General features: G+C 44.0%; 3 protein-coding genes and 1 long non-coding RNA gene across 15 annotated transcripts; 3 read left to right on the plus strand and 1 right to left on the minus strand.

Annotated features, from left to right (window-relative positions):
• The first annotated feature begins 7,181 nt into the window (after positions 1-7,181).
• LOC310834817 (maestro heat-like repeat-containing protein family member 7) lies at positions 7,182-27,485 on the plus strand. Of its 3 annotated transcripts, none has more exons than XM_083719196.1 (14): positions 7,182-7,201; positions 8,241-8,325; positions 10,569-11,026; positions 11,635-11,759; positions 14,539-14,673; positions 15,345-15,424; positions 16,936-17,041; positions 18,302-18,397; positions 19,085-19,189; positions 19,550-19,685; positions 21,187-21,278; positions 22,850-23,002; positions 24,121-24,217; positions 25,906-27,485. In XM_083719196.1, coding segments are annotated over exons 2-14 (1,623 nt in total). In that variant the 5' UTR covers positions 7,182-7,201; positions 8,241-8,323; the 3' UTR covers positions 25,944-27,485. The 3 variants fall into 3 exon arrangements, with proteins under 3 accessions (XP_083575322.1, XP_083575323.1, XP_083575324.1); XM_083719197.1 differs by lacking the exon at positions 7,182-7,201 and adding an exon at positions 7,867-7,885 and having other exon boundaries at positions 25,906-27,248; XM_083719198.1 differs by lacking the exon at positions 7,182-7,201 and having other exon boundaries at positions 8,025-8,325; positions 10,569-10,635; positions 10,891-11,026; positions 25,906-27,248.
• Positions 27,486-28,555: 1,070 nt separating this feature from the next.
• Positions 28,556-41,454, plus strand: INIP (INTS3 and NABP interacting protein). 3 transcript variants are annotated; one of them, XM_083718004.1, is made up of 6 exons: positions 28,556-29,915; positions 32,373-32,454; positions 37,631-37,733; positions 39,809-39,868; positions 40,292-40,382; positions 41,180-41,454. In XM_083718004.1, exons 2-6 carry the CDS (start codon positions 32,430-32,432, stop codon positions 41,273-41,275), a joined length of 375 nt encoding a protein of 124 aa, XP_083574130.1. In that variant the 5' UTR covers positions 28,556-29,915; positions 32,373-32,429; the 3' UTR covers positions 41,276-41,454. The 3 variants fall into 3 exon arrangements, with proteins under 3 accessions (XP_083574130.1, XP_083574132.1, XP_083574131.1); XM_083718005.1 differs by lacking the exon at positions 28,556-29,915 and adding an exon at positions 30,140-30,270; XM_083718006.1 differs by lacking the exon at positions 39,809-39,868.
• A 1,090-nt stretch (positions 41,455-42,544) lies between these two features.
• On the minus strand, positions 42,545-112,929 carry KIAA1958. 8 transcript variants are annotated; one of them, XM_083718863.1, is made up of 6 exons: positions 112,595-112,929; positions 95,379-96,543; positions 78,534-78,617; positions 60,393-60,565; positions 55,452-56,558; positions 53,041-55,363 (listed from the first exon to the last, which is right to left on the minus strand). In XM_083718863.1, the coding sequence occupies exons 2-5, from the start codon at positions 96,517-96,519 to the stop codon at positions 55,755-55,757; spliced, it is 2,202 nt and encodes a 733-aa protein (XP_083574989.1). In that variant the 5' UTR covers positions 96,520-96,543; positions 112,595-112,929; the 3' UTR covers positions 53,041-55,363; positions 55,452-55,754. The 8 variants fall into 8 exon arrangements, with proteins under 8 accessions (XP_083574988.1, XP_083574987.1, XP_083574989.1 ...); XM_083718859.1 differs by lacking the exon at positions 78,534-78,617 and having other exon boundaries at positions 112,595-112,928; XM_083718862.1 differs by lacking the exons at positions 53,041-55,363; positions 55,452-56,558; positions 78,534-78,617 and adding an exon at positions 42,545-42,978 and having other exon boundaries at positions 112,595-112,924.
• LOC310835373 lies at positions 75,738-76,346 on the plus strand. The gene is made up of 2 exons (XR_014559611.1): positions 75,738-75,840; positions 75,874-76,346. It is a non-coding gene; the product is annotated as an uncharacterized lncRNA (long non-coding RNA).
• Positions 112,930-125,130: the final 12,201 nt, after the last annotated feature.

A 125,130-nucleotide genomic window follows, 5' to 3' on the forward strand; every position in this document is an offset into this window, starting at 1 on the left:
GTAAGACGTTGGTGAGATCTCACAAGATCTCTTTGGAAGCCACTGGCATTGCTTCACATGTTGCTTCACATGCCCCACAGTGCAAGTAAGGGAGGCAATGCGGTGGCATATTCGTATAGGGCTTTAAAGGTTAAAACCAGCACCTTAAACCTGATCCTGTACTCCACCAGGAGCCAGTGCAGCTGGTATAGCACCGGGTGAATGTGATCTCGCAGCGAGGACCCCGTAAGGAGTCTTGCCGTGGCATTCTGCACCCGCTGGAGTTTCTGGGTCAGTCTCAAGGGCAGTCCCATGTAGAGCGAGTTACAATAATCCAGTCTGGAGGTGACCATCGCATGGATCAAAGTGGCTAGGTCAGGGTGAGAGAGGTAAGGAGCCAACTGCTTAGCTTGGTGGAGATGGAAAAATGCCGCCTTTGTTATAGCTGCAATCTGCGCCTCCATGGAAAGGGAGGTGTCGAAGATTACACCCAAACTCTTAACGGACAGTGCTGGCACTAATTGCGCACCCGCAAGAGATGGGAGTTGCCCCTCCCATCCCATATCGTCCCGACCCAGCCAAAGGACCTCTGTCTTCGAAGGATTTAACTTCAACTGGCTCCCACGTAACCATCCAGCCACAGCTTCCAGACATCTGATCAGTGTGTCTGGGGCTGAGTCAGGATGGCCATCCATCAACAGATAGAGTTGGATGTCATCAGGAGAGGGGGGCCACCGGCTGTGCTTACCTTCTCCAGGAGGCGATCCATAGCGTATTTCATCTCACTGCGCTTGAGCAGTACTTCAGGCACTGAACAAGCGGCCTTGAAACGACTGCAGCTTACTTGCGAGTATGTGCGTCCTTAGGCTCTTAGTGTCCATGCATCCAATGGCAGAGCAGGGTACAGTTATGTTCCGAGATGCAGCGTCTCCTGGCAGTGCAGGTGGAAGCTGGCAGGGAAGGGAAAGCGGACTTCCAGAGGTGGCAAGGTGAGACGAGCCAGAGCTGGTGGTGGGCGCTGCCTTGCTTCCTTGTGATGGGAGGAAGAGGCCGAGCAGCGGTGGCCCTGCCAGTCAGATGCCATGCCTAGTTTACCTCAGCGGGGCGCGGGGACGTCTCTGCCAATCAAATGCTGCTGAGGTAAACCAGGTGTGCCGATTGAGTGGCAGAGCTGCCGCCGCTTGTTTGCCGGGAGTCTTGGCTTTGCAACAGGTTCCGGCTTCACGGCACGGGGTGCAGGCCTGATTTATGACCCAGGTGCACCTGATCCAGCCCGCAGACCTTAGTTTGCCAACCCCTGCACTAGCCAGTACCAGACTCCCATGCCTTCAGACCACACACTAGCACTAGTAGCAGCAGCAGCAGCAAAAGCAGTGATACAATTGTGCCCAGTCGTGATACAGTATACGGTATTTAGCCAACCCGAAACACTGACTCTCATGTCTCTTGGAACAGCAAACCTTTTAGAACCTTCCGCCCAAAAGCTATTCATACATTTCATGCATTTTACTACTTCTGCTTTTATTTGTGGATAGATGCACGTCTCCTTGCAAAGGGCAGCTGGCAACATTTGTGCTTTTCTATATTTCCCTGCTCTTTGTGTTCTTCTGCCTCTTTGTATCTCTTCTTGTATTCTGTGTCTTCACAGATTTTGCCCTCTTTCTGGTTGCCTCCAGACAGTATTTTGCAGGAGGGATGAAAAGACATCCAGGAAATTTAGGTTTGCGCAATTAAAGTGGATTAAAGTGCCCTGTTGTGTGGGATGAACAAATGAGTAATGGGAAGGTTTATAACTGCCGTGGCAAACAATTCAGGTGGAATTCTCATTGTCATTATAATCTCCCTGTAAATAAATCAGAATGAATGCTCAACAAAGACCAGACATAGCCTAACGTCCACAAAAGCTTTGAGCAAGCAAACCAGAATGACTGTTCAATAAACAGGTTAGCAGGAAAAGTCCTCTTTCTCTTTCTATTATTGCTCCACACCTGCAGATCCCTTTACCAGCTGATATTTATTTAACGGCTTCTTACACAAAATGCCTTAAGATTAATTTTTACAAGCACTAGGCTGCATCATTGCCAGCTGGTCTGCTCCCATCCCCTTCATGGGGTTAGAAAGGCAGAAATCAGCAAGCGAAGCTTTTAATGGCATGGACCTAAACATTATTACTTGCTAATCATTGTAATTTAAACTGCTATTCAAGGGAGGGTTCAAAAGCTAGCAACTCCATCTGGTGAAATAATTTAAAACTATTTCTAAATGCAAAAACTATTTGTGAAATCACGTGCTCTCACAGATTAAATGAGGACTAACAAAACTACTGACACCAGCAGTGAGAGAGAACATTAAAATATTCCTGAAAACTTCCTTAGCAGTTAATTCTGTTGAAATTAGGGTGACGGGGGGGGGGAGGCTTCTGCAGTGGTGTAGCGTGGGGGGTGCAGGGGGCCGGCCGCAACATCTGGGGGTTAGGGTTAGGGGGCACAAATCCATGGGTTAGGGGGCGCAAATCCATGGGTTAGGGGGCGCAAATTACTTGCCTTGCCCTGGGTGCTGACAACCCACGCTACGCCACTGGGCTTCTGCGCCTTTAATATTGCAGAAGAGGCAATCCCATGCCACAGACACTTGCTGAAATCCCCTCTCCTGCACAGCTATTAAAGGTGCAGGAGTGCTGCCGTCTTCCACATCCGATTACCCTCATTTAAATTAATGAAAGCATTTATTCCAGCGAGTCATTGGGGTTTGTGCCTTCACTCTATGAACAGTCTGTATAACTACAGATACTTGTCAAACTATTGTCTATTAAACAACATTTCCAAAACACTAGGTGGTGGGGGGGAATAACACAGCATTAACATGGTAGAAGCATGCCATTTTAATAAAAGGGGGTTTTTATGCTCAGCAGGGCCTGGGTCAATTGCTGGTTACATTTTGCACTGATGGGAAAATATCCACATGGTAGTATATTTTCATATTCCTTGTCAGGAGCTATTAGCTAGCATGGAAGTAAAAAAAATGGTGCTCTGCTATTACTGAAGATCGGTTTGTGTCTTGAGATGTATTTTTATCACAGTCGTTGCCTTTGCTCAATAGGAGACAAGAAGATAACCTGTTACTTTGGTGTTAGAAATTCTCTATTTTATTTTTTAATACTTGCATCTGTTGGCAACTCTGTTTGGGAATGAAAAGCCATTCAAGACCATCCTGTGGTTCAATCTCCTTCAAAAGAACAACCAAAATGCTATAGTTTTTATTGCATATACATAGGGAATCGTAGGTATTTCCGTTGTTATGGCTAAAATCTGGGTGCGGGGCTACACTGCCACCCAGCTCGTCGGACTAAGTGTCCGGGGGCCCTGCGGAAGAAAATGAGCTCAGCCGGACAGGAGCAAAATGTGGAGATCCAAGGTTTATTGCGCAGCAGGTTCCAGATGAGATTGAACTGCGAGAAAGGGGTGACATGAACTTTTGAAACTCCCTCCATGTCCCAGAATACAGTGCAAAATACATCCCAGTTACATCATGAATACATTAAGGAGAGGTTGGGTTACACCGGATTACATAATGAATACATTAAGGAGAGGTTGGGTTACACCGGATTAACATAAGGAGGAGGGAGGGGGGAATATGCAGAGCTGGAGATATGCGCAGATAAGCGCTTCCTGAGTGTATGCATAGTCTGTCACCTGGCATTGCCCGGAGGAAAGGTTTGGCAGAGTGATTTGACAGGATTAGCATCTTGACACCTTACTTGAGGAATTAGGGAGGGCAGGGGAGGGGTGATGGAATCCTAGAGAAATTGAGCAAGTATATTGTAGTGAAGAAGACATGCCCCCCCTTCCGTAACACCGTACATCCAAATTTCCCAGATAAACCCAGCATACTGCAGTCATAAGCAGTGTCCGGGTGGAAATTAGCAAAATGTATGGGAAAATCTGGACATAGCTAAAAAAATGTCAGCACCCCCCCCCCCGCCCCGCCCTGCAAGCTCAGCAACTTTTGTGTCCGGATTTTCACCTTTTGAAATATAGGAACCCTAACATAGAGGATTGGCTCACAGTCTGCCGAATATAGTGAGAAAAGCTGGATAATATTGCAGTGTGCCTTCCCATTAAAGTGGCTACCTTTATTTATTTATTACCATCCCTTGTTCTTGTGACTTTGTCAGCTGTTTGATTTGTCAGGATTAGAAGATGGTAATATTTATCTCCAGGCCCCGAAAGCTTAACCCGCTACTAATTTCTGCCACTCATGGTTCTTTAAAAGGCACAGGAGCCAGTATTTGGGAGCAGCTGGCAAACCTGTTTTCAGTTATTGTGAAACATCTCTACAGTATCCTAGGATTTTCATATTGCTTGGTTTGCACAGCTACGTTTCAAATTGTGTTTGGCTTTAAGGATTGCAGAATTTTATGGAAGAAATCACTTTGGGGCTTTTGTGGCAAAAAGCAGACTACACCTTTTTTATAAATCAACAGCAATAATTATTTTGGTACATTTTCTTTAAATCCTTTCTTAACATAACCCTGTTTTTACAGTCCTCCACACAAAGGGAGTACGAAGGTCCAAATGTTCTTCTTCTTCACTTTGCAAAACCTAGGATATATGTTTCAGAAGAAATGGTTGTCATTTCCCCCTCTAATTGTCTTTAGGGCTAGCACTACCATTAGGCAGTGTGAGGCAGCTTCCTCAGACAGCAGACACTCAGGGCAGAACATCCAGTAGCCTTCTGTTTCCCTTCTGCCACCCAACCTAGTCTATGGGCAGCATCTCATCCCAGTGTTGAAGCAAGATTCTGCTGCCAGTTGGATTCTAGAAGTGGAAGGAGAGGGCGCCATTTTGTTCTTTGCCTCAGGCGGCAAAATGTATTGCAATTGTCCTGCCAGCCAGAAGCTGAGGCCTAATAGTTGATGCTAGTCAGTGTGTGCTTGTTTGTGATTGTAGTGTTGAAATGTCATTGTTGCTTGCTTGCTACCCAGACGTCTCCAGAAGACTTATAACACATTTGAAAACAAAAGCAGAACTACATTACAACATTAAAAACATAAAAACACCATTCATGATTTTCATACCCTCCAACATTTCTCTGATGAAAATAGGGACGTCCTGTTCTATCACCTTCATTTATTATTATTATTATTATTATTATTATTATTATTATCATCATCATCATCATCATCATCATCAATTATTTTATTCACATAATATACATTATTTACAACAAACAACTCCAAAATAAACAGACAAATCCAAAATAAAACCATATGTAACAAAACCATAAGTCTCGTGTTTCCATTTACACTGATCTCCTCTCCGATACCTTTACTTGATATTTCTTTCTGCTTTCTGCTTTCCTTATAGAATCTTTATGAAAATTTAAATCTCTTAAATCCTATACCAATCTTTAACAGTTTCAGTTAATCACTTCACCTCCCTCCCCCACAGCCCAGTACTTCCCTCCACCAGTGTGCAATCTTTTTTACCTACTATTATTTTTGTTATTGTTGCATCTTATTCTTTATACCCCGTCCATCTGACTGAGTTGCCCCAGCCACTCTGGGCAGCTTCCAACATAGTAACATGAAACATTTTTTTAAAACTTCCCTATCCAGGGCTGCCTTCAGATGTCTTCCAAAGGCTGTATAGTTATTTATCTCCTTGGCTCAGGGGTTGCATAACTCCATACCCTCCAACATTTCTCCAATGAAAATGAGGACTTCCTTAGGAAAAGTGGGACATTCTGTGATCAAATCAGAAACTGGGACAGCTTCTGTAAATCCGGGACTGTATCTGGAAAATAGGGATATTTGGAGGGTTTGATATATGAATGTTCACATTTGAATGTTCAAATCCCATTTTCTTTCTGGTGGGAGCAAGAGGTGAACTTCTGAGTCTCAGCTTCCTTGCGCAAGCATAGGAGATAGGTTTCTGGAGAAACATGATGTTTTTTGCATGTCTGTGCTCTTTATTCCGCTTCCCCTATGCCAAACAGAAAAGATTAAAGCAAGCAGGCACAACTTTTGATCGTGAAACACCAACACATGCATAGCAGTTGAGTAGATGTTTCACGAACATCCTACTTTGCTGATTTCCTTGACTGTGAAAAAAAGAAGGATTCTCAAACACCTTGCACAAGGATGGGGAACCTGACGTTGTTGGACTCCCTGTTTTCACTCTCAATCAGCAAAGCCAATGGGGCAGGAATGATGGGAGTTGTAGTCCAACAACATCTGGAGACCCATAAATTCCCCATCCCTGACCTAGCAGGACACAATATTTGTGTGGTCTATAGTCAACCATTTGGCCAGTCCAGTCACAAACAGTGCAGGCATGAAATGAAACACGTACGATGGAGGAAGCAAGCAAGCAAAATGAGTGGTTAAAAAGTCAAAACAAACCCCCAAAGTGCTTTTCTCATAGAAAAGCTGCTTCAAGAAAGGGGAAATTAGAACAGAGAACTGATGGCAGAGGAGGCTTAACCCTTTGAAAGAGAAATTCAGGGGAAGTCACCGAGGAAGTAACACAATGGAAAACACAATTTCTTCACAAACAAACACCCCACATGTATCTGCTGAAAAATCAACAACCCCCCCCCCCCACAAAGCATTTTGCTGACACAGAAGTGGACACCCAGGATTTTTGTTACAATACGTGTATTGTATGATGCCTTTCCTTAGCCATCAGAAAATAAAAAATAAGCATTAAATACGTTCATAATACAATATTTCCTTTGCCAAGGAGGCCAGGATTGAAATCACAAACAGCAACGGCAATTGCATTAATTGATACGTGCATCCACGACACGCAGCTCTGTTTGTTTTTCCTACAGCTCCCCGTGCCTAAAGGCACATTCCCCATCTCCTCCAGTAACACACATAATGAAATTGTAGCATGGATGAGCAGTGTAGCAGCTGCCTTTGAGCTGGTTTAAATCCTTTATGCACATTGCCAGAAGGAGCACATAATGGGGCCCCAGGTATGAATGGGAGGGGGTGAGAATCCCAGGTGCCTAGGCATAGCAGCTGCAGGTGCAAACCAAGGCCAAACAGAAAAAAAACACAGACGCAATACATAGCAGGCTTAATGAATAAAAATAAGGCCAGGGTAATATTAAGAAAAACAATGCCCAGGTTGCTAAGGTAACGGTCACATGTCCTCCATTGTGACATTTCCCCCTGCTGGCTCACCTGTCAGATAACCAGAGGTCTTTTATGAGAGTAAGTGCTTGATGCTTTTTTCTCCCATTTTGTTGACACCCCCCCCCCCATAACTGCTATATTTTGAGTCTTACACTATGGTATACTAATAGGACAGGAGACTGAGGTGGTGCAAACTGTAAAGAAGGTCTTATTACCTGCTGATACTGAACTCTCCCCAAAGCTGAGCTCCTATTGAGGAGCCAGTAGAGCAGACATGGCCAAACTTGGCCCTCCAGATGTTTTGGAACTACAGTTCCCATCATCCCTGACCACTGGTCCTGTTAGCTAGGGATGATGGGAATTGCAGTCCCAAGTTTGGCCATGCCTGTGGCCTAGAGGAACAGATTAGGTTGAAGAAGAAAGGGGATAAGTGAGACAACATCCAATGATCCTAACGCACAGAACATGTGTGTGCTTTGGACTGACTTGTCACATTAGCAGAAAATTGTTTATTGGGGGGGGGGGAATTACATACTCCGTGATCGTAATAAAACCTCAAAGCGGTTTACGGAAAAGTAAATTTGTCGATTAAAAGCAGCTAAAAATAGCCTTATAAGAAAAAACATTCAACAACTCATTAAAATCAACAATGAGCTAAAAACAAATTAAAACACATGAAACTACTAAATGTCTGGATCGGTTTGCCTAAATAAGAAAATGTTAAGTAAGCCCCGGAAAGAGTATAGTGAAGACACCTGCCAGGTATCTTAAATAAATAAATAAATAAATAAATGCTTATAGAGAAAAATACAAAGCTTAATATCTTTCCCCTTTTTTAACTAAACTAAGACTTCTATCTAAAATTAAAAATTAAAAAGAATAGAAAATGGGTTAAAAGAGAGAGAGAAAGAGGAATAAGAGACACCTGCCAGATATCAATAGGCAGAGAGTTGTAAAGTGTAGTTGGTGCCACACTAACAAATCAGTTTGAAATGATGTACATGGGGATTGTGTGTTCATGTCGGATCACATATAGGGGGAACATGGGGGTTGCATTTGTTCCTGATTTGGTTGGTGGCAGCGATTTGTTCAGTATGAGAATACTTTTGTTTTCTAGACCTTGCCCAGGTGATTAAGAAGCCTCTGGACAACACTTCCTGAAGAGAGTGAATGTGACAGGGGGGAATTCGATATTCAGAGATGTAAGTAGGATCTCTTAGCAGCTCTGTACTCTGGTTCTAACACTATCCATTTGGAACGGTCCTACCATTGGGCAGAGTGCGGAAATTGCCTTAGGTGTCAGGTGCCGGGGAGCAGCCACAGCAGCCTCCCTGCCATTCCCCAGTTGCTGCGTGAGAGCCATACATATTATGCATCCCCTACACTACTCTGCTGCCCTCAGATTCAGCTGCTAGTCCAACTGACTTGCCAAACTCCCTCAGACAACCAAATACCATGAGCCAGGCCTGCTATAGTTCAGAGCAGTTCTAGGGAATTCCTTCCTCCCCGGCCATGGCAGGGTTTATTTTCAAAAGATAGAGCTACCTTCAACGGTTCAAGTACAGTCATACCTCGTGTTGCGTTTGCTTCAGGTTGAGTGTTCTCAGGTTGCGTCCCGCAAGTACCGGAAAGGGTTACTTCCGGGTTTCGCTGCTTGCGCATGCACAGACGCTCAAAATGATGTCACGTGCATGCGCAGAAGCGACGAATCGTGACCTGCGCATGCGCAGACATGGGTTGCGTTCTGCTCAGGTTGCAAACGGGGCTCTGGAACGGATCCCGTTCACAACCAGAGGTACCACTGTACAGTAATACCTCTGCGTACCTACCGTCCTCCTTGCAAATGCTTCGGGTAACAAGCTCCGCTAACCCGGAAGTAGGCGCACCTGGAAGCGAACTTTGCCCCAGGATGCAAGCGGAAGTTGTGCAGCAGCGGCATGGCAGCAGCAGGAGGCCCCATCAGGAAAAGCGCGCCTCAGGTTAAGAACGGTTTCATGTTAAGAATGGACCTCCGGAATGAATTAAGTTTGTAACCGGAGGTACCGGTGTGGTGTAGTGGTTAAGAGCCAGTGTGGTGTAGTGGTTAAGAGCGGTAGACTCATAATCTGGGGAACCGGGTTCGTGTCTCCGCTCCTCCACATGCAGCTGCTGGATGACCTTGGGCCAGTCACACTTCTCTGAAGTCTCTCAGCCCCACTCACCTCACAGAGTGTTTGTTGTCGGGGAGGAAGGGAATGGAGATTGTGAGCCGCTTTGAGACTCCTTAGGGTAGTGATAAAGCGGGATATCGAATCCAAACTCTTCTTCTTCTACCACTGTAAATAGCCTTCCCTTTCTTTGTGTTGTCACTTACTAGCCTTCAGATGGTGGGAGCACAGGAAGCAAGACCTCCAAGGATGATCTCAGCAGCTGTAGGCACTAGGTTTGCAGCGGAAGAGGCCATTCTTGCAATGTTCTGGCCAATGGTCAGGGATGATGAGAGATAATAATAATAGTATTAATTCATTATTTATACCCCGCCCATCTGGCTGGGTTTCCCCAGCCACTCTGGGTGCCTCCTTACCGAATATTAAAAACACAATACAGAATTAAACATTAAAAACTTCCCTAAACAGGGCTGCCTTTAGATGTCTTTTAAAAGTAAGATGGGAGGGTGTTCTACAGGGCGGGCGCCACTACTGAGAAGGCCCTCTGCCTGGTTCCCTGTAACCTCACTTCTCGCAGTGAGGGAACTGCCAGAAGGCCCTCAGAGCTGGACCTCAGTGTCCAGGCTGAACGATGGGGGTGGAGACGCTCCTTCAGATATACTGGGCTGAGGCTGTTTAAGGGCTTTAAAGGTCAGCACCAACACTTTGAATTGTGCTCGGAAACATACAATGATACCTCAGGTTACATACGCTTCAGGTTACATATGCTTCAGGTTACAGACTCCACTAACCCAGAAATAGTGCTTCAGGTTAAGAACTTTGCTTCAGGGTGAGAACAGAAATCGTGCTCCAGCAGCATGGCGGCAGCGGGAGGCCCCATTAGCTAAAGTGGTGCTTCAGGTTAAGAACCGTTTCAGGTTAAGAACGGACCTCCGGAATGAATTAAGTACTTAACCCGAGGTACCACTGTACTGGGAGCCAATGCAGGTCTCTCAGGACCGGTGTTATATGGTCTCGCCGGTCACTCCCAGTCATCAGTCTAGCTGCTGCATTCTGGATTAATTGTAGTTTCCGAGTCAACTTCAAAGGTAGCCCCACGTAGAGCGTGTTGCAGTAGTCCACTCTGGTGAGACAGTCTGCAGGCAGGAATGGTCTTTGTGTACTGGATGGAGCTGGTGGTCCAACATCTTATGAAGGGCCACCGGTTCCCCATCCTAGAGGGCTAAGGTAGACTAAGCTCAGTAAAATAAGGTGGCGCCACAATCCCCGTTCCTCAGCTTTCCCCCACTCTGTTCAAGGTTGGGAAGACTGCGGGCCCTCCTTTCAAGTAGGAACACCAATGCTGCTCCAGCGGAAGAGGAAAGCGTAAGTGCTCCTGAGAGAGATCCTGATGTTTCCTTGGAGACCCTTCCCAAGGGCAGGCCATGCACGGCCTACCACAGGATGCAAGCTGTGGGCCCTGAATCCAAGGATCAGAAGAAAGGGCCTTCCAAATCCTGGAGGTTTCGCCTTTGCAGAGCACACAGGGATGTTTCGGTAGGGGATGGGGGAAACAGAAGACTGCTCTGGGACTGCTGTGGGAACTGCAAGACCAGCCCCCAAAGCTTTAAACCACTACAGGAGAAGCAAGACCCAGTAATGGAGAAGAAGCAACCCAACGTTGATCGGCTCGATGTCCGTGCCCTGACAACCCACAACTCGCTAGTACTTGTGAGCACCACCCCAGAGAGCACAAGTACAATTGGGGGTACTATAGGTAAGGAGGTGCCGGGGGGGTTAAAGTGGGTTGTTCAGACAAAAGCCAAGAATCTGGTGAATTAGGTCAGTCACAAAGACTGAGGCAGAGGGGTGGGGCCTGGTTGCAAGGGGTTTTTCCATGCAATGATGGCACCAAATGGACCTGTTCAAGGAAGGGTTGTTTTCCCAATGGGCAGGGACAAATTAAATATCTATACTTCTTCTTCTTCTTCTTCTTCTTCTTCTTCTTCTTCTTCTTCTTCTTCTTCTTCTTCTTCTTCTTCTTCTTCTTCATTTATTACAAGAATTTCATTTATTTAAAAAGTGGTAAAAAGAAAAGAAAAAGGAAAACATGAATGAAAATAAAAAAACAGCGACAATTCGTTGTTGACAAAGAACAGCTGGATATATAAAGGGCCTCATCAAACCTAAATCCGGCCCTGGCTGCACCCCTTTTTGATGAAGTATGGAAATACTGGTTTTCCAGTGCTGTTTTGACATGAGTGCTGTGGGTGCCAGCATAAAATGACTGCCCTGGGCAGCAAAAAAAGAGAGAGGTTCTGGTACTCCAAGAGTACCCACTAAAAAGGCCCACTAATCTGCTTTCTACCATATCTTTTGCTGTAGTTTCGTCATTCAGTACCTTGGAATCTACGATCCAGTCGATGCCCTCAGTCTATTCAGAGATGGGGAACTTATCAGATCTTGACATCATCGTTAATATGATGGAAACATCTAATTGTGAAGAACAGGTACAAACTTCCCCTTCCTTCCTTCCTTCCTTCCTGCCTGCCTGCCTGCCTGCCTGCCTGCTTTTGAAGCAGAATTTGTGTTTGCAGGATCCTGAGCACATGGTCACTCCCACACCATGCACTGAATGATGATGATAATTTTATTATGTATATCCCATCCGCCTGGCTGGCTTTCCCCAGCCACTCTGGGCAGCTTACAGAACACACACAAAATTGTAAAATGTACACAACTGTCATAGACAAGTAACTGCAATTATTGATCTCAGTTAAGGACCCCTGACCATTAGGTCCAGTCGTGGCCGACTCTGGGGTTGCAACGCTCATCTCGCTTTACTGGTTGAGGGAGCCGACGTACAGCTTCTGGGTCATGTGGCCAGCATGACTAAGCCGCTTCTGGCGAACCAGAGCAGCGCACAGAAACGCCGTTTACCTTCCCACCGGAGCGGTACCTATTTATCTACTTGCACTTTGACATGCTTTCGAACTGCTAGTTTGGCAGGAGCTGGGACCGAGTAACGGGAGCTCACTCTGTCGCGGGGATTCGAACTGTCAACCTTCTGATCGGCAAGTCCTAGGCTCTGTGGTTTAACCCACAGCACCACCTGCATCATTTATCTCAGTTATATATATATAAATACAGAGTTCATCCACACTTCTGCATGTGGTGTGCCTAGAAAGCACAAGTCCTGGCAGTTTCCCGCTTGACCCACACTTTCTCATCATGGGTCCAGGGAGTTTTCTACTTGTCCTGCTCCTTTTCAAGGGAAAACCTGCTCTTCAGTGATATATCAGAAAAAATAGCAATCTGGGGAAAACCCAAATTCCTGTTAGCTCCGTTTGAGCACTAAAGAGCAGTACTTTTACACCACTTTAATAATTGTGGCTTTCTCCCTAAGAATCCTGGGAATTTCTTAAGGGTGACAACCTCACAGAGCTAATAAAAACTTACCATTAAGAAAGACCACCAGGATAAAATACTGTTTTCATTTCCCATCAACCCATCCCTTGCATCAGAAATATCCCAGGACCCTTAAGAAACTGTGAAAGTGGTGAAGCATAAAACCTAAGACAGATATTGGGAAGCTTTGGTCCCCCCAAATGTTGCTGAACTATTTTTCCTGGCCGTTGACTATGCTGGCTGGGACTGGTGGAAGTTGAAGTTGAGTCTTCAGGGCTGCATAAAAAGTAGCTAAGCAAAAAAATGAAACAAGGATACACTGTCCAGACATATTGCTACTCTCTCTGATAGTCGCTCCAGGAGCTCAGTGCCAACAACACTGCAGCTGAAATGGAGCCACTGAAAAACAAAGGGGATGTCTACACATTCTCAGGGGGACTCTGAGAATTTCAGGTTATGCCCAGTAACCCAGGAATGCTGAGAGCTTGGCAAGGTGGGGAGGGCAGTAACTCAAGGTGGAGACAGAACAGCTTGCTGGAGAAGGCATGGCTAGGTCCATTAGGAAGAGCACTCCCATTAGGAGGTGAGAGTACAGTGCAGTATTTTATTGCAGGCTCTGCTTCTCATTATAATTTGTGGAAATGCAATGTATCAAAGGACAGGGTTTATAGTGAGGGGGGAAGAGAACTGGGAGGGAGGGGATTGCATCTGGCAACCAAAGCACCCCTTTGGTTTCAGGTAGTACAAGGGTAAAGGTAAAGGAACCCCTGACCATTAGGTCCAGTCGTGGCTGACTCTGGGGTTGCGGTGCTCATCTCGCTTTACTGGCCAAGGGAGCCAGCATACAGCTTCCGGGTCATGACTAAGCCGCTTCTGGCAAACCAGAGCAGCGAATGGAAACGCTGTTTACCTTCCCACCGGAGCGGTACCTGTTTATCTACTTGCACTTTGACGTGCTTTCGAACTGCTAGTACATGGGTAGACAAGTCTAAAAAGCCCATGGCAAACGTTTTCACAGCCCTCTAGCGTAGAGCTTTCCAAGTTGTGTGTCGCAACACATTGGTTTGTCGGCTGCAGTGGGCAGGTGTGTCGTGCAAACACTCCCCACACTCCTCCCGGGGTTGGAAAGGGATTAGTTTAAGCTCTGGTTTGCTAGTGAAACTGAATTACTGTGTCATAAAATGATGCATGTCTAAAAGGTGTGTCGCCAACATGAAAATTTTGGAAAGCTCTGCTCTAGTGGCTACGGTGGCTCATTTATACTGGATTCTGACCAAACTAAGCCTCCTGGTGTATATTTTGCTCTAGAAGCTTAGTTTGGTCAGAATTGAGTAACAGAAAGTCAGCTGTTGGGTGGTCAGGTGGCAGCTGTTGCTTACCATGCCAGCAGCTCCTGGTTCAGGCTGTGATTGCCATAGTTTACATAGCCAAAACAGCAGCATCCACACAGAAGTTAGCCCCAACATTTACCAAAGTACAAAAAAAATGTTTTACAAAAAAACACACACCCTAAGGCAGGCTTCCTCAAACTCGGCCCTCCAGATGTTTTTGACCTACAACTCCCATGATCCCTAGCTAGCAGGACCAGTGGTCAGGGATGATGGGAATTGTAGTCTCAAAACGTCTGGAGGGCCGAGTTTGAGGAAGCCTGCCCTAAGGGGATCCCCCTACTCAAAAAAAACAGCCCAATAAGGATACAGCATGCTCAGTGGCCATGGAATGATGACTGAGATTTGTGGGTGGAGGAAATGGAAAATGGGAGAAGGGGAATGGAATGGAGTGGGGTGGTGGGAATGCTGGACAGTGTCGCTCTGCGCTGCAAGGTTTTGTTGCCGTTCCCACATAGGAGTAGGGGCAGCTTGAATGAATAATATTTTCCAGAGTATCCTGGACAACAATGAGGAGAAAATTAGCTTCCTCCGTGCCATTTCTGCTAGTTGCATGGCTGCGCAGAAAAGTGGCAAGGACACCTTGGATCTCCCGTACACGAAGAATGAATTGGTGGAAGCACTTCTGGTAAGTGAGATATCTGGCACCAGGAATCCTGTGGGGCAGATGGGCAGCTAAAGCATTGGGCGGGGGGTGGACTCAATGTTGAGGAGTACAGAAGAAGCCGGGGAAGGGAGGAGGTGTGGCTGTGGCAGAAAGGAGAGAAGTGTGCAGCCATATTAGAACAGGATGGCCAAATCTATTGTAAAAAATAATAATAACAATGATATCCTGAAGGTGTAATGTCGGCTTGGAGGTTTGGGGAAGACGACTAGATGGGGGAAAGTGACAAATACAGCTGAGCAGTGGTGTAGCATGAGGAGACCACAGGGGCAGTTGCCCCGGGCGCAAGATTGTTAGGGGTGCAAAATTTCAATACCCGGTGCTGCTTCGATGCAGCTGCTTACTTCCATCACTGGTCTCCATTGAAAATGGTTTCTCCATGCAAACCAGGAAGTGACCTCTCCAGACAATGGAACAACTCTTATTTTCTTATCTCTGTGACTGCGATCTCCTGGGTGATGCAGATGCCGTTAGGCAGTTGAATGCACATGCGTATTCCATTTGTTTCCCTCCCACCGTACTCCTCATGGCCCTGGGCGCTGGAAACCCCTGCTACACCACTGCAGCTGAGTAAGAGAACCTAGGAGAAAAGTGTTACACAGCAATGACTCTCCCCTTTTGTCCTACACTCCCAGATGGTGATGGAGACACTGCCTGTTCACTCTGTGCCATCATTCCTCCTGTCCTGCTCAATGCTCACGGTCTACAACCTCAGGTACCAAGTCAACCTATGACAATGACATCCAGACTGGCTCTAGCACTGGTATTTCTCAACTACATCATTGGGGAAGGGGGAATTTTTTTTCAGTTTCATTTCTCACCTCCCACACCATTGCTGGAATAAACCCAGAAATCCTCAGCTCCACCTCAAACTACATTTCACACAAAGTTCTATGACTCCCTCCTGTTTGTTTTAAAAACCAAACGGGTTTCTGGTTGTTAAGGGTACTGGGAATTGTAGCTCTGTGAGGGGTAAACTACTGTTTGTGGAAACCCATGTGTTTTAAATATGCATTAAATATATGGTACTGATGTGGCTATGTGCTTCTCTTCATTGCTTCCTCTTTCAGTCAGTGTCCCTTGTGACTTCTTTTGGTTTGTACCATCACTGTTACACTGACGATATTCAGTTCAGATTTTCCCATGCCTTTTCTTGCTTTTTTTATGGTCGTGCTGCAGTCTCCTCTTGGATGGTAATCTTTAAACTACAAATGTGCACTAAATTATTTTTTTCTTACACCCAAGCCCTTTGTTTTGTCTGCTCCTCCTCCTTCTTTCGAGGGCGCTAATCTAAATTCTTTTTTGCAACTCCAAAGTTTTCTCCTATAGCTCATATTCCCAATCTAGACAAATCCTGTTGATTTAGAATGCTGCTTAGGGATGTCCTGAGCATTCGGTTTTTGGCACCTGCAACATGGGTGCCTCATTTAGAATGCTTGAAAGCAGGACTGTGCTTATCCGGGTTCTGCAAACCTCCTCCTTCCCCAGCCCATGACACCACAGCAACTTATCTCGCGGCAGGAGACAGGCAGAGAAAACTTCAGGCACTTCCAATTCATAGGATCCTCAGCCAGGAAAGTGATGCTCAGCATATAGTTCTCATTAAGGAGAAAACCCCACGTGCCTTTTTCTTGGACATAGCTCAGCTGGTTAGAGCACTGTGCTGATAATGCCAAGGTTGCAGGTTTGATCCCTGTATGGGATAGCTGCATATTCCTGCATTCAAGGACTAGACCAGGGGTTGTCAACCTGGTCCCTACCACCCACTAGTGGGTGTTTCAGGATTCTAGGTGGGCAGTAGAGGGTTGTACAGCACAAGCTGAATCCTGCTTCCATCAAGCACTGGTGGGCGATAAGGAAATTTTACCATCAAGAAAGATGCATTAGTGGGCGGTAGGTATAAAAAGGTTGACTACCCCTGGACTAGATGATCATCAGGGTCCCTTCCACTTCTACAGTTCTCTGATTCTCTGATTCTCAGTGGGATTTGCAGACAGAGCATCATGATCTCTGGTGAGAGAGCTGAAACTTGCCAGTTCCAGGCATGTGCAGCATCTACATGACATTGTTGGCTTAGTTAGGAGAACATGGAGGAAAAGACTCCATGGAGGAAAGAGGTGCCCCCCCCACTTTGAAAGGGAGAACAGAATTTGCATTTTTCTCTATTTCACAGCCCCTCCTCTCAACCAGCATAATAACCAGTTGCTTTTCCTTTGGTCCTGCCAGCAAAATGAAGCCCCCATTTGATCCTGAGCAACTGTCTGGTATCTTGCGGCTGGCTCTCCATGGCATTTTTAACATGGATACAGATTTGGAAAATCCTCACAGCCAGGTAAATTCAGGGTTTCTTATAAATACTGGGGAAAGAGAATATTCTCTTTCTGGCTCTGTGGTGCACCGTCCCTTTAGTTTTGCTCATATTGCTGAGAGACAGTCCATCCTCAGGGCTACAGCAGGCAGATGTAAGTATCAGAAAAATAAGGATGGGGAGTTGTTTGGCTGCATCACACATTCCATCTTGTTATCCTGAATCTGCTTCCCAAAGAAGGGTCTTCCTTGGACAGGCTGAGCTGCACAGTTTTCTGTAGCCTATCTGCATATATTTTTCAACTTGAACTGCTGCAGACTTCTCTTTTTTTGTGTCTCATGACATTTGAGCCCACTGCATCTAGGTCATGGGTAGGCAAACTAAGGCCCGGGGGCCGGATCCTGCCCAATCACCTTTTAAATCTGGCCTGCGGATGATCCGGGAATCAATATGTTTTTACATGAGTAGAATGTGTGCTTTTATTTAAAATGTGTCTCTGGGTTATTTGTGGGGCACAGGAATTCATTCATCCCCCCCAAAAAATATAATCTGGCCCCCCACAAGGTCTGAGGGACAGTGGACCGGCCCCTTGCTGAAAAAGTTTGCTGACCCCTGATCTAGGTTATACCTCCACTCCTGAAGGCAGTGTGCCTCTGAGTACCAGTTTCTGGGAGGAACAATGCTACACTCAGGTCCTGCTTGCGGGCTTTCCATAGGCATCTGGTTGGGAAGAGGATGCCAGACTAGGCGGACCTTTGGTCTGCTCCATCAGAACGCATCTTATGTTCTTACCTGTCAACGAGGACAACCTTTCAAGTATCTGATGAAGTGGGACTCTGGTCCACAAAAGCCACAGGACTCTGTTGTTTCCCCGGCAACAGACTTAACATGGGTACTCCTCAGGAAGTGGCAGTCTGATTGTCATCTTATTCGTTAGTGGGCAAAGGAATTCAGCCTCTACACGAGGAGTGGCTAACCTCTGGCCTCCAGATCATCTTGTTGGACTACAACTCCCATCGTTCCTCGCCATTGTTCATGCAGGCTGGGAATGATGGGAGTTGAATTTCAGCAACATCTAGAGGGACACAGGTTCCCCACTCCTGCTCTACACATGAGCCCAGGGTTTCCCAAGCTTGGGTCTCCAGCTGTTTTTTGGACTACAGTTCCCAGAATCCCTGACAACTGGTCCTGCTAGCTAGGGATGATGGGGGCTGTAGTCCAAAAACAGCTGAAAACTCAAGTTTGCAATACCCTGCACTAGCCTTTGGCTCTCTTTCCCTTCAGGCTCTCTACCAATCGTCTGCAGACACAATGGAGATCATGCTGAAGGGTTTGCTGTCTGAGGTTCCAACTACAAGCCACCTGATGTTTATTTTGAAGGTGAGTGGGTTAAAGGGAAGAGAATGGCACTTTATCTTGCCACTTACACAATGGAGAGTCTGGCAGGGAAAGCATTTATGAATATTTGCTTAATGTATTTATAGCCAGCTGTTCATTGTTCACATAAATCCGAGAGAGAGAGAGAGAGAGAGAGAGAGAGAGAGAGAGAGAGAGAGAGAACGAGAACACAATAAACAATGTTTCATGTAAATACATCTCATGGGAATATAGTTTTCATCGTAGTAGGCATTCTTTGAGTCAGCAGCATCACCCGCCAGGCAACAGTATAGAAACATGGCTTAAGTTACAGTGGTGTCCAAACTTTTTTCAAAGAGGGCCAGATTTGATGAAGTGAAGGGCCATGAGGGCCGACCAAAGGGCCAACCAAAGTTGTTGAGCTTTTTTAAGGGTTTTTTAGGATTTTACCCCAGGAAATGAACTGCCACAGGGGCTGACCGGAGGGCTGGATTAGCCCCCAAAATGGACTTTGGACATGCCTGGCTTAAGGGATGCAAAAAACCAGCATCAGCTTGATGAATGCAGAGTCCATTTAGAATTTTTCAGGATCAAATGACAGGGCAGAGAGGAAGAAGAGATGTTTGTGGGGGCACAGTTGTCAATGTGTGGTGTGTAAGTCTCAGGCCAGGTGTTGCAGTCATTCTGAGCTGCTGCTGCTTCCTTCCTCAGCACATCAACTTCTGGATTCATTCCAACGATCCCCAAGAGAGATATAGGTCTGTCCTCTGCAGCACCACTGTGTTGCGACATGCTCTTCTTCTGCCAGATTTCAACGTGAGTACCCCCCAGAACCTGGCTCAATACGGCAGCCCCGATTAGGAGATACGAGTTTGATGTTTTATTATGCTTTTATATTTGTTGGAAGCCGCCCAGAGTGGCTGGGGCAACCCAGTCAGATGGGCGGGGTACAAATAATAAAATGATTATTATCTTATTATAAGTACTAGGCGAAGTGGGTCCAACCTGCCATTTCCCCTTCTCCATGTTCATGGGAATGTGTCCACAGCAAGGATTCCTGCTAAGGACCTGTATTCCTCACAGGCTAGGATGTGAAGAGTAGAGATCAGTTGAAACAAGGGGAGAAGCAGACCACAAAATATGAGTGAAGATCTCTGTTGTTTTCTGTCCCTGCAGAAGTCCACTGAGCTTCCTGCCTTGGGACACCACGTGGCACAGTTTGGAATCTGTATCACAGATACAATGGAAGATGTGAGCAACCAGGCCAGGTTGACCATCAGCTGCCTTTATGAGCTGCTGCTCGATCAGATGGGTGAGTTGGTTTGAAAACATGAGACCAGCAGCCCCTTGTTGGGAGGCCACATATTGCTTCCAACAACTGATAATACAGTGTCATGAATATCCATATACAGTGTCTCATCCCTTTAGAACATTTTCCATTAAGGATGTATCTCCTCAAGATGTTTCAAAGCGAGTTGGAGATGCATCTGAACCATGGACTTTTTTATATCATAATTTTGTTGTAAATCATAAGTGTTGTGTGTATTGCAATTTTATGTTGTGAACTGCCTTGAGATCAACAGGTGAAGGGTGGTGTGCAACTTTTACACACACACTGACCTAGTCAAGGCTACTCAAATTATTTTGACTCTGTCTTCCTAGGAGTTAAAAGCACAAGTCGTGGTAAATTAAATAGCTAGCAGTTTCATGACACCCACTACCAGTTGCCTTGGTGACCCCCTCACTCTTCTTAATAGTAGGACCTGTTTCTGACCCTAAGCCCCCACCCCACCTTCACCTATCCACCTGTGCTTAAGGTAGGGCAATTCATGCTTGTCACATCTTATAAACTCTTTCCAGGCTTATTGTTTCAGTGCTGTAAAGGTAAAGGTACCCCTGACGGTTCGGTCCAGTCATGGACGACTCAGGTTGCGCGCTCATCTCACTCTATAGGCTGAGGGAGCCGGTGTTTGTCCACAGACAGCTTCCGGGTCATGTGGCCAGCATGACTAAGCTGCTTCTGACAAACCAGAGCAGCACACAGAAACACCGTTTACCTTCCTGCCGGAGCGGTACCTATTTATTTACTTGCACTTGAAGTGCTTTCGAACTGCTAGGTTGGCAGGAGCTGGGACTGAACAACAGGAGCTCAACCTGTTGTGGGGATTCGAACTGCTGACCTTCCGATCGGCAAGCCCTAGGCTCTGTGGTTTAGACCACAGCGCCACCCGTGTCCCATTCAGCACTGTAGCATTGAGCTAATCTCTTCACCCATGCTGAAAGGTGTCGTTGTTCTAGTTTCTCTTAACTTGTTCTAGTTTCTCTTAACTTGTATAGATCCCAGAGGGCAAAGTATCCCACAGGGATTAGGAGATAACTGAGAAATGATCTCCCTTCTTTTCACATATTAATTCTTCCACAAGAAAGCTGATACCTGCAAAAAACACACACCCAAAAAACAAAAAACAAAACCCAGGCAACCTGCTCACTGTTGTGTTTTATGCTGTCCTCATCTTCTCCCATAGGCCACACTCCACATATAAACGTAAGCGTAGCAATTAAGGCCACAAAGTATTTGACATACCTTCTCCTAACCCAGATGCAAATCTTTATTTCTCAAGTCTTGCTTCGGACCACTGCAGGAACAAGTGGGATTGGACAAATCCCCTTGGGGGGAAATATTAGGATACCTCACAGATCCTTGCACAGATAGCAGTTATCTTCTGAAGGGAACAGAAAGATCCCAGGTCGTAATGTCAAAGAGACCCATTACATAGACAGAAACAGAGGTACTTCTGCTGTCTCCCTGTCAGGGCTGAGCGTGAGTGAGGCTGAAGAACTGTGGTGCCACAGTTATGAAGACCAGAAAATGCTGGCTTACGTGGATTCCTGCAGGGTGGGTGAGGTAAGAACATACCTCTGAGGCAGCATTAAATATGGACAAGTGCACATCCAATGGAAATGGCTCATGCTTTTGCAGAATTAGGCTAGTGTAGAAGAGGCTCATCCATACTTCCACTTTCCCCTGGGGAAAACCCACTTTTTGGAGCTGAATCAGAACAAACGTCAGTCGGGTTTTCGATGATTAATATTTGCCCTGATTCATTACTAAAGAGTGGGTTTTCCCTGGGAAAGCCACAGGGCAACCACTTGGACCCATTCTAAGAAAGTATAGGACAAGCTGAAAACCACTCAGACCCATGCTTTCTAGGCTCAGGACAAGGCCAAGTGTGGACAAGCCCTCAGTATCGGTGGTGCTGGTAACAGAGCCCTCTGACCACAGCACCATTCCTTTCAAGAATGATCTTGGTGGCCCTATGCCATAGTTTCCCAAACTTGGGTCACCAGCTGTTTTTGGACTACAACTCCCACCAACCTTCATTAGCAGGACCGTTGGTCAGGAATGATGGGAACTGTAGTCCAAAAACAGCTGGTGATTCAAGTTTGGGAAACCCTGACCCCTGTCTACCACTTTAGCAGCAAAATGGGGCCACCATGGACAAGACGATGGTTTACGCACACTTGAAAGACTCTCTATATATGTAGAAATGTATCTGTTTACAACCTGAGAGGGAGAGAGGGAGACTTCATTTTGACTGGGCATGCTTAGTAGCACCCAGGGCCCACCAGGTTTTGTGGGTTCTGGTTGTGGGGAGGGAAGAAAGGGAAAGGGAGTTTGCCTGCTTAAAATAGAAACATGGCACCTAATCCCTTCCCCACACTTTAGAAACCTACCCCACCCTTACAAGCTTGAGCAATAATATACTCAGATTTGAATGTAGCAGCCATCCTTAAACCAAAGCTCTTGGAAGAATGGGGTAAGTTCTCCCAAGGATGGGGGTTAGGAAAGAAAGAAGTATGTCTTTTTCTTCCTTTCTTCTCATGATACTCTTCCCTGCTCAAGCCCAACCAGTGCTACACAGCTCCTAATTCCAGGTTGGGTGGAGCCGTTCACAGGAGAACTCCTATGAGGGACACCAGATCCCTCCAGAGATCCTTTCCATTCACGATTATTTGTGCTCATGAAACTATTGGGGTGGTCACACATAATCCTGCTTGAAGGATTGTTTGCAACTGAAAAAGTTTTGGGGGTAGTCACACTGCTCATTTCCAGTCAGTGCACACCCCACAATGTCTTGCTGAAGTTCCATAGCTTTCTATACCACAACTGTCCTGGTTGATTGTTGTCCTGCTTTTGTTGCTTGACAGCAATCATGTGGTGGCACTGAGGAAGCATCGCAGAGCAAGCTAAAGCAAAATAAACCCACCTCCCATGTCAAGAATAATATTTCGCAGAATACAACCACAATGACACCCATTTGGAGGGACCTTAGGAAAAGAAGACACTGTAACTTTTGTTATAGATCTCCACTTGTTCCATTCAAATGTACACACACACACACACACACATATATACATATATATACATGTACTTCTGCCATGCTATCTTTAAAATGTGGACACTTTTGATTTTAGCTGTTCAGAAACATCTTCACAGAAGATCAGAAGAGAACCTTTCTGGAGACATCTTTGCGGGCCATTTATTATCCTGAGCTAAGGATAAGAGAGGCTGGGATCCTCCTAGTGTTTTCCCACCTGGGGAAGGCCAATGAGATAATGGCAGATAAGGTGAGGTACCAAGATAGGCTTCCAAACATCAGAAACTGCTTTACCACCAAGACATCAGTTGGGCCTGGGTATCCGCAGTCGTGGGCGCAAGATGGTGCCACTGGTGGATGGACTGTAGCCTACTAGGGTGTATGAGGTGTTAGGAGAAAAGCAGTACCTCTGGTGGGTGACGCGCCTTCTTCTGGGGTACAGTGTCCACTTTTGGTCCCCACCCTGCACTCAGCTCTTACCTGTGGCTTCTAGAAGCTGTCAGCATGCGACAGCAGCCACATCCCGGAGAACAGATTTGACTAGCTAGCTAAACCAGGTGAGGATAGCCAACAGGTCTCAAATCATCAATGAGTTAGGGACTTCCCCTGCATGTGAACACATTCTCTGGCAGATTGAGTGGATGAGACCAATAGTTGGTCCAGCGGTCAAGAAAGTGGTTTCTGCATGTGCTGTAGAAAGAAGTGAAGAACAGATGAGGCTCATCCACCTGGGGAGAGGGGCCATCTAGGGCAGGCTTCCTCAAGCTCGGCCCTCCAGATGTTTTGAGACTACAATTTCCAGCATCCCTGACCACTGGTCCTGCTAGCTAGGGATCATGGGAGTTGTAGGCCAAAAGCATCTGGAGGGCCGAGGTTGAGGAAGCCTGATCTAGGAGAAGGAAAACTCTGATCTTCTGCTGCCTTGCAAGATAGCTTTGGGAGAAGAAAAGGTTAAGGAGTAAACCCTACACAAATCCAGAGTGGAGTCCCTAAGATGGTTAGATGGCACTTTGTATGTCTCCCTCCAGCAACTCCTACAGCCCACGTTTTGCTCTGCTTTCCTTTGGACCACATCAGGAAGCATGAGGTCTTATCAACTGGCCCAGGCTTGCACCCTGATGAGGTCATTTCAGTGCTGCTAGCTCAACTGTTTGACTTCACCCCCCAAAGGCGCACTCCTGCAGACCCATCTGTTGCCCCACCCACTATTGGCCCCTGGAAGGTTGTCTCTGAGGCAATGTGGCCCTCAGGCTGAAAAAGATTCCAAACTCAAAGCAGGAGAAAAGAGAGCTCATGTCAGAGCAGAGAAACCTGTACCCTTTTCTGCGCAAAGGTGGCCTGATGCTTGCCGTTGTTTCATCTTTTCAGGCAGAAGATGTAGCGGAGAAGATCTACCAGCAGATCTACAAGCTTCAGATACTCAGAGAGGTGCCAGAAGCATTGCAAGGCTTCTTTCTAAGTAGAGGTAATGCTGTCAGACTCAAGAGACAAGACCAGAGCATATACTTAGCTTGGAAGGTTCCAGGTTCAGCACTCCAACCCCCAATATTTCCGTTAAAACAGAGTTTGATAGTAGATAAGGGGAACAGCCTCTCTCTGCACAAGAGCTTGGAGGCCTGGTGGCCTTCAAAGTAGATTACACTGTGCTACCTAAGCAAATATTATTGCTTGGTAAATAGTAGTTTCCAGTCCATAATTGTGAAATGGGAAAGGACAATGTCAAGCTAAGAGAATAACATGATAGTTTACTTGTGCGGTTGGGATTTAAGGTCTGCTTGGACTTCAGTGAGCTGTGCTTGTGCAGCAAGGATTCAACAAGACACCCAGAATTAAACAGGGGCAGCAAAAGGTTGACATTTACACGTAGGGATTTTTTTAAATGAAGCTTCATTGCATTTGAGAGCCTAACTACATGTGAAGCTGAATGAGCTGCTAGCAGTCACATCAGCATTGCTGTTTTCTGTTAATCAACCAGGGTGGAGGGCTTACTGCAAATTTATTATGCTGTTTTTGCAATATAGTAGGCTGTCTAAATTGTGTATTGCTTTGTAATGATCTGTTGAGTCTCTGGACCATAATAAAGATTGAATTGACTTGAATTTTAATACATAAATGACATGAGAAAACTTGTTCTGCTTATTTGTATCATTTATTATTCCCATGATCCTTGCTTGTGGCTGGGGAAACCCTGCCAGATGGGGGGATATAAATAATAAAATTATTATTATTATTATTATTATTATTATTATTATTATTATTCCCAATAAAAGTTATTTCCCCCCCCAAAGCAAGTGTGGGGGCAATTTTCACCAGGACTGCAGTGTATGGGGAGGAGATGTTTAACCCTTTCCCTCTCCAGCTTTACACATACACACACACACACACACACACACACACACACACACACACACTGCAATAGGAAAAGAGTTTCCACTGATCCCAGTGTTACAAACTGCACCTTTTAATATACTGTAACTGCCCCTAGAACTACATCAAAATTTCAGTATAATGGGGGGGGGGGGAATCTTCTTTCTAATAAAAGACCTGCAGCAGGGATGGGGAAGATGTCACCCTCCCAATGTTATCTGACTACAATTCCCATCATCCTTGATGCCTGGGTTAGATAGATAGCTAAACTTTATTCGCATCAGCCAACGGCCATAGCAACATAAAACAAACAGTATATACAATTAAAAAGACAACAATGGGTAAAAAGGGCACTCAAATGACTAAGATTATTGTTCCTTAATCTCATTGCACCCTCGATAAACCTAGCAACCTTTGCTGTTGTCTGATCATTTTGATCTGATAAAAGAAAGGACAATGTGGGCGGCCTGGGATGGTAAGTAAGAGTGGGGTGATGATCTCATTCCTCAGATCTTTATAAAGGAGGCAGGGCAGGAGAACATGAGCCACTGTTTCCAGATTGCCATCTCCACAGGGGCAGAGCCGTCTCTCAGTTGGAATCTTTTGGTATCTGCCCTCAAGCCTGGGTTTGATGGGCGTTGTGGTCAGACAAGAGCTGGTGAGCCGCAGGTCCCTCTGAGCCTGAACTTGCAGCCTCCCCTAAACAATGCCTTCATGCTTATCATCTTTACTTAAATCCTAGCTTGAATAACTAAGTCTCCCTGTTCTACTTGTTTTTCTGTCCAGGTGAAATGATGTTCGAGAGTGAAAAGGATGCACCATAATATTCCTTCAGGCAGGAAGGAGAGGACAGCGGCAGATCAGACTTCTCCTCTGTGTGTTTTCATTCAGCCTCTTCTGCAGAGCTTGTCTCTTCAACCCCAACCACTGTGGCAGAAAGGCAAAGGCAGCTGCCTAGGAACCCAGAGGGACTCCAGGGATAGCTTCTTCCCAGAACCAGTGTTGTACCGGATCTCAGAGCAGCACTGGCTAGAAAATACACTTGGGAGCTTTGGAGGGGGGGGCATATTGCTGGGCGCAGTGCCAACAGACAGAGGGCAGACAGCGAGGTGTACCTGCTGGGCACACACTCAGAAGTGATCCCCAAAGCATGACACAAACTACTTTAACTTTTTTTATTTTTACTTTTTTACAATTAACTGAGCATTGCAATTCCTTTCTCTTGCTGTGTATTTTGCTGTGAATTGTTTTTTTGCTTAGGCTGGAGTTTATCATGTGTTGCACTGAATTTTTTTGTGTGTGTAAGCCAGTTTGTGTTACTTTGCAGAGCAGACATGATTAAAATCAAACACTGGTTAATAATAACAATAGCAATAACCATGTGGTTCTACTAAAAGAAAAAAGAAAAAAGAAAAAAACATGTAAAAACAGCCCACTGGAGGGCAGGCAGGGGAATAAGAAAACAGGTGTATGATATATTTATTTTAATTAATTTATATTTATATTTACCCTATGTTTGTCCTCGGTGGCCCTTCTCAGCATGCCCCCTCCCACAGGAGGTGTGTGTTGAGTGGCAGCATGAAACATAGGCGGTGGTTCCCTGCTTGCAGAATCCTCTCCCTAGGAAGGCATGCCTGGTGCCATTGTTATCCATTTATAGGCGTCAGGCATTAAATATGTTCGAATTCAATGGTGAGTGTAAGAACAATAAAGCTGGCAGTTGAACCACAATGCAGAGAGAGACAGGCTTGATTTGCTTTCTGTGCTGGACCCAAAGCTATGGCTTTGGGTGTTGCTGTCCCTACACTCCCCAAAAAGCCAATGGAGGAGCAAGACCTGTTGCAGTGTTAATGCCTGAAACGTCATCTTTTGCTCAGCCTGTATATCAGACTTCCCAAGGACATACAAGCTATACAGCTGCAAATATAACATTTTAAGTGTGTTTTAAGTGCATTGTACAAATGTGACGCTAGATGGCGACGGTGAACTTATGGCAAATTCAATATATATTTTAAAAACTTTTTTTAAAAAGCATTTTCACAGCATTTTTTATATGTGTCTAGATTCCACCCAAGTGTCCCTATTTTCCAGGGACAGCCCCAGATTTACAGAAGCCATCCTGGTTTCTGATTTGAATGTCCTGCTTTTCCTTAGGATGTCTCTATTTTAATCAAAAGCATGTTGTAGAGTAAGAAGTTATGTGCCCCCCCCCCCCGAACCAAGGAAATAACTACACAACTTTTAGAATACATTTGAAGGCAGTACTGTATAGGAAAGTTATTTAATGCTTTATTATGTTTTTATATATTTTGTAAGCTGCCCAGAGGGGCTAGGGCAATCAAGCCAGATAAAATTATTATTATTAAATTAGAAAATAGGACGTCCCTATTTTCTTCGGAGAAATGTTGGAGGGTATGGTATGTACATGTAAATAAATGATATATCACAAAGACACCACTGTTTCCAGTGACCTTCATTTGAAGGAAGCCAAACCCAAGATATGCGGAGAACCTTTGGGATCGTTCAGTGTTCAGAGACTGGGTTGTGTGTAACACTCATGTTCCTTTGTATCCATTGCCATTTCCTGTGCCACTCTGAGTGCTACATTAACACCTCAAAATGCAACACTGAAGCAAGTGGGGGGCTATTCTGGCAACAGCGTGTCATTGGAACACTGATACACTCTTCACTCATTGATCCATCACAGTGTGTCAAATCCTGTGAAATCACCATAAGGAATTCTACAGGTGTGCCTAAAACACATTGGGGCAGACAAGAGAGAGTACCTTTTCACATAATAGTGGTATTGTAAGCAGCTGCATGTAACCTCCCAATGTTATTTTTTAAAGCAGCTTTGAAAAGAGGCGAGTTTAACACCACAGTCTTATGTATGGCTGTTGTTGTTGTTTAGTCGTTTAGTTGTGTCGGACTCTTCGTGACCCCCTGGACCAGAGCACGCCAGGCACTCTTGTCTTCCACTGCCTCCCGCAGTTTGGTCAAACTCATACTGGTAGCTTTGTCCCCTTCTCCTTGTGCCCTCCATCTTTCCCAACATCAGGGTCTTTTCCAGGGCGTCTTCTCTTCTCATGAGGTGGCCAAAGTATTGGAGTCTCAGCTTCAGGATCTGTCCTTCCAGTGAGCACTCAGGGCTGATTTCCTTAAGAATGGATAGATTTGATCTTCTTGCTGTCCACGGGACTCTCAGGAGTCTCCTCCAGCTCCAGCTACTCAGAAGTAACTAACAGATGACGCCCTCCCCCATAATGATAAATTGGGCCACCGGCAACTAACTTCAGGCTGTTCATAATTCCATGAATTTCTTTGACATTATTTGAAATAAAAAACTCTCCCTTTCTTGCATCTATGTTACCAATAGCCAATATGCTCCCTTGAGAATTTTTTTAAAAAAATTTGCACTCGCTTCCTCTTTCCTGCAGTGTCTGTCAGTGTTATTTCCCACAGACTTACAAAAGATAAAGACTCGACTTCCATTGCTTGGAGTAGAGACTTGCAAGCTTCTTCCGATTCCATTTCTTTTGAAACCATCCACCAGCATGGACAGCAGTGGACCATGGAAAACACATGGGCGTAGCCAGGAGGGGCAGCTGCCCCCCCTCAATTCAAGTAAATAAAAATACTTAACTAAAAGTAAAAATTGTAGAAAGATTTGAGATATCTTTTTTCTGAGCACTTGGGGTCAAAAGAAAGTAATTTAAAACATTTCATTTCGAATTTGTTACCAAACTTGGGGTCTCCAGATGTTTTGGGGGGCTACATTTTCCATCATCCCTGACCACTGGTTCTGCTAGCTAGGAATGATGGGAGTTGTAGTCCAATAACAGCTGGAGACCCAAGTTTGGGAAACCCTGTACTAGACAGAGCCAGATAGAGGATGATGACAGGTGGGTTTCCTGCCCGCCCCAACATAAATCCTGACTACGCCCATGAGAATACAGCAGAGAAATTCAGAAATTGAGAGTGCCTTTGAGTGGACAGCAATGTAATATCCCCCACCCTATCAAAAGCAGGTCTTATTTTAATGTCGAAATGTGATTTTAAATTTCATTTCGATCTACCTACCTACCATTTTCTGCAAAATGCAAACCGATCGCTATTATTATTAAGTTGCGGTTGTGTATGCGTGTGTGTAAACGTCGTGTCTAAGAGAGAGTGGTTTACAACAGCCCCGCAGTGTAGTCCGGTGCAACTATGCGGTTGCAGACGTCCAATAAAAAAACAAAACGTAGCTAGCTGGTCCTTAATAATGATAATAATAATTGAACAACAGTTGGGATTCTTCAACAGCGCCGATTTGGATTTCCAGCCAGAAATCCCACTCACGGAAAAAAAAAACAGCAGCAAAGATCGTCTTTGCTAACATTGCCCGTCTCGGACACCCTCCTAAGTGGCTCGTTTGTCCTTATCAAAGCATCACGCGAAAGTTCCAACTCAGCTCGGAAGCTGGCGGACGTGCGGCACCCCTATACTTTTTATAAGTCTGCAGAGAGGCTAGGGCGTGGATTCTAACCTTTTCAGACGCCGCTGGAGATCGAGTGGTGGGAAGGAAAGGGTGGCGAGTTTCCTCTCGCCGCGCGCACGCGCAGACGCGGCGAAGCGAGTTCATCGCTCCTTCATCGGGAACGTCAAGTTCGGAGGGAGCATCCCAACCGAGGAAGAGGGGGAGCCGCGGGAGAGCCCATCTGTGCAAACGGGGGTGGGGAGAGCAAAGGAGAGAAAAGGGGAGAGCAAACAACCCACGTGAAGGATAGGGATGAATTGGGATTCCCACCTGCCAGGTATTTTAAACTGGGGCGGGGCTACTGATTGATTGATTGATTGATTGATTGAACACATCAATCCGCTAGTCTCTGTCCCCTCGCCTACCCACTATACAGACTTATTTTTATTTTTTAAATAATTATTATGAGATGGTAACCCTCCTTGTTCCTGCTTCAATGCAAAGGAGTGTAAAGAAGGGAGGAGGGAGGAGGAGGAGTCAGGGTTACCAAATAAGAGCAGAGAGGAGCAACAGCTTTGGGCATAGTTTAGTAGAAAGTGTAATAAATCATTGTTAAATTGGTGCAGATTTCTGCTGGCCTGCTCAAATAATGCATCGACTAGCTTTGTAACTCTGATGGGATTTAGTCTCAGGTAGGTGGCTATAGAATTGCAGCCTTTTCGTGGGTTTTATTTTCTAAAAAAAAAAGCTTGACACAAGGTTGTGCATATGTATTTAGCAAGCTTTTGTTTTATACAGGGTTGTTTGTAGGGTGCTAGTCCCACCAGGTTCTCTGCTCCACTCTCTTCTCAGCTTTGACTGGTTGAGAACAGTAAGGTTGCCTATTCTTTTTCTGGGCAGGACAGCTTGGTCATTATTGCCTGCGTAATAAACTAAGGAAAAGAGGGCCTTCTTGGTGGTGGCACCCACTCTGTGGAATGCCTTCCCATCAGATGTCAAGATAAGTAACATTATAACCTTTAGGAGACATCTGAAAGCGGCCCTGTATAGTATATAGTGTTTATGTTGGAAGCTGCCCAGAGTAGCTAGAGCAATCCAGTTAGATGGATGGGGTACAAATAATAAAATTATTATTTTAGAGTCTTATTGCCATATCTCATTCTAAGAAGAGCTTTACCTACTGACAATTGGCCCACAGGTGTGTGCAGGATGTTTCATAAGGGTGTGCACTCCCCCCCCCCCAACCACCATAGATATCAAAATTTGGGATGATCTTTGAGGAAGAGATTGGAAACATTTTGTTTGTTTGTTTAACTGCACTTTATTGCATTATCTAAACCTTAAAGTGAGGTTAACCTGAACTGTGGTTTGTTGAAACAAACTAGCTTCTGAGCTTTTCTAGTGGGATGTTCAAAATGAGCCAGTATTTTTTTGCCAGCTTAACTCTCCTCTCCTGAGCAAATGGGTGACCAGCTGCCACTGAGCCTTGGATATCTGGAACTCCAGATTCCCATTGGTCCATTTAATTTGTTTTAAAGCATTTTTATCCCATCTTTCATGGAGGAAAAAAACACACCAAGGTGGGTTGCAATGAACACATTTACAAACAAGCTACTAAATAGGAACAGCAGTGGGGAAAATAACAGTAGGAAGCGCCCTGTTAAATCAATTTTACAGCACAGTTAAAAGCAAAAGGCCTTTCTGGAAAAGGAAGTCTTCCCTCAGGTGAGAGTCAAGGCACAGCTGCTGAGGAGCCATTTTCCCAGGTACCAATGAAATGTATTTCAGTGGTTGTTGGCATACACAGGATGGGAGACTTCCAGCGATGAGATCAGAAAGCAGGCAGGTTCATACCTGTTAACCTTCAGGTATCCTCGTCCTTAGCTGTAAAAGGTAAAGGACCCCTGGATGGTTAAGTCCTGTCAAAGGCGACTATGGGGTTGCGGCGCTCATCTCGCTTTCAGGCCGAGGGAGCCGGCGTTTGTCCTCAGACAGCTTTCCAGGTGATGTGGCCAGCATGGCTAAACCACTTCTGGTGCAACGGGACCCCATGACAAGTGCCAGAGCGCACAGAAACGCCTTTTACCTTTAAAGGACTTTTAAGATCATTGCTAACAAATCAGTGCAGCAGTTTCTAAAAGTGGGCTGATTGCTTGCAGGTAGCAGCTCTAATAACAACCTGCCAGCCACTGGTGGAGGAAGAGGAGTGCGGGAGGAGTGCACTGCCCCCAGCAGCGCGATCCTGGTGGGGCGCCATTGTGGCTGCCCCCTCCCGCGCTGGGTGCCATGCCCCTGCAGGCGGCGTGCCACACCCCCAGGATGTGCACCACATCCCTGCAGGCGGCGCACCATTCCCCCAGGACGTGCGCCAGCCCTGCCCCCAGGTCTCTGCCCCCTGGTGCTAGAGCATGAAGCTCTGCCACTGCTGCCGGCTGCATTTTTGTGCAGGTTTTCAATACAATGACCTTTTTAAACAAAAAACAAAAACTGATCTTTATACCGTGAAAGCTTATGCTGCAATAAACCTGTTAATCTTTGTGTTCGCTATAATTGTCTTTTACTGTTTTAATGGTATTTTATATTTTATTGTATATATAGTTGCAGCCTGCCGTCTTATATTGTACAAATTGGCAGCATTGAAAATACTGCTATAAAGAAATAAAAACAACCTAGCTTCTACTTTGTATTGTTTGCAACCATTCCCGAGAGTTGGTGGTTGTTGGACGAAGCTATTGCTGAGCTTTGGAGTTGTATACCTTTATGTTCACACATTAATTTCTGTTCATTTTGATAGGTTTTCACATAACAGGTTATAGCTGCTTCTTGTTAAATTAAGGGGGAACCTGGCAAGATGGCTTCCAATCCTCCTGGACAAGGTAAATATTGCATTTCCGTATAACTAGGACCACAGATTCTCTTTTATGTGGAAAAACATGAAATATCCCTGCTAGCTTAGAAATCAGCATTAGAAATATTTAGAAATCAGTGTTAGAAATGTCCTGAGACAGTAAATCACCCTGGGTGAATTGGCTGAAAAAATAGGGAAACTGATAGGTGGAAAAGGAAATCCTACTGTCATTGAAGATTGTATTACATGAAGCTTCTGAATGTGTAACTTGACTGTTATGGGGAAAGGTTGTGGAGCCTATACCCAGGGATCAGTTTTGTAAAATGAACTTTTCTCCCATCATCAGTGCTTAAAATAATAATAATAAAGCATTGATCTGTTGGGTTTTTTTGCCGTGTGAGAGTATATAGAAAGAGAACCATTCATGGAACATTTCCTGTTTCTATAATACGTGTTAGTATAGAGTTGACGCTTTTCCTCATTAAACTATCCTAATTGTGGTTGTCAGACCTCCAGGTCTGATCTTGAGTCTTGAAGCTTGCCTGCCCCCCTCCTGGTGGCTGATGAAGGGCTTGAGTCTCCAGGTGCCTGAGAGTGCTGTAAATATATACCGTATTTTTCGCTTTATAGGACACACTTTTCCCCCTCCAAAAATTGGGGGGAAATGTGTGTGCGTCCTGTGGAGCGAATGCAGGCTCCTTGGCTTCAGCAATAGCAACGCTAAGCCTCCGAAGCGCAGAGGGAGCGCTCCCTCCGTGCTCCGGAGGCTTCGCGTTGCTTTAGCTGAAGCCTGGAGAGTGAGAGGCGTCGGTGGGCACCGACCCCTCTCGCTCTCCAGGCTTCAGGGATAGCCGCGCAGGGAGAGACTGCGCGGGGCTAAAGAGGAAGCCAAAACAGCGAGCGGGATCCATCCCGCTCACTGCCTTAGCTTGTGCCATAGCCCTGTGCAACCCCTCCGGAAGGGAGAGGTGGTGCAGCCTGTACACTGCTCTTTGGGGCGGGGGGGGGGATAATATTTTTTTTCTTGATTCCCCCCCCCTAAAATCTAGGTGCGCCCTATGGAGCGAAAAATACGGTATATTAATATTAAGAAGCCTGTACATGTTGCTCGCAAACTTCAGCAAACTGACAGGAGCTGGCTGCAGATTATTGCATTGGGGAGTGTCTCCCCTCCCCTTTCCCCCTCATTCTCCCAATTAACCTGCATCACCAAAGCCATCAGCAGGGTTGCCTCGGGTCTCAAGAATGGGCCCTGAAATCTCAGGGTCTGGGATGCTCCTGACCTGGCAACCCTAATCTAATTTAAAGTCACAGCACCTTTCAGAATTGTGTTATTCTTTGTGAAGGGTAAGGACTGGGAACTTTTTATTTAGCATTTAAATCACTAGTCCTAATACATAGCCTCCAACTTGAGGGCATTAATTAGTCTTTATGTGCAGATTCCCCCAAGGACACCACATCCATAATGCCTTGCATTATTCTGTCTATGTGGTCACAGCTATTGGAGGCAAGTAAAATATTCATACTTTAATAATTCAAAGGAAATCTAATAAGCAACATGAATTCTCCTTAATTGTTACTGAGCTTGTGGGAGAATACATCAGAATGTAGTTTGTTGTAAGAAAGAAAGAGGTTGAGAGAATTGGCTTGTAGATGGTAATTGTGTGAGACGCAATTAGGTTATTATAAGTGGTGCAGTAATCGCTTATGCCAACCTTCCCCAATCCGGGGCCCTCTAGATGTTGCTGGACTCTGATTCCCATCAGCCCTAGCCAACATGCCCAATAGCCAAGGATGATGGGAATTGGCAGTCCACCAACACGTGACGGGCACCACGTTGGGGAAGGCAGGGCTACTGTATTCTGTTTCTAAGCTTTGCTAGTCTGTGTGCGGATGATTATTGAGGTCCAGAATTTGGTGCTCTGGTTCAGAAGGGCAAGATCCCTACCACCAGGAGAGATCCTAGCCTGCCTTTCTGAAAAACAGCAGAATATCCTCCGTAAAATTCTGCAGCACCCTGGAAAGTACATGCATTCTTCCTCTCAGCATAAAGTCCAAGTCAAGCCCATTTCTTTTGTTTATCATAGTGTAATTTTATGTGGTGAACCGCCTTGAGAACTACGGATGAAGGGCGGTATACAAATAATAATAATAATAATAATAATAATAATAATAATAATAATAATATTTAAAATGGTGCATAATCAAGTGTGTCAATCCCTGACTCTGAGGTGATCATTGGAGGCTTGGACTGAGGAGGAAAACATCACCTCCTGTGCTTTCTCCTTGGTCCAAGGCAAGCTTCCAGAGCAACAGAGAGGCCAGGATCTGAAATCTTGGAGACCTGTGGCCAGTCAGTATCCCTTATTGACTTAGTGGACCATTGGTCTGGTTTGGAATAAAGAAGCTTCCAGTAGGCACATGTGTGGATATTGCTTAGCTAGAGTACTAAGTTGGTAAAGAGACTTTGGCATTCAAAACCAAAACAAAACAACCTCTCTTTGTCCTGCAATATTCCTGCATCATACGGGGTTGGACTACATGACCCCTGTGGTCCATTCCAGCTCTACAATTCTACAACTCTGCTTTTTTGCCATGTTTGGGTGCTTGGCTCCTTAAACAGGCATTCCTGGGAGAACTGTGTTCTCATGTATTTGTACATTGGCTTAATGCAGGGTTTCCCAGACTTGGGTCTCCAGCTGCTTTTGGACTACAACTCCCATCATTCCTAGCTAGCAGGACCAGTCGTCAGGGATGATGGGAACTGTAGTCCAAAAACAGCTGGAGACCTAAGGTTGGGAATCACTGGTTTAATGGAATACTGGACCGTCTCTTGAGTCAGCAAATGTTTGGTGTAATGTCTCTAACAGCAATTAACTTGTAAAGAATGGAGTGTTCTGAACAGGCCTAAAGGAGGGCTTGTGGGAGCAGCTGGGTGCAGGGATGCCAAAGGAGGGTGTCAAAAACGCCAGCGCAATCAGTTCTAGTGCTGTAATAAAAGAAATGTGTAGACTGACAGTAAGTCAGCCTGCCAGGTCTCTCAGCCTTTACAGATGCATCAAGGAGATGGCTTGCTTGCACCCAAGCAAACATCTGAAGGCAGCCCTGTTTAGGGAAGTTTTTAATATTTGATGTTTTGTTGCATTATTATTATTATTATTATTATTATTATTATTATTATTATTCTGTTGGGAGCCACCCAGAGTGGCTGGGGAAACCCAGCCAGATGGGTGGGGTATACATAACAATTATATTATTATTATTATTATTATTATTCCTACATTCTTTCTACACAAAGCAGCGTACGTCACTTTGGCCAGGCCTCCCCATCACTTCACCTCCCCAGATGAGGGCATAGGTGGCAAATACCCAAATCTTACAGATAGTTCCCCTTTCTGGGCTCAGAGCCCAGCACCCCAAGCCCACAGATAAGGAAAACATCAAAGCAAGCCCATTAGCTTAAATCAAAGCAATTGAATATAAGCATAAATGAGCTCATGGTGGCAACCACCACCACCAATTAATTGCGGGGTTATATTGAGTACCAAGATGGCGTTTGCAGAGTTTCCAGAACAATTCACCTTTGGTTCAATGCCCTGAGGAAGGGCTGTTCACTTTAAAAGTAAAATATATATGTCTCATCCCAGAGAATAATTGGGTGCACTCTTCCCACTTTGGATCAAATCTATGCTTCCAGGTGTCATAAGAAAGCTGCAGAGATAGTGCAGGATAGTACGCACCCTGGAAATGATCTCTTTCAGCTTCTACCTTCTGGAAGAAGGTATAGGGTTATAAAGACTAGGACTAGCCACCTGAGAAACAGTTTTTATCCATATTTGATTTTGGTTTTAAACGCAGTGTAAGGTAGTCTCTAAGGGACGCAGGTGGCGCTGTGGGTTAAAGCCTCAGCGCCTAGGACTTGCCGATCGAAAGGTCGGCGGTTCGAATCCCTGCGGCGGGGTGCACTCCCGCTGCTCGGTCCCAGCGCCTGCCAACCTAGCAGTTCGAAAGCACCTCCGGGTGCAAGTAGATAAATAGGGACCGCTTACCAGCGGGAAGGTAAACGGCGTTTCCGTGTGCGGCTCTGGCTCACCAGAGCAGCGATGTCACGCTGGCCACGTGACCCGGAAGTGTCTCCGGACAGCGCTGGCCCCTGGCCTCTTGAGTGAGATGGGCGCACAACCCCAGAGTCTGTCAAGACTGGCCCGTACGGGCAGGGGTACCTTTACCTTTACCTTTTTTAGGTAGTCTCTGTGGGAGTATATTGTATTTAATTATGGGGTATCAGAGTTTTTAGGGGGTTAACCAGGCTGAGATAGCTGGGATAGGAGGCTTGTTGATTTTTGAATGTCTGATGTAGATTTTTTTTCAATTTCTTTGTTCTGTATGGGGCAATGACAATAAAGATTATCGTATCGTATCATATCGTATTGTATTGTATCGTATTGTATTCCCTCCAAGGAGCTCAAGGTCATGCATGTGAGCTCCCTTCCTCTTCCCATTTTATCTTCACAACAACTGTGGGAAGGATGTCCAGCCAAGTAGCAGTGACTGGCCCAAGGTGAGCTTTATGGCTTTATGGCTGGGTGGGCATTTGAACCCTGGTGTCCTGGGTCCTAGCCCAACGCCCTAACTACTACACCATGACAGGCTCCCAACCGTAGACCTCCAACAGCCAAAGCTCTGAATCTTAAGATTTTATCATGTTCCTGCGAGTGGCAGTAGAACACAGACATATATATATATATGCCTGATTTTTGCCAAACTTTCTGCAATCAGCCATGGCACGAGAGTTTCACACATTGTATAAATTATTCCGGTCACAAATGTTTGCCATTTATAGACTGAGATGGTTGGAATTCAGGAATCTATGCTGAGGTATTTCTAATGGAGGAAGCAGTGCTGTTAATACCAGAAACCTTCTTGCAGTGTAAAACAGACAGCTCTTGAAAGCCAGGCTCGAGATTAAAGACTTATTTAAATGGTTAGTATGGATGACATTGTTAGGAAGGTATTTCATGTTGTTAATGAGGAGAGGAGAAAGGAAAGTTATAAATAGACTTCAAGGCTCTGAAGATTAATATATTCATCATTGATATTCATCATCATTCGCTTGGGAGAGGCTTTAAGCCAGTAGGGTTACAAGGTGGCTCAGAGAAATAGGATGCATCAGTAACATTTTACATTCCTCTCACTCTTCCCAGGCTTTCAGAATAAGAACAGGGTTGCGATCTTGGCTGAGCTCGACAAAGAGAAGAGGAAGCTACTGATGCAAAACCAGTCTTCCACGAATCACCCTGGAGCCAGGTACAGTATGTTTAGAGACCTGTCTCTTTCTTTCAGTCTTGCTCTCAGATCAAAGAGGAAAGCCACATGCATCTTTCTCATGTCAGCTGCATGTTCATCCAATAAGCCCGTTTCACAACAGAGTTGTGCACTAGTTGTTCCCCAAAAATGTAGCTTTGAGGAGGGCAGCCAGCATGTGCCTTGGATTTCTGTCTTCTGGCCCTCTCCCATTGCTCTTTCCCTCTGGAAGAGGAGAAGTTAAATACAGTTGAGGTTGCCAAAACTGATTGGGCTTGTGAATGCATTTGCAAACCAGATGAACTGTTGTGAGCACAACACACAGACAATAGAATGCTTTTTTCAAACCGAATTTCAGCACGGAGAGGGGACCCTGTAGGCACCTGGGAATGTCTTTTTGGTTGCATGTGTGCCCCACACACTAGCAACCCTGATTTTATTTTATTTTAAATCTATTTTCATCCACTCCTCAGACAAAGGTGGCTCTCAAAGGCAGCTAACACACTAAAACCAGTGCTTTTTTTTCCTTTAAAAAAAAATTAGGGGTACACTCATTTTCTTATTCATATTGAAATATGAGGCCAAACTTAGATTCACAATATGTTTAGGGGTACGTGTACCCCCAGAAAAAAGCACTGACTAAAACACACTTATCTTAATAACCACACCACCATATAGCTTTTGTTTATTGTTTGTTTTTGTTTGTTTGTTTGTTTGTTTGTTGGCTGGTTATTACACCCAACATTTCCTCTTGCTGGCACCCAGAGTGGCTAACATAAATCTCAATAAAATGGCAATTGAAATTATCAAGCAGATCAGTAGCAGCTAACCTTTAAAATACAATACTGCAGATCAGAAGTACAAAGCACTACAAGTACATCTTTGTGTAGAAAATTGGGATAGAAGTTATCTAGATAAGCGAGCAAATTATAAAAATGCAAACACCGAAGGCTGCCAGCAGTAGAAGATGAGAATGTTAGAGCACATATCAAATTCCAGCAGAAGAACCTCAGTAGGTTCCTGGAGCCCATCAAAACCAAACATTTTCCCTCTGTGTTACTAAATCTGGGTCCATCTAACTGATTATTGTCTCTGCCTGACTGGCAGCAGCTCTCCACAGAGTTTCAAGAAGGGCACATCCCCATCGCTACCTGGAGATGCTAGACATTGAATTGAGAGCTTTTGCAAACAAGGGAAATGCTCTACTACTGAGCTACAACCCTTTCCCAGTATTTAAAAACCTTTCAGAATATTTTTTTTAAGGAAAGCATAAGTTGTTCATTTCCACACTTAAAAAAAACCACACCAGTCTTCTTTACAGTTTTATTCCTTCTTAGGTCTATATGCACACAAACTCAACTTAGTGAAGTGCATGTGATTGTTTGATTTCTTAGGTGCTCTATTTCAGCACCAAAACAATTTATTAGAGAACTAGGTGCAGAAAGCTTCTTCCGTCCCTCTGTCTCTCTCTATCTTTCAAATATTTGTTATAAAATGACATTGAATAGCTCACAGGAGCATTTGTGTGTCTGAACACTTTTATTGCCTATGTAGACATTCAGTTTTTCAGAGCAGTTGGAAAAGCCTCGTAAGGGGAACGTAGAGGGGAAGATTTCATCTCTTTATTAGGAGTGCCAAGTTGTCAGAGATTGCCAAGTTGTCATTGTCAGAGATGCATTTGTATTTTGCCCAGAGCGTACACATAACCAGCTATTTCAGGGCACTTTCCCCCAAAAAAGTAGCAGAACCTCACAGCGGCCAGTCCACACCTTTTCACCATCACTTCCAAACCTCCCCTTCCAGACGTTGGACCTTATCATAGTTTTTCTAGACCTGAGATTTTACAGTAAGCCACTGAGATGTTTAAGTGGAACCTGAAGGGAACAAGGAATAAGTGTGACTCTCTCTTATATCAGTTCTTCCTCTTTCCCATACCCCAAGAGTTTAGCCTAGAACTTGATTTATTGCTCATGGTGTAGTAGTAGCGTTTTTGTGCACTGTTAACTTGTCAACATGTTGACTATGGAGAGACCTTGTCCGGGCTCGATCTCAATGGGAAACTCTTTTCCTGCATACAGAGTTCTGCAGCCACTCTTCCAAACATATGAACTCCCCATCATGAAGACTATGGACCCCTGGTTAGTAGTGCTGTTTTATTCAGGTATCACTTAGGCAAGTCATTGGGTGGCGCTGGTGAACGAGCAAAAACAAACAAACCCCAAAATGTGCCAGGGGTTCCCCTAGCATCATTCTGCTGCATGACTTCCAGCTGACTTCCTTTTGGCTTACTCTGGGGCAGGGCTTTCCTTTCCATTTGACTTGACCTGCCTCCGCTGGGGTGAGAGTTCCAGAACAGAACAGTCCGCCTGGTGTGTGTTCACACAAACACCGTCTTGCATGTTCGAATCCCCCCAAAATTTCAAGCCTCGTATTTCCAAGTAGGAGATCATGGAACTTTCTTGACTCTGAAATGGCCACCCCACCCATGATCTTGTGGTGGTTGTTTCCTTTGCTGCACTTGTGTGACGCCTCATTTTTCCCTTCCTTTCTGTTGCTTGTAGCATCTCTCTAGCTAGATCCTCCCTTAACAAGGATTTCCGCGATCATGCTGAGCAGCAGCACATAGCGGCGCAGCAAAAGGCCGCTCTGCAGGTGAGTTGTCCCAGTCACATAAGACTCAGGTTGGCAGGATCCGTATTTCGTTGTTTTGTTTTTTGTTTTTTTGGTCTTGGTGCGTTGGAAGCTGTTGCTCCTAAGGACCTTTTTGCATGTGGTTGGGACCAAAACTAACATGCATCTTGCAGCTTTATGACTTGCACAGTGATAACATAGTTTTATATCAGAATTATTTGTGATGCGGTAATAATAGCATTGGTGCCTGGCCATCCTGTACCACAGGCAGAGGCAAACTTGGCCCTCCAGATGTTTTGGGACTACAACTCCCATCATCCATAGCTAACAGGACCAGTGGTCAGGGATGATGGGAATTGTAGTCTCAAAACATCTGGAGGGCCGAGTTTGCCTGTGCCTGCTGTACCACATCATTTTTTTCATTTTAGATTCAGGCTCATTTCTCCCCTGCATCCTGACAGGCTGGAATTCAAGCAGCAGAGGATGCAAAGGCAGCCTGAAGAAATTATAGACAATCCCATAAGCATTAGCGCCTGTCCTTTACATTGAATTCCAGATCCTGACTCTTAACAATATTTCAGTTGCAGTGCCACACAGAATTAAATCCCATAGATGTCAAAAGGATTAAATCAATCCAACTGTGTTCAGGATTGAAACTTCCAATATAGATTTAAAAAAACCACCACCACCAAACCACCTCTGAATCTGATTTGTGTTTTTCATGCCCTCCTAGTGCTTGGCTAGCGCTGTGGGGAGGCTACTCTTGCATGGGTGTATTACATGTGCCATTTTCCAGATGTTGTCTCTTCCTCTTCCAGCATGCTCATGCACATTCTTCAGGATACTTTATAACCCAAGACTCCGCCTTTGGAAACCTTATTCTCCCTGTGTTGCCACGACTTGAGTCAGAGTGAGACAGAGAGTCTTTAGAATGAAGATTGTCCACTACTGCAGCTGCTGCTTCTCCAAACTTTCAGTTGATGGTTTGTGAAAATAAGAGAGGACTCAAAACTGATTTCTTTTTTACTCATTGTAATGGCTTTCATTTTTATTTTTTTATTTTTGGTGGTGGCATTAAACTACTTAAAATGAATTCTCAGGCACCCTGTTTTTCTTTCCTTCGGTTTTCAGAGTTGGATATTACTATTTTGTACTTGAGTTGTGGTTTTCGATCTTTCCTTGTTCTTTTAGTTCAGTTTACCACATGCCCATCAATCTCATTAAGTAACACACTCAGTATAGCCCATTAAATAATTCAATAGAGCACACTGAATCATCTCAGTGCTCTACTTGCATTATTTCCATAGTTGTTGCAAAAACCTTGTTAGGTCAGTATTGTTATACTGATGTTCCAGATGAGTGTGTTTTTGTGTGTGTGTGTGTGTGTGTGTGTGTGTGTGAGAGAGAGAGAGAGAGAGAGAGAGAGAGAGAGAGAGAGGTGTGATTTCCTTTCAGCCACCTAGGAAATAGATATTTGTGGTGAGCTTTGAACTTTGGGCAGCCAGGACCACAGATCACATACTTAACCAACATTAAAGTGACTATTACATCACCAGCCTACCCTGGGTTTGAATATGTTAGTATTTGTGTGACGTGTGTGTGTTTCAGAATCTGAAGACTGGGGTAAAAGACAACATTTGACTCGGGTTATTGCAGCAGCAGCAACAACAACAACAACAACAATTTATTGATATGCCACCCTTCTAACTGGGTGGCTTTCAACAAATCAAAACATCAAACATTAAAAACTTGCCTATATGGGGCTGCCTTCAGATGTCTTCTAAAAGTCAGATTGGTGTTTATTTCTTTGACATCTGACAGAAGGGCGTTCCAGTATAAACTGCACTGGACTTTCTGACTTGCTCCCCTACCTGACTCTACTTATTAAACTGTTGTCAGTTCTTTGACTGCAATAAAGATTGATTGATTGATTGATTGATTGATTATTATTCAGTACAGCACGATGAGTTCTCTCATGGTGGTGTCCAACATCATCGGAAGGATCACAGATTCTCCACCTCTGACGTAGCCCATGATAAACAATTTGTCTGCCACCCTCCCATATTCTTCAGTGATTCCCCCCCCAAAAGAAAGGGACATGTGTATATCATCATCACAGAGAAGTCTTAAGCAGCACACTTGTTGTTGTTGTTAATGTTTACACAACTAAGCAACAACAGCAACTTTAAAGGAACAAATTAACAAATGCTGACAATTTCATGACAATTCATGACGAGATGCGAGAATGGAAGGTTGTGTGATTAGTGACCACCATATAATTTCCACTTGGGTCCTATTACTTACACCCTGTTCATGATAACTCTGCCTGGGGTGTGGGAGATTGCTGCATTTTCTTGAGTACAAAACAAGAGGCTTCAATTTTGGGGGAACGGAGGAGCACCCCTGCAACCAAAGTGCAGATTTGGGAGTGAAGTTTTTAAAAGAAGAGACGTCATCAGGCCAATGTTGCAGATTTCTTAAAATGAACCTTGTTTCAAATTTTGACGAAAGCTCATACCAATAACAAACTTAGTTGGGCTCTAAGGTGCTACTGGAAGGAATTTTTTTCTTTTGGTTAGAACTGGGTTGTTAATCATGTTCTGCCACAAGAGGGAGTCTGAATAAAAAGAAAAAGAAATACAGCCATATAATCTTCAAGACTGGCAGAACCATAGCTGTGGAAAAAAGATCACCTATATGTCTAGGCAAATGAGCTAATCTCATGTCTTCTGTCCACAGAAGATTGTGTTGAAAATATACATGACCACACAACCCAGACCGGTCCAGTTTGGCCCTGATCCAACACTTGTTGTTGCGTCAATTCCCAGTTGTACATTCATAAACCACCTGTGCATGCCCCCCACCTTGCTGGATTGCAATATTTGGATAAGCTTCCATTCACTTCTTCATTTTTGTCATTGCTCATCTCAAAATTACTCATCCAAATGTAGTTGGCTTCCTACTTCAGTTAGCCCACCCTTAGCCGGTACAGCTGAGGACGCAGGTGGCGCTGTGGTCTAAACCACAGAGCCTAGGGCTTGCCAATCAGAAGGTTGGCGGTTCGAATCCCTACAATGGGGTGAGCTCCCGCTGCTCTGTCCCAGCTCCTGCCAACCTAGCAGTTCAAAAGCACATCAAAATGCAAGTAGATAAACAGGTACTGCTCCAGCAGGAAGGTAAACGCCGTTTTGGTGCACTACTCTGGTTCGCCAGAAGCGGCTTAGTCATGCTGGCCACATGACCCGGAAACTGTCTGCAGACAAACGCCGACTCCCTCGGCCTATAGAGCAAGATTAGCGCCACAACCCCAGAGTCGTCCGCCACTGGACCTAATGGTCTGGGGTTACCTTTAGCCGGTACAGCTACTGGTGAAATATAATAGGAGGTTTCATTCAAAACAACTGGTGGGCACCAGGGTAGGGAAGACCATTCTAAGCCATGGGTCCACAAGACTGGAACCAGCCATGCTCAAAGGGCAGTTATGTTCAGTATGCATCTTATCTTTTGAAAATTTGAACCACGTTTACTTTTCATAGAATTGCAGAACTGGAAGGGGCCATGAGAACAAATCAAGATTTAGAAAGGCTGCATGATTTTTATCACAGAGAATCATAGAATTGTAGAGTTGGAGGCACACTGAGGGTCATGTAGTTCAGCCCACAGCAATGCAAGAATCTCAACTAAAGCACACATGACAGATAGCCATCCAACCTCTATTTAAAAACCTCCAAGGAAGGAGAGCACACAACCTCCCAATGAAGACAGTTCCACTGTCAAACAGCTCTTAATATCAGAAAGTATTTTCCTGATGTTTAGTCAGAATTTCATTTCTTGTAACGTGAAGCCATTGCTTCAAGTCCTACCCTCCAGAGTAAGAGAAAACAAGCTTGTTCCATTTCCCAGGCAACAGCCCTTGAGATACTTGGCTGTCGTATTTCTCAGTCTCATCTTTTCCAGGCTAAACATACCCAGCTCCTTTAAGCGCTCCTCGTAAGGTTTTGTTTCCAGAACCTTGATCATCTTGGTTGCCCTCTTCTGCACATGTTCTAGCTTGTCAACATCCTTAAATTGTGCTGTCCAAATTTGGACACAGTATTCCAGGTGTGGTTTGATGAAGGCAGAATGAAGTGGTACTATTACTTCCCTTGATCTGGACAGTACAGTGGTACCTCGGGTTACATATGCTTCAGGTTACATACGCTTCAGGTTACAGACTCCGCTAACCCAGAAATAGTGCTTCAGGTTAAGAACTTTGCTTCAGGATGAGAACAGAAATCGTGCTTCAGCGGTGCAGCAGCAGCAGGAGGCCCCATTAGATAAAGTGGTGCTTCAGGTTAAGAACAGTTTCAGGTTAAGTACGGACCTCCGGAACGAATTAAGTACTTAATCTGAGGTACCACTGTATACTTCTGTTGATACAGCCTAGAATAGCATTAGCTTATTTTTTTTGCTTCTGCATCACACATATAGAAGCTCAGGTGCTCTTTGTCAGTCACCTTTCATGGGATTTCAGGACTCTACATACAGCTCCATGTGATTCTCCCATGGTTTGGAGTACAGCATATTTCAATTATAAAATGCAGAAACGTTTCAAAAGTCACACTCCAAAACTGAACTATTTAGGTACAAAATTCACTGGGGTTTCCTTCAAAACTAAGGAAAATCTAATGCTCCGGTGAATGACATGCTTTTTTTCTTTGTCTGATGTTTAAAATTGTTTCTAAAATGGAAACATTTTCTTCCCCCTCCTGTTTCTGACACTATTTTGCTTCTCATGATCTATTTGCTGTCAAATGGATTCCAGGCAGCCATAAGTTAATATACTCCTGGGCTTGCCTAATGCACACAGCCCCATATAAATTGCGAAATCTTCCCATTTGACAGCTCTCTGCCGGCTTCAGAAGGAAGGAAATTTGCTGTAAATAATTATTAACAGTGAATTACAAACTTTATCCTACAGTCCCACCATAAATATGTCAGCTTTCTCAAAACAAGGAAAGAGGCTTTTATGAGCAACGAAGCCAGCATTCTGTGAATCACTGTCAGATCTTTCCTAGGTGGGGTGCAATTTATTATTTACCAGCTAACAGCAGTGTTTTTGAACTATGCGATATTTGTTGTTTACATTCAGGGATGTAATTGTGTCTCTAATCCCTTTGTAGTCTGGCCTAGGTAAAAGAACTGGAAAAAACAGCTGGCAGCAGGAAGAAGTGGGAGAAATACCCTCAGGAAATCAAAGCTAGGTAGGAACTCCTATGCATGTAAATCAGCTGCAATATTTTGCCATCATTAACTGTCAGAGGAAGGCAAGCCTTGCATAACACAAGGCTGCATACCCAGCATACATTGAATGCACAGTTCCCCCTGAAGAATGCTGGGAACTGCCGTTTGTTGTTGGTGCAGGAAATTGTAGCTCTGTGAAACCATTCAAATGTGACCCATTCAAATGTGGTTGACTCAAACTCTCGTCAGTCCCAGCCAAGATGCTCAATGGTCAGGGACAAAAGAGAAGGTGGCATTCACAAACATCTGGAGGGCAAGAAGAAGAAGAAGAGTTTGGATTTGATATCCCGCCTTTCACTCCCCTTCAGGAGTCTCAAAGCGGCTAACAATCTCCTTTCCCTTCTTCCCCCACAACAAACACTCTGTGAGGTGAGTGGGGCTGAGAGACTTCAAAGAAGTGTGACTGGCCTAAGGTCACCCAGCAGCTGCATGTGGAGGAGTGGAGATGCGAACCCGGTTCCCCAGATTACGAGTCTACTGCTCTTAACCACTACACCACACTGGCTCTCGAAAAGGTTAGGCACCCCCTGGTGTACACGATTGTGCTGCAAAACATATTATTTGGATCCTGGGCTTTCAAACACTAAATAGTGGGGTAGGAGAGCTGAAAATTATGCCAATACATCTCACATCTGGCAACCAATGTGCCACTTTGTTTTCAGATAGTACACGGGTAGAAGAATCTAAAAAGCCCACGGCACACATTTTCAGAGCCCTCTAGCAGTTATGGTGGCTCATTTAGCAGAAGTCACGTATTTAGCATGAACTCTGGAGGGGTATACAGTGGTACCTTGGTTTAAGAACAGCTTAGTTAATGAACAACTTGGATTCAGAACGCTGCAAACCCGGAAGTAGGTGTTTTGGTTTGTGAACTTTGGCTTGGAATAAGAACATGTTCCGCTTCGTGTTGAGTGTGTTCCATTTGTAAATTGAGTCCCCCGCTGATATGGGAAAGCACGCCTTGGTTGAAGAACACTTTAGTTTAAGAACGGACTTCTGGAATGGATCAAGTTCGTAAACCAAGGTACCACTGTACAGCCATACCTTGGATCTCGAACGCCTTGGCTCCTGAACAAATCGGCTCCCAAATGATCGAAACCTGATGCACAAGCTGCAGGAGCTTCCTGCAGCCAGCGGAGGAGGAAACCGCTTGGGCGCCTGGGGCAATGTGCCCAGGGGTGGGGTGAGCTGCCGATAGGGCGGGGTGAGGGCAGGGTGAGCTGACCAAAGGGGTGGGCAAGGGCGGGGCAAGCCACCCATAGGGGCGGGGCACACCATGGGGCCTCCGGATTCTGCCTGCCTCCTCCCACTCAGCCACCCTACAGCTGGGGGGGAGGCAGCGGGCGGACGGTTTGGGCAGCGTGGAGCCTGCAGGCGCTCAAGCCACTGTGGTGAGTGCCGCCCAGCATTTTGTCACCCCCCTCAGTGGTGACACCCGGGGCGGCCCACACCCACTGCACTCCTTCCTCTGCCCCTGCCTGCAGCCAATCATAAGTCGTGCTTTGGTTTTCGAATGTTGAGGAAGTCAAACGGACTGCTGGAACAGATTCTGTTCCACTTCCAAGGTACGGCTGTATTCGATTCTCACCAAACTAACGCTACTCCACTGAAAGACACCTTTGCATATTTATGCGCAAGCTGTTAAAAAGCATGCCAATATTAGTTTGGGATGACCTGCTTTCTATGTGGCCACCTCATGCTGATGCAATCCATCGCACAACTTAAAGGGCACACACTATGACACAATATAAATGGCCGACTCAAACATTAAAGCATCATTCAGCTTATTACTCATAAAAAGTCGCCAGTGAAACTTTAAAGGCCCCAAACAAATGCTCTCTCTTGCCCCCCCCCACGCTCCCCTCCCCATCTCCCTGTCGCTCGGCCAAGCTGATAAAGCTCATTTTCCGGAATCGCCCTCCCGACTATAATTAACAACCTGAGCCTCTGATAAGGCTCCAAGGCACATTCCCCCATTCAGCAGAGTTTCCAGCAGCATGCGGAAGGATGAGAGAGTATGAGCCACATGGTTAAAGAGTTTTATTATCTTCTACGCAGAGAGCAAAGAAAAATACATCCTCTCTCTATGAAAGCAGAGAGCAACTGAACAAAGGAACAGGAAACCAGTAACGTCACATCCGTCTCTCGTCCCGTGAGACTTCCAACAGTATGGAATGTGTCTGGAATGTAAACAGAGTCCTGTGACTCTAAGCAGCTGCTCAGTGGCAAACAGAAACTAACACTCCCACCCTAACATCAAGTACTGGCAGCTTGGTCATCCTCTTGTGTCATTCATCCCTAGCCAGTGGTGGAGCAAGCTGATTGGGTGCCTGGGACGGTGTGTGTGCCCTGTGCCCTGGGGCTGGGCCAGCCAGGACAGGACGCTCCATGGGGCCTCCAAGCCTCCTCCCACTCAGCCACCCTATAGCTGAGGGGGAGGCAGCAGGCAAACCATTTGGGGCAGTTTGGAGCCTGTGGACGCCCAAACCACTGCATCACTCCCAGGATTGACGCTTGGCTCGGGCACGCTGCAGGCCCCACGGTGAGTGCCGCCCGGCATTTTGTCACCCCCCTCATTGGTGACACCCAGGGAAGCCTGCCCCCACCGCACACACCTTTCCTCTGCCCCTTCCTTAGCCTCCCACTATGGAGGAATTATTATGCTGAATCAGGGGCACCGGTAACAAAGAGCGGAGATCAGATGGCAGTCTTATTAGATGGAGCAGAAGTGGGAAACTCCAGCCCAGATCCAGGACACCCCTTTAGATCGAGGGAAAGTGAGCATGAGAGAGGGATGGATAAGTTGCAGAGAGAAAGTGTCGCCGCAGTGTTTGCAAGAAGAAACAATCCTTGCTTTGTTTTGATGCTTCACATCCAATGAAGAGGCTGGAATAAACTAACCAGCAAAAACCAGGCAGTTTTGGTTTCACACAAAAGAAAACTTGATGGATAACTGAGGTGGTGAGTCTAGGAAGGAGAATGTGCACAGAAAGACACACACAAACACGGTTGTACCCCACCACCGCTCATATTTCATTGAACTACTTACTGAGGCAGCGTGGTGTAGTGGTTAAGAGCGATAGACTCGTAATCTGGGGAACCGGGTTCGCCTCTCCTCCACATGCAGCTGCTGGGTGGCCTTGGGCCAGTCACACTTCTCTGAAGTCTCTCAGCCTCACTCACCTCACAGAGTGTTTGTTGTGAGGGAGGAAGGGAAAGGAGAATGTTAGCCGCTTTGAGACTCCTTCAGGTAGTGATAAAGCGGGATATCAAATCCAAACTCCTCCTCCTCCTCCTCCTCCTCCTCCTCTTCTTCTTCTTCTTCTTCTTCTTCTTCTTCTTCTTCTTCTTCTTATTATTATTATTATTATTACAATTACTATTATCATGAACTTAACCTTTCCTCTAGGTAACTAAATTCAATTCTTCCAGCCGCCTCACCCAAAGTGGAAAGTTTCCTTTGTGTAACACTCACCATCTGATTAATTTAGTGGATTCCTAGGAAACAAAGATAAATTCTTGACCTTGGTATGTCCCTGCAATGTTACATTTATCAGTTGTTGACAGCTAAAGCCTCAGAATTTTGGAAATGGCTATTTTTGCCCCCATCCCTTAATCATCAAAAGAATTTGTTGCCTAATTGACGGTCCTGGTGTTTCAATATCAGAGACATCCTAGGATGTTCCACATCTGACTGTAGCACTTGTAAGAAGAAAGAAAATGGCACCAACTGCCTAAACTTCAAAGGGTAAGAGGGGAGACAGTGCTGTGACTGAAACCGTGCCAGCAGTGTACTGAAATCAACACACCTTATATCTCAAATTAAATTAGCTTTTGTCTCTTGTCGCAAATCTGAACCTCTCAGGAGGGTAGCCACAAAGGCTGTGAGAAAATAACAATCCTTTTCCAAGTAATTGGCTCCCAGCTTCTTTCTCTGCAAAAGGTCAGGTTTTACAAGGAATGCTTTCAAAAACAAAGTCTCAGGAGTCCAGTAATGGCCACTTAATATATAGTAGAGTTTACTTTTGCTGCTGATAGCTTTCCAGAGAGAAAACACTAAATAATATATCTCTGGGAATGCAGATAATAAAGGGTCTAGAGAAACCAAAAACTTTTGATGAACATTGTATTTACAATATTGTTCTGGACAATATTGTTTGCTGGTTTCCCCTCAATTTCAGACTTTATGGTATATTTCTATTGCTGGACTGTTGTCATTCTTTTTCAGAAAGGATACGTCACCTCCACAAATATGCCTACAGAGTTCCCACAACAAACTAGATGGCATACATAGGAGACAGCTTATGACTTGTGCTTGTGTAAATATTATGGCATATATTTTGTTTTAATTGGTGTTTATATCCCCCAAAACATTTGTGACTTTTCACCTAAGAACAGATTCAAACATGCTAAAACAAATGTGGTACAGTCCTCTTATGAGATTGTACCACTTCAGAATGAGCTGGAGAGATATTCTCCCCGCCCCCATTTTATTAGAACTCAGGGTCACCAAGCAAAACCGACTGATAGGGAAATCAAGAAAGACAAAAGGAAATTAGGTGCAATGCATAAAAATTGACTAAATTAATTCAGTGGCAAAAGAAGCAACAGCAGGTGCAGTTGAACCTCCACATCCGGAGGCAGTATACAGTGGTACCTCGGGTTACATACGCTTCAGGTTACATACGCTTCTTACAGACTCCGTTAACCCAGAAATATTGCTTCAGGTTAAGAACTTTGCTTCAGGATGAGAACAGAAATCGTGCTCCAGCGGCGCGGCAGCAGCAGGAGGCCCCATTAGCTAAAGTGGTGCTTCAGGTTAAGAACAGTTTCAGGTTAAGTACGGACCTCCGGAACGAATTAAGTACTTAACCCGAGGTATCACTGTAATCCTGTTGATCAGATGCTGGTGACAAACAACAGAGGCAGTGTTTTTTTCTGGTGGAATGTGCTGAAACACAGTTCCAGCCCCAGCCCTACCCCCGTTTTTGGCCACATCTGCTCACCTTCCATTTTTATTTTTTATTTTTTACGAGCAGCTTTAGACCTGGCGTTGCTTGGGAAGTCTAAGGAAACTCCACCATCAGTACAGTTTTGAAAGATTCGGTCTGCCGCCTTGGTTCAAAATGGCGTCCAGTTGAATCCAAACACAGGCAAGACCCTTTCTTTCCCTTAGGAACTGGTATGCAAATTTGGTAGCGATATCTTTAGAAGTATCCAAGTGCATAGTGAACATTCTAGATAGATAGATAGATAGATAGATAGATAGATAGATAGATATAGATATAGATATAGATGTATTTCTTAGAAGCACGCCTATGCTACTTTTTCAGCAGAGTCCTCAGGGCTCTTCACCAACAACTCTCAACAACGCAATGGGGGCATTGAAAATCTTTAACTTTTAAAACAAAACGAAAACTTGTCCAGACGGCCTGATCTAGTGAAGCCCAGAATGGAGAGAGAATTCTATGGGACAAAGATAGAAAAAGAGGAAAAGGTAACAGAAAGGCAGTGGAGAGATTCGCTAAGAATACGTGAAAAAGAAAACACTGTGCTGACAGTGTGACTACCAAAAAAATTTAAAAAAAAAATTCCCCACAGCTAACATAGCCATGCAGACCATTTGAATTAATTTTAATGTAAAAGTAGACCTCAGAGAGATTTGAACTGCACACCCCTGGAACAGAGAACATAACAATACTCGAAAACCCAATCTTGCATAGCCATTCATTCCAAGAAATGAGGATTCTTTTACCAGATAGCTCATGAATATCCCTTTGTCCTTTTAAATGCTACTGAAATGCTACACTAGAATAATGTCCTACTTGGTCCTTGTTGGGAAGTGACAAAATTGAGCCTATCTGTTTTAAAAGTTGCGCAGTACTGGATCCCCGTGCAGCGATGAAGTTCACTGAATTGCCTCGGGCATATCTCTGTCAGCCATGCCTACCTGACAGGGTTGTTCGGAGGATAATATGAGGAAAATTCCATTTCTTTAACTGAATGTGTACTCATTCTGTTGGCCCATTAAGGAAGCAATCCTATATACACATTGAACATTGAACTTAATGGGACTTCTTGAATAGGCATGTACGGATTGCATTGTTACTAACTTTCATTAAAGAGCTAGCACATGGAATTTATTTTGTATTCATGAATTCAGAATGAGAGAAAGAGAACGTGATATTAAGAATGCTTTTTTCACATCCTACCTAAGAGCCTTATGGGAAAGGACTTTATTCATTCCAAGTTACTCTGGTCTTCAACTTAATGGCTTTAGGCCAATTAATTGGTTGATGATCAATTTTAAAGGTGAGGGAATTACCTTGCGGGGCAGAATTTGGTATATATTTAAATCGTACATTAATATCGTGGTTTTCATACTGTATGTTCAAATGCTGGATTAGATTAATTTAATGATGTAATTTAGAGCCAGAGTATTTTGACATGCCTTGAAATGTATGTTATAGTTTAGAAGAAGGAAAAATCACAAAAACTTGGAAAACAAAGGATATTGAATTCCATCTGAAGAATATGGGATACATTTGAAGGGGAAACTGAATCCATATGTTTTACCATAAGTCTCAGTAATTACACACACAAACATACACAATTTTAATTCCAGATCTGTTCACTCCCAGTCTCTGAAATTCTTGTGCTCTGATATGTCTGCCTGTCTTCCCATCCATCCATCCATCCATCTATTGCAGAGCATAATTTCAAAGATGGGGAATGAGGTTTAACAAGATATAGACAGCCAACTGTAGCCAAAACAATAGCTCCCTCAGAAGAAGGCGTCCGAGTCAAAAATAATAAAAGTCCAAGCATTCTCTCAATACTTACTAGGTCATATTTATCATGTTTGTTGGGAAAACAGCACGGACACAATCAAACTCTGATTTTCATTGGTAAAATATTAGACTTACTGCCCCTGAATGCCAAAGACAGGCAGGTATCTGAAGGGCAGAAAGAGGAGGCAAGGGGAGCAGGAGGATGATCCAAGGGAAGGGGGCAGTGATTTGTGGGGTTCTGTGCCACCCATGAGGCAGCAGAAGAGAAACAGGTCATGCCATCAGAGACAGGAGAAGAGGAGGCAGAGGAAGAGTTTTAGGAAGGGTCAGAGAGGGAAGAGACAGTCCCAGAGAAAGTTGGGCCTTTAGAATCTCTGCATCACCTTCCCCACTATCTCCATGGATGGATGAAAAATGGGTAACCAACTTTCCTTTATTTGTGATTGTTCAAATCATTATCTCTACTTGTATCTATTAACTTCACGGTCCATGTGTGGGGGGGATAAGCCTGGTTTTGTGATGTAATGAACAGGTAGGTGGATACACCTGCAATTCAGAGGAACATAACCTTCTTAATGCCAACCACAAGTGGAAACGACTTCTGCTTCAAGAGATATTAGCCTTTAATTGTGAAAAGTCTCTCATTCCAAAGACATATCTCTAGGGTTACAAAATCTAAAACAGCATAGTAGAAAATATAATTCGTAGGTCACGACTCCCATCGATCTACCACACTATTCCAGTCTCCTGGAATTGCCTCAGATGGAAAGGCAATAGAGCAAGGATAGAAAAATCTGTGCCCACTTCTCCCTGAATTCCGACTGCCATGAGCTCCAGTCAGCATGGCTATTGGTTAGTCAGGGATGACGGAAGTTGTAACACAATGACATTTGCTAGGCTACAGATCCACTCATCCCTGCAAGAGAGGAATGTTTTAACCAGAACTAATTAATGCCAAAGTAATTTTTCTCCACAAAATACTTACAAATGAAGAAAGCTATAAATGGATGTTCTGTAGAACCAGAGGGTGGAATTAGGTGTAGCCCGAAGTAGGGTATATGTGTGGAAAACGAGGTCTGCTTGAGCAATATTATTAATATTTATTTTCATTATTTATTAAATTTGTATACCGCCCTGTACTTGCAGGTCTCAGGGCAGTTACAACATAAAATCACAAAATAAAAACATAAAATACATAATAAAAACAAAAACAACCCAATAATCCCTTTTCCCATAGGGCTTTCCCTCCCTCTCTTCTCATTGTGTACCCCATCAACCTGCGCTGGAAATTCTCCCAATGCTCCAGAGCAGATTTAGGGGTTGTGGCAGCACATAAAGTAGAGGGAGAGAATCTTGTTCCATGAATACATAAACTCATTTGAACCCCGCTCAGAGCCAACCCTGGATAGAAAATATTAAACTTCTCCAAAACATTTAATCTATGGGAAAGACTCTGGCCCGATTCAGACGTAACACCTCTCTGCCTAGGTTTTAAGTTTCAAGCATCTCCTGTTAGCCCTGGATAAAATTAACCTGGGTAATTCTGAATGTAGTAATTAAATTACAATCTCAAACTGAAGAGGGTGTTGTCATGAATGCACCAGGCTCAGCACATTAGCTGCAGTTGCACACAATACCAAAACCTGATGAAAATGTTTTGCAACAGTCATATGTGATGCTCAATGAGGATAAAGGAGAAGATGCAACAATGAGCACACAAGAGGGCAGAGGCAGAGGCAGTCCATGCAGGATCCTGAAATACACTGTCTATCCCTTAACCATGGCTCATTGTTCATCCAAACTCTGGAAGAAATTCAGTGCTGCTGATCAAAAGTCACAAAATGGCTTTTGATCCAGTAGAGGAGTCTGCTAATGGAAGAGGAAGAGAGGCAATATCCTTTTCCCCCTTTCCCCTGCAGCTCCCCTGCACCACCTTTCATGCTGTACTGGAGGGTCTCCCAAATCTCTAGAACAGATTTTCAGAGGACTGCAACAGTCAAAGGAAACTCCTTCTCCTCAGCGGATGCCTCCAATCGATCAAAAGTTCATCAGCACAGGCAGTGTGTGGGGAAGCAGTATTAGATGTCATGCAGTATATCTCCATAAAAGTAAAGGGGCCCCTGATCATTAGGTCCAGTCACGGATGACTCTGGGGCTGCAGAGCTCATCTCGCTTTATTGGCTGAGGGAGCTGGCATACAGCTTCCGGGTCATGTGAGCAGCATGACTAAGCCGCTTCTGGTGAACCAGAGCAGCGCACGGAAATGCTGTTTACCTTCCCGCCAGAGCGATACCTATTTATCTACTTGCACTTTGACGTGCTTTCAAACTGCTAGGTTGGCAGGAGCAGGGACCGAGCAATGGGAGCTCACCCCGTCGCGGGGATTTGAACTGGCGATCTTCTGATCGGCAAGCCCTAGGCTCTGTGGTTTAGACCACAGCCCCACCCGCATCCATATATCTCCATATATGTATATATATTCTTGACATTTACAAATAACCTACATTGTTGGTGATATAATAAAGCTACTGGGCTACTGAGCCTCTTTCTCTTGATCAGTTGGCTTACAAAGCCTATTCTAAAAGGCACTGATAAATCAGACTCCCAAAGCAATTTTACTGCATGTAGAAGCACAATGTCCTAATAAAATATCAACATAGTTTAGGGGTAGATCTCGGTTTGTATAAAGGTGCAGCCACTTCATCAACGAAACATCAGCAGGTCATACAATATACAACTGCTTATTAAAATTCATACAACAGCTAGCAGGTTGAAAGAGGCTCTTGCTGCTGTCCAATTGACTTGGAAGTGATAGAAGGCTGACATGGTGTTAATTGAGTGGATGTAATTAACTTGCATCATATATTGGAAGGAAAACTTCCCTCCATGTGCAAATAGCAGCTTTTTGGGGGGGGGGGGCGGAGAGAGCTATTTTTATCAACTTCACAAAAGGGGAGAAAGGGTTAAACTTACCCACCCATGCTGCTCAGCCTCTCCAGCCACTGCTGCTACTTACATATATATATAACTATATATATATATATATAGTTGATAAAAATAGCTCTCTCCGCCCCCCCCCCAAAAGCTGCTATTTGCACATGGAGGGAAGTTTTCCTTCCAATGCAAAATGAAGCACCAGGGATTGGGGCAATTATCACTGGGATCATAGCAAAGGAGAAAAGACTACAATACCCATCACCTTCAACATCCATGCTGTTCAGCGTGTTCTCACCCAACCTCTTTACAGGTTTTTATAAAAAATTAAAAATGCAGAGCAATTGCATTCAAACAATTAACTTCACACCTAGATTGGCCCTTACTAATAGGAGTTCAGAGAGCCAAACTTCCGGGAGGCCTGGGTGAAGGAGATGAAAGTGAAGTTCTCGCAGTGGTCAAGCTTGACCTTTTTGGCCAGCTTTGGGACGACCCCCCTCAGTGACCGCAAGCCCATCCTCTGCTCCTCATACCAGATGCTGCCCATGCCAATAGTCTCTTTCCGAGCAGTCAGGTAGAAAGGGGACTTGCCTTCCATTTGCGAAGGAGGCCGGTGGATGTACATGTACTTGTAAAGGAGGCAGTAAGGACAAACCTTGTGCCCTTTGGAGTGGTCATGGTATATCTGGCCGTAGCACACTCTGTTTGAGCCCAGCCTTTTCTCCCGTTTCACATTGTCTGTTCTGGCAAAAAAGGGCCGTTTCTGTGAATCTTTTAGCAGCTCAATGTCCCCGTACATTAAATCAGCATGTTCCTGAAGTGTCCTCATGTTGAGGTACTGGCTGTTGTATTTTACCACAGTGGACAGCAAGGCTACTGGGCTCCCGTCACCCAAGCACCCAATCCTCCACATCTCTTCTTCGTCGGAAAGGGAAAAATAGATGATGTTGCGAGAGCGGGCACCAGACATCCCAGCCTTGCTGAGCACCCTCAGCTTCTCCTTGAGCTTCTTGGTGGAAGAACCAAAGCTTCCACTTGTGATGGAGAAACCAATCCCAGCATTCTTCAGGATCCGGTCTAACCCTCGGCGGATAGCGTGAAGAGAGGTGGCCAGGAAATCAGAGCCGTCGGTTTTCTTCACGGTGACATAGAAATCTTCAAGGAGCTTGTTCAGCTTCACCGCTGGAATCTGGCTTGAAAGGAATGGGAGCGTTTGCATTAACTCTCACAGAACGATTTCCCCTGCCCACCATGACCACCTTTTTTTGTTTCTTTGGTTGTTTAACAAGAGCTGGGTCTGAAAAATTGAACTGAGCTAATGTATTAGCATTCAGACAGTGGTGTAGCATGGGTTGCCAGTGCCCGGGGCAAAGCAAATATCCTTGGCGCTGCTCGCCGATAGGCTGGAATGAAGGGGCAATAGTTTAGTGGCCTATCCAAGTGGCAGCCGCAGAGCTCTGCGAGTGTCAAGCACAGCAGAAAGCGGGAAGGGGGATTAGTTTGGAGCAGGTATCTTTCTAAACCCTTTGCAGAGGACAATCTAGCAACCAACTGCTCTTCTGTCTACCCATGAGGACATGGGAGATTTTCTGTGTGATGAGGAGGGTGCACAACTATTATTGTTATTATTACTACTACTTTCTTCCTTTTTCATTTGAAATTTTGTGCCCTTAAGAATTTTGCGCCCAGGGCAACTGCCCTTGTGACTCCGCTCATGCTACACTACTGCACTCAGAGCCAAACCAATCTTTTGCAGAGAATGGACCTTGCAGATCCAAGGACTACTTGTGGTGGCAGCAGTCTGGATCTGCTACCCAAGGCAATGGCTTCATCCTGCCTTATTGGTGGGCCAGCCATGCTACACTATCTGGCAGAGGCTCTCCATGAGTCCTTTCCCCCAGTCTTGCCAGGAGATGCTGGGGATTAAACTTGGACCCTTCTACCACTTACTTACTTCATGGTTCCAAGGACCATGGCAAATTCCTTATTCACAGAGCTGGCCCAAGACATTTTGCTGCCTAAGGAGGAGCAGAAAGAGCACTCCCCACATCTCGTCAAGGTGCATAGTACCCAAGGCCAGCCAAGTTATTTTACAAAGCAGGAAATTCCAGAATTGCCTCTCCCACTTCCCCAGCAGTAAAAACATAATAATGATATGTTGGATAACTATCCGCTTGCTGTCTTTTCGTGGCACCCCAAATTCATAGCTGGAGGAGGCTCCATCTAATGAAAAGGATATCTAAAGATAGTTTCTCTGTGCAGGAGGGACTTTGTCCCAGATTTTATCTTGCAAACTGCCCTGAGATCTTTTGATGAAGGGTGATATATACCGTATTTTTCACTCTATAAGACTCACCAAACCACAAGACGTGCCTAGTTTTAGAAGGAGGAAAACAAGAAAAAAAATATTCTGAATCTCAGAAGCCAGAACAGCAAGAGGGATCGCTGCGCAGTGAAAGCAGCAATCCCTCTTGCTGATCTGGCTTCTGGGATAGCTGCGCAGCTTGCATTCACTCCATAAGACGCACACACATTTCCCCTTACTTTTTAGGAGGGAAAAAGTGAATCTTATAGAGCAAAAAATACGGTAAATCATCATCATCATTGGGCTGGTCCTGCTTATTCCCTAACTCATGTCTAACAATCATCAAATTACCATGCTGTAGCAGAATACAACGCTACCTGAACCAAGGAAAGGAAGTTGGATGGAACTGAAATGTCCCAATCAGAATTGCCTTAGGGTGACTCATTCCCAGTCTCTGACCAGTCACCAAATCTGGGGGCAGGAAGGAATTTTCGCCCAGATCAGACTACTGCCGACCTTCCATATAGCCCCTTCCCTGCGCTACCTGTGGCACATGGCTTCCAGGTTTTGTATCATCTTCAACTGTTTGTTCTGCAAATGCCTTTCTGCAGCAGCAGCAGCATCTCAGTTTGTGGCGCACTGAGGGCCAAACTTGCCCCAAGGTTCAATGCACCTATGCATTTAACATGCTTGTTTGTAAAGAGCAAAGGGCAGACTAGTCTAGAATAGGAAATTTAACCCCCTCCCCTTCCCCAACCCCTGGGGTAAATAACTCTTCTAACGCTAGAATTTGCTTTGAGGGAAATTATCTGTTGACATCTACAGCACAAATGCTAGCTTCCGTGAAGGTTTGTCCTCAGTGGCTCAGCAAGGGAAGAAAGGGTTAAACTCTCCCTCCATGCCTGCTATGATATTACCAATCTCTCCCCAGCTGATGCTATTGGCATTTCTGTTTTTTAAAGAAGCTCTGCACATTGACAGGAAAAAACATATATTGAACAATGTGTCTAATTTGGCCCTGAGATCTATAGCCTGGATTTTTCCAGCTACTAAATAAACAGCTGTCCAGCTCTTACATTTTCCCTGTTGCACCTGAGTAGCAGAAACTTCCCATCCTGCCTTGCCACTCAGATCTACTTACAGCCTCTATAAAGCTCATAATTAAAAGGAAAGCTTTAAGCTGGTTATAATGAGATGCTGGCATAAACAGGAGGAAGGCATGAATAACATTGCCTTTGATGCTGAAAGCCATGAAAGTTGCAAGGAGCCTTTTTCTTTGTGTTGTCTCATCACAAGATTAATTTCGGCTATCTTATTTCACATCTGTACCTCAGGCTTTATTAAGCTACACAGAGACTTCTCAGGCCTGTAGCCAGAAATTTTGCGAAAAACATGGGGCGGTGGCTAATGATAGATCAGGAGCGAGGAGAATCAATGCAAAGCAGCCCTGAACACAGGTAACCTAATATATTAAAGTGATTTACTATCAATAGAATAAGCCATACATTTATCAGGAGGAGCAGATTGACATATTACTTAGTAATTGGGTAGAAATGGGACCTGCATGTTTCCTCTCAAACCTCTATCAGTAAAACTGGTAGAGACTTCATGGTGTTGACCCCACACACTGAACGTTCTCTGAATACTAGCAGAATGGTGTTTTCTCAAACAGTGGTTCTTGGCCTACTTTTAGCCAGGCCTTGGTGCCACAGCCTGCCCTCTGCCTCCTAACTTGCCTGCCATCCCCCCTAACTATGCCATCGCCAGGGGTGCCAACTCCTGGGGGCCAAGTCCATTTTGGGGGTTGGTTCTGCCCCACAATGTCCCAAAAGCGTGGAGGTGAAGCACAGAGCCAAGCACGGTTATCTACTTCTCCTGCTGCTGCTCCTGTGGACAGGAAGGTGGGTTGAAGCAGCTTCCTGCCAGTGACAGCGTCAGGAAGAGGACGAGGACGGGCCGCCAGCCATTGAAGCTGTGTGGCCACTGCATTCAGCTTCTCCTTCCGGCTCCTCCTGTCATCACTTGTGCATCACATCGGGACACTGCACATATCTGACATCACACGTGCAACGTTGGCCCCTCCAATCGCCCTCACAAGCTGGCACCTCTGGCCATCGCCTATTGGTTAGACAGCTACCAGCACCACCAACTCCTTGCATGCTGAGTAAAGATTCCTGGGAGATTCTCGCTCACTTCAGAAACTATCTGTGTCAGATAGTAGGATATTCCACAGCTTAAGCACCACCGCTAAGATAGGAAGGGCTGCCATATTTCAAAAAGTGAAAATCTAAGAAATTCTGGATGTATGGCAATCCTAGCAGCCTCACATTCCCCCTGCTGTACTTCAGAAGCCAGAACAACAACCAACTGGGCTTCAAATGCCAAAAAGAAACAAACACAGGGAAGTTCAGACAGAAGGAGGTTGTCCTTGAGATATCAGGCCATATGGGCAGTAAACATTGAGACCAGGACTTTGAACTGGGCCTGGGAACAAAGTAGAAGCCTACGGAACCCTTCCTCAGCTGGTGCCCTCCAGCTGTTTTGGACTACAACTCCCATAAGGCCTTAGCATTGGTCATGCTGGCTAAGGCTGATGGGAGTTGTAGTTCAAAATATCTGGAAGGCACCAGATTGGGCCAGGTTTCACCAGATAAATAAGGCTTCTGCCTTGCAGATTTAACCTAGTTACAGTACACCATCAGAACCAAGGCTACTCACCTTTGTAATGTCCATGTAATCTTTCAGGCCTTTTGTCATACACCAGTATCGCCACACATTCAGAGCATACAGAGTTGCTTTTGTTGTATTTGGGCTCACCGCACTGATGCAAAAGTACTTCAAGTCATCATCAAAATTGAAGATGGGGAATTTATTGAGCTTTGTTGAATAGGCTGAAAAACAAAGAGTAAGGGAAATGCAAAGTAAATTTGTCTTGCTTCTATAATAATACGTCTGCTGAGAGCTGTTGTGCCAAGAATGTAAGGCATATTAAGAAAATGAAGATGCAATCCAGCTCCTACTGAAGTCTTTAAAACAAAATAAAAACAACTCCTATTGCTTTTAAAGGGGCAGGTTTGCAGCCCCCATGAGCCAACACAGGGAAATCTCACTTTAGCCATTAAACACACATTTATTATTGAAGCTTTCGGCTCAGGGAAGTGTTTTCAGCACAGCTCATATTGAGATTGTCTCAGTGGTCTCAGCGATGAAAAATATTAAGCACTATAAATTTTGTAGGTGAAAAAATACACGTGACCTTTTTGCATTGAGAAAAGATCTAAGGAAGACCCTTACTTACTGCTGCCAGGAGGGGGAGAACTCTATTAAGATAAGGAATGTGTAGGCTATTTATGCTCAGCATTATAACCGATTTTGTTTCTGCATCCCTATATGTAGTTTTTTCACATTCTGCTAGAAAATCTATATGGTAATGCACTCAGAGATCATGCACTTCAAATGCTCTGGTGTAGGAAGTGACTGACCAAGCTGCCCTGAAGTCACAGAGGAGAACCATGGGCTTCTTCCTCTCCTTGGCAGAGCTGCTCAGATCTGGAAAAAGAAAACTTGACTTGGGGGGGGGGTGTGCACACTCCAGATGACCTGTTTACTGAGCATTCATCTTGATTTGCTTGCACAAAACACACGCAGAGCTTAGACTATGTCCAGTCATATTAATTCTGATATTTGTGTTGCAGTTATGAAACGATGAGCATTCCTCCTAATTTGTTTGCAATGCATTTATTCGTCTTCTTGTTAATCATTTGCCTGCCCCATCGCTTTCCAAACCGCAAAAAAGTCTGGTGCATTTTGTTGTTGCTTGCTTGCTTCTTAAGTGGATCTGCTGCATTTGAGCAGCAGAGCACTTTAATTCACTTAAATTGCACAAACCTAAATTTCAGACCCTCCAAGTGTCCCTATTTTCCAGGGACAGTCCCGGATTTGCAGAAGCCATCCTGATTTCTTATTTGATCCTGGAACATCCTCCTTTTCCTTAGGATGACCCTATTTTCATTGGATGAATGTTGGAGTAACTATATAACCTTCAGAAGACACCTGAAGTTTTTTTAATGTTTCATGTTTTATTATGTTTTAATATGTGTTGGAAGCCACCCAGAGTGGCTAAGGCAACCAATATTGGGGGAGCTGGGCCCCCTGATTCAAAATGTGGCTCCGGTGCTTCAGCTGTAACTTGTGGTAAGTTAGACAGTGTTGCAAATAAGAGGATAGGGATCCCTCTTGCCCCCCCCCCCCCATAATTTGAGTACTGGCATAAATACAGTCTTCTGTTGTTTTCACATTCAGCTGAGTGGACAATGAAGACCAGTGCTTTTTTTTTCTTTAAAAAAATGTTTAGGGGGTACTCTCATTTTCTTACTCATATTGAAATACTGCCTCTCAATGAGGCCAAACTTAGATTCACAAAAAGTTTAGGGGTGTGCGTACCCTTGCATCCCCCCCCCCAAAAAAGCACTGCCTAAGACTCACTACCACAGATGCTTGGACACTGGACTGCAGCTGCCATGAGAAAGCCAGAAGAGCAAATGTGCAGTGATGTTGCAATGTGTATATATGCTGAAAGATAACTCACGAATTGGGAAAGGGCTCTTAATAACTCTTATGAAAGAGCAGTATCTTGTTTTTTATATATATAAGATATTTATTAAAGATTTTCTTAATACAATAAAAAAACAGCAACATATAACTTTACAATAACCATATTTTCTTCACTTCCTTGGACTTCCTCACATCTCTCGTTCCTGCGTTCTAAGTTTTTCAAACTTTACCCAGCAATTTATCACATTGTTTCAATTCTTATATTATAGTTTCCAATATTGTGTCCCTAATTTTAGATAATTTTACCCAAACCTTAAAAGCTTAATTTTAGCATATTTATCCAAAATTTGTCTTTTCTTATGTTTTCATTTATCTTCATATTTCTTTTAACTAACTTGATGGAGCCATATTGTTAATAATCTTACATCTTTCTTAACACTCATACAGTTTACAATATTTTTGCAGATAGTCCTTAAATTTCTTCCAGTCCTCCTCCACAGCCTCTTCTCCCAGGTCCCGGATTCTGCCAGTCATTTCTGCTAGCTCCATATAGTCTATCAGTTGCATCTGCCATTCTTCCAGTGTGGGCAAATCTTGGGTTTTCCAGTGCTTGGCGAGAAGTATCCTTGCTGCTGTTGTTGCATACAGAAAGAGCAGTATCTTTTTATCGCTGCACTGTAATTTTATTGCATACGCTATGCTTTCAAATATGCTTTATACTGTTGTGAGTTAGTGGGGGGCCAGGCCACCATAATCTTCGGACTCAACAAGTGTCAGGATTTAATTAAGGCTTGGGGTGCTAAATTGTGTGCCCGACACTTCTAATCCTTGGGTCTACAAGAGTCACAAGCTAATTAAGCCAGGCTAGTCTCCTGTGTTGTGGCAATTGGCTTTGTTAGATATCCAGAGCATTTTTGCGTCATTTTCCTTATTGCGAAAAAATTGATCCTTTGGGGAAACAGATTCATTCCACAAGTGCTACCAATCGATTGTAAACACACAAACATAGAATCGTAGAATTGTGGAGTTGGAAGGGGCCACAAGAGTCATCTATTCCATGGGTAGGCAAACTAAGGCCCAGGGGCCGGATGTGGCCCAATCACCATCTGAATCTGGCCTGCGGACGGTCCGGGAATCAGCATGTTTTTACACGAGTAGAATGTGTTCTTTTATTTAAAATGCATCTCGGGGTTATTTGTGGGGCCTGCCTGGTGTTTTTACATGAGTAGAGTATGTGCTTTTATTTAAAATGCATCTCTGGGTTATTTGTGGGGCATAAGAATTCATTCATATTTCCTCCCAAAATATAGTCTGCCCCCCCCACAAGGTCTGAAGGACAGCGGACCAGCCCCCTGCTGAAAAAGTTTGCTGATCCCTGATCTAGTCCAACCCCCTGCAACAAAAGTATCTCAACACGTGCCCCCCATCAAGTTCTAAATCATATCAAACCCTGTTTTGTTTTGCATAAGTGCTAGCAGTTTTATTCCTGGTATGTCATTGAATCCCACCCAAAAATAGCTACAGTTTGGAGGTGCCCTTAAAGTCTTCCTCTGTTTACCAGTCCCAGTAATAAATAAATAAATAAAACTGCCTCACAGGAAGCGTAAGAATTTATCACAGGTTAAAATGCTTTCCCCCAAGTAGCTGAAGCACTGGCAGTGATTTGCATGGGGTTCAGATCTACAGTGGTTCATGGTACATGAAAAAAAGAGAAAGAGCGCTGTACTCAACAACAGGAACATAACTCAATTAAGAGCGTAATAGAATTAGTGGTTGTTCATAAGGTTATATCAGGCCAAATACAGAAACTGACTTAATTAAAAAAATGAAATTCTGATCCGACTTCATGTGAAAATGCTGTAAAAACTTGCATTTGTTTTCTGTTTTCAAAGTATTCCTCCCAATGTGCTACAAAGCAGCTCCTATTAAGGTTACTATCTGTAATTATAATATTAATATGCGCAATAACAATACAAACAGGGGAGAAAGAGACAGGGTGAGAAAACCATTAGTTCTTCTTTATTAAAACCCCACAAGCCTTTTCAGGGAAAGCAGCCAAGTTTCATTTGTTCTTGGCAGGAATTATAAAGCAAAACAAGGGTTCCTTTCCAACTGCATTGAGAGTTTTGCTCTGGTCTGCATCACGAGAGTCACTCCCTTGATCGTATCTGAAGAGGCAGCGTGCCAGAGCTTGAGCTACTTTGAGGTGAGTTAAAATGAAGTCATTTGAAGACAGGGAGGCTCTGAAACTTCCATAACAGCAGGAGAAGTAGTGGGTTAGTTTTAAAGACTGGAATGTCGTCATAGTTTATGGCTGATGTGTGTAACATCTCTATACCACTTAAGAACACTGAGTACACTTTCAGTGGCTGCTCTGTACTCAGATTATCAGATTTTTATTCCACCTTTCCCATAAAGAGCTTAGAGTAGCACATAGGGCCTCTAGGCCTTTTACCTTCATAAAAAAAAAAAACAGTCCTTGTGAGCCTGAGAGAAAATCATGGGGTGGCTATTACCCAATAGGTTTTGTAGATGATGGGGGACTTGAACTTAGTTCTCCCTGGGGTCAGTCTAACACTAACCACAACACCACACTGGCTTTCACGTGAGGCATTTCATGCTCTTACAGCAAGGATGGAGAATCCATGGCTCTCCAGATGTTGTTGGACTCCAGTTCCTATCAGTCCAATCCAAAGGTCAGGGGTGATGGGAGATGTAGTCCAGCAATATCTGGAGTTTGCATTTCTTAGTGTAGATCTGATGTGTAGAGATCTTTACTATTCTGATTAATACAGGAGGATTCAGGAAGCTACTGGAAGTTTTTCTCCTCTGTGTGAAAGAAGGTTCTTGTTTTGGTTATTCCTTCTGAGAAGCTGAGTACAGCTGCTTTAAACTGGTTCTGTTATCTCTTCTGCAAGGTCATGCTGAAAATAAAAGGAGGCCAGAAGGAGCCTGAGTTTCACTCACTTTCTCTTTTGTCTCTCTTTTGTTCTGGTCTGGTGTTCTGTATATAGTATGCTTAGTGTTAAGGTTTTGGACTTATTATAAGTTCTTGCAAGTTTGTTAAGTCTGCTGCAACTGGATTTCTATGGACTGTGCCAATCCTGAATGTATTGTATTTGTGACCATTATGCTTATTTGCCTTCAGCACCAGTAAAAGCTCTGCTGGATGAAATTGCCTCTGGTCTATTTTTTGGGAACTGCAATGTGTTTAAGTTCTTCCTCCACATGTATGACAAAGTTCCCCATCCCTGACACAAAAGCCCAAGCTATTTGATAGGTCAGAATAAGAGTAGGGTGTTTAGAGAGTTGGAAAACCAAGCCTAATACTCAAACCATGGTGCTGCCCTGAGAAACTGGGAAACCATGAAGAAAAGAACCCAACGGCTAAATCCCTGATGGGTGCAGTTTTCTTGGTGACTAGGACATAGCCAACTTGGCAATAAGACCTGGATGTCACCAATGCTGGAGGAAGGGGCTAGAAGTAACAACGTCCCATCTAGTCCAGCATCCTATACTCACAGTGGTCAACCAGGGCCTGAGTGTGATTGCAGTCTCCTCACTTGTGCTTCCCTGCAACTGGTATTTAGAGACACATATCCTCAGATACTGGGTTTTGCCACTAAGTAGCTGCAAGGACACAGGGACACAGGTGGCGCTGTGGGTTAAAGCCTCAGCTCCTAGGACTTGCCGATCGAAAGGTCGGCGGTTCGAATCCCTGCGGCGGGGTGCGCTCCCGCTGCTCGGTCCCAGCGCCTGCCAACCTAGCAGTTCGAAAGCACCTCCGGGTGCAAGTAGATAAATAGGGACCGCTTACCAGCGGGAAGGTAAACAGTGTTTCCGTGTGCGGCTCTGGCTCACCAGATGCAGCTTTGTCACGCTGGCCACGTGACCCGGAAGTGTCTCCGGACAGCGCTGGCCCCAGGCCTCTTAAGTGAGATGGGCGCACAACCCCAGAGTCTGTCAAGACTGGCCCGTACGGGCAGGGGTACCTTTACCTTTACCTAGCTGCAAGGACCCCATTCCTGGGTTGGAGAATGAACACTCCAGGGGTAGTTCCAGGTGTGGCAGCCTTGGCTTAGCCCTGCACGCAGCCCAAATTTACTGGTCCATGTCATATGAAAGGCCACATGGCAGTGCCCATCACATAGCTGTTTCATCACATGCTAATGAACTTTACACAAATTCCACCCTGCCGATATCACCAACATGCTAATCTGGTTGTGTGAGTGACTTTTTCTTTTTAAAAACAAAACATTCGTTTTGATGTGTTTAGGTTTAGGATCACGGTGCTGAGAGCTTCTTTCTGAAAGCAATCCACTGAGATGGCCAATTAATTCTGTGTTAGCTACACATGCCATTAGCTGCAGTATTCTATCTGTGCCTACGTAGGGTGGCATGTTAACTTAATGAACTGTTTTCTGCAAAGCCGGCTGTCTTCTTTAATCACAGGGAAAGAATTTGCCCGTGGTTTTGAAGCACGCTGTAGACACAACACCGGCAAAGGGAAAGACTCCTGTTGGAGCCTCCATATGATTTGTATTTTGCCTGTCTGCCTTGCCTTAGGCCTGCAGACTTGGATCTGTGATGTTATTGCATTTGCAGCCCTTCTTTCTTCCAGAGAGCTCAAGAGTGCTGTTTTGTCCTCCCAGCACAAAACATGGGCTGAGAGAGATGGACCACCCCTGGTTATCCAGTAAGGGTCATAGATGACCCTTCATGGATTTGATCTTGGGTTTTCCACATGCAAAACTAGGCCTGTACAACCTGTAAACCTATTGTCATGATGGCCTGGAGGTCTGGGTAGCCAAAGGTCCTTAGCAGCTTTCTATTGTGCTTCTGATGCGCTTTAAAGTTAGGAAGCCATTAGCCTCAGAGGGGAGTTGTTGCTGTTATTGATTTGATGGCATCCTTGTCCCTACGCCGTTCAGCCTCAGGACTAGGGAAGGAAGTCAGAAATAGCTGGTGTTAGCTGGCCTTTACCTCCAGTGGGACACTTAGCAGACTTAAGCAGGCAACATGACAGAGGCGTATACTATTACGCACTGTGTGGAGAAAATGGGGAGGGTGTTTCTCTCCCTCTCTAATAACAACAACAGCAACAACAACAACAACAACAACAACAACAACAACAACAACAACAACTTGAGGACCAACTGAGGGGGGAGAGAGTTTCTGCTGATCATAAGACAACGGTTTTTCCACCTGCCTTGCCTCACCCTCGAGCCTTGGGAGTCTTTCCTGCAGAAGCAGCTGAGAAGAGAGTAGAGGAGTTCAGGGATATGTCCTTGGTTTTCAGTTTGAATCTTTAACATGGTTTTGTATATTTTGTGGTATTTTATGCATTGTGATTTGCTGTTATTTTTTATTGATTATAGATTAGTAATTCTTTATTGTAACTGATAAGTGTAAAGTGTTTAATGATTATTTGCTGATGTTTAATTTTACTGTTTAATATTGGGTTCTAATGGATTTATTGAATATTGCCTTATCTGATATAAGTTGTTTATTTTAAAGTTTACTGTGACTTTTTATATTGGATCAGATTGTATTAATGTTAGGTGTTTTATTATTTTTATGCGTGTTGGAAGCCACCCAGAGTGGCTGGGGCAACCCAGCCAGATGGGAGGGGCATATATAATAAAATATTGTTACTAAGTTACTGTATTGTTATCTGACAAAGCTGAAAGTGGCAAGATTCAGGACAGGCGAAAGGTGCATAAACTATGGAATAAAATGTGGTCTTCTGCATCTATGCGAGCCCAAATTATAGGAAAGAAGAGTGCGATACAAATTACCGTAGGTAAAGAGCAGAACCTTCTGAGCATTACTGGCACACCAGAGCATTACTCTACTCAACCATATTTTAAAATGATAAAATGCCACTCAACAGTTCTCAGCACTGTACATCCAATGAAATTAACCTTTCAATAAGTCATTTATGAAACTTTTTAATACAATCATGAGCAGTAAACAATGACATTAAATGTTTTCCCCCACTAAAACATCAGAATTGGCCATTGTAAAATACAAGCTCTCACTTAAAAAAAAAATCAAATTAAAACACAACTACATTTTTCTTTTGAGAATCATATAATTGCCTGCATAAATGAGTAATCTACTTTTTTTTAAAAAAAACTTTCACTTTTTCTATGTATATAGCTCTTCCCTGTTTTCCTACTAAATTGCACACAATTTGCATCAGGATATTAAGGGGTCATGGATATTTCTCATCCAATACAAGTTGAGGGAAGGGAGCTCGTTTGAATCCTCAGAGTGCCCCAGATTTCATTTACCATGCAGATGTCCCTGTTTGCTATCAGATTTAACAGCAGGTGCCTTTTCTTTTGTAACAAATTTAGCATTTAGAGAGCTGAGCGTCACATAGAACACGGTGGATTGGGAGCACATAACATCACATTTGAAGTGGCTATGCGTGTCTTTTTTTCACCATACGCATTGCATGCACGCTAGAGCGCCGTAGTTGAATTGCAACTTCCGACCTTCAATGTGCCATGGTGAATCTCCAAAATGTGAAACAAAAAAAATTCCTTCCAGTAGCACCTTAAAGACCAACTAAGTTAGTTCTTGGTATGAGCTTTCGTGTGCATGCACACTTCTTCAGATACACTGAAACAGAAGTCACCAGACCTTTCTTTATAGTGAGAAGGTGGGGAGGGGTATTACTCAGAAGGGTGGTGGGAATGGGTGATTGGCAGATAGCTGTAAGGTGCTACTGGAAGGAATTTTTTTTGTTTTGACTATGGCAGACCAACACGGCTACCTATCTGTCTCCAAAATGTGGTAATGATGGCATTCACATATGAATTTGACAGCCCCAGATAAATGTTGGCATTGTTTGAAACCAGCTGTTCCCTAGCTGCAACACACAGAACTAACCACAACACTGATCAGAGTTGAGTCTACTCTGCTGTCTAGGTGGCCACTGAGAGTCACATGGAATCTCATAAGTTGCTCTGTGGTCTTGATACATCGCATTATGGCTGGGGTTGAATAGTTCATAGTAGCTGTCTGATTTCAGTAGCATCCCTGTGATAAGCTGTAACATGCATTTCAGGTCTCAGGGCATACATATACCCAGCAAGAGGGCTCCAGCATCCTCTCAGAGCCTTGGCACCTTCTTCCCAAAGCCCGGAAAGTTTCTGCCTGGCTTAGGGAGGGAGGCATGATGCTCATGCTCATGACATCAAGATGTTGGAATGTGTCTCCTCCCCACCCTGCAATTTGGTGTCTCTGGCCCCAACTGTTCTCCTACGGAAAAATTCACTGCAGACCACTGATGTTTTAAGGTTTATCTTACGCTCCTTCCACCTTCCAGATTGCAAAAGGAGCTGAAAATAAACCCGGGTCAACGGGAAGCAAATTCAGTTTTGCAGATTTGTGACCTGCTAAACTGAATGCCACTCAGCTTCAGAATTTCTCTAGCACATAGGAAGCTACCTTAGACAAAAGTCAAACTGTTTGGCCACCTGGCCCATTCTTACCGTATTTTTCGCTCTATAGGACACACTTTTCCCCCTCCAAGAATTAAGGAGAAATGTGTGTGCGTCCTATGGAGCGAATGCAGGCTCCTTGGCTTCAGCGATAGCAACATGAAGCCTCCAAAGCAGAGAGGGAAAGCTCCCCCCACATTCCGGAGGCTTTGCGTTGCTCCGGGGGCTTCTGGCAGCTATCCGCAAGTCTTCGGAGCGCAGCAGGAGTTCCCGCTGCACTCCGAACGCTTGCAGATAGCCACCTGAAGCCTAGAGAGTGAGAGGGGTCGGTGAACACTGATCCCTCTTGCTCTCCAGGCTTCGCTTCGCTGGAGAGGCAATGCACAGTTTTCCCTCTCTGCTTAGTGCCCCTTCAGTGAAGCGGGAGGAGAAATGGAAGGGGCTCCATTTCTCCTGCCGCTTCACTGAAGGGGCACTAAGCAGAGGGGGGGGGGGAATATTTTTTTCCTGTTCTCCCCCTCCTATGGTCCGGTGCGTCCTATAGAGCAAAAAATACGGTATATAAAGGAAGGGCCATAGCTCAGACGTAGAGCATCTGCTTTGCATTCAGAAGGTCCCAGGTTCAATCCTCGGCAACTGCAAGCAGGGACAGGAGACACCCTGGCCTGAAACCCTGGCAAGCTGCTGCCTGTCAGTGTAGACAATACTGAGCTAGATGAACCACTGGTCTGACTCCGTACTGGGCTGATTGCCTTGCTCTGTGGGCTCCCCTACAGAACCAGGACAAGTAGTGCAGCTCCCTACCCAAATCAATCATCCGATAAGACAGAGTAAAGTCAAAGAAACAATTCATTATGTCAGAACTGAAATATTTATTTTAAAAGTCTTCCCTAACCTGGTGCGGGACGCCGGTGGCGCTGTGGTCTAAACCACAGAGCCTAGGGCTTGCCGATCAGAAGGTCGGCGGTTTGAATCCCCGTGACGGGGTGAGCTCCCGTTGCTCGGTCCCAGCTCCTGCCAACCGAGCAGTTTGAAAGCACATCAAAGTGCAAGTAGATAAATAGGTACCACTCCGGTGGGAAGGTAAACGGCGTTTCCGTGCGCCGCTCTGGTTCGCCAGAAGCGGCTTAGTTATGCTGGCCACATGACCCGGAAGCTGTACGCCAGCTCCCTTGGCCAATAAAGCGAGATGAGCGCCTCAACCCCAGAGTCGTCTGCAACTGGACCTAATGGTCAGGGGTCCCTTTACCCCTTTTTAACCTGGTGCACCCCAGTCATTGGCGTCCCAAGTTCTGTCAACCCCAGCCAGCATTGCCAATTGTCTGGGGTAGCAGGGAGCTGTAATCTCAAACACTCAGGGGGCCCTTCCCTTCTTCTCAAGGTTCAAGTCCTCTTGATATCCCTTTTATTTTATTGGAAGGGATAGACCAGTGGGCTTATACCACCAAGTCACCATACAAGTATGCAGGTCTTCAGGACAGGGTACAACAATTGCTGTTTCTGCATCTCATAGAAGGTGCTGTTGTGTTACTTTTGCAAGGTTTATTTGCACCACAGTTTTTGTACTGTGTTTGCACAGTAGTGTTGCACAAAACGGTTGAGCAGCACAGAACTGGCTAGGAATGGGACATTTCAGGGACCTCCATTGAATCTATCCTAAAGCCATTCTGATGATCAGCCACCTAGCGTCTTATAATCAGATTGCAATTGGCATGGACCATGGTGAGACAAAGTGGACCTTCTGTGCTTTGCCATCATTGCATTGTCACAGATACATATTTCCATTAAAAGGGGGGGAGAGAAGAAAATTATTGAATTAAAATAGGCTTGTGCAATTTATCATATACCAGGTTGAATGCATCCCATCAGTCATGTATTCTGAGTTGCCAATTGTGTCTGATGGTAACTCCTCTAAAAACATGCAAAGGAAGCTGGAGGTGATAGTGCTCAAAGCCAAACATGCAGAGGATCTGATTGCCAGTCTACTTTAATCTCTTTCCTTGGCAGCTGCTTTCCCCTAAGTATTAAAAGAGATAGGAGCAGGGGAAATTAGCCTCAAGAGAGAGAGAGAAGCAAATATGCTCCTTACGTTCTGCATATTTGACTGCCATTTGACAGCAGAGAAGCCTTCAGAATTCTCAACAGGCAGAGCTGATCTGCTCTCACACAGCAAGTGCAATGTGCCATTCATCCATTCGTTTTAAAAGTATCTGGGGTGGGTTTCATTGGGGGGTGCTTTTACCTATTTCTAAACTGTTTTGTGAAGATCATGGCCACTGGTCCCATCACCTCCTGGCAAATAGAAGGGGAAGAAATGGAGGCAGTGAGAGATTTTACTTTCTTGGGCTCCATGATCACTGCAAATAGTGACAGTAGCCACGAAATTAAAAGACGTCTGCTCCTTGGGAGAAAGGCGATGGCAAACCTAGACAGCATCTTAAAAATCAGAGACATCACCTTGCCAACAAACGTTTGTATAGTTAAAGCTATGGTTTTTCCAGTAGTGATGTATGGAAGTGAGAGCTGGACCATAAAGAAGGCTGATAGCCAAAGAATTGATGTTTTTGAATTATGGTGCTGGAGGAGACTCTTGGGAGATGGTTGGACAGTGTTCTCGAAGCTACGAGCTTGAGTTTGACCAAACTGCAGGAGGCAGTGGAAGACAGGAGTGCCTGGCGTGTTCTGGTCCATGGGGTGATGAAGAATCAGACATGACTAAACGACTAAACAACAACAAAACTGTTTTCTGCTGTTTTTACTGCACATCACGTTGAGAAGCTTGTGACCAGGTGCTTTTGCACTTCATAAAACCCCCGTTTTAGCAAGTAACTCCTAGTGATTCCTGCATGAGCTGGATCAGCTTTTGGATGGAACAAAAATAAAAAAGAGTCATGCATATTGCAATTAGCTTTTTAAAAAAATTAGAACAAGGTCATCACGAAAATAATAAAGTAATTTGCAAGTCTTTCGTCTGAAGGTATTGCTCTCCGAATTATAGCTTCACTACTGATTTATTATACAAATGGTCGTTCTATTCCAGGAATAAAAGGTAAAGGTAAAGGGCCCCCTGGATGGTTACATCCAGTCAAAGGCAACTATGGGATTGCGGCGCTCATCTCACTTTCAGGCTGAGGGAGCAGGTGTTTGTCCGCAGACAGCTTTTTGGGTCATGTGGCCAGCATGACTAACCCACTTCTGGCACAACGGGCCAACGTGACAGAAACCAGAGCACATGGAAACACCATTTACCTTCCCGCCACAGTGGTACTTATTTATCTACTTGCACTGCCGTGCTTTCGAACTGCTATGTTTGCAGGAGCAGGGATAGAGCAACGGGAGCTCACCCCGCTGCGGGATTCAAACCGCCAACTTTCTGATAGGCAAGCCCAAGAGGCTCAGTGGTTTAGACCACAGCCTCCTTTACCTTACCTATTCCAGGAATATAGGAAATGGCCTTATACCAAAACAGACCATTAGCCCATCTAGGTTGGTAGTGTCTACACCAGGCATCCCCAGACTCGGCCTTCCAGCTGTTTTGGGACTACAACTCCCATCATCCCTAGCTAACAGGACCAGTGGTCAGGGATGATGGGAATTGTAGTCCCAAAACAGCTGAAGGGCCAAGTTTGGGGGTGCCTGGTCTACACCAATGATGGGAACCTATGTTCCTTTGGACTACAACTCTCATAATCCCTGACCATTGGACATGCTGCCTGGGGCTGATGGGAACTGGAATCCAACATCTGGAAGGCCACATGTTCCCCATCCCTGGGGATTGAACTTGGCGCCTTCTGAATGCAAAGCAGGTGCACTACTGTGGATATATGGCTCTCCATGAAGCTTACTAAATAATCAGATAAAGAATTCCACAAAATCATGTAACTAACCGGGATGCAGAGTTCCTCAGTTAGCAACTTCCTGTTTCACCAGCCAAGAATCCTTTGCCATCAAGCACCTAAACTTTTTTTATTCACTTTTATGTTATTTAATTTAGGGGAAAGACCTCAACTGCTTATCTGGTTTCCATTTGCAAAACTGAGAGCTTGTTAGTGGCCAACTCGCTTGGTGAGATGACAGTCTTTAAATGATGTTGTAGACACTGTGAAGGGTTACAGCACCTCCCATAAAATACACTGCAACACTGTGGGGGAAGGGTTTACGAAAATTTATTAGGAACTATCTTGGTAAAGATAAAAGGTAGTCTTTCCCAGGGCCAAAGCTTCACTAAAACCTTAGTGAATAGCTGAGAATTCTGTTATACCTTTAGCATCCCCCCCTCACAGTTACAATAGATTTTTTGGGTTCCATGGGAAAAAGAAATGATTGCTAAACCAGTTAAAATCTGTCATCTTGATGCACCCTGGGAAGCCACGGTTTCCCCAACTGTATAATGAGAATCATAGTGACCCACCTAGGACATTTTAAAAGTGCTATTTAAATGATTTATAATAACAATATAAAGTTGGGCCCAAAATAACACATTAACTATTTGTTTGCCCTGGTCACAGACTGGATGTCTTAGAACAGCATGACTTGAAAATTTGGCACGATTTATCAACCACAACATATTATATTTTCCTTCTACAGAAGGCACTAGTATGAACTCCAGATTAAAAAATATATAAATAGAAAATAAAAAAGATACAAGTTGTAATGTCACACATAAAACTATTAACTTGCACAGCCCTCACAGTAAACTGTACCATTTCCCCCCATTTAACTACAATAAATGGTTATAGCAGCAATGGTTAACAATCCTACAAAGATCACAAATGCATTGATAAAACATGCATATTTAACAGGAACACCGCTGAATTACACAATGCATAGAATTTTTTTTATTTTTTGGCAAGACAGAGATTTATTTATTTTTTAGAAGCAAATTACTCCCCCCCCCCAAAAAAAAACTGCTAAAAAAGTTGACTTCAGTTGGAACAGGGAATTGGTTAGAAGAAAACAGGGACAACCAACTTCCATATTCTCAGCAGTCAAGGGAAGAGGGGAAATATATTTTGCTACACAAACTGATCTCTACAAAAATGGGCAGGTTCTGTACTAAAGTTGATGACATCTACCAATAAGAGTGCTACAGGTTAAGGGGCAATGTGCTCAAGCAAAGCTGGAGCATTATAAACTCCCAAAGAGAGATGCAACTATGTATGGAATGGCTCCTGTAACATGAAAACATTTTTTTTTAATCCTTATGAGTGGAAATATGGGCATAGACTATATGATAGCCTTGGTGGCCAAATGAAAATGTAGACAGGGCTATTGCACCTTAAGCAGATTGTGATGCTGAAATCCCCTCTTCTACACAGCAATTAAAGGTGCAAAAGTCCTAGCTGCTCTTTCATCCGCCCCATACATCAGGCACAGACAAAGGGCTTCCAGATGTGCTTTTAGGCCCCACATGAATAGTTAGTTATTCTTGAGTTAGAAAACATCAGATGCATAGGGGCCAACTCCTATGGGCTGAGGTCCCTTCTCCCTCCCCCCCCATAAAATATTTGAGGGGCCTGTCCCCCCTCAAAGTTGATGAGCATTGCCATTCAAATGGTGTGCATGTGCCATGTCTAAGGATCAATTATGCATTCCTGCCTCCATATTTTATTCAAGTTGCCCCCCCATCAGATGTTACTGCATGAGATTTAATATACTATAAAAAATTCGCTCAATAGAAAATTGTTCTGTAACGAAACAATGCAAATTTCCTAAAATATGTGATGGGAGAATCAAATCACCAGGAGGATTAAATGTGGCATATAGATCAAAAGTCCCCCGGGCCCCCGCTACAGATTTCCTAGTGCTGAGTTGTATATAATGGAATATGGGGCCAGATCAGCTTTCCTCAATCCGGTGCCCTCTGTACACACTGGTAGTGTGGCAATCTGTAAGAATCACATACAGTCAGTGGCGTAGCGTGGGGGTGCAGGGGGGGCCAGCCACACCGGGCGCAACATCTGGGGGTTAGGGTTAGGAGGCACAAATCCACGGGTTAGGGGGGTGCAAATTACTTGCCTTGCCCCGGGTGCTGACAACCCACGCTACGTCACTGCATATAGTCGTACCTTGGAAGTCAAATGGAATCCATTCTGGAAGTCCGTTCGACTTCCAAAACATTTGGAAACCAAGGTGTGGCTTCCGATTGGCTGCAGGAAGTTCCTGCAGCCAATCGGAACCCGCATAACAAGCATTGGACATTTGGGTTCCAAAGAGCATTTGCAAACCAGAACACTCGCTTCCGGGTTTGAGGCGTTCGGGAGCCAAAGTGTTCGAGTCGCAAGGCATTCAACTTCCCAGGTATGACTGTATTGTAGAGGTAGCCAGTGTATTGGGAAGATGCTTCCAGATTACAACTCTGATCATCCTTGGTCATTGGCCATGCTGGCTGGCGATGATGCAATCTGGGAGTCCCAACACCATATGGAGGGCCACACATTGGCTACCCTTGATATACTGTATGGCAGGGAAACCCTGCTGCTGGGGAACAACTGTGCTTGATCCTTGAAAAAGAAAGCCCAGTTCTCTCCAGATCTAGCCAGGACAAAGACTCCAAAAAGCATGTGTGTTTATTATGGAGCATCACACAACAAGTGTGCTTGGAACTTAGAGGGGCAGGAAGGTGTCTCTGTTTTCATGTTGATTCCCTAGAAAAATCCCCCCCCCCCATTAAAACAACAACAAAATGAGGTTTGCGACTGTACTCTCAGCGCTTTTCATGGTTTCTGGGAGATGGGGGGGGCATTGTTTTTGCTGTTTTTGCTGTATTTTATCAAGGAAATACAAATGCTGGCCACAATTTAAGCAACCTTATAATTCTGTTTTGCATTGTGGCTGCTTGGTGTAGCATCTAGAGCTGAATCTTTGACAGTATATATATATTTTTAAAATGACTTGTCACAAAAGTGCCAAAACACTGGTTTTCAGCTAGGGAAATTTAAGATTGTTTGTTTGTGTAACAGTCTAGTTTTTAGCCATGACACTTGTTTTTGCAGATGGATAAATATTATACTTTTTTTTTACGACCACTGTTATTTTTCACTTTGTTGATCATTATCATGTCTTCCCCACCCCACAAGCTGGCACAACTGAGACACAAGGAGCAAATGAAAAATAGAGGAAAAATGCTCCAGTAAGCTGCATCCCATTTTCTTTGTTCCTTCTCTCCCCCTTAAATCAGGCTGGAAAAGAACCATATTTGCCGGCAAGAAAGAAAATAGAAAATTATCCCTCTTCCTTCCACACACAATACTGAATTCATGTCATATTAACAGCAAACTTTCAAAAGACATGAAGCATCAAGGGGAATATACAGTCGTTATTATTTTTTTAAAAACCAAATATGTTTAGGTGCAAGTGATGCATTTTGGACATGATTTAATGACAACATCTTCTGCACAAGCTCAAAGGCAATAAACAGGAGGTGCAGAAAAGCACTTTGGGGCACCAATATTGGGCACGGTGTCCCCAGTGCTTAGTTCCCACTTGTGAACCATGTTGTCTTCACAGAGGATCTTCTCACGATATGGCTGTGTTACAACTGACTTAAGTGCGTAGTGTTGCTTGCTTCTGCCTATGGCCTGCCTTGTATATGCCTGAAAATTATTTCCCATTTTGAAAATCTACCATTATATTAGCACCCTATAAGTAGGTTTCATCCCCCCCCATATCAGCACTATAAATACTATATAAGTTATACTAAACTATTTCTATTCATGTCTTTGTAAAAAGAATATATATTTATATTTATATATTATTTGTTTTAATAAAGTGAATTAACACTGGGGAAAGGTGAGTCCGGAGGGTAGCCGTGTAGAATCACAACTGATGTGTGTCCCTGGGCACAGACCCACAGCTTCAAACGCAACATGTTCCCATCTTGAGTCCTCTCAAGCCGTGTCTGAAGAAGAGTCATAAGATGCGGACACGATGAAGTTGCCAGAGCCGGAATGGTTCGCCATGGACTGAGCAGCCTGCTGGCTTAAGTTGTTGCAAATCAGAACCAGCTGGTTGCTTTGAGCTTCGGAGAGTGTGCTGCAGCTCTGGTACACGCTGAAGTTGGTCTTCCTACCAGGGATGTTCCCCTTCTCGCACATCGTCTTGACCATCTTGGCCAGCTTATTTTTACCTAGGGCTTGGCAATTGTACCAATGAAGTGCAGCTAGGTTAACAACTGGCTTGATGGACAAGTAGAAGGGAGCGTCCTCATATCGCATTGCAGGGGGACGCCTTTGTGCGTACTCCTTGTAGTCTTGCACGGGGCAGGTCTGTGGAGCGTGTTGCGTTGCGTACACTCTGGAGTCCGTGCCCGTCCTCTTGGTTTTGGTGCTCCCATCACCGCTGTCTTGACCCATCCATTCCAAATATTCCAGCCCTGTCTCTGTCACCCGAAGCCTAATGTCCCCCCATTTGAGGGTGGAGCCGTGGAAGCCGGTACAATGGCCAAATGCCTTGGTGTTGTTAAGCCAGACGAGGTTCAGCAGTCCCTCGGGGTTGTATCGGCTCAGTAGGCCTCTCTTGCGTAAGATAAGCTCATCTGCAAAGGTAAGTTTCATGGACTTGTGCGGCTTGTTGCCTTTCCCTTTGCACCTCAGCTCTATCTGCTTCTGCTTCAGAGCTTCTTGAGACCTCTTGAATTCCTTGTCCCTGGTAATGCTGTATCCGTATCGGTGCTCCTTGAGATACCTCTCCAGCCCACATTGGTAATTGGCCAAACTATTTGGCTCGTATTCTGAACCATCCTTCTGCCGGGCATCGACAAAGAACGATGCTAAGTAAGCATCCAGCTCTTTGCAAGGAATGATGTAGATCTCCCGGGTTTCTGAGGGATACTTAGAGATGAGAAACTCCCTGAAGTTTCGGAGGGCTGTCTGGGTACTGCGTATGGTTTTCTCATTTTGCTCTCTGCTCAGTTCTGCAGCTCTCTCATCTTGGTCTGGGAGAGGCAAAAGAAGAGATGGGAACGGAATGAGTTTAGGAGATAACGCTTTTTTCTCAAATTTAAATTTTCCTTTAAACAAAAGGGGGAAAATAAATGTTCACAAAGTTCGCAAGGGTATTACGTATTACATACCTGCCATGTTTGGAAAACCAACTTCAGTTTCACAAATGATGTTATCAAGGATATGAAAAACTAACTAGTCACTGGCTCACATTTTTGGTGCAGGGAGATTTGTAATAGGCGCGGGGTGGAATATGAGATTTGAGTTGGTCTGCATTTTGAAAGAAGCTAGAAAATAGAAAAACACTCCACTGTTCTGTGCAGACGCCCAATTAAGAAAGGTAACCCCCATTCTCAAACCATTTCATTTGTGAAACCAGAGGTTGCGCTGGTTCCAACAACAACACAAAACTAAAGCCACATTTAATACATCGAAAACACTTTTAATGAAATGCACGTTTCGGCGTGGTAAATCAGCTGTCTCTTTCAGCATAATACATATTTGTGCAATACAGTATGTTAACATACCCAGAGCAAAATGTTTTAATTGCAGTGCAGTTGGCTACAAGCGGCAAAAATATAGTGATACGTCTACAGCAGGGATGGAAAATCTGAAGCCCTCCAGATGCTACAGGGATCCAACTCCCAACATCCCTGACATTGACCATGCTAGTTGGAGCTGATGGGACTCCAACAACATCTGGAAGGCCGCAGGTAGAGATGGGGGAGAAATTCATCTGAATTTACATTTAGAGGCAAACCTACCTAATTCACTCTTCCTCCCCAAAAATGTACGAACTAAAACATAGCCATCCTTCAACATTCACAATTTTCCAAATTTTGCAGTGCAGTTCTCTAGCCAAATAATGTGTACAAAAATGTACAAGTTGTATAGAAATGCATATATTGCTGAAAATAACTTATAAAATGCATCATATCAGGCAGAAGTGCATTGCAAAAATATGAATCTTAAGCAAAAGTGCATACAAAAAGATGTCTATTAGAAGAATGCACTAAAATGCTGATGAATTTTCATGAGGACTATCTATCATCTATCTACGTATCTATATCTATCTATCATCTATCTATCTATCTATCATCTATCTATCTATCTATCTATCTATCTATCTATCTATCTATCTATCTATCATCTATCTATCATCTATCTATCTATATCAAACTGATGTGGAAATGTGGATAACTGGATTTAAGTGAGAATCTGAAAATTGACCAGAATAGGAGAAGACCCAATCTGAAACAGACTGACGTCATGTGACCAAGGACGGGGTCAGACTATGCCAATGGAAGCTGCTGTTAGCCCTTGGTTGAAGATTCCACAATAAGGAGACAATTTTGATTAGGACTGCATCATGGGGGAAAGGTTAAAAAACCCTCCCCTGAAACAACAGTGCATTGTTGAAGGAAAGAGTGCAGGCTATATGTACAAAATGTGCACCTTGCACATGAAAAGTGGTGGTCCATTAGCTATTTCTCTGCTCTGTCTGATAAAGTCTCCAGTATGCTGGTCTAATCCCACACCAAAAGAACTTGGCCCAATAGAGGCTGCAGGAGGAGGAGGAGGAGGAGGAGGAGGAGGAGGAGGAGGAGGAGGAGGAAGCAGTGTTTTGGAGTCTCCAGTCGTATGGGATGCAGGAGATGAGGTGCACCCTCTCCCCACCCCATACAACTAAGAGATCAAGGAAGACCTATTTCAGCAATAACAAGGATCAAGAAACACCACTGGGTAGTGACTATGTGTCAACCATATACCTTCCTCCACCTCGCTCTGAGATATTCTTCATGTGCCAGTGAAGTGTGTGCACTGCAGATCAACTCCCACAAAGGTGATGTTATGAAAGAAGAAAGACCATTCTGACTCTCTCTTCAAGTGCCCTGGTTTCCCCAGCAAGAAAGAGGTGTGTGTGTGTGTGTGTGTGTGCAGCTGACTTCATGCTCATTGTGAAATGCTGACAGGCATACAATTTGCATGTCAGCTGTTTTGACACGACATCATATTTAATGTTGATCACTGTGACAAGGACTAAATGTTTTCTAAAATGAAATTAGCCCATGCAAATGAATTATGATCAAGGGCTGTGACTAAATGGCTTGAGGAGTTTTATTGTCCTATTTTCAATGCAAAAGAGGCTCTCTGTATTATTATGTATCCATGTCCTCCCTCTTTCTGCTGTATGATTCCGTATCTGTTTGAAATATATATATAAAATAATGTTTTCCAGGTTTTGGTTTGGTTTTAGATGCGGTAAAGGAAACCTGTATTGTCTCCAGTGCTCAACAAAGGCACTGATTTGAATAAAATATTGGGTGGTGCCCAGGTAAGCCCCACACCACATAATTAATCATATGATGTGGTGTACCCACACCATTTGAATGCAATGTCCATCAATTTTGGGGGGAACAGACCCTGACCCCCTCAAATATTTTATTGGGGGTGAAGGGACCTCAGCCCCTAGGAATTGGCTCCTATGCTCTCCACCCCTTCACCTGCAGCTGACTGCCTTATCCCATATCACTTGGGAAGACAGGTGAACAAATGCCAGTGTACTGGAAGAAGCAGAGATCACTGGTGTCGAAGCAATGATTCTTCAACATCAACTTCATTGGACTGGTCATGTTGTTCGGATGCCTGATTGCCGTCTTCCAAAGCAATACTCTATTCCAAACTTAAGAATGGTAAGCGTTATGCCGGTGGGCAACAAAAGAGGTTTAAAGATGCTCTCGAGGCAAATCTTTTTTAAAAAATGTAGTTTAAACACCGACAACTGGGAATCACTAGTCTGTGAGCACTCCAATTGGAGAAGAGCCTTCACCAAAGGCGTTGTGAACTTTGAAGAAGCACAAACTCAGGACAAAAGGCGGAAACAAGCTAACAGGAAGGCACGTTTGGCAAACCCTCACTGTGATCAGTTCCTGCCCAGAAACCTATGTCTCCACTGTGGAAGGACGTGTGGGTCCAGAACTGGCCTCCACAGTCACCTACAGGAAGACTGTTAAGACCATATTCATGGAAGGCCGTCTTATTGAGCTATGAGTGGTCACCAAAGAAGAAGAAGACTCCCGGTGGAGGCTCTTCCCCATTTCACCTAGGTAGCCTGAAAGTAGGTAGGCCTGAAACTAGGTAGCCTCCATCCCAGTTTAGGAAACCTGAGTAAACAGAGTGGAGGAGGTGGAGGAGCCATGGAGCCCATCAAAAGCCCCACCTAGAGTCTAGCTGCAACTAGGTCACACAAGGAGGGGGTGGGAGATAGTGATCTGTCAACGAAACAGTGCAGGCGACATTGCCAATGCCTTTATTGAACAGTATCCAGGTTGGAGAAGATTGTGAACCAGAAAGATACACAGGGAGAGTTGCCAACCAGTTGCCCCAGCAGGATTTCCGTGGTCAACAGACAGCAGGTCCATTTTTAGCACAAGCTCCATGCTAGGAACACCTTCACCTGTTGCATAACTGCCTGTCATAAAGAGATTTTCAAGGGTGCAGGAGCCTACCAGGAGCAGGTAGGTCACAACCCCCCCACAGAGGTCACCGCTACTTGTCATGAGGTGGGTCTCCCTTGTGGTCAGCACAGAAAGGGGGTGTAGGGCAGATCCTGCCCCTGTGGGAGAGTGGCCTGTGGAATGCAAAGGGAGACAGAGAGAGAATAATGAACAACAGCAAACAGCTGAAACACACGGTCCCTGGACTTGGATGCTCAGTTGTTTTGTGAGATGGAAGGAGAGCATGTTGAACCTGACCAGGCTAGATTTGGAATCACAGGACTATTAAAGTGGTAGGTGAGTGCTTTCAATGTATGGTGTGGATATGGCCATGGTCTACCAGTGACAGGTTTATATTCTGGTGGTAGCATGATGTGGTTATGAGTGGAGCTACCTCCTGATGTTCTCCTGGTTTTGCTGGACTGCAGCTTCCATCACCCCCAATCATTGGTCATGTTGGCTGGGGTTGATGGGGATTGTAGTCCAAAGATACCAAGGGCACCTTGTTGTTGAAGGCTGAGTTACACTATATCCTATGCTCTGTCATGGTGATGTGGCAGGGCTATCATGGATACAATTCCCCCCGCCTCCACCAAAGTCAATAGGAGGGATTTTTTTTTTTGCACCAGGCCTAGGGCTGGTGCAAGATTAAGGCATCAACGGGGGCATCTGTGTGGATTAAAAGGGTGAGATGTGGTGCCAGTTATGCCCCTTCTTTGTGCTGTCTCCATCCTGCCCGTGACTTTGCCCTGTTTCATTCATTCTAAATGGTTCAGGACCTCAATACCTCAAGGACTGCCTCTTTCCATATGAGCCAATCTGGACCCTGAGATCATCCTCTGAGGTCCTTCTTTGTGTGCCTCCTCCTTGAGAGATCCAGACGGCGGCCACCCAGAATGGGACCATTTGTGGAGGCTCAGGGAGGTTTGGCTGGCGCCTTCATTACAGTGGTAATGTTAAGAACTTAATTTGTTCTGGAGGTCCGTTCTTAACCTGAAACTGTTTTTAACCTGAAGCACCACTTTAGCTAATGGGGCCTCCCGCTGCCGCCGCACCGCCAGAGCATAATTTCTGTTCTCATCCTGAAGCAAAGTTCTTAACCCGAGGTACTATTTCTGGGTTAGCAGAGTCTGTAACCTGAAGCATCTGTAACCTGAATGTCTGTAACCCGAGGTACCACTGTACACACCTTTAGGTGCCTGGCAAAAACATTCCTCTTTAACCAGGCCTTTAGCTGATTGGCATCTAATGCCCTTTTAAAATGTGTTGAGGGGGATTATTGGGTTGTTTTTGTTTTTATTATGTATTTTGTGTTTTATATTGTGATTTTATGTTGTGAACCGCCCTGAGACCTAAGGGTATAGGGCAGTATACTACTACTAATCATAATAATAAAATAATAATAATAATAATAATAATAATAATAATAATAATAATACCAGTGTACCTTTGACAATGGAATGTTCCGATTTCTGTATTGTAAGATTCTGATACTATGCACTCTCACCTAGGGGTTAACCCCAATGAACACATTGTGATACACTTCCAAGTAAACATGCATAAGAATGTGCTGAACCCCTGCAATTCTATACACTTGAATTCAGTGCATGCCCATGTAAACACACATAGGACATTGAGCTCAATGGGGTTAACATCTGAGTAAACATGTGCAGGATTGTTCTGTTAATGTCTCTTCCATCGCTGATGTCACCGTCTCTATATAAGACATTGACCCTGAAGCTTCAAACACATTAGTTTCAGAAGAAACCTGCACAACGTCCCACATCACTGACAAATGCCATCTAGTTACATTGGGGTTGGGGGAGTAATCTGCTATAGCAACATGAAATTGGTCAGCCACAATGTGATCATTACAATCACAGATTTTCAGAGGCTATATTGTGCCAGTCTTCAGAAAATTACTTCTACAAAAATAAGTAAAAATAATGCAAATACTAAATGATTGAATGAATGAATAAATGAATGAGTTCAGTATAGAATAAAGGAACTCCAGTTTAAGCCACTCAGAGTGACCATTCTTCAGGGTAGGTAAGACACACACTCAACAATTAGAACTTTCCATGTCGGCAGAATTTTGACTGCCAACATACCATACCAAAACAGCCTCCTGTCTATGTCTAGACAGTCATCCAATTATTATAGCAGCGCTTGTCACAACATAAGTCACATGGATTATTGGTTTCTTAATTCTTGCATGAGGAAAGTGAATGACAGCCTGCAATGAGGCTATTATGCTATTATGAACTAAGAGTCTCATCAACTCTTCCAACACTAGCAAATATAATAAATGCTCTTGGATTTATATAGCCACTAGACATGGTTTAGGGATCTGGAGTTTGTTGAGTGACAGGTTCTGAGTTTAGAAATAACCTTCACTAGAATTTGCTGGCCCTTAACCAGGTATGATGACAATCAGCAGCTGAAGCAAGGGAAGAGGGAAATCCCTCTTTAAGATCAGAAGAGAGCTGTCAGGGTTGGTTTTACCAGCAGGAAGTGTGAGCAGCATTCTTCAGGTGGGAGATTTTGCATGCCATTACAGGGCAAGCAAGCCATCAAATCACTTTGCTTATTTCACTGGTTTTTTACCAACCTTGGGCTGTGTGAAGAGCATCATCTGCTGCTCTAAGCACTGAAAAGTCACCAGTCATTTCTGGGAAGGGCAGGAAGAGGAAGCTGGTTATCCTGTGTTCCAGTTCCAGTCTCTGACCCCTGATTGGCTATGACATCCAAGTTACAGCCTTTACATTTACAGAAGAAATAGTTATTATTCTGTTTTTTGTTTTGTTTTGGAGAAGAAAAAGTCTGAAGATGAGAGACCAGATTTCAAACGGTATAACTTCTCTCTTAGATTCACTGACTCTAGTTTACTTACATCCACTAAGAATTTGGTTGGATTCCCAGGTGCCAAGTTTCAATAATTGTTTCTATTCTTGCTTGACCTATTTCAATTAATAAATCAGAGCAGAGGCTCATGCTATAAAAAGTTCATTTCCTGGTCCAGCGCACATGACTTGGCTTTTGAGAGACAATAGGCTATTCTGGACTGTTGCTATTCTGAGGTGTGATACAATCACATATTGAAAAGTTCAGGCTCTGCAATTCAAGTTGATTTGGTGTTCTTGCACAACAAGCCAACTCCCCACCCACCCCTTCAAAAAAGTCGGGGTTTTTGTGATAAGCGAAGTAACAGGAAAATGCAATAGAAAGTGTGGGATGAAAATTGCCTGATGTAATGCCTTATAACCTTCTCACAAACCAGTCAGAATGAATACTCAATACGCTGGTCAGCATTGAAGAGCCTTAATGCTGACCAGTGTATGCAGACTGATGGAGCCTGGTCCACTGGTCCACTTTCACCCAGTGAGCTTCATGGATGAGCAGGGATTTGAAACCTGGTCTCCCAAATCATAGTCTAACACTCTAACCAATACACCACACTGACTCTCAGTATATTCCAGCACTTATATAGGCAGGGTGTCAGTGGCACAGTACAAGAGCATATTTATGACATTACATATTCCTACAGACCATCAGTAGTTCAACACAAGACCTGATGCAAGAAATTTCCCTCCCTTTGACTTTGCAGCTTGGAAATGGACTTCAATGTGATGATAGGCTGGCATTTACCTGCCTCACCCGTGATGGGACATACAATATGGGGCAGGTGGGGGTGATTTGCCTTGGGAGCCAAATTAGGACCCCTAGAGGCAGCAATGGCCAGGATGCTCCCAGATAGTCCTCTGTAGGGTTGTTAACCTACTTGCTCTAGACAGGATTCTGAGTCCTTGGAATCTCCATGGCAGACAGTTATGCAAGGAGTGAATGCATTCCTATCATGAAGCTAGTGCCATATAGGGACACTTGTACCTGCTACCCTACTATACCCTACCCTACTATATCAAGCCACTGCCCAACACAGATCCTTATCTATAAATGGGTTTTCACATTATCATGATCACCTGGATAGCTCAGATGACTAGAGCATGGTGCCGATAACGCCAAGGTTGCAGGTTCGATCCCCATATGGGACAGCTGCATATTCCTACATTGCAGGGGGCTGGTCTAGATCAGGGGTAGACAACCTTTTTATACCTACCACCCACTAATGCATCTTTTTGGATGGTAAAATTTCCTTACCGCCCACCAGTGCTCGATGGAAGGATTGAGCTTGTGCCATAGAACCCTCTAGTGCCCACCTAGAATCCTGAAACACCCACTAGTGGGCAGTAGGGTCCAGGTTGACAACCCCTGGACTAGATGATGCTCAGGGTCCCTTCCACAATTTTATTATTCTATGTGTTTATCAGTAAAGGGTCTTCCCTATCATCATGCATTGAATGATTGCTTCCGTGTTTGGGGGGCATGTGGACAGCGTCGCCAGCGCAATTCCTGATTGGTAGGGTATGGCAGCATTTCCAGGGATGCAGAGGGTGCTGTTTTCCTGTTTTTCTTTATTACATACCACCCTTCATCCAAAGATTAAAGGGTCATTCACAGCATAAAAACACAAAACGTTCCGGTTGGGTGCCTTCCCCCTTCCATGCATAGGATATGGTGGTAATTCTGTCAGTGTATCTCCTGGTCCTGACATAATACATATATAGAATTGTTCTGTTAGTGAATTGTCTTGTACCCTTCGTTATTTTACATTTTTCAGTTGTCATGTTATTCACAATCAGCATGGCCTGTTGGTCTGAATAAACTGTGTCAATTCCTCTACAGAATGATTCTCCAAAATTTATCATTTCTATTGTGGTTTTTTTCATAAATAACCATGAAACGTTGTCAAAGGCCTTCTCTGCATCTATAAACACCAGCGCCGCTTGTTTTTCATTCCTGACCTCCAGATATTCTATAATGTCAATTATATTCCTTATATTGCCTTTCATCTGACAGCCTGGTAAAATGAATTAATATGGTGTGTCAGCATTGCATAACATGTGGGGAGAAGGATAAGAGGAATTGGTACTGATTTCAACCTTGTTATAGAGTATATAGCAGGCCTTTTCAGGGGTGTTTCAAATATAAGCGATTTCACTTAAATGCACAGTGCCTTGGAACATAACACCTGCGTAAATTGGGAGTTGCCTCTACACTACATGCTTTATGCCTGAATAGGGCAGACGCATATTGTTGCCATCGCATCCAGTCTGGCCTTGGTAATGTGATGCTACAACTTTTGTGCAGGCCTCCTAAGTAGGGCACTAAACAGAGAAACAAAGAAAAAACAGAATATGGAATAAATATTTTATTACATTAATCATAATAAGCTGTGCTGTATTCCTAACCAAAGAATATTCTTAAATCAACTTTGGAATGCGGTTGTAATTTCAGGCTTAGCAGCACGAAGCCACAAGACTGTAATTAATATAGTAAATCACACTCTGGAGTTTTCTGTAGAACCTGACAGTACTCAGGTGATATATTGCTTATAAGAAGGTCCACACAGTTCTTAGGCCCTAAGCAGGATTTCTTATATTATTATATTGCCAAAGGTAGTGTATCACAGATGCTCTGTTCTGATTTATGTGTTATATCCACTGGAGATGTAAAGATATAACATGTGAGCTATTGCTGTCAGCTTCTAATAGTGCAGAGAGAACCCATACAAACTGCCCAGGGAATCTCATTTTCATGGTGTTCTCACCTTGGAATGAGCATAGCTACAAAAAGACTGCTTTTACATGAATGTTCCCGTTTTCTTTTCAAATTTTGCATCAGATCAAGTTTCTGACTTTAAAAAAATAATGTGCCTCCTGTTCCCCCAGCTTGCATTCTTTCTGATTAGGCACAATATGAAAACTTAGAAACCTCTCCAGTGAATGCTGTTGGCAATTTGGGGCGGGGGAAGGGGGTAAAGCCTTGCCAGGAATAAAGGATATCCAAAATCAGGAACCATTGCCATCAAGACCAGGCAGATACTTGTTCGTATCAGCAATTTCTGAATTTCCAGGGGACCTATTATTTATTTTATTTAAAATATTTATAGCATGTCTCTCCCTATAACAGCTCTAGACAGTTCACAACAAAAACACAACAAATAAAGATCCGGAAACAGAGCAGTGGGCTACTTTTTCATTGGTCAGCTGAATACCAAAGCTGCACTTTTTCTGGAGTAGATTCTAATCTTTAGTGGGTTTATGAACTAGGGTTCATAGCTTAGTGGTAGATCTTGTGGTTTGTATGCAGAAGGTCTGAGGTAAACTGAAGCACACCCAAGTATGGCTTCAAAGGACTCCTGCCTGAAAGTTGAGAAAGCTGCTGTTTCATCATTGTTGACGATATTGATCTAGCTCAGGGTTTCCCAACCTTGGGTCTCCAGCTGTTTTCATACTACAATTCCTATCATCCCTGACCACTGGTCCTGCTAACTAAGGATGATGGGAGTTGTAGTCAAAAAAAAAAACAGCTGAAGACCCAAGTTTGGGAAACCCTGAGTTAGATGGAACAATGGTCTGACACAGCATAATGCAGCTTCATACGTTTATATATTTCTTAATTATCTATACAACCAGGAGTATATTTATTTACAATGTTTACCCTCACTTTTGGGACTTGTTCACATTTGAGCTGGATCTCACTTGGAATCCATGTTTTCTCCATTCAAATTCGACTTCATCAGTCCACACACATGTTGATTGTGGAAATATATATGTCTGTGAACACCCAAAACATGTAAATTGGTGGCAGTCTGTGTTTCATAAATTGTGCTAGTGAACATTGGCCATAACCATTACCCTCCTTATCTAATTAACTCTGGACTTGGCTCAGCTTTTCCTCTTCATACATACTTGCTGTTAAAGGGCAGTGTTTGTGCATATCCCCAACGTAATTGTGCAATGGATATTTTTCAGCCCGTCTCCCTTCCTCCCATAATTGTTTCTGGACTCTTAATAGCACAAACTGAATAATTAAATTCTGGAGAGGAGGGGGGAATCACCTCAGATGTTTTTAATTCATCATTTTGAAAGGGAGACATTTACGATTGCCTTATGTTATACATAATCTGTTTTGCTGTGCGGCTTTCAGATGCCTCCTTGCTTTCCTGTAATAAATATTCACATTTTTGTTTAAGCCTATAACTGGCAGTAGGCTTCATTGTTTGACAGCTATCGTAGGCCAGAAGACAAAAGGCAGCAGAATGAATGTGTGTGTGTGTGTGTGTGTGTGTGTGTGTATCTGTGAATGGAAGCCAAAACAAACAGCATATGCATGCACAGCTGAAGTGAGAATGCAAAGACCAACCTTTCTGACTCTTAATTTGTTTTCCCAGAGTTGCAATTAAATCAAGTGAGCTTCACAGGACAAACCCCAAACAATACAGGAGGCCGGGGAGCAGCGTGTCTATTTGAATTTCTATGGAGCCAGACTACAGAGCAAGAGGAAAGAAAACAGAAACTTGGCACATAAACATATCTGCTCTAGCAACACCATGTTGTACTGGGTGGGGAAGACAAATGCTCTGATTTTTGGGAGCAAACAGTTGCCAGGGTGCCATAAGGAAATCCCAGCACACAGAGCCATACATTTTTCTGTCAGTACTTACTGGCAGTAATATAAATAGATGCACACCATGATAGGGACAGCATGATAGGGCAGGGTGGGGTGGGGGATAAAGCAAAGATCACCAGTGCAAGGAAGGAGTGTAAAGCATATGATTTATAATTCCTTTTCTGCAAATGAATCTGCCAGCACTATCAGCTTTGCAAAAACAAAAACAAAAATCTGAAAGTTCATTGCAGAGGAAACAGTATGCAACAAATGAAATCTGAATTCTTCCCATCTGCCCTGTGAAAGGGATGTCACATATTTTAAATTTTAAGCATTGCCTATTTTAAGCATTCTGACTTATCACAAATCCACAGAATACAATCAGCACTCTCCCAGCTAGTTTTCCTGCCTTCACCTTGCCCAATGAACAAGTAAGTACTTCAGGGTTTGCAAATATCCTTTGATTTTGATTTTTTTTTAAGGTGTAGAACTGAGCAGGGCTGGATTTAGGTTTGATGAGGCCCTAAGCTACTGAAGGTAATGGGGCTCTTTATATGTCCAGCTGTCCTTAGTCAACAACAAATGGCCGCTGTTTTTTGTGTTGAATATATGGTATACGGTAATTTATGGACCTAATAGATATCTAAAGCCGTTTGCACATAACAAAATATGTATTTCATCAAAGTAATTGTTGAACTTATCTTATATTTTGGAAATGTACATCCAGGGTTTAAAAAAAATGGGGGGGGCAAGAGAGTGGGGCCCTAAGCTATAGCTTGTTTAGATTATACCAGAGATGGCCAAACTTGGCTCTCCGGCTGTTTTGGGACTATGACTCCCATCATCCCTAGCTAACAGGACCAGTGGTCAGGGATGATGGGAATTGTAGTCCCAAAACAGCTGGAGGGTCAAGTTTGGCCATCACTGGCTTATACATAAATCCGGCACTGGAACTGAGGCAGAAAGATGGCCAGCTGTCCTACATTACAGAGGAGAACCTTCTACTGAAAGGCCATCAGAGTACAGTTCTGTACAGGGAGCCCTGTATTTGAAGGCCCAGGTTCAGTTTAATAACAAAGAACCATAGGAAGGATGACCAGCAGGAGCTGGGAGTTGCCCCCTAACAGACAGCACAGAAGGCTGAAAGGCACACAGGACTTCCCCAGAAGAGAGAGAAAATGTACTGTGCTTTCTATTTATATTATAGCAATTACTTATAAATATGCACCTATGCTTATAAATTAGCACATGCAAATTGGTGTTCTCTTTTTTTTTAGTGTTGCATTTCCTCTTTTGGGGCAGTGTGCAGGTAGCCACAGGTCTGAACTCATATATACCGACTGGTTTTGTAGCTAACCCTGTCCCAACGGCACACAGTACATTACATTAAAGCCACAAGTTTGGACATTTCTTCAACTGAAAATGGTGTGCCAGGAGATCATGTTATATTTAGCTCAGCGGCAGAGCTAGGCTCCATTTTTTATGCTGAATGGCCAGTGGCCTCTGATCTCCTCTTTATTTCAATCAGGAAAGAGAGAGAGGGCATCTGATTAGTCCACAACAGTAGTTTAATTGTTCATTTGACCACTTCCATTGGAATGTGACCCTAGAGGCTATCTGCAGAAATCGCCTTAGCCAAGAGCTATAAATTCTGTCATGTAAAATCAGAGCCCAATTTGCCATAGTGGTTGAGAGCTCTGAATCTTAAGTTAAGGTTCTGTAACTTTCTCTGCAACGCATGTATGCATGTATGTTTTGATAATTCATTTGTTAAGATTTATGCTACAAAAAGCCTAGCCCAGTCCTGGTGGCTTAGGATAGATGATATACGGTACTTCTATCAATCATGCAAGCAAGCAAGCAAATTTTCACATCACTTGTGATCAGCAACTGGCATCAAAGACACAACTGGCCCTCATGCAATGGAAAACAAAACTTGTGCACCTTTAGTGGTTATACAGAAGAGGAAATTTCAACAGATGCAGCCTCTGTTGCCCCAGCACATTCCAAATCACTATCTAGTGGTGCACTCAGATAAGGACAGGGCTTGTTCTGTACCTGAGGAATGAATAGCAGTAGGGCTGATTTACCACATTTTGAAGTAACTAATACACATTCACATCTGAAGACAGGGGTCCTCATAAGACCATTCGGTCCGGTTGAGACAGGGCTACAAGATCATTCCACCCAGAATCAAAAACTACCCTAACTGTACCACTGATCACATATGTTTGAACCTCTTTAAGTATCTATTTCTCCAGCCAACATGCTAGTTCTGCACACTGCATGCATATTATTATAAAATATTAATTGGGTCCATGTACAAGGCAGAAACCACTCTCCTTTTTTATAAAAAAGAAGGATGTCACTGTTAAGCAGTGCTATATTGTTAAGTTAGTATATTGTTAAGTCACTGTTAAGTCAACTGTATTGAAAATATCCCGCAATTGTATTAATATTGTTGAATTTAAGTTTGAATGATGTTAATGCTGAAAAATTGAAAATAAAATTTGAAAAAAGAAAATATAGTTATTATGAGGCATTAAAAAGTAGGAAATGTTTACAAGCAATGTTCTTTGCAATCTTGTCTTTTTCATAATTTAATTTTAAATATATCAAAAGGAAGCTTGGGGGAGCCCTATCTGAATCTTGCCCCTGCTCTCAAACCACATCTAAAATCTGCAAGGTAAGTTGTCTATGGTTTATATACGCATAGCGCTAAAGGACTGGAATATGAAGGATTCCCTTTGGTAAGTCTTTTGAGTAGAGAGGATTGCAAAGGACAAAATTTAAACCTGTGTTTAAGTTTAATATACTTTTTGCTACATAGATAACCAAGGTTATAAAACTGGTGAACAAGTTTTTATTTTCAGCATTAAAAGGTTTATAATGGACTTTGGCTAGCCAGACTTCTATTTAGGATGAATAAACTTTTTTTACCATTAAAGGATTGCAAGGTCCATATAAAAGCACTCAACAGTTACAATGAATCACTATTTATTCAATAAAATCTAAGTCTTAGCAACATTCAGATACAAAACTCTATAGAAATGTTCCCTTTTGTCAGCAAATAAAGCACCTACTGTTTTAAACATCTCACATTTTGCTGCCAATTGTCTTTGCACAACAAGGGAACTATATACAAGATGCAGTATTAAAAATACTATTGGTTCAAAGGCAATGAAACTTTTAGAAGGTTCTGACGTCAAGTTGCAACATTAAAAAAAAACAAAGAAAAGCAAAGCACATTTCAAACTTCACTTCATGACATTCCAAAACATAGAGAATGTTAGACTGAAACCAATTGCGAAATAGTTCATTAAAAAGGATTTCCAACAAGAAGCTAAGAAGAAAACCTATTGACCAGGCAAGAGCAGAAATCTAGACTTCTAGCATATGTATCAGATTGCTTAAAAAAAGGTAAAGGTACCCCTGCCCGTACGGGCCAGTCTTGACAGACTCTGGGGTTGTGCGCCCATCTCACTCAAGAGGCCAGGGGCCAGCGCTGTCCGGAGACACTTCCGGGTCACGTGGCCAGCGTGACAAAGCTGCATATGGCGAGCCAGAGCCGCACACGGAAACGCCGTTTACCTTCCCGCTGGTAAGCGGTCCCTATTTATCTACTTGCACCCGGAGGTGCTTTCGAACTGCTAGGTTGGCAGGCGCTGGGACCGAGCAGTGGGAGCGCACCCCGCCGCAGGGATTCGAACCGCCAACCTTTTGATCGGCAAGTCCTAGGCGCTGAGGCTTTAACCCACAGCGCCACCTGCGTCCCTATCAGATTGCTTGGCCTAATACAAATAACTTATAGAGCTTTCCAATCACATCTCTGTTCCCTTCCATGCCTGAAGAGGGCTTTGGGATCAGAGCATATACACAGTCTGGATAACTCACTAGGCTAGACCTCAAGCTTAAGCCATTGAAGTCCTAGATCTACTGATCGACAAAACCTACAAAATTTTGGATTAACATTCAAATTGTAACTTCATTAGTTTTAACATGACAGGAGATGATTTTGTTTAATGGATTAATACTATAGTAGCCTTTTTTCTTTTTTGGAGTGGGGGACAATAGCAATTGATGTCAGTTACAGCAACCCTTAAGTGCTGCTGGGTTGCACTTAGTTTATACACTGGTATCGCTCAACCCATAGCTTTTGATCTTCAAAAGTCAAAGTATGAGAATGAGAGCCTCTTCCTGTACTGTATAGTCCTCTTGTTCCTTAGAAGAGCTTAGCTGGGGTCCTGCTTGGGTTATGCCTGAAGTCTGACAAGAGGCTATCACTAGCCTTCTCCGTAGGAGCTGTAGAACTCTTTCATCGTGGAGTTCCCTACCAAGTCTGGTTGACTCCCATTTGCCCTCCATGAAATGCAAGGCAGTTCAGGAACAGAACATGATCATGTTGCAATTTCTGCCCATCACTGCCGGAGGTTGCCCAGGAACTAGCCCTGATAAAAATCCCTCCCTCTCAGAAGGCTCACCTTCCAAGACCCAGGCATGTGTCCCCCTCCACATAAGAGACAATTTATGATGCTGCAATGCAGCGGCTTGGCCCAACCATTCTACAGAAACAAGCCCCACTGAAACACTGGGTCTTACTTCCATTTAACTGTATTTGACTGTCATGACGCATTGAGGTCTGTGCCATGGCATGGTAAACAAACCCCTTTAGTGATCTCTTTGTAAACTACCTTTGCAGGAACCATCATACTGATTCTTTACCAATATGTTAACACATTTTCTTCTTTTTTTAATGTGACCTATAATCAGTGTTCCCCCCCCCCCCGGGGGGGAGTGCTAGCGCTCACCAACAAGCAAGGGGAGGAACCAGCAAACAGGGGAGGGGTGTGGCCTGACACCAAGGCTGGGAGGTAAAGGCGGATTAGCTGATTGATGCTACCTTGCCCACCAACTCACCTACTAGGGTGCTGCTGCCCAGGTGAAGAGGTTTTCCCAACCTGGCTTTGTGAAGGAGGTGGCAGGGCTCTGGGGTCCTGTCAGAGCATAGCACCTCCTTCCTTAAGCTGCGCAAATGCTTCCCAGGCTTGGGGAAGGAGGTGCAATGCTCTGACATGGTCCAAGAGCCCTCCCACCTCCTTCCCTCCCCAAAGGTGGTGGCACTGCATACTGATGCATACCGCCAGAGAAAAAGCACTGCCTATAATATGATCCATACTTGCACTAAAACTTTTACCTTCAAATAATAATAATAATAATAATTTTTTTTATTTATACCCCGTCCTTCCCAGTTCAGAAAACTGGGCTCAGAGCAGCTAACAACTAATTTAAAACCCTTAATTGATGCAACAAAAAAATAGCATAAAATACAGTATAAAACATGAATAACAATAAATTCAGAATTCAAAAATCAATTCATGGGGAAAATCCATCCAATAAACATTGATCACCAGGGCTAGCTGGCTAAATTAGTCCTATTTGGGCCAGCGAGAAGATCAGGGGAGAATTAGCTGTGGGATAATTTTATGAACATGTAATCTTCATAAAAAGGGGAGGGGAAGGGAAGGAAGAGGAATAAAAGATCAGGCTAAGTTCAAGTTGAAAGCCAGGTGGAATAGCTCTGTCTTACAGGCCCTGCAGAAGGAAGTTAAATCCTGCAGGGCCCTGGTCTCATGGGAGAGAGCATTCCACCAGGTCAGAGCCATCACTGAGAGGGCCCCATTTTAAAATACCCCCCCCCCAAAAAAAACCCCAATACATCATGAGAAGCATTCCAAGTATTGATACCTGGTATTGTCTGTGCCATTGGCTCTGTGGTGATGGCGGGAGCTGTGCTTGGGTGCTGCTGACTGGAGCTAACTTCTGGCTCTGTGCTAGCAGAAGGAGACAATGCTACATCGCTGGGAACCTGATTTGGCACAGGCTGGAGGGCATCTTCTGAGGCTGCTTGCTCCTCTTGCCCGGGGAGTTGCAAGGCCGATAAAGGAATGCTTAATGGCTTGCCAGCATTGGAAGTGCTGGCAGGCATCTGCAGGGCTGCCTGAGGGTTGGCAGCCAGGCTGCTACCAGGCCCTTTACTTGGAGAAGCCAGAGTTACTTTGGGAGGCTTCTGGGAGGAGACAGAGATGTTCTGCAAATCATATTCAGCAATGAGTGAAGGTGGCGAATGAGGGGTGGATTTAGATGGCACAGGGTAGGAGGCTGCTGGGTGAGCTTTGGGTTTCGACATCTGTGTCAAGGACAACGCAGGGCCGTCGATGCCGCCAGTGATCTCTGCGTTAGCCACAATGTAATAATCCTCGGGAAGTTCTTGCTTGATTTTTTTGACGGACACATTGCTGCTGTTTTCGTCGACGACCTGAGAATGGGAGCCTGGATGGAACGAGGAGGTGGCGCCCGGGGCTGGCCTTTTGCGGGAATTGGTCTGGGATCTTTGAGGGCGAGGTTCAAAGTCGCTATCTTCATCTGTCACCGAGGACTCACAGACCATGTCAAAAAGAGTAGCTTCATCTTCATATTCCTCCACGGTTTCGTCTAACTCTGAGGGCTCACTGCAGTAAGAGAAATCACAGGAGTCTCTGGTTCTGTTGCAGTCCAACTTTGCTTTCCCTGGCCTCCCAGAGTAGCGTTCCACTGGGCTGGCTTGTGTGTCCGAGGGCATGCCCATGAGGCTGGGGCTGTCTGAGTTGAAGCTCCTGTTGTCCTGGAAACATACTCTTTCCTGCGAGCCTGCTCTACAGGTTGCCGTCAGGGGCCAGTGATAGGCATGGCCTGCGCTGCAGCCCCACATAGCTGTCAGGTTGCCATGTGAGCCCTCTGAAAGAAGGTGCTTCAGATTTGGAATGAGGGTGCATATGGTCCCGTGGCTGTGGGCCCAGCTGACCAGCTTGGAAAGGTTTTCGGAAGAAGTGTGAAGGCAGTCCTCCATGGTGCAGGCTCAACAGCTCTGTTCCTAGAGGAGACACAAGAAAACTTTACACTGGAACGAAAGTTTGCGGTTGAATTTGACTTCACATTTTACATGTGCGTGTGTGTTATATATGTTTTCCTCGCACAAAAGAACCATGTAAAATAGTAAACGCAGTAATCAACAAGTTTTAAAAGGTATTTCTCAGCATAGCCATTTATTTCTGCAGAGGTTCATTTTTAGTTGGTTAAGCATTTGGATGTAGCAAAGATATTAAGGAGCCAATCCATATGTTGTTGTCTTGCTCAAGGCTGCAGTCCTATGCAAATCCACTTGAAATCATTGTGGCTTGAGTAAGCATGTTTGGACTCAGGCTGCAATTCATGCTGTAATCAAATGGGCTTAACATGCATCTAACTATGGGCATGACCCTATCAAAGTGAAACAATTTTAGATCACAAATTAGGCAATATATTAGGTCCATGTTTGTTCCCTTAAGTGCAGAAACTGATAGGGATCAAAACTCTAGCATGAGGGGTGAGGACTTGAAACCTCTATCACTCCCTATAGCAGGGCTGCCATATGGCTGGGTTTCCCCAGACATATCCAAGATAGCGTCCAGGTGGAATTTCCGAAAATCACGCAAGTGTTTGGGGAAACCCGGACACATGGCAACCCACGTTCTTTTAAAATAGCTCAGAAACCTCAAATTTCTTTTGAAGTTCAACAACTTTTGTGTCTGGATTTTCACTTTTTGGAATCTGGCAAAATTTTCAATTCAGATTGAAATGCTTGAAGTTTGCATGTTGGGTGGTGGGCAGAATCCCAATTTGCTTTAAGGATTAACCCCCTCTCATACTATGCTCCATGTGGAACAAGGCAATCCCACAAGTAAAACTGGATACTGGTTATGGCAATGCCTTCTATGGGGGAGGGGCTTCCCTTGCACAGTTTCCTTGATGGGTGTAAGGAGGTTGCAGTATGGGACATAGCTGACAGAGACCAATAACCCAGGGCCCTAACACTGCGGTCATCAAAGGGGCCAGTTTAGTGCCCGACACAGTGATGTCCTCAAGTAGTACTCCAGCTGTGGTAGTCACCATGAAGGCTTAAATGCTGCCTGGCACCCTCCTTTGGCCCTCCTGGATTCTCTATCTGTTCTCCTCAGAAATGGTGGGCAGGAACATCTGGTTACTCCCCATCCTGTTTGACTTTGTCACCTAGCCATGGAACAAAGAAAGCTTTGAGCTGTCTTCACCCTTGGCCTCCTACTTGCATCTGCCATAGGCACACATTGCAATCTCATGAGAGTTCCTTGGCTCCTCAAGAGGCTTGCTGGACTTCTTAAGGAAGAGTTGCATTTCTGCCACCATGGAAATGGGGGCTCCCCATCCCTCACTTGTGACCTTGAAGCTCCTTCAAGGTGCTATGCATGCGTTCCTGCCCTGCCATTTCTCCTGATGCATGAGAAGGTGGGAGGATGGGACGATCAGGAATGAGGAGTCTGGATTGGCTCCACAGAGGATGTACAGGCACAGTCCTGAAACAACATCCCTAGATCTCTGCCACTTAAGTGAATTGCTGCTTTTCATTCCTATTGGGATGAATGTTGCGCCTGGGGATAATGTTGCAGTAGAGGCTGCAGGTGACCCTTGAAGGACTGAAGGGAACAGAGGACTCAAAATGACAACCTCTTATATGGAGAGTGACTTGTAGAAGGACTATCCAATGAAGATCTCACTTTCACTGTTGGGGACACCATGGACAGATGCAATACACAGACACACAGACGCACACACCCTCTGCACACCTTATCTATCATAATGAGAACACACTTTGAGAGAACATCATTTTGGGACCAACTCACATTGTGCTTAGTACAAATAAAATAACATTGCAGTCCCAAGATATTTTCCTTTGAAGCTTCTCAGCTGCATTTTATATAGAGTTCTTTGCTCTTGTGAGAATTAATTACTGTTCTGTTTCAGTTTTATTGCCTCACACAGTGCAGCAACTGTTTGAAAATTCGTGCTGCCTCTATTTATATACAACACAACCATAACTGCAGGTTAATTTGGGGGGGGGGGGGGAATAAGTTGCTTCGACGGTGTAATGGCGTTAACAGAAGAGGATTTTAATACTGGTGTTTTGCTTGTTTTTGTTTTTAAATCAGGAGAGACTGCTGTAGCAATGCAGTATCACCAGCAGGTGATCTAATAAACAGTGAACCATTTTTATTAATATATTTTGTTCTTTCCAGTTTACTGCATTTTAATGAAGGATTTCATTTTCCATTTGCTTAAGCCATAGCACAGCACCGCATTCCTTCTAGTCATCTACTACCATTCTGCTACCGTTGGCAAGTCTTCTGGGGGGAAAGTTGCTTTGCCAAGTATAGCATGGCAAGACTTCAGCTACAACTGCCTGCTCAACAGGTGCTGAACAGACTTCAAACAGATTGACTGGTAAAGTGCATTCTGCCATCTGAAGAACACTGAAAAAAGCCCTGAGAATACACACAGTGAGCAAGTACCTTTTTCAAACTGTTTTGGGATAGTGTGTGGGGTAGAGATGAAGGCTAAAACCCTGTGCACACTTCCAAGGGAGTCAGAACCATTGAATCCAGTAGGACTTTGCATCTGAATATACCAGTTTAAGGGAGCACAGCACATGTATCACCAAACACCACTACCCTTTCAATCCCTAGCAGAAAGGCTGATTTTATTTTTTATATATACGGATCAAAGTTACATTGCACCTCAAAGAACCAATTTAGGGTTCACGATTGCACTAAAACAACAGGAAAAGTTTTGAGCCTGCCTTTGTGCAGAAAGGTAAAATAACACCTGTTCTGCTTCCACAACCAAAATACACAGTATTCAGTTGATAGTGGCATCAGATGTCTGCTGAACATTTACATCAGATACAAAAAATAATACACACCTAATGAAAAATAAAATCCATTTTATTCTGTGACTTATTTCTTGAGATTGCACAACACTCATTACTGTGTTGCAAACTGAATCTGACCAAACTCATAACTGGAGAGTGAATTAAATGTCCTTACCAGTAATGCTATTATATGTGGTGCATGTTTATCTGGTGCTGCCTCTTCAGTTTCCTCTCCTAAATGTCTGGAAGATGTAAAAGCAACAGAGTGTACTATTCCACCCACCCTCAAATACTTTCCAGTAAATAATTGTAATGAATGAATGAATGACGTGGAAACGATACGGTTGTTTTTCCTTTGCCAACCTCCTGAAAACCCTGTCCGAAGACAAAAAGAAACTGTTTCTCTACTAAATATATATTATAACTTGATTTCCGCTGCTCTGGTGCTGTATGAAACTCTGTACATTACAATTATGTGTGTGGAGAAAATGATATTGGTGAATTAGCTTTCAGAATTTACTATGCACTTTCACAGCTTGAGCAGGCAATTAAGGACAAAGCAGAACAACATTTGAATAAAGTCACATGCTAAAGCAATGCCAAACCCAGCATCTGTAACTGAAACTTGAGTGTTGTGTTGAGTTAATTCAGTATGAAAGTGTAACTTGACCTGATGGTACAATGTCTTATATTCTACATTATACCAGCTACAGTCATACCTTGGAAGTTGAACGGAATCCATTCCGGAAGTCTGTTAGACTTCCAAAATGTTTAGAAACCAAGGTGTGGTTTCCAATTGGCTGCAGGAAGCTCCTGCAGCCAATCGGAAGCTGCGTTGGATGCTCAGGTTCCAAAGAATGTTTGCAAACCAGAACACTCACTTCTGGGTTTGCGGTGTTTGGGAGCCAAAATGTTCAACTCGCAAGGTATTCGACTTCCGAGGTACGACTGTATACTATAAGAAAATCCCTTCTGGATCAGACCAAATAATGATCTAGTCCCAATATCCTAAGTCTTCCAGCATACTTTCCTACTCAAGCTCTTCCTTACAACTTGCCAGGATACTGAGAACTGCTGTCATACTGCCCAGGTTAGTGTTACACTACGTAAGATTGAGCTTCCACTAAGAGCAAATTCAGCTGGTGAATACCAGTAGAACTGTAGCCAAAAAGGGGCCACTGAGAAACAAGAAGATACATCATGCTTGAATTAAGCCTATGGTTTGTAAAAGTACAAAAAACCACAAAGTGAAGCCAAAGATTGTTCTTGGGTTTCCAAGCATGCTATGGGTTCACTTAAATGTGCAATGATGCCTGGTTCGGATCCAACCCAGGGACCACAGTTTGTCACTCCTGCTCACAATAGGTGAAGGAATAAAGTGGGAGCAATCTTCACATTCACAGTAAAGCATTGACTATGGTTTAAAACAATGTGCAAACTGGGTCATAAATTTAGTATGCTTTCATCTCATTTTTACTTGCGACATTTCAGTTTTGCAGCATCGCAGTATCACTGGTAAAAAAATACTTTCTGTCTGTCCAAAAGCTACATTCAGTCGAAACAACATAAACAGAACAATTCTGTTAGTAGGTAAGAGAACAGGTGGCAACAGAATTTGAGATATGTGGGTTTTTAAAACTCAATAGTTTACCTTTATGGGGTCAACTAGCCAGTACAATACTGGTTACCGTATTTTTCCCTCTATAACACGCAGATTTTTTCTCCTAAAAAGGAAGGGGAAATGTCTGTGCGTGTTATAGAGCGAATGGTGGTCCCTGGAGCCGAAAAACCAGGCAAATATCAAATCACCAGGCAAAAAATCAAATCGCGGCGCTTCACTGAGAAGGGAAAACTGAAAAGAGGAAGCGGCTGCTTTCCTGCATTCTGCCTCAGGGTCTTACTGCCCACCCTCCTCTGTTTCGTTGCTGTGTTTGCTGAAACGGAACAAAGAGCAGGGAAAGCCCCTCCCCTCCAGGCAAGCTCCGTTGCTGCTGGGGGAGAGGGAGAGAGAGGGGGGAAGGGAGAGAGAGAGGGGGGAGGGAGAGAGAGAGAGGAGGAGGGAGGGAGGGAGGGAGGGGGAGAGAGAGAGAGAGAGAGAGAGAGAGAGAGAGAGAGAGAGAGAGATGGCTGGCTGGCTGGCTTGGGTGGGGGAAAACTTTTGCCTTTCTTTTCTCCAACCCGTTAAATCCCTCTCCTGCATTCTTAGCCAGCTGCTTCTCTGCACACCCCTCTAATATCCCTTCTTTGTTTTTCCTTCGCTCCCCACTTAAAATGTGGTTACAAAGCATAGATCCACATAGATCCTCAGGATCTTTGCATTGGGTCACCCCAAATTCACCATCAGATCACATAGCATGTCCATGGCTACAGCCTGCACCAAAAAAATCACGCACCCACTGTTGCCTGGGGCTGCAATGGTGCAAAAATGTGGTTAAAAAGCATGGATCCACAGGGATTCTCAGGATCCTTGCATTGGGTCACTCCAAATTCACCATCAGATCACATAGCATGTCCATGGCTACAGCCTGCACCAAAAAAATAACGCACCCACTGTTGCCTGGGGCTGCAATGGTGCAAAAACGTGGTTACAAAGCATGGATCCACAGGAATTCTCAGGATTTTGGCATTGGGTCACCCCAAATTCACCATCAGATCACATGTCTGTGGCCACAGCATGAAGCCCAAAAATGATACATCCACTGTTTCATTCAGAATGTTTTTTCCCCTGTTTTCATCCTCTAAAAACAATGTGCGTGTTATGGTCAGGTGCGTGTTATAGAGCGAAAAATACGGTACTTATCTAAGCAGTTAAATCCAAAAGGGTTTAGTTCCCTTTGAATTGCAAAGGATAACCTTATTTTGATTCATGTATTGCTTCAAGAAGTAGGTGGCTTCTCATTAAAATGAAGACAAAATTGAATTTCTCCCTACTCCCTAATTGCACTTATGCATTTTCCCACTCGTAGTTTTTAGGGGAACACCTACACTGAGCAATTGGTATAGAAACAAAATATTGACTTGCCTTTGCACCTGCACATTGGCTCTACTCCATTAGTAGGCAAACTAAGGCCCAGGGGCCAGATCCGGCCCAATTGCCTTCTAAATCCGGCCTGCGGATGGTCCTGGAATCAGAGTGTTTTTACATGGGTAGAATGTGTGCTTTTATTTAAAATGCATCACTGGGTTATTTGTGGGGCATAGGAATTTGTTCTTTTTCCCTCCTCCAAAATATAGTCCGCCCCCCCCCAAGGTCTGAGGGAAAGTGGACTGGCCCCCTGCTGAAAAAGTTTGCTGACCCCTGTTCTATGATGTGCACACTGTTTGCCACATGTTTGCCAAGCTTGAGAAGGAGCCCTCTGCACATTCTGATGTACACACCTAGAGCATTTCCACCAAGGGGAAGGGTTCCTGTTTGGCCCCAAATATGCCACATGGAGAAGGTAGCAGTCACTAGTCACATAGCTGGTAGATACAAGTCCACTGCCCGCCTCAACATAAACAGAGGTGTTTATTTTAGTCTGCCTGTTCAAGAGTCAATGTTGTCATTTGTCTGCCCCTCGTATTAACTGAAAGGCATCACTTTTCAGAGACAGGGAAAGTACCTTCCTGCCATTAGGTCCCTTTTGGGGAACAACCAATCACCCCAGGCTTATTAAGCAACCAATCTACTTAATAAAATATGGTCACCCAGCAGATATACAGTGGTACCTCGAGTTAAATACTTAATTCGTTCCGGAGGTCCGTTCTTAACCTGAAACTGTTCTTAACCTGAAGCACCACTTTAGCTAATGGGGACTCCCACTGCCACCGCACCCCCGGAGCACAATTTCTGTTCTCATCCTGAAGCAAAGTTCTTAACCTGAAGCACTATTTCTGGGTTAGCGGAGTCTTTAACCTGAAGCGTATGTAACCTGAAGCGTATGTAACCCGAGGTACCTCTGTAATAATACCATCTTTATAATACAGTACTAGCATTTCTGTTTGGCCTTGGCTTCTGATTAAAGCGAACAGATTTTAACCGTCCTTCAGAAATTGTACATATGCACACAAAATGTGTCTGTAAAAGCAGGTGCAGCTTGCTGAAAAGGGCTCAATTAAAGTGTAACATGTTTCTTGTAAATTAAGACCCTGTTGAATAACAACCTCCCATACAAATGTTTCTGTTTCTGTATTAGAGCAAAGCTCTACTGCTGTCATGCATAGCTGGTTCTGAAAACACAAGCTTGGCATAATGGAGTATTTGTCATGCCAAAGGGAAATATAAAAATAAAATTCCACTTCGTACATTATCCTATGCCAGAGAGTTCTCTTTGATTGCACCCAGAAGGTGGCCAACCTTAATTTTCTGCAGATTGGTGTATTAGAATGCAATGCAATGCTTCAGAATAGCTTATTTAGCAAGACGCTAGCTGGAACAGAGGCATGGTGAGAACTGCAAACAAATTTGCAGCAGGGAGGAAACATGACATAACTACATATATTTTGTTGGAACTAGGTGGATTCCAAATGCTATGTCAGAGTGAAAAAGGTACTAAACCTATGGCAGTTCTGAACCCATACTAGGGCATTCCAAATCAATGTAATTGCTTGCAAGCATATGAGCAAATATTTTTTCACTTTCGCTTTACAGAGGCAGTATAATTGGCTCCTGCCAAACAAGACAGCTGTTATCCAATTTCATTCAGAATAAAGCTACTGATTTGGCATGCATTACTGAAACCTGGCTGGATGATAAGGAAGACCACATCTGGCCAAACCAGTTCCAGTCAATATCCAACCCAGAACCATAACAGAGAAGGACGAGCAGGATATAGCATCATATCACCCTACAAAGATACTACCACTTTGCCAAGTATCCAGTGCAAAATGCAGCCAGTTCATCTGTGACTGTATGTGTGGCATTGTAAATCAGGGACAAGTTAGGAATTCTCACACAGATCGCTGATGAACTGATTATTACCTAGTTACAGATAGGTAGCCGTGTTGGTCTGCCATAGTCAAAACAAAAAAATTCCTTCCAGTAGCACCTTAAAGACCAACTAAGTTAGTTCTTGGTATGAGCTTTCGTGTGCATGCACACTTCTTCAGATACTTCTTCAGGTATCTGAAGAAGTGTGCATGCACACGAAAGCTCATACCAAGAACTAACTTAGTTGGTCTTTAAGGTGCTATTGGAAGGAATTTTTTTGTTTTGATTATTACCTAGTAAAGGCTTCCAAATCTTTGTAAGGATGGATGGCTAATTTGGATGAACTCTGTCTCCTGAGACATAAAGATTCAATTGGTTGCCAGAACATTATATGAAAGCAGCTTCCTGGTTATGACAGCAGCTACCCTTTCAATAGCCTGACTGACCTGTGGAATGAGAAACACTCTTACTGTGGAACTAATCTGTCCTAGGCACTTTTCTTGCATTCCTCTGCTTCTGGGTAAGTCCTTGATCTACTAATATGCTCAAGTAGATGGTAGAAAACTCTAACCTGTACCAGGAGGAGGCAAGATGATGCACAACTGCTTCACCATACCCCGGCAATGGTGATGGTAGGATCATTTTTTCCCCTTCAAACACTAATAGCACAGGAAAAAAATGGATCTCAGCTTGTGAGATACTGGCGTCTTTAGACGCACTTTTAAAAGCAGTACCAGTTGGCTCGCTCAGGCAGAGGTCAACAAAAGAGAGCAGACGCAATATCTCACTAGGAGAGGCCAAGGTCAGCTCTTCTGGGAAGCCGGGCAACCAGCATTGGCTTCTTCAGGCAGCTAGGTCCTGGTAGCCTCCCTGCATAATCAAACTCCTCCCTTGGCCTCATCCCTCCTCTTCCTTTCATATTATGATTTCCAACCACACCTGCCTAGGACACGAGTAGGTCTTTGCTTCTGAGAAGACTATTGCTTGTGGAGCTATTCTCCCATGGCTCCAGGAACATGGTCAACTGTGGAGGCTAACAACTCGCTGCCACTGCAACAGGTTAGCTGCTTCCTATGTCTTTCAGCCTTCCATCTTATTCTGCTGCCCCTATCATGAATCTTGGGCTATGTCAGGGAAGAGCTGGATAGCTTTTCTCTATGTACTTTCTCTACACTTGTATCATTTTATTATCTCCTCTCTCTCTCTCACACACACACACACAGTCCAACTATAAAGTCAAAAAAAGCATAAACCTTTCCCTGTACGCAAGGGGGTTAAAGCCTTGTATCATTTCAATTCACCTTCTCAAGCTGTACCATTTAATAACCTTTTTGAGATGAAGCAACAGGAACTGTACACAGTATTCCAAATGTCGTTGCACCATAGATTTATGTAAAGGCATTATGGCAGCAACAGTTTTATTTGCAATCCCTTTCCTAATAATCCCTCGCATGGAATTTGCTTCTTCACCCACCCACTGCCACACAATGAGTTGACATTTTCATTGAGTTATCCACCACTGAACTCACTGGGGTTAACTTCTCAGTAAAAGCACATAGGATCAGATTGCACATAGAAACTGAATCCAATGAATTATGATCTTATTGTACTGCAGGCTTAGGGCGCATGAGCAGTACATATTATGTATGACCTTATACCTTTAGATGCAAGATCTCTCAAGCAGAATAAATATTTTGCATTATTTACGCAGGAACTTTTATACAATATATCACTCTGTATATACCAGAAATATAGTCCCGTAGGTGGAAGATTTCCATTTTTCAGTGTAATTTATCTTTGATAGCATGTGTTTGAATAGTCATATAAACAAGACCTTGTACTCACTTCAAGACACAATTACTGAGCAAGGCAATATACACAGTTGCTAGCAGACTGAGCAACTCATTATGGAATCTGTGTAGTATATTAGTTACCAAGGAAACATACTTGAGCACAGATACATGATAATTTCTGCCTTACAGAATAATTCATTCAATATGGCTGATTTCCTTTTTTCTTTTACCCACAAAAAAATCAACATTTTGGAACAAAGGTCAATGGAATTATAATTAAATAGTTATTGCTCCAAGGTCATTTTATGAAAAGTTTGTCGGTTAACTTTGGACCACTATTACATAGGTATTGTAAGATAGAGTGCAGAGTACAGTGGTATTGTGCCAAGGATGCATGAAATAATTTTTTTTTTTTTGTTTTTAATGTCTTTATCTTTATGTTTTATTATGTTTCTGTATATATGGAAGCTGGGGCAACCCAGTCAGATGGGCAGGGTACAAATAATAAAATTATTTTGGTTACTGCTAATTTTTCTTACACTTTTGGCTAGAAAGGCTAACACTGCATGATGACTGTGTAGGGAAGGAGACGATTTTGCTCTTTGCACATTCATAGGAGACGTAAGGGTGCTGCAAGTTCATGCATCTTCTCCTATCTCAGGTCATTCTATGTTGATCTTTAAACAAAAGTAATGGAACCACTGCAGTCAAGACGTGTCTCCTCTTTTGCATCTCTTTAGTCTGCCTTTCTCTTTAGCCAAATGCACATCACTTTAGGGTAGAGAACTTTATTCAGGTTGTACAGGCATCCTTGTACAGCATCACTGTGGACCTGATAGAGAGGTAAAGGTAAAGGGACCCCTGACAATTAAGTCCAGTCATGAACGACTCTAGGGTTGCAGCGCTCACCTTGATTTAGAGGCTGAGGGAGCCAGCATTTGTCCGCTTCCGCAGACAGTTTCTCCGGGTCATGTGGCCAGCATGACTAAGGCACAGAAATGCCATTTATCTTCCCACCGGAGCGGTACCTATTTATCTACTTGCATTTTTGGTGTGCTTTTGAACTGCTAGGTTGGCAGGAGCTGGGACCGAGCAACAGGAGTTCACCCCGTTGTAGGGATTCAAACTGCCGACCTTCTGATCAGCAAGCCCTAGGTTCAGTGGTTTAGACCACAGCGCCACCCGCGTCCCAGTACATGGATAGACAGGTCTAAAAAGCCCAGGACACTTTTTTTTTTACACCCTCTGGCAGCTATGGTGGCTCATATACCAGAAGTAAGGCATTTAGCATTAACTCTGGAAGTGTATACTTGATTCTCACCAAACTAAGCCACCTAGAGCAAAAGACTCCTAGGAGGCTTAGTTTCATCAAAATTGAGTACAAAATTCCAGAGTTAATGCTAAATACATTGATTTGTCTTTTTTAAAAAATAGTGTTTTTCCCCATATAGAAATTTACATTTACTCAACATACTCCAATTCAACAAAACTAATCGCTTCCCACTCACCTAGCATCAATGATTATAACCCAAATTACATACAATTGTGTTTTAAGGTTCTGTCTTATCTAATTGCATCCTCTCTGACATGTTTCTTAATATATTCTGCTACATTCTTATGACAAATCCAAGTTTGCTTTTGCATAAAGCAGTAAACTACTCTCAAAGACTGGATCCTATCTTAGGCTCATTATGACTAGTATGTAGTTAAAAAATGGGGGAAGCTATGGCAAGGCATAACATTACTATAACTTGTCGGTTTTCTGCTCAATTAAAATTTGCTCCATTGCTCCTTTGAAGAAACTAATTAAAGTAACATCAATAGGAATTTTTAAAGCAAACCATAATAAAGTACATTTGATCACAACAACTTATGAAACGGTAGCAAAGTCAAGTGATTCTTCCAATCAAATCTGATACTATATATAAAGACAGTGTCATTATACATTGTTTCATTTGTAACTATGTTGTGTATTTTGTGTTTTTTATATTGTAAACCATCCTGTGATCCTTGGATGGAAGGCGGAATATAAATGTAATAAATAAATAACAATAACATATAATGTTGGAAGAGTTACACAAAGAGTTTTTGCTAGCCAAGATGGACATTTGGCAAATGGCTAGGCAATTATTTAAAGAATGTGTGTGGCATCACAAAAACTATGATAACTTTAGGTGAGCATTATTTCATATTGTGCTGTTTTACTTGGACTTTCCATGAACCTTACGAGTTCGTAATTTGAGAATTCATAAAAGGTGCCTATCACTAGCCAAAAAGTAATCTAATTTCTAGCCATGCTAAACTTTATTCTTCAGAAACAGAGGTCTAAACCAAAAACTGACATACAAGAGCTAAGCCAAACTTTTACACTCCGAATGCCCTTTTTTGCCTGATGAAGAATTCAGTGAAACTCAAAATTCTAATACATCTTTGAACAGGTTTGGTTAATCTAATCAAAGACAGTATCTCACATGTTCTACAGCTGTCTGTTCTTGGGAAATAAGTATTGTGAGATATAGATGTAGTTACCAGAGTTTCAAATCAGTGATGCTGGAAGTTGGCTTGAAGAGCTGCTCAAAGCTTGGAGGAGCCAATATGAGTTCAAATAAAAGAAACAACCGAATGTATACCCCTAGGTGTATGCCAAATGAAGAAAGTGTTCTATTTATCATGGAAGAATCTACTCAGTGAGTTTGTCATATTCTTTTCCTGCCCTTCCTTCAAGGAAAACAGAGCAGCATGCATAATGTCCCCTTACATTATACTTGCAGCAACCCTATGCTGCATATTAGGCTGAGATGTAAGTCCTCTTCAGGCATTAATGTTTCCGTATTCAGTTAACACACGGAGAGGGTTGTGAGAATGAATGCACTAGCTCTGTTGCCCTCCACAGAGGGCGAAGATCTGACATCAGGAGCCTCCTTGAGCACAACTGTCTCCTGCTTTGGATCTTCACTAAGAGAGACAGTGATGTGGATCAGAGCAAGCGCATTCATCCCTGCCTTACTTGTTAACGTGGAAACAAAATACCTGGAGAAGGTTATAGTGAATGGCCCACAGTCATGCAGTGAATTTGATGGGGGCAGGGGAGTTGAATATAGGTCTCCCTGGTGCTGGAATCCAACATTCTAGTACAGTCGTACCTACCTTGGATCTCGAATGCCTTGGATCCCAAACAAATCGGCTCCTGAACAATCGAAACCTGGAAGTGAGTGTTCCGATTTTCAAATGTTCTTTTGGAAGCTGAATGTCCGACGGGGATTCTGCAGCTTCTGATTGGCTGCAGGAGCTTCCTGCAGCCAATTAGAAGCCGCACTTTGGTTTCTGAACATTTTGGTAGTCGAACGGACTTCCAGAACGGATTCCGTTAGACTTCTAAAGTATGACTAGTGACTCCATTTCTTGCTATAACATTTTGCCACACATTTCCTTCAGCTACTGTGCTTTAAACAAAAAACAAAATCTCTTACATACCTGTTTGGCTAGGTTTCAGAAACTGTCCCAAATAACAAATTCATGGCTCATAAGATATTAAACAGCAACCCAAACAACGTAACTGCTAATTGCATACTTTTTTTCTATTACTTATATTGTATATCTAGTTTTAAAAGTCTTGTCTCTTTGCAATTAGCGTGTAAGTATGACAACCAGCAGTTCAGTAAGCGGCTTTACTTTTATACTACACTTCAGAGAGCCTAATAATTTAAAGCAATACAGTTCTGTATTGTAAACAAACAGATTAAATAGGATCCTGAATTTTTATCCAAAAGGATATACAGAATCAGTGCCAAAATGTAAATAAGACTCATACTTTTTTTCTTCAAAAACATACAAATATTTGTAGCCATGTAGAGCCCACAAGAATGAGAGCCACAAAGTAGATGAAAATACATTGTTTCATCTACTTTTTTTCTTTCCTTACTAGTGCAACTTTATTGTTTAGAGTCAATAGCAAGAGCTTATATAAAAACAACAAAGCTTACTGTGGAAACTTAAAAGACAGATTTATTGTGGCATAAACTTTGTGGACAAGAGCCCATTTCACCAGAAACTCTGGTCCAGAAACTCTGGGCAAAAGAGAGATGACTTCAGAGTTAGCAAAGGTGACTAAAATATGTGGATCTTGGGGGAAGGTGAAATTCTGCTAATCAGCTTTCATAGAAAGATATGAGAATATACTACACATACATTTACCAACTATCACTTTTCAGACTGAGGGCACTTCCGGACCGTTGCAATTTTCAGGTGGGATTCAATAATTTATCAGAAAACATATATCAGGCTATGCAGCTAAAGTTGATTTGGAGGTCTTGCACAACAAATCACTTCCCCAAATGGTCCAACTTCTCACAACAAGGAAAGTGACAGGAAAAGGCATTGGAAAGGGTGGTATAACACTTGACTGAGGCAACATCCTCTAACCTCCCCACAAAACAAAGCAGAATGAATGCTCAATTAACAGCCACTTTTGCCCCTGCAAACGCTAAGGGTGAATGCTCTGGATGCAACATATAATGTTCTGCAAACATTGATAACATGCCATGGGTGTTGGCAGGATTTGGGCAGGGGGCAGAACCTCAGTTAGCTATGTATTTTTACTGATGGGGGGAGCTGCCCCTCTCTGCCCCCCCTTGACTACACCCATGGATAAGGAGAGTGATAAAATAATGAAAGCATCCTAGGAGAAAACATCAGGGCCTCTGTTAAAAGAGGTTTCGGTATTTGTCACTTGAATCTCACCTTAATTTGAGATGAAAGACTAACTGGAATTTAGAATTACTGAGAGAAGGGTACTAATACTTTTCCATGCTCCCCTTCTGTTGCAGGGAAAGTAAATGTGAAGCAGAGAGAGAGAGAGAGAGAGAGAGAGAGAGAGAGAGAGAAGGAAAGCATTTTCTCCCTTGAACTTCTTGCTGGGACTCCAAGCCTTTAGTTCTGCTAGCAGTGCCTGGCTTTGACTTCTGCCATGAACACTGTAATTCTGTACATGCCTACTCAGAAGTAAGCTTCAGGGAGTTCAATGTGTTTATAGAATTGTGCTTTAGAGGACTGTAATGGATGCATTTGCTACCAAAATCAACGGGGGACACCTTTCTACAGCCTTTCTGCTGTTAGGGAACTAGCCGCAAGCAAACGTGCGACGCCCTGCAAGAGAAACGCGCGCGCGAGAAAACTTCCAACCAACTAGAGACTCTATGGAGAAATGCTGTACCCCCCCCCCCCACACACACACACTTAACAAAGCAGAAGGCTTTTCCTTGCAGCTCGTCTTGCCCCCTCCCCTCCTTTCTGCTTCTCCTTTTCGTCTTTTTAGGTCAAAGTAAAGAAAGGCTGATTTCTGAACGAGGAAATTCCAGGACCAGGGCATAACGATTCTCGTGTGCTAGTGCGGATCCGTATTAAACAGAAGGGGATGAGATCTTTCCAAGTGGGAAGAGTCCTTCACCCACTTACCTGGGTGCAAGAGAGGTTGAGCTCGATGGCTCTTACTTCTGAGTAGGCATGTATAGCAGGGCGCCGCTTGCCTCAAAGGGAGACACTTCATCCTCCTCCCACACCTTGCCCCAGCTTTCTTACTAAATACTATATAGAACATAGGATTGTTACATGAACCTGAGGATCATCTAGTCCAGCCCGCTGAAACGAAGGAATACGCAGTTGTCCCATACGGGGATCGAACCTGCGACCTTGGCGTCGTCAGCACCCTGCTGGAGCCAACTGCGCTATCCAGGCTGATAACGCGCCCGCTAATAACTGGACACCCCACGCCAGAAGCGCGCCTGAGCCTCCACTCCGGCCGCGTACAGCGACGCTTCCTCCCCGAACGCACGCGGCCCCGTTCCCTCCAGCCCCACAGAAAACCCGCTTTCCCCACGACCCCCGCGACACACCTGCCTCGCGCGCTCCGTGCCCACTTCGGAATTCAGCCATCTCTCGACTCGCGTCTTCGAAGCCTCTGCTTTTCCTCCCTTGGCTAGAGGAGGAGGAAAGAGAGCCAAACGCTTCTTTCCTTTCATGCACTAATAAACTTGCTCGCGCAATAAATGCCGGTCAGTACAAGCCCCCTCGTTAAGTGCGGGGTCGAGGGCTCGAGCTTTCCAAAGAGGCCACCGCAGAGACACAGTGTTTATTTGTTTGTTTGGGGGGTTTTTTTTGGGGGGGAGACGCTCCTCACCCATATCGCCTCCTTCCTCCATTCACTAACTGCCCTATCTCTCGCACACGCACACGCACGCACCTCTCTCGTCTGAACGCTAGCAGCCTTCCCGCCCCTCTCCCGCCAAAACGGCAGAGCGAGAAGAAGACTTTCCCCCCTCTCAGGTCCCCTCAGTTGTCAAAAGTACTCCGGAGCGGCCAGCCCCCCCTTTCGCAATGTGCGCGCGAGAGAGAGAATAGAACATACGCGCCCCTTCCACTGACTCGCGCCATTTCGCTTCTGCTTGCCCCCTCCCCAACTCCAACACTCCCCCCCCCCCCCGCCGTGGCTCTCCTGTCCACCTACCTGCACGTGCCTGTCCATAGGAATGCGGGGCGCGCGTGTCGCGAGGGGCGGGAGGAACCGGTGTTCTATTCGTGATATTGAATGGCGCGGTTGCGCTCCTGACCGTCATATATTGTTCGGACTAGGAAGGAGAGTGTGTTGTGTGTGTGTGTGTGTGTGTGCCTGAGGTGTCTTTCATCCCCGCGCTCGGTCTTCCTCCACCTTCTCCTCACCTCACACTGTGCGCGCGCGCGCGTGTGTGTGTATATGTGTGTGTGCAGAAAGCTTTCCCTCCTCCTTCCCCCTCAGCGATATTATTAAACTCTCCGTGCGAGCAGAGAGGGCTCGTATCAGCTACCGGAAATCGAAGCCCTGGCCATAAATATACCACAGGAAGTCACACACACCCAGCCCGGTTACACACGCGTCGCCAGCCCCTGCCGCCGCCGCCGCCGCCTCCCGCTGCCCCAACACACAGAAACACAGGCGGAGACCCCCATGCTATATATCTCTGCCTCAAGCCCTCAGCTACAAAGAGATGGTGATGGATAATCTAGGAGTGGCAGAGAAGGCATTGCAGCCACCGTACTATATTCGGGGCGTTTGTGCGCCAAACCATTATTATTGTTGTTGTTATTATTATTATTATTACCCTGCCCATCTGGCTGGGTTTCTCCCGCCACTCTAGTATACAGCCATCTATAGGAGTACAGTCAGTCAATACACTTGGCGTCTCGACACAGCGTTAGTGCATACGGTGTAATATGCAACATCTGTCGGATCAATACATAGACGCCGAGCATGTAATATATATCCATGGATTGTAATATATATATATTGTATTGTAATTGTAATATGTATATATCCATAAAGAGATACGCAAGCGAAAGCCAGTGCGCGCATTTTAAAAGCATTTTCAAAGCCTTTTATGAATGTGTAGGGGTGTGCTGTAGCCGTGCCCCCCACCCGCCACGTTCCCCCCCCCCCGCTGAGAGGGAAGCGGGGAGCAGATGAGAGAACATCGTTGCCATAACTAGTTCTGCCATAACTGCAAAAGACACCCCCCCCCCCCCGTCACCGGTCTTGACAAATTTTCGCATCCTATTAAAAACGGCAGAAACCCTGCAAGCGATTCTTTTTTTTTTTTTAGGCGTTGATTTGCGCCGAGATAAGGCGGGCTAGACGTGTCGCGAATCCCAAAGCACTTGCTTTGAGAACGTGAGCACTGCGAAATAATACGTGTCAGCACCGAGGGGGGTGTCCTCCGCTTCCCAGGCACATATAACACGGCTTATATGTGTGTTAAAAGACACGGATCATTCAGAGAGAGAAAGAGAGAGTCCAGAACGGGCGCTCTCCTCATCCTTTCCCCGTTTCCTTCATTTTGGATTCTTCTCCGGCGTTTATTTCATAGGATATCCTGGTCAATGGCGAGCGAAGTCCCAAGAACGCAGTTTCAAGGGAGCGACTGTGAAGAATTGTAATATAGCACAACAACAGTACGCCTTTGTTATCGTTGCTTTCCGGGGACCGCCTTCTCATAGCGCAGAGAGGGGCGCCTAATCTGCCTGAAGAGGGAGAGGGAGGAAGATGGAGGAGCGGGAGGGAGGGAGGGAGGGAGCGTGTTATTCAACGGCGAGGCAATAAGCAGCACGTTCAATACAATGTCGAAGCAAATGTCCGCCTGCGGGAAGAGCTCTCTCCGCGCTCTCTGTGTGCAGAAGTAGCACAGAAAGCAGCAGCAAGGGGGATATTTTCCATCACTAAATCGACAGATCTCTCGTTTGTCTTGTTGGTGTGAGGTTTGTACTGTAATTGTTGTTGTTTGGGAACTAGGAAAAGCGTGGCGGAGGAGAGAGAGAGAGAGAGAGAGCGCCGAAGTGACGCGCTGGGCTCGTGTCGTCCTCCGCCCCCAACCCAGTTGTTTCTCGATCAGGGGAGAGTATTTTCTGAGGCACGGCTGCAGCTTGCTGGAGCCCGTGGAAATTGCAGATTTCCATAGCGTCCGATTCTCTCCACGCTTCGTAGTAGGTTCCTGCTTCTCTCCAGGAAAACATCAAGTGTGGGTGGCAGATTCTTCTCTAAAAGCACGCATCTAAGTTCATAGCTGTCAATTTTTCCCTTTTCTTGCGAGGAATCCTATTCGGAATAAGGGAATTTCCCTTAAAAAGAGGGAAAAGTTGACAGCTATGCATCTAAGGGCCAAACTGCAAATTGGGGTTGGCTTTTGCAGCCCAGCTCCCCATCAAAGGACTCAGTGTGTGTGTTCCCCCCCCCCCAGTCAATTATCGGTCAGAGAAGAATGGGTGGAGGCAGGGATCCAGGGAAAACAAGGCAGATCTTTATTTTTCTGTTGCAACAGAGCCCTCCTCCCCTTGCAAGGAGGCAGTGGCGTAGTGTGGGTTGTCAGCACCCGGGGCAAGGCAAGTAATTTGCACCCCCAACCCGTAGATTTTAGCACTCGAGTCTCGAGCACGCCACGCCCCCCAGATGTTGCGCCCGGTGCGGCCGGCCCCCCCTGGAACCCCCACACTACGCCACTGCGAGGAGGCGAGGACCCAGGACAAAGGTGTGCAAGAACTTTTAAAGACTTTAGAAATTGCCTGGCCCCTTAGGCAAAGACTACCCAAAAAGCATCATCCATATATCACAGAAAGAGGCAGTCCACAACAGAAATTGGAGAGTGCTGCTTCTCTCCTTTCTCACAAGTTCCATGACAATGTATTAAAGGTAAAGGTAAAGGTACCCCTGCCCGTACGGTCCAGTCTTGACAGACTCTAGGGTTGTGCGCTCATCTCACTCTAGAGGCCGGGAGCCAGCGCTGTCCGCAGACACTTCCGGGTCACGTGGCCAGCGTGACGAAGCTGCTCCGGCGAACCGGCACCAGAGCAGCACACGGAACACCGTTTACCTTCCCGCTATAAAGCGGTACCTATTTACAGTGGCGTAGCGTGGGGGGTGCAGGGGGGGCCGGCCGCACCGGGCGCAACATCTGGGGGTTAGGGTTAGGGGGCGCAAATCCACGGGTTAGGGGACACAAATTACTTACCTTGCCCCGGGTGCTGACAACCCACGCTACGCCACTGCCTATTTATCTACTTGCACTTAAGGGTGCTTTCGAACTGCTAGGTGGGCAGGAGCTGGGACCAAAAGACAGGAGCTCACCCCGCCACGGGGATTCGAACCGCCGACCATGCGATCGGCAAGCCCTAGGCACTGAGGTTTTACCCACTGCCTGGGCAGTCTAGCTCTTCTTTTGAGATGGTCAATAACTTCAGTTCTTGAATCCAGGTCACAGGATTTGAAGGATTTGTAAGTGAAAGAACTGTGGGGAAAGGTTTCTCCAAGATATTTCCTTCTGCAGGGGAAATATTTAGAGTCATTAATTAGGAGAGCCAGGTTGGCTTTTGGGATTGTTCTGTGTGCTAAAATAAAGTGTGCTTTTTCTCAGGGGATATTTGCTGAATTTTGAAGGGTGAAGAATTGGTTTTCTGTGGAGTGTGTGTCTGCTATGTGTGTGCATGCTACAATTTTCTAACAATGTGGTATTAAGTGCATCTTTGAAATTTATATTTTTAAAATGCAAATTGATTTTGGGTGGGCAATAATTAATGGGGGACCCGAGCAGTGGTGGAAGGGGAAATAATCATTTTCTTCCCTGCCAAGGGTCCAAGGAGCATCTCTTCCCTGCTGCCATTGATGGGAGTGGCGTGTTGTCCCCTGTTGGCTCCAGGGTCCCTCCCCCTCAAAAAGCAAATATTAATTTTGGAAGAGGTATTTGAGCTCAACAGGACTTACTCCCAAGTAACTGTGTTTGGGAATGCAGCCTAAATTTCTTGCATCAAAGTAAAATCTGACTGCTATTTCTGGATTGTAGAAACAGGCTGTCTCTGTCTGAAGTTCTCCCCCATTTTATTAGCACATTGTATCAAATATCATAGAATTGTAGAGGTAGAAGGTTAGAATCCACAACCCTTGGATTAAGAGTCTCATGCTCTACTGACTGAGCTATCCAGCTAACTCAGGTGTAAATATGCGTGAATAAACCACATTTCATAAAGACACCAATCTCTACTGTGCCTCATTTTCTCCAAGAAAACACAAACCCTGACGGGGCAAAAAATGTGGGTTATAATATACAATTTAACTTATGGGAGAAGTTATGGAAAGAGGACTTAAAACTTACAGTTTGATTGAAAGAAAACTACATGAAAATGATGTACTGTTGGTATTTGACTCCAGTAAACTTAGCAAAAATGTATAAAAACACCTCCAACTTATGTTAGAAGTGTAAAGATAAAGAAGGTACTTTTTACCACATGTGGTGGACATGTAAAATAGTAAAAGACTTATGGGAAATTATATATAATGAATTGGGGGGAAAAATGTTTAAGACAACTTTTATCAAAAACCAGAAGCCTTCTTACTAGGGTTAACAGGAGATTAAATACCAAAAGGTTTACAAAGACTATGTATGCAACAACAGCCGCAATAATGCTACTTGCCCAGAAGTGGAAGGAAGAGAAAGTCCCAACTGAAGAAGAATGGATAACCAAGATACTGGACTATGCCAAAATGGCAAAGATGACCATGAGGATCAGACACCAAGATGATAAGAAATTCAGTCAAGAGTGGGAAAAGTTTATAGAATATCTGAAAGACCACTGTGTATACTTAAAAACGTTACCAGGATTGTTGTAACACTTATAATGTAATATGAGTCAAGGTAAAAAAGGAGATCAAATGGATTAGAAAATGTAATTAGATGCAAATATATATATATAGGGGGAAATTGGAGACCGGCTGGGCTGGGCTGGGGGAAGTCCAAGGGATCTAGGTAGATTGAAAAAGATGTGAATGTATAAGAACATTGTTTAAAAAATGAAAAATTAAAAAAAGAAAACACAAAGTGCCAAATCCCCTGGAATTTGGGGATGGCCTGTAACAATATAAATAATCACTGAAGTGTGTGGTTGGTTGATCGATTTAAACCACTGCAAAGGCCTTAAAAGTCTCCCTAGTTGAGACAAATCCTCTCTCAGAAGCAGTACTTTTTGTGATGATACTCTTTTCTTTCTTTCTTTCTTTCTTTCTTTCTTTCTTTCTTTCTTTCTTTCTTTCTGCCATTCATTTTTGCTGCCCATGGTAGTCTATTTGTGCTGGCTTCCAATGGCACTTTTATCAAAATATGCATCCCAGCACCTCATTTCTTACCAAAACACTCTCCTGAAGTATTATTGATAAAGCAAAACCAAATAGTTTATACGTGTCTGGATCATTTAGACACACACACACACCAGCATTGTGGATGTGTAGTGTTTATAACAGAGATTCTAACAAGCCACAAACACTTGAACCCATAAGGGAAAAGCAGTTGAAATACCACAGCACAATCAACCCCTTTATTAACAGGAGACTACACAGGGCATGAAGTGGCAAGGTTTAAAAAGATTTTTTTTAAAAAAAAAATAATTTTGAATTCTGTAATATCCCTAAATACAAGTGAGGGTTATACTGGGATTACCTCCAGAGAGTTTGCATCTCTCCAGGGGGAAAGCAGCATAAACAGTTAATTAAAGTACCAGAGATGCTGTTTTTTTGCTTCAGATGGGTCCCCACCACATCCCTTGTGTTATATCAGTGTTCCCTAAACAGGGAAAGGCTCATACATCATCAGCTCTACTTGCAGAGTAACACATGCAAAAGTATCTGTTATAAGAATTTTAAGGTCAAAGTGGGAAACCGCCCCATTGTCTCTTTCCTCACAAATCCTGTCTTAAGGGCACATTCAAGATATGAACAGGGTGTGAGCCTGTGACCTGTGACCTAGATTCAGGAATTAAGTAGTTATAATAACAAGAGTGGCCAAAACCCAGATAATGCGATCAGGTAACTTGCTAGACAGGAGATAAACAACACACTCAGATTTCTGTTGTAGATCGCCTTTTCTGTGATGTAGGAATGATGTATCTGGGGGGTGGTCTTGGGCTACACCCCTTCTGTGATGTATGTATGATGTTTCTGGGAGGTGGTCTGGAGTTTGAGGGTGGGCAATTTTAAAAGTCTATATAAGGGCGGGCACACCTTTGTTCTGGTTCCCTCCTCCTTGCTGCATGTGGTTGTGAGTACCCTGTTGCAACAGCTTTAATAAAGATCAGGCTGACTAGCTGCCTTGCTTCTCAATATTCTCTAGTTGGCCTCTGTTATTTTCTCCTGCCGATAGGGAACCTAAAATAAGGACTCTTGGGTACTCCATAAAGGAAAAAGAGCAGCTTTTTCTTATAACATATCATAGATGCAAGAAAAATCAGAATAGGTTCATTTCAGTGTCAAGACAAGGCATGTATGTCTTGCATAAGACATTCGGGAGCTATGTGCTTGTATAATGATTCTAGATGGAAGAAGAAATTTTGGTATAGTTGCCTAATGCTGTGTAACACTTACCTGGGAATAAGCCGTACTGAACACCATGAGAGGTATTTCTAACTACTTATGCAAAGGATTGTGCAACAGACACACTGGCCCTGTGTGAAGTGGCAGTAGAGGCGTTCTGTTGAAATGGCTCTTCTCTGTAGAAAGCAGAACATGAGAGAGACTTTGCTTTCTCGACCTGCAGATTTCTTAAGCCCATATGGCAGCTCATATGATAAGGCCATAAATAGGTTGTGCAACTAATTTTAGCTACAATTTATTCTCACAATTATAAAAGATGAATAAACCCAGTAAAGCAGGTGACCTAATTAGAGAGTAGGTGGTTGAATGGAATTATTAACAATATATGGGAAGGCATTTTTAATTACCTGAGGATAACACAGTGTATCTTCTAGATATGTTGCAAAACCAAAGAACACATTGGGTGGCGATTATAAATCTAATCTTCACTTTTCAGTATACAGTACAGTATTATTTTCACTATGCAGTGTCTTAGATTTTTACATCATTAACTACTTTTGAAGCAATATGCTTCTGTATGTATTAGGACAAAGATAGTCCTGTTCATTAACCCTTTATTATTCACAGGCCGAAATCCATTTTCTGTCCAATTCCTTAGGACTGCTCTTGTGCTGTTGTGCCAGGTTCACTAAACTTGAATAGACTAGCACCTTCCTGAGATCTGTAACTGTGACACTAAAAATGATACCATACTTTAGGGTCCAGGTTGATAATAAATAACAACAACAACAACAACAACAACAATTTGTTCCCCAGCCACTCTAGGCAGCTTCCAACAAAGATTAAAAATACATTAAAACATTGAAAAGGTAAAGGGACCCCTGACCATTAGGTCCAATCATGGCTGACTCTGGGGTTGCGGCGCTCATCTCGCTTTATTGGCCGAGGGAGCTGGCGTACAGCTTCCGGGTCATGTGGCCAGCATGACTAAGCCGCTTCTGGCGAACCAGAGCAGCGCACAGAAATGCCGTTTACCTTCCTGCCGGAGCGGTACCTATTTATCTACTTGCACTTTGACATCCTTTCAAACTGCTAGGTTGGCAGGAGTGGGACCGAACAATGGGCGCTCACCCCGTTGCGGGGATTCGAACCGCCAACCTTCTGCTCAGCAAATCCTAGGCTCTGTTGTTTAACCCACAGCGTCACCCGTGTCATTAGTCATTCCCTAAAGATGCCTTCTAAATGCCTTCAGGTATCCTCTAAACGTCAGATAGTTCCAGTTACAGATAGGTAGCCGTGTTGGTCTGCCATAGTCAAAACAAAAAAAATTCCTTCCAGTAGCACCTTAAAGACCAAGAACTAACTTAGTTGGTCTTTAAGGTGCTACTGGAAGGAATTTTTTTTGTTTCGTCAGATAGTTGTTTATCTCTTTGGCATCTGATGGGAGGGTGTTCCACAGGGCGGTACCTTCCAGCGGGAAGGTATGTTCAATAAAAATTGAACAAAAAATTCAATAAAAATTGAACATACACAGAGGGGGGAAATACAGAAGCAATAACCCACAATCATGTGAAGATTTAAAAGTACAATGGTAACCAGTATGAGATTAACTGTTCGGGGAAAACCCTAGACAATCTGTGGCTCTTGTAATAGTTATACAACAGTGTTTCTTCGTAGAGACCGAGCCTATTCTCAGGGGCATCTTTTCAGACTCTTCTTTAGGAGAGGCCAAAGAAAACAGATGTTCCTTATCTCTTGCGCATACGCATTAATTGTGCAATCCTAATCCTGTGTACTTTATAAGAAGTTAGTCCTATTGAATTCAGTGAGGCTTATTTCCACATCAATGAGGTCAGGATTGCAGCCTAGGGACTATGAAGTGACTGTCCTTTCATAAGCAGTAGCTAATGATGTTTCTGAATGAATCCTAAATTTATCACCAGATCTTTATCTGTTTTGCTTTCATAAACAGAACTAGAGCAATACAAATTTCCAAGGTGCTATTCAAATGAAGTTTGCCAAAGCTCTCACCACTTCAATTCATTGCTTTTTTCTTCCTTTGGATCACCAATATGCTTGTGAACATTTTTTATTTTAATCACATGGAAATAACAATCCTATCAAAATTCTTTTGCATAGGGTGTTCCTGCAATTCTGAATTTAATTCTGGAATTTAAGCATACAGTTGGCCACAGCTTTTGGTTTCTTCAGTTATTTTGTATATATATTTTTCTCTTCTGTGGTAGCCATGCAATTTTGAAGATCAATAATGCATTATGCAAAAAGAATATTGATTCAAGCATACATACATTGATTTATCAATACATATGAGTAACAGAAGGGGGAGGGAAAGATCCCAGTGGAACAGTGGAAGGAACAGAAAGTTGCAGCAAATTGCCCATCCTCCAATTTCAGAATTATGTTTTGGAAACTCTCCAAGCGTTAAGCAGGAATTCGGGAGTGGGAAGTTGCAGGACAGAGCAAACTCACAAAATTCTGCCAATTACTAGCTGCAGCTGGTGCAGTTCACTTTGAACTGTTGATAATATATTGTAACCAAGCATGTTGTTGTGGTAGAGCGTTCCCCAACCTGGTGCCCTTCAGATGTTTTGTAGCACAAATCCCATTAAGTTCCAGGCAGCATGAAGCATCTGAAGGGCACCAGGATGGAGAAGTCTGTTCTAGTGAATCTTAAACAAACAGAACAATACTTCACTTTTAAATCAGGTTAAAACTCTATTCACTTTTAAATCACTCCAGAGCAAGCTATAGCAGAGTAAATGAATACTGCATGTAGAAGTTGTAGTAGTACATTCAGCAAACAGGGGAATAGGTTCAGGCACTATAGCTTGGTGTGAAAACAGGGGTGCAACATAAATGAGTTTCTCTCTTTCCACCTGTGAAATGCTATAGGCAGGTTCGCTCTGTATTGGTGACAATGCTATACTATAGTTGCTATGAAGTATTAAACAACTATAGTATAGCATTGTCAACAACACAGAGCAAACATTTCTCTCCTCTCTTTTTTTGGAGAGAGAAAAGGGATTTATGCCTTTGGAATGCATTGTTGTTGTTGTTGTTGATTAGTCGTGTCCAACTCTTCATGACCCCATGGACCAGAGCACGCCAGACACTTCCGTCTTCCACTGCCTCCCGCAGTTAAGTCAAACTCATGCTGGTAGCTTCGAGAACACTGTCCAACCATCTTGTCCTCTGTCGTCCCCTTCTCCTTGTTCCCTCCATCTTTCCCAATATTAGGGTCTTTTCCAGGGAGTCTTCTCTTCTCATGAGGTGGCCAAAGTATTGGAGCCTCAGCTTCACGATCTGTCCTTCCAGTGAGCACTCAGGGCTGATTTCCTGAAGAATGGATAGGTTTGATCTTCTTGCAGTCCATGGGACTCTCAAGAGTCTCCTCCAGCACCATAATTCAAAAACATCAATTCTTCGGCGATCAGCCTTCTTGATGGTCCAGCTCTCACTTCTATGCATCACTAGTGGTATGCATAAGCCCATCTAAATTAGTAAACTTTTTCAAAAAAATAATATTTATTACTTTTAAAAGTTACAGAAAAAGAAGAAAAAAGAAAATTTAAAGACAAAAGAAGAAAGAAAACAAAAAAGTGAAAAAAACACCACAATACAATACAGTATAAACCCCAACCCAATCCCATTAAACTAAACACATAAATAAATCAAAACAAAAACAGTTTAAAATACATCTCTCCTTTTCCATATTCTATCCTTCATTTCCTTGTTTCCTCGACTTCCTCACACCTCCCTTTTTGTATTCCAATTCTTCTAATTGTTTCAGCAAATCCTTTCCATTTTTCTCTGTTTTTTATCGTCTTGTAAATAACATATTTTTAACCTTATTTCCCTTTAAGACTAAATTACTTATCTATTCTTAACTTCTTCTAACATTTCTACTAAATCCATATAACAACATTCCACGATTTTTCTAGCAGTCATTAATTTTACAAAATTTCTAAATATAAGCTTTAACTTCCCGATCTTCCTCCACCCTCTCCTCTCCCTGGTTTCGGATTCTGCCAGTCCTTTCTGTCAGATCCATATAGTCCATCAACCTGGAGACCTTATGTCCGAGGCTCTTAATTCTTTTCCAAGTCCCTTTTGCGGATCTTCTTCATATTCTTTGATGCTCAGGAGCAAATCTCGGGAAAACTCCAACCAAACAGAACTTTTATTCCTTCTGAACAGCTCAGCCAAATTTCCATACTTGAAACTAAGGTCCATAGGGTATTTCAGGACGTATTTCAGGATTCCTCCAAGTCCAGAGGCCCCCACAGCTTCAAGCTCCTCCAGGCCCAAACCCATGTCCCAGATGTCAGTTAGCCCCTGGATAAAGGGGTCTTTCCAACCTTCATTCTTCAGTCCAAGTCAGGGTCCCATCCTCAAGATCTGGTTTTTGCTAAAATCAATCATGCAGGGCCTCCATTTATAATCCTCGATTTGCCTCTGTAGAACTGAGGATCCTTCTTGAGCTACTTTAAGTTTCACAACGGCATCTTTCTCCTTTTCCTCCACCATTTGTCTTGCCAAGGTACATTCCTGTACCAAGTCCTGAGTTATTTCTATGTTGTTGCTTGCTTTTTGATTCAAGTTGGTCACTTTCTGTTCCCGGCTGCCAATTTTGAAGATCATGTCATTTACCTTTTTATGCAGCTGTTCAAGTGAATGGTTTATTTTAAATAATGTGGTCACAAGAACTTCTCCTATCTGCATTTTGAATAGTCCAAGGTCAATCTCTGATTCTCAGAAACTTTATCTTGCAGCTGGAGTTTACCCTGTTGCACTCCTGTAACAGTTTCACATGCTCCCTCTAGAGGGCAGCAGTTTCAAATTGTATCAGTTCTTTCAGGCACAGAAACAGTTTCGATTTTCAGTTATTTTCCCCTCCCTTTAATAAACTCAGAAGAGATCAATGGAACAGTATCTTTCTAATTTTAAGTAACTGTCAAATCCGTTCTGTCAGTGAACCTTCAGAGACTTTAGTTTGTAACGTCTTTGCTTCAGTCTATTTACAAAAGCGGAAGGCGGACTTCCTGTTTAGAGCCTTCCCGCTACATTGCCAAATTAAAATATTTGAGGATCCAAATTTTTCAATCTACTCACGGGTAGTTGTTTAAAGTCAATTGTCCACAGGAAAAAGTCAGCGCTCTCCGGCAACAGCAATGCGGCTTCACTCCGTGAAAGAAGCAGTCGATTCAAGGCACCGCGTCACTAACCCCACGTCACTCCGGATCCCCAAAACAGGGTTTCCCCGCGAGTAGGGGAGGCGCAAAAGGTGCCAGCCGAATCCCAAGTTCACAGGCTTCTCCTGCCCGTGATTTCTATGGGTCTCCGCCTTCGCCGTGGCGGTCAGACCCTGCCTTTCACGAAGCAAGTTGCTTCCGATCGGAGAAGCTCTGCCATTGCCGGAGGCGCCAACCCGGAAGTCCTAAATTAGTAAACTAGCCAGATATATTGGTGCCAATGAGGAAGAACAAGGGGGAATAATTGCAGTTCCCCAGATCTGCTCTGTCCATAGTTAGTAATGTAACAACCTGACTGGCAACATCAGCAGAATTCTTTTGATCCATAAAGTATTAGGACATAAAATGTTCTCTTGTGGGTTCAGAGAAACCCAGCCTACTGAAAATAATTCAAACGTGTTTGCAGCAGCACCTGGTGTTTGCAATAGGTTTATTCAGAGATCTATCCATAATTAATTTCTCCAAATGCCCTTTGAACTTATTGGTATGTTTTGTTTTGTTTTGTTTTGTTTGTTTAAAAATTAGCCTGCCCTTATTCATACATGGTATCGGAGTGGGATAAAGTCAAAATATTAAAAGCACAAAGAATACAATCACATTTACAGAGATAAAGGAGCAAATAATATCATAATGCAGGAACAGCAGCTGAGCAATCAGAACAAGGCTCAGGTAATTACGTAAGTCACTCTAAAGGCCTGGTGGAATAAATAGGTTTTTATCTGTTGCCAAGATCTCAAAAGAGCAGGTACCAATTTGCAGTCAAAGGAGAGGCCGCCCCATCCTTGGGACACTACTGCAGAGCAAGCCCTCTCTGGTTGTCCCATTCTAAAGCAGAGTACACGTCGTGCATTTTGCCTGAAAGATTGAACCCTGGTGAAGATTCCAGACTCT

The sequence above is a fragment of the Podarcis gaigeae genome (assembly GCF_964106915.1).
Source record: "Podarcis gaigeae genome assembly, chromosome: 17".
NCBI lineage: Eukaryota > Metazoa > Chordata > Lepidosauria > Squamata > Lacertidae > Podarcis > Podarcis gaigeae.

What these genes read in the sequence shown, in the direction of transcription:
- LOC310834817 (XM_083719196.1), top strand. An exon ending in CATCTAATTGTGAAGAACAG is followed by an intron (nt 11,760 to 14,538) that starts GTACAAACTTCC and finishes AATATTTTCCAG; the next exon opens with AGTATCCTGGACAACAATGA. An exon ending in ATTCCTGCAGGGTGGGTGAG is followed by an intron (nt 21,279 to 22,849) that starts GTAAGAACATAC and finishes TTTTGATTTTAG; the next exon opens with CTGTTCAGAAACATCTTCAC.
- INIP (XM_083718004.1), top strand. Translation starts at nt 32,430, where the DNA reads ATGGCTTCCAATCCTCCTGGACAAG. An exon ending in ATGAAGACTATGGACCCCTG is followed by an intron (nt 39,869 to 40,291) that starts GTTAGTAGTGCT and finishes TGTTGCTTGTAG; the next exon opens with CATCTCTCTAGCTAGATCCT. An exon ending in AGCAAAAGGCCGCTCTGCAG is followed by an intron (nt 40,383 to 41,179) that starts GTGAGTTGTCCC and finishes TTCCTCTTCCAG; the next exon opens with CATGCTCATGCACATTCTTC.
- KIAA1958 (XM_083718863.1), bottom strand. Translation starts at nt 96,519, where the DNA reads ATGGAGGACTGCCTTCACACTTCTTCCGAAAACCTTTCCAAGCTGGTC. An exon ending in AATGGCACAGACAATACCAG is followed by an intron (nt 78,618 to 95,378) that starts GTATCAATACTT and finishes TGCCTCTCCCAG; the next exon opens with ACCAAGATGAGAGAGCTGCA. An exon ending in GACAGCCCTCCGAAACTTCA is followed by an intron (nt 60,566 to 78,533) that starts GGGAGTTTCTCA and finishes TTTGTTTTTCAG; the next exon opens with CCTATTCAACAAAGCTCAAT.